Source organism: Pempheris klunzingeri, chromosome 6 (genome assembly GCF_042242105.1).
Source record: "Pempheris klunzingeri isolate RE-2024b chromosome 6, fPemKlu1.hap1, whole genome shotgun sequence".
Taxonomy (NCBI): Eukaryota; Metazoa; Chordata; class Actinopteri; order Acropomatiformes; family Pempheridae; genus Pempheris; species Pempheris klunzingeri.
The window spans coordinates 10,408,555-10,552,733 of record NC_092017.1 but is presented as its reverse complement, the minus strand read 5'-3'; the positions used below and the strand labels follow the sequence as shown (position 1 = coordinate 10,552,733).

At 42.0% G+C, this 144,179-nt stretch overlaps 6 protein-coding genes and 1 long non-coding RNA gene across 7 annotated transcripts in view; 2 read left to right on the top strand and 5 right to left on the bottom strand.

Annotated features, from left to right (window-relative positions):
• The window catches only part of polrmt (polymerase (RNA) mitochondrial (DNA directed)), a 50,578-nt gene extending 32,096 nt beyond the window's left edge, over window positions 1–18,482 (top strand). The window contains exons 16-21 of the mRNA XM_070831827.1: window positions 5,142–5,194; window positions 9,400–9,498; window positions 10,503–10,575; window positions 12,620–12,711; window positions 14,723–14,796; window positions 17,455–18,482. Coding sequence (XP_070687928.1) covers window positions 5,142–5,194; window positions 9,400–9,498; window positions 10,503–10,575; window positions 12,620–12,711; window positions 14,723–14,796; window positions 17,455–17,504 — 441 coding nt within the window. The 3' untranslated portion in view covers window positions 17,505–18,482. The remainder of the gene's footprint in view (window positions 1–5,141; window positions 5,195–9,399; window positions 9,499–10,502; window positions 10,576–12,619; window positions 12,712–14,722; window positions 14,797–17,454) is intronic.
• A 10,102-nt stretch (window positions 18,483–28,584) lies between these two features.
• hcn2b (hyperpolarization activated cyclic nucleotide-gated potassium channel 2b) lies at window positions 28,585–72,730 on the bottom strand. The gene is made up of 8 exons (XM_070832542.1): window positions 71,859–72,730; window positions 69,840–70,263; window positions 63,331–63,492; window positions 51,394–51,612; window positions 40,549–40,695; window positions 39,576–39,816; window positions 34,197–34,361; window positions 28,585–29,566 (listed from the first exon to the last, which is right to left on the bottom strand). The coding sequence occupies exons 1-8, from the start codon at window positions 72,728–72,730 to the stop codon at window positions 28,596–28,598; spliced, it is 3,201 nt and encodes a 1,066-aa protein (XP_070688643.1). The 3' UTR covers window positions 28,585–28,595.
• A 1,314-nt stretch (window positions 72,731–74,044) lies between these two features.
• Window positions 74,045–87,351, bottom strand: bsg (basigin). Its single transcript, XM_070832049.1, has 8 exons — window positions 87,138–87,351; window positions 80,159–80,327; window positions 79,118–79,206; window positions 78,549–78,685; window positions 78,036–78,312; window positions 75,568–75,592; window positions 75,391–75,463; window positions 74,045–75,263 (listed from the first exon to the last, which is right to left on the bottom strand). Exons 1-7 carry the CDS (start codon window positions 87,199–87,201, stop codon window positions 75,403–75,405), a joined length of 822 nt encoding a protein of 273 aa, XP_070688150.1. The 5' UTR covers window positions 87,202–87,351; the 3' UTR covers window positions 74,045–75,263; window positions 75,391–75,402.
• Window positions 87,352–88,480: 1,129 nt separating this feature from the next.
• Window positions 88,481–95,001, bottom strand: LOC139203028 (E3 ubiquitin-protein ligase RNF126-like). Its single transcript, XM_070832658.1, has 9 exons — window positions 94,902–95,001; window positions 93,533–93,591; window positions 92,460–92,520; window positions 91,794–92,029; window positions 91,616–91,684; window positions 91,451–91,520; window positions 91,139–91,232; window positions 90,407–90,522; window positions 88,481–90,285 (listed from the first exon to the last, which is right to left on the bottom strand). The coding sequence occupies exons 1-9, from the start codon at window positions 94,974–94,976 to the stop codon at window positions 90,106–90,108; spliced, it is 960 nt and encodes a 319-aa protein (XP_070688759.1). The 5' UTR covers window positions 94,977–95,001; the 3' UTR covers window positions 88,481–90,105.
• LOC139203029 (uncharacterized) lies at window positions 94,307–97,088 on the top strand. Its single transcript, XR_011584369.1, has 2 exons — window positions 94,307–95,124; window positions 95,668–97,088. It is a non-coding gene; the product is annotated as an uncharacterized lncRNA (long non-coding RNA).
• Window positions 97,089–102,165: 5,077 nt separating this feature from the next.
• Window positions 102,166–106,927, bottom strand: fstl3 (follistatin-like 3 (secreted glycoprotein)). Its single transcript, XM_070832535.1, has 5 exons — window positions 106,700–106,927; window positions 106,062–106,247; window positions 104,035–104,250; window positions 103,692–103,919; window positions 102,166–103,549 (listed from the first exon to the last, which is right to left on the bottom strand). Exons 1-5 carry the CDS (start codon window positions 106,767–106,769, stop codon window positions 103,497–103,499), a joined length of 753 nt encoding a protein of 250 aa, XP_070688636.1. The 5' UTR covers window positions 106,770–106,927; the 3' UTR covers window positions 102,166–103,496.
• A 25,580-nt stretch (window positions 106,928–132,507) lies between these two features.
• cbarpb (CACN subunit beta associated regulatory protein b) overlaps window positions 132,508–144,179 on the bottom strand; it is an 11,845-nt gene continuing 173 nt past the window's right edge. The window contains exons 2-10 of the mRNA XM_070832839.1: window positions 143,295–143,367; window positions 141,745–141,893; window positions 139,151–139,212; window positions 137,824–137,986; window positions 137,174–137,345; window positions 136,606–136,752; window positions 135,912–136,149; window positions 135,157–135,346; window positions 132,508–133,993 (exon numbers count right to left, since the gene is read on the bottom strand). Coding sequence (XP_070688940.1) covers window positions 132,508–133,993; window positions 135,157–135,346; window positions 135,912–136,149; window positions 136,606–136,752; window positions 137,174–137,345; window positions 137,824–137,986; window positions 139,151–139,212; window positions 141,745–141,893; window positions 143,295–143,342 — 2,655 coding nt within the window. The 5' untranslated portion in view covers window positions 143,343–143,367. The remainder of the gene's footprint in view (window positions 133,994–135,156; window positions 135,347–135,911; window positions 136,150–136,605; window positions 136,753–137,173; window positions 137,346–137,823; window positions 137,987–139,150; window positions 139,213–141,744; window positions 141,894–143,294; window positions 143,368–144,179) is intronic.

Sequence of the window (144,179 nt, the reverse complement as noted above, 5' to 3'; positions counted from 1 at the left end):
GTGGAAAGAATCGGTTTGGTTCAGATTTCACTTGACAGATGAATAGTTTTCATAATTTCTTAATAGTGAAATCCAAAACACGTAATTGTTTGTGGCCCATAGTGATTCAAAAATAGTCCACTGTCAGTATTAATAGTTACAGACACATAAAAAGCCCCCCAGCCCTCCTACATATGAGCAAGACACCCAAACTGAAAGAAACACATTTTGTGTTTTCGTCTCTTTGTGCTCGATCTGCATCTGTTTCGCTTCATGTCTCCCCCCTGACACTTGGACCCTACGGCCTCATGTTGCTAAAGACAAATCCATGTCAGAATTTCTATTTCTTCTCTGCTGGTATCTAATGTACAAAAGAAAAGTAAGCCAGACAGACTAGGAGAAATACACTGGGCCTGTACAATCAGAATGAGTTGGCTTCTCATTCTCATTCTGGCGAACTGTGTATCTCTAAATGTCGGCGTGATGTCCTCCATGTCTGCTTTTGCCTGGGAACTAAAGCGAGCTGTTCCCAGGGGTCGCGTGGTGTTTCGTTGATCTTGCAGAATCTTGTGGCATTTTGGGGTGAAATAATAAATGCAGTTTGAGTTTCAAGGACACCCCCGAGTGGTAGACAAAGAAAGTTTGGTGGAAAGAAGGTCTGGAAAAGGTCATTGGATGTGTGGCAAGACTCAGGGGTGTGTGTGTGACTATGACTCTGCAGCTGTGTTCATCTGTCTTCAGGGGGGAGAAGGTGAGGTAGACGACCAGGTGACCCGGAACAGCACAGAAAGGAGGTGTGTGGGGTGTAAAGCAGAGCAGCTTCTACTAGTCTAGAAGAGACTTGTGTTATTAACAACTATGTGATGAATGGGGAATCCCCGCTTGTCAGCATGGTTTATATATGGTTACTGGTGGCTGTTGTACCCATGACCATCTGTGCTGCACCTCTCAGGTGATTTAGACCTTAGGAGCCTATTCCCTTCAAGCACGCAGCACACAGGTCTTCAAGGTCTCATTCATCACAGCTTAAAGGTTTAAGTCAGGTCTTGTACACAAATCATGCACACATGCATTATAATGAACAGGAGTACAGTGCACGGGAGTGACCTCATTTACAGCGTGGCAGTCCATCACTCACGCCAGAGGTAACCTCCATTTCTTTCACCCTCACACCTTTTGTCGTCACAGATCCTCTCCCAACCTCCAACCGATCCGTAAAGAAAGGAATGATGGACAGATTCCCCCCACAAGTCCTCCTAAAGCAATGATGGATGGAGATAGCAGCCATGACAGAAACTAATGGGGTCTTACCACACTACGCTGCTATTTTAAAACCATTTATTGATAATTGTGTGATTCTGTCATTCATCACAGAGCGACCTTCAAGCATTTGACTGGAATCACTAAAGTAGCTTGCAGGCTCCCTGGCGCTGGCATTAATGCACTTTCATCCCTGTGAACACCTGCCACTTAAACCTCTGTTTGTCTTCAGCCTTTTATGCAAGCAACAGGACTGTATGAATAATGGACATACATTATTGCAGCCTTGTTATCAGCAAAGACAAACTTGAGGAAACAAGATTTTTCCTTAAGTTATTCTTTTACTTCTACTGTGTGTGGTGGGATGGAAATGTTGAGTGATCGATTGGTTGGTTGACTGCTTTGGTTTAGACTAAAATATCTCAACAACTACTAGATAGGAAAACTACCATTACACTCTTTGCCAGGTATTCGTGCTCCTCAGAGGATGAATCGTACAGATCCATGGATACTGATCCTCCAGTGCCATCATGAGGTCGCCGTTTTTTGTTTTAAGGCAAATGTGTCAACAATCATTGGATAGATTGCCATGAAATCTGGTGCAGATATCCATGCTCCCCAGAGGATGAATCATACTGGCGTTGATGATCCTGACTGTCTCACAAGTGCTACCTGCAGGTCATAATTTTCACGTTCTGTGAAATATCTTCTTGATAGATTGGCACAGTCATCGGTCATTGTTCCCAGACACTATATCCCGATGATTTTGATGTGCCACTATGAGGTTGATACTCTCAATATCTCAAACTATTGTCAGTACTGTCACTACTCTGACATTTTGTGAATTAATAGCGTTGATGACCCTGTAACTTTTCATCTAGCATCATCATCAGGCCACATTTTTTTATTTGTCCAACACTTTGGTATGGTTTATGTCGACCCTGTGTTGTTGAATTTGAAGTTGTAAAATCTCTGGTAAGAGAGACATCCTAGAGCTGCCTCATAGACACTGAATAATAGAACAGCTATTACAACACCCGACAGCACCCATGATGATTTTACTGAGATACGGAGACATTCATTAAGCTTTCCATTCTGTTTAAACTCATCTGGAGGTAATATCTCAAACAAATGTTCAAAGAGCGCACGCACTCTGTCAATATGCTAGTGGACCAATTTCAAAAAATGCCACCTGATGTTGTTACAAATGGAGGTCTTGATGCTCCAATTTTCAGCTCAGCCTTTGTGGTGAAGCTGACTTAACAAAAATCAATTACCACAATCATTGACATGGCACAGTGTAATTCTGCTCTAGGGAGCATTTTTTTCCCTTTTTAAATGTGCGAAAGCACCTCCCCATCAGGGCCCACAAGATATTGTAGTCCTCGTAAAACTTTTACAGCACCCAAGAGAGCATCCCGCATGAAATGCCTGGTTTCCAGCTTTCCAGAAGGTCATTATAGACTCAGAAAGTACATGGAGCTGAATGGGGAATAGTTCAAACTGTGGAGAGATGTGCACTTCAAAGGGTCTGTGTGTCTTCAGTGTTCATCCCTAAGAGAAGCAAGCAAGATCGAATAAAAAAGCCGCATATTAGCACCAAACGCATGGCTGTTTAGGGCTCCCAAGGGTGTCAAAATGAAAGTGTTCATGCTGCGGTCCCGTGTGCTCATGTTTGGGGGAGTTGAATTCAAAGACCCCATCCAGCGATGAATTTTGAGCTTGCACTCAGTCAGTGTCACTGTAAAGCAAACCAAACAGCTGATATTAGTTGATCCATCTATTTTCATTCCACTCAGTTTTAAGCACCGAGCCACCATGCTGCCCAATATGAATTGATGTGTTACTTTATTTTGCCTGTTTTTGATGCAGTTCCATGTATTTGACCTAAAAACAAGGAACCAAATGCAAATTTGTCCTCATGTGAGCACACTCATAATTGGGAACAAACAAACTCAAACACATTTTCTATTCATTCCTATTATTGCGGGTAAAGATTTTTATGAACCACAACCAACAGTGATGATGTGTAATAATATTTTACAATAAAAGCACTTTGATTACCCCGAATACAGATAGATCTAAGTGTTTATAGCACTGAACATAATTTAATTGAAATTGCAAAACATTTCTGCATCAAAGCTGCTTTCCATCATTGAAAAAAGAAATGTGTTCAGGGAGAGAGACAGACACAGAGATTCTCAGATGCATTACTGTAGGCTGAACGCAAGGTAAACCGACTAATGCAATGTGCTCACATTGACGAGGAGTTGGCTGCCTGTTGCCAGTCGTATCTCTTTCCTGATAGTAGCCCGTCGTTCCCACCCAGGCATGGTTCCAAGGGTCAACGAAAGACTGCCCTGCCACAGATGTCTTGGCACGGCTGACTGGATGGACCCTCAAGGCTCAAGAGATTAGGGTGCTAAGTCTTCCCTCCACTAGGAGCTAAAGGCTTACAGAGTGTGTAAAAAAAAAAAAAAAAGACGGCATGAAGAAAACCGCAGCGCTCCGAAACGCCCATTGACCCAGGGCCTACAGTAATGCTAAGGTATCCTTGACAGCTGACAAAGTCCTCATTTTGTGGGACCTTTACAGAAACCAGTAAAATAATCGAGGTGTGCAGGGTATAATGAGATCACTATGAAGTGCTCACACACACACTCTTATTACTCAGCAGTCTGTTTTCCTTAGAACAATTTACTTTACCTGATTAGCACTTTGCCACCCAAAAGCAGCACATCACAGCTCATTTTAATCTGTTTTTCAGCCAAGATCCAACAGGATTAACACTAAAAACATGTTGCTATTGTGAAATATAGCACATCGGGAAAAAATAAACTTTGACTGGTGGGGTTTAATGACAATTAGTAGAAGAATCATTAATCCTTATGAAAATATATCTGTTTGAGACTTGGTTCAATTTACCATTAAAGGCATACCCCTGCCATTACAAAGATGACCACAAAAATTATCTTTCATCACTAAAGCAGAGTTGAATCTTCGCCCCATGAGTAGCCTGTGCTGAGTCTTGTCATACCGTCCCTGACGTAGATAAGCAGCTGGGAGATGGATGCAGAGTTGGATGGAAGGATCAGTGTCGTTCTACTTGTATAAGTGTTTATAAAGCAGGTTTTGATACTGTGCTTATTTACTATATTTCCTTTATTCTGTTCAGGTAGGCTAAGAATTTTAGGTCAGCATGAAGCATGAAATAAAAATGGATTTAACTTTGGTTTGATTGCATTTTTGGAAATGTCCATCAGGTGAAGTGACTCATGTCTGCTGCGGCTTTGTTGTGCTGATTCTGTAATCTTCAAAATGTCAACGGCCTCCCAACTAATTAACTGCGTGGTTAACTTTTTCTGCAATGTAATTTGTAACCTCGTGAAAAAGCTGTAACACACCAAACAACACTGATGAAAGGATCAGTCAATAAATCAATTAGTCAACCCACAGAAAATGGATCAGCAACTATTTTGATATTGATAAATCGTTTAAACCATTTTTAAGAAAGCATTCCTTGGTTCCAGCTTCTCCAATGGGATTTGCTGCTTGTCTTTTAAACTTTTAATGAGAGTGTTTCTTTGTTTTCGGATGGTCTAAAACCAAATAATTAATCAATTGATTAAGAAAATGATTCTTAGGTGCAGTTCTAATATTCTATATCTCCTTTAATGACTTTAATGAAGCTGCATTAAGCTTATATGGAATAAAATACCAAAACTTGATGTCTTTTATTCCTGCATTACAAAATGTGTAGATGTCTTATTTCATAATTCCAGACACATTGTCCTTGATTCTGACCGTATCATTATGCTGTATTGTGAGTAACAGTAATACGAGACTGCAGGACGTGAGATTATTAACCCTCTTGTGTCTTTGTCTTTGTTTTGTCTCTCCAGCTGAAGAGTACCATGCAACATGTTAACCTCCAGATCACCCATGATACCAAAGAGTAAGTCTTCCTGCCCGTTTGTCTGCTGTCGCACTAAAACTGACCCACGGCACATGTAATGTTACCACTTTCTTCTCTTGTGTTGCTCATGGACATTTTGTGCTGAAATGACACATTAGTAACTTGGAGCAGAGACAGAGTGAAGCTGGTGAGAGAAATTGTCTTTAGTGAGTCTGGAGTCACACGTTTTGAAAATGTAGCTTCAGACGGCTTGACAACTCTCTGTTCAGCTTTTAGATGTGAATGGATGTAAAAAACAGAGCCCTCTTGAGGCAATTAGCTTACAATTTCAAGACCTTCAGTTGCACAAAAAGCACTGTCTCCAGTGGATATTTTCTCTAATTGCCTCCAAGATGGAACTTTGCATTTGTCATGAAGTAGGAAATGCTATCAGAAGTGTTTTCAACTACTTTAAAAGCATAGTTTTACACTTCCAGTCTCAGGTAGAAAAGGTTAAAATGGGTCTTTTTCTCACAGAGTTAATAGCATCGTTAATATCATTAGTTAATACAGTTAATATAGTTTTGACAATGAGTCAAACATGTGGCATTATTTAATTGTGTTAAACTGTAATTATATAGTGGTTGATCACTAAGTTCACATTTATTTAAAAGACTTGCCAGCATCAGCAAACACACATATTATTATGTCCATGTGTAGGTAGCTAAGTAGGATTTCAGCCCACAAGTGATTATAGAGCTAAATATGCATTTGTTTTACTCCAGTGCAGTTATGCAACGACAGAGAAGCTACATCATTTTAATGCCAATAGGATGATCAAAGATTTACCATGTGAATATACCCAAGACATTATGCCTGTGTTTGCACCTGTGATTGACTGATGACTGATGATTTGTTGAGTTCTCCTGATAAGTGATAGTTTTAGATGTGATGTGTAGGTAGAGTCCTAAAAGAGACGATAGAGGTGAGTGGAGGACAAAAAGAGACAGGATGAGAGACAGCAACGCAGAGTCGAGGGGAGACGGAGTGAGAGCACTGGAGACATAGATGACAGAGACTGACATTCGTCCTTCTCTATCTGACAACTACAGTACAGCACAGATGCAGCAGTGTGCATTCTGAAAAAGCAGCTAACGCAGGGGGGGGGAGTGGAGAGGGAGGAAAGAGAGCGGGCAGGATGCCGCTTTGAAAGGCCGTCTCGCCCGAAACTTGAAATTTGCTGTCAGAGAAAGCATCAGCGTATCACAGGCTGACATTCGGAAATAAACTTGACATAATCGCTGTGGCTGATTTTCCTCTGCTTTTCCATCCACAAACACATAGACACACACAAACAGGGACACACACACAACTGCACTTGCAGTGATTAAAAATCCCAAAAAAGCTTGTCCAGCGTCTAAATATGTAAATGTAGTCGCAGATGGAGTACTGACAGCCTTCAAGCCGTCGCTTTTTTAGCTTTTTCCTCTGTCCCTCTCCTCCTTTGTAGAGGAGTGCTGATTATTTGCAGTGGAAAAAAACATTAAATGCTAAGCCCTATGCCACCTTTCAGTATCTCTTGTGATATGATGTGAACCATCAGCTGTATAGGGAGGACACTTCAGAGAGCTGTGGTTGCTATCCCTCAGAGTACTGACTGTGCACCCTTCCGCTCTGTCAGGCCTGTGGGATTTAAAGGTGACATGTTTGTGTCGAGTGTGAGTGCAGGTGTGAGGCAGAGGGAAGGAGATACAGAAAGACAGTCTTGTTCAAAGAGTCGTTTGCAGAGAATGCTTGCAAATACATTTCCAATCTTGCTTTTGAATTTTGAATCTGCTTGTTGTTCAGCTCAAGACCAAAACTGCACAAATAAAAGCGCCGTGATGAAAGTCTAACATCTCCAAGCCAAAAATAAAATGGACAGAAGGAAAACGCGACTGACAGACAGGCATTGTGTGTGTATGTGTGTGTGTGTGTAGCTTTGGGTTTGGCCCAAGCTCTCTCCGCTCTGTCTCCATTCCCATTAGAAGAGCGTTCTGGTCTGTGGCAGCCCAGAGGATTTGAATGGCACAGGCTCGGGGTAATGGGAACATGGGGATACAGATTGGCAGGATGCTTTTTTTACTGCCAGTTCCATCATCAGTAGCAGCAGCACTGCATTCATATTACCTTGTGCTGCTTCCCTCTACTATTTCGCTCCTATATTTATATGCTCTCATTTTGATTATTGTTGAGAAAGTACGGAGTCCCCCGAGTGTCATATAGTAGAAAATAAATATTGGTTGAAATGCACATGCACACGAATACACCTTTTCACTGCCAGACATTTTGACTTTGTCATAGCAGCGAAACCACAGGCGTGATTAATAATATTGATGATGCAGCCACATAAGAGTCCAACAATCAAAGGAACAATAAAGAAACATTTTCCAATTTCTAATCCTGTGTCTCAGTGTTAAAGGCTTAGTTCAACATTTACTGAGTTAGATGAGAACATTGATTACCACTCTCACATCTGTAGGGTAAATGTACAGCTACAGCCAGCAGTTAGTTAGCTTAGCTTAGCTTAGCTTAGCTTAGCGCAAAGACTGTAGACAAGGACACAGCTAGCCTGGCCATGTCCAAAGGTAAGAAAATCAACCTACCAGCACTTGTAAAGCTCACTCATTAAAATGTATTTTGTTGTGTACCAAAACTGAAGTATATAAAAACTAAAATATTGTAACATTCGCAGGATGGTGGAATAACGAGCCAAGTTGTTAGTAATGTGATTTATTACTAATCTTTGGTTACTGTCGGCCATAACCACGCCAACATAAATAACAGTACCGGAACAATTGAGCAGCTCTCTCACTCTCCAAGCGCGGCGACAAGAGGACACACTCTCGCCCCGCCCTCCTCCTACTCTCAGCCACTCACATGCCTAGCTCCACACAACCAGGAACAGTGGGACTTTTCAGAACAGCATTTAACACAACAACAACAGGGGTGCTACAATATACACAAACAAAATAATTTTTTATGTCTTTAATGTCTCTCCTCTCTCTTCCTGAAAAACATTGTATTAGTTTTACCGACTTATCTTAAAGATAGGGGCGTGCACAACATTGGATCCGATCGGAGGTGGTTTGAGGCGCCTAGCTAATTTTGCCCATCATAATAAACAGCACTTGTTAGCTAGTGGCTGGTAGCAGAGTGATATCCCAGGTCAGAGGTGTGTGTTTGGATGTCATACAGCAAACACATTCTATAATTTTGAAGTGCTTCATCAACAGTCCTCCACAGCTCCATATTGTGCTGTGTTCACTAAGCCTCAACCACTTTTGAAGGATCCGGTCCCTCAGATATTTGTCACATAATGTTTGATGAAGACCCGACACACCGGGCCAGTGGCCACCCATTGTCGGGCGTCTGTGTACAGTTGGCCTTCCCGCAGCATTGGCAGTACTCGGAACTCTGTGGGCAGCTTTTGAGTTATTTGAGCGTGTTGAGTCAGTGATGGAGTCTGTCAGTGAGAGAGATCACTCTGATTGGCATAAGGAGAGAAACGGAAGTAATGAAAGCTTCTTCTACATCCAAGGGCTAATAACTTTAGCGCCATTTGGAACTTCTTATCAGACATGTTCTCCATCAGTTAGCTATATTACCAAATCATCTATGATGAGCGAGAGCGGTGCGAAAATGGTAAAGGAATACTGATTCATTTACCGTCCGTATGTCCTCAGTCCTGGGTCCTGCTATCGGTTTGATGTGTCGGGGCACTGAAGGAACATATTTAACTTCCATTCCCACTGAATTAAAGTACAGATAATAATTGGTTTGAGAATAATGATTTGATACTGAATGCATAGATACTGTACGTACTAGACTGCTTTAAATAGTGCTCAGTAACAGTGTTTAAAATGTAGGATATTGTGCTCTTTGTACAGTACCATGTATGATTGTTAATACACTGGTTATATGTCTAAACCTGGCCTTTATTTTATCTGCATATTTACTTTAATATTCAGACTTCCAAACATCAAGGGTACGGTGTTTCTCATGCAGTGGTTGCTAACACATGCTGTCTCCCAAACAGTGCCAAAATTTGAAATTAAGATATACGTTTGCTAAATGTCAGCAAAGTTCATAACGAGGCCACTTCAGACTTGTTAGATAACTTAGCTTATAACATCTTGTTTTATATAAGAAAGCATCAAAGCACAGGTACAGAGAAGATATTAGTGTTTTTATTTGTCTATGCTCGGCTCTCTGTCCCCTCTCAGGAGGCCAGACACCGTCAAACAGAAGAATGCCTTCCCGCCAAACTTCATCCACTCTCTGGACTCCACACACATGATGCTGACTGCTCTCCACTGCTACAGGTATTATTTAACACACTGTACTTCCATAGATATCTTAAATACTCAAATATAACAGACAGATTCTTTTTTTTACTGCTGTTGCCTATACATACATATTCTTCTTTCTAAAGGCTTCTGACATTGACTGTGTGTATGGCCCCTCTCATTTTGAACCAATCAACACCTCAGACATGCACTGTAGGATATGGCTTGTAATATAAGCTCATTTCCTAGAATTGGCCTCTTGATGGGTGTGAATATTCATGATGGAACTCTATGGAATCAGATTTGTTTCAAAAGTTTCAAGCAAAACTTATTAAAAGTCAATCAAAATAAATGGATTTGAGAGAGAAAAAAATGAACTCAAGCAAAAAATTATAACCTTCAAAATAAAAAATGTCTCTTGAAAACAAATAACTCTGTCTTTTATTTTGTTCAAGGATGTAGTTTTGCTCTCGCCCTCTCTCTCTTTTGGTTACGCTTCTGGCTTTTTCGTCTGCGCTGCCAGATTCTTTGTTTGAGTTTTGACACAAACCTATCGCGTGGGCGGGCTCTTTCAAGGGCGCGTTCCTATTGGCTGTTGAGTTTTTGAGCGACACGGCTGTGACCCGGAGGTTGTTCCCCTGTTTGCTTGAATTGACTCCTGGGGATCTATAAAGTGTTTTGAACTTTTTCTAATCACCAAGCGGGAGAAAGAATCTTTCATTCGCCATGCAAGGCATGCATGAAGAGGAAGCATAGGGGGGCATACAAGCAACTGCTTCAAGATTAAAGTGATCCCCAGGAGTCAATTCAATAATTCAATAATTCAATAAGTTTTGCTTGAAACTTTTGAAACAAATCTGATTCCATAGAACTCACCACTGTCGTTTTAACAATTAATGTGGCTTTCAGACACCTTTTGTCAAAGTCTACCCTTTTTTTAACGACATTGTCTGCTTTTTTCTTTATTGTCTGTCTCTGATTTCATTCCCTGTGCATGGTCTCTCTTCACCCCTTTATTCTCTCCTCTCCTCTCCTCTCAGTGCTGGCCTGACGTTCGTCTCAGTTCATGACTGTTTCTGGACCCACGCCATCACTGTGGACACCATGAACAAGGTATCAAATTTTTTTTTACTCCCACCTGTCCAGATTCTTCCACCATTCCTCTTCCTTATCAACCTTTCAGAGCTGTTTTCATCCTGCCTTATCCTGTATCATCAGACTTTGAAAATGAATTGAAGCTAAAGTTGCTTGATTAACCAACTGTAGTGTCTGGTATGAATGTATACAATTCTATTAAAACTCTATTCTTTTGGCTCTCTCTCACCTTCACATCCAGGCTTCTTTTTATTCTATTTATGCTAAATGGAACAAAAGAATGGCGGTGTGTTTGTGAATGCACTAGGAGCAGAGCATGTTTTAGTACTTTTACAGTGGATACAAGTAATAAAACAAATTTTTGTAGTATCACTAGTACTAAGGTTGAAGCATCAGCTTTGAAACAAAACACATGAAATATTGTCACTATTTTGTAGATTTGCAGGCAGCTGGCTGCAGGTAGCACCATCAGACGGAGCCTGTCGTGCTGACTAAACGACTGTCTGCCCCTGCCTGCTGAAACTAGCTTGTCAACGGGCCCAGACTGAGACACAGCTTAGAATATAATGGATCAAATTACCATAAAGCCTGAATTTTCTCTAGATGTAGCTTCAGAGCTCCGTCACAGTTTTATGTGTTCGCTCAATCTCAGAGGAGTTACAACCAATGAAGCAGTTCCCTTCTCAGTACATTTATTCTGTCTCATATTCTCTTGATATGTGAGTGTACGCCTTTCTCATTACATAGGTAATGGAACACTCGATACAAGAGGGATATTAAATATCTTAGTCAGCACCTGAGCACATGAATAAGACCCTTATTTTAATGGCAACTGATGCTTCATCCCCTCGTTTTCTGAACTGCCTATCCAGTTCAGAGTTAACAGAGGCTGGAGCCAATCCCAGCATGCATTTGGTGAGAAGCAGGGTTGACCCTGGATAGGCTGCCAGTATAGATGGACTTCTCACTGTTTTCTACTCCCAGCTCTACACGCATCTCACAAACTAGAATGACTGAATGGGAAGTTGTTTTTGTTCATTAAACTGCACAAACCACAAAAGTGACACGTGGAAAATGTTCATTTACTGAGACGAGTCAGAGTCTGGATTTTATTTTTATTTCACAGTGGTGGATAGTTTGGAAGAAACCGACTGGTGAGGGAGAAACACCTGTTTTAAGGGAAGACAGCTCCCACTGTTACTGTGTGTTTATGACTCCCAAATAAAAAGCACATAAGTTAATGGAGCTCTATAATCAGTGCTTTGCTGCTGTACAGTTTGGTTTGTGTTGGTTTGCTGACTTTGGATGGAAAGTGCATCACATTCTGCTTGTAATATTTCAGAAAAGTATCATAATCCTATGTGCCTGTTGAATCATACTTATTAAATCCCCTGGCATATATTTAGTGTTCACACATGCTAACATAATTTTTTTTGCGTCATCACTGCCACTAGCTGCTGTTTCTCACTTCCATGTGTCCTGTTAGTTAGCCAGAGCTGCCAAATGTGCTGCACACAAAACTACCTCTAAAAAGTAATTGTACTGGTTTTCCTGCAGGTTTCTGTATTTATAAGTACTCATCACATTGTGGCAACATGTTTTCTAACCTCTCCTGAGGGCACGTCCTGGGAAACCCATCTGTACCACAGGGATCATTGTGATTGTCTGCCACCAGCACAGAAATTAATAACACTTTTTGTCCCTGGCGATGCTGTCATGTGTCAGCAGTGATGCAAATCAAATCCATGTTATACCCTCCATCTTTTCCTTCTTTGTCTTTTTTCACAGCAGATAGTTCTCTCCATTCACATTTGACAAAAAAATACTTCCAGGTGTAATTCAAGCAGGAATGGGCCGAGCCAGAGCTGTTTAAGTTCAGGGAGACGATCTATTGCCTGTTTTAGTCTGATGCTTGTGCTCTTGCTCCCTTTTCTGTCCTCTTCATCCCTCTCCTTTCTAACTTTCACCTGGTCAACAAGAAAGTCTGGAGAGCTTGTCTGTTAAGTGTTCGGTCCAGAGTAACTGAAAAGGTCTGCTCTCTGCTCCTGCCTCCTCCTGTCAGGTCTGTCGGGAGCAGTTTGTCGCCCTGCACAGCCAGCCAATCCTGGAAGAGTTGTCTAACTTCCTGCTACAGAAATACTGCACTGGGCTCCCGTGAGTTCACACATCTGCATGCAGGAACACATTTAATTGTGCACAGTCGCATACACACAAGAGGAGCGACACTGTGGTCAGCTGTCCATCAGCTTTATGATAACAACAGGAATAGCTGTCTTTTATTCAGGCATAAATACTTGTTGTCATACAGTATCTAGATTTTAGCTAAATATTATGTAATGGTTACACAGCCATATTTTCACACTTAGTTACCCACATCTGCAATCTGTGGCTCTCTTTCTGATCAAATTGTACTTAAGCAGCATCCATCAGTGCCATCAGTCTCAGTCCCTCCGTCTGTGTTTATACAAACCTGTATATTATCTTTATGGGCTTTCAGGGTATAAAAGCCATCATACACTGAACATGCAACTCCCACATGTGCGTACATCATAAAACAGTCCAAACAGAAGGTACACACACATAAGAGGTTATGAGATTGTAAAAGTTATATTAGCGTGCCGGAGTTTTCCCTCCACTTGTCTGTGACATTAGATACAAAATGATTTTCCTTTTCTCTCTCTCTGTTTCTGTTTTACTGGCCTCAGGCTGGGTTACACTCATCATCCGACTGTGTTTTTCTCTCTTTGGAATAATTGGACACCTTCTCTACAGCCTTTACTCCACAGCAGCCCTTGTCCTCTTTGTCTTTCTCCATTCCTCTCACACAGACACATTACTGTTCCCTAAGCCTTGCAAAGACATTATCATTCTCGCAGGAGACGGAGAATAATGTGGGAACAAAAACCCTTTTCTTATTCCGTCCTTCATTTTTTTTTTTAACCAGCCCCACAGTTTAGGCCACAATTACATCAGTACAAATAAATATATATAATGTACTTAATGATAATTTAATCCCCTGCCTGAGTCAAATAAAATGGATTTTTTCACGTTCTTGATAATTCATTTCATATATTTCATTGTCATTGGACTGTTGTCAGTCCACCACTTTATTAGATGGATTTCCAAAAAATTTGAGCGACTCATGGTCCCTAGAGGATGAATCTTTGATGAAATGATGAAACTTTGGTGATTCCTGACCATTTTCTGTGGTGCAGGCACATGATTCACATTTATGCCCTTTTTGGTAACTTTTTGTGAAATGTAACAACTATTAAATAGATTTGTATGAAATTTGGTTCATACATGCGTGTCCATTTTAAGGATGAACTGCACAACTTTAGTGATCCCATAACTTTTCATTCTGCACCATCAGGCCCAAAATGTGATTTGTGCAACACTGTGGCAACAAATACCTGCAGAACTAATGACATTCTCATCAGCCTCAGCTGTACTTTGTGTTTAGCGCCAATGATCATGCTAATACAGTAAAGTAAGTCCGGGAACATGTAAACATACCTGCTTAAGATCAGCATGTTGGCATGCTAACGTTAGATTTAGCTCGAAGCACTGCACTCAAAGCCCCAAGCGCCGCTAGCATGGCTGTCAACTTGTTAAGGTTTTAGTTGTATACTTTTTAATTTTTACTTGTCTATTGACTGTTCTTGTTACAACAGAGCTTTCTTTTTGAAAATAACCACAATGACAGAAAAGACAAGAGTTTAATATATACATGCACGTTCTTTTTTGAGCATTTCCACACATTGCTGTCGTCCAGCAGTCAAAAGCGAAGGTGCGAAAAGATTCAAATGGTCTTTTTTGAGTGCACCAGTCACATCTCACACAACAACAGGTTACCAGTGCTCCACATTTAACATTTAACATAAGAAGCACTTGAATGTCCCAATTCAAGGCAATGTCTTTCTTGACTTCTGTAATGCAAATCACACGTAACCTCACTAACTCAAACGTGATATTTGTGTGTGAACAACACATAGGTTTAAATACCTGGGATCAAAAGATTGAGACACCTCAGTGTTGGCTGTAACTTCCCACAGACGACTCAAAGTCCAGTTGCCTTTGATTTAATACCTCTACAGACACACAAACATGTTCTTCTTCAATTACTGAAGTTATAACTTTTTTCACTCTCCTCCTTTTGTGGCAGGATGGAGACCAACAACAAGAAGCACCAGGGGTACAGGTGGCTGATGCTGCTGCTGGCCAAAGTGCCTCAGACAGGTCAGTTTGTAAGCAGCTGTCTGGCTCCCGAACACCTGGCCTCGCCAAGGCTCGGGTTCTGTTTGAGGGAACCAACATACAAGCTGCTGTTTTTTTCCTAATTGGATTGAAGAGGACTTGCATGTCCTAAAGCTCTGTTTGGGGTTACCAGGAATGATAAGAATGTTATAAAATTGGGTGCTTGCACAATCCTGTTTTATAATTGCTAATTGTTGTTGCCCATTGTTTGTATAGTTATCCCATTATCTGTAGCTGGTTGCCCAGCTGTCTGTGTTGCCCAGATATGGCGTTCGGCCTGCTGATTCAAACAGGAAAAGCCTCTGAGTTTGGCTAAAATTCAATTTTCATCTTATGTCATGACTGGTGCAATCATGTCTGCCTGCGTGGCCCTGTAGCAGCGCCAGATTCCCCAGTTTGAGGCCAGAGTGTCAAACAGGTGAGTGTCTGTCTATTGCTGTCCAGACTGAAGCTACAGTGGCAGCGCCTCTCTCTCAGTCAGGTGGATGGAGGCTTTACTGTTATGCAACTCCTCGCTCTCAGTACTCTCCATCTGTACACTTACTGTCTGCTTGGCACAGACAGCTGGGTTGTATAAATTGATTACTGTTAATTGTGTCCCTCCTCTGCATAATCAGCTTATGTGGCTGAGACCAGTCAGGTGTGTGTGTGTGTGTGTGTGCGTGTGTGAATGCCCACTGCGTTCAATGCTCAACATGAAATGCAATGGATCTGGGCTAAAACCCGGTATAATCTTCACTTCGGAGGACCCTGAAGGTATTATTAAGGTGAATCAGGTTTCACTGTGTGTAATCCAGCAGGACATCAGATGACTCGGGTGCATCTATGGCCACAGAGTTTAGGGGAAAAAAGCTGGAGAGCGCACTGAATAACTCATAGTTATTTCTATGCAAGGACACTGAGGTTTCAGCAGCTACAGTCTGACTGTTAAGAACTTTTTTGAAATATGGAAAAGCAAAATGTTACAAAATATTTCTTAATAATGGGCTGTAGCTAACATTACCCTGCTAGCTAACTAACGCTAGCATGACTGTGTTTTTTTTTTTTTTACCTTATTTTGCAAATGATGCTGCAGACCGATAATCTGAAACACCACCAACCTTACAGAAAAGTGCTACATTGTGATGTGTATTGTTACCATGAAATTAAATGACCTATATAAGGATATGGGATTTTGGTCATATCGCACTGCCCTACTGTACATCATGTCATCGTGGTTACATAGTATTCTTACACAATACACAGTAATATAAGAAAAATACAAGATAGAAACTAAACTATAAAAATACACTGAATGGAGTTGATTGAAGCTCTTTGCTGTGACGATTAATGAGCAAAAACAGTTTTAAGACAATGCGACCCACGTGTTAATGTTTTGACAAGCACCCTAAACATGTATGTATTGGTTGGTTAGTGTTTTAGCCTAAGCTTTCAAGCTATTATTTTCTAGCTAGAGTAAGTTTTTGCAGTCTTAAACTTTTTATGGGCTTTCCTCAATAATTCACGCTGCAGCTCCTGCTGGTCTACGTGGCTGTCAAAGAGGCAAAGAGCACACAAGGCCAAGCACAGAGAGCAGGGCAGGGCCTCATCCAGAGCTAAGAATAATTACTAATTACGTGGTGCATTACAGTCCATATACTGGTGCCTAGAAAACTTAAAAAGTTCTAATATGATAATTAATGTTCTCAAATTGAACAACTTCTCCTTCTCTCTCTGTCATGAAGACTGTAACTACTGTTATAAACCACTTGAGACAAAGCAATCATCAACAATTATCTGATGCTTTGTCAGGAGATCATGTACAGACCTTTTATTCTTTGATGAAATTAATACAGTAATACAGTTGAGTTATAATTATATGAATTATTGAACAGGTGACATCACGTCCTGCCCATAGACATATAAATGAAGTGGACGTAGTCACCTGCTGGTTTGTGGACTGCCGTTTTGAAGCCTTGAGTTTGGCATTGTCAAAATCACCATCTTGATTTTGGAGCCAGATAAATGAGTGTTTTTTTTTCCCTATGCCTGATTGGTTAGGTTTAGGCATGATCTGCCTCTAGTAGGTTGGTCATGATGTGGTCCCAGCCTAAAGCATACCCTGCTTTATCGTCTATTTTACTCTAAATGGGACCTACATTTACTTATTAACATAAAAAAACAAAAGTTTACTTAAGCAATAAATCAAGTGAAACAGAATAGACTTTCATGTGTTCGGACTTCTTTTTGGAGCCAGTGGAGTCACTCCCTACTGGCTCTTTCAAAAAATGCCAGCTCAAGGCACTTAAGCATTGGATTCACTACTCAACCTTGGCAGCTACGTCCACTTTTTGTGCATATACAGACTAGCTTGACAGCATGAGTATTAATGTTACATCACGGAAATGGAAGGTAACAAGATTACAATGGATATTTTTGGTGCCGGCGCCTTTATGTTTATTATAGAAGAGTTAAAGTGTGTTTGTCGCAGTGTTTTTTGTTAATGCTATACTGGCTGGTTAGTGCCAAGTTAATAGCTGTGTTAGCATACCTATTGTAACAGAAGTTTTGTTTTATAACTACAGTACATCTAATTTACTTTCTGTAACTGCTGTCCACAGATTTAAATCGGCTCTGACACTTTGCCTCTTGCCTCTCCAGGTGATTTTGATCTCCAGCGGGTGAAAGAATCCACTTACTTTTTCAGCTGAGAGGCTCGTTAGGGCAAGCCAGCGGAGGGAGATTAATGGAATTGACAGCGTACGGCAGGGAGGCTACAAGCCCAGGGGTCTCGGCGGGCTTTGTCTCTCCGTCAGAGATCGGGACATTGATCCAGCCGCGCCCTGTCTGCCTCCTGGTCCACAGGCTGGCTGAAGCTGCTGGAGCTGCTGGAGGCGTTCACACACAGTGAACCCGCCTGATTAACTGACTAGTGGACTGATTGAAGGGAGGGTGGGATACTCATCCAGGCAAAAGATGAGGGAATCAGCACCGGATGGAAATGTTAAGACTTAAATCTGTCAAAAGTACCTCGTGTAATGGACGCATACAACGTGTGTGTGTGTGTGTGTGTGTGTGTGTGTGTGTGTGTGTGTGTGTGTGTGTGTGTGTGTGTGTGTGTGTGTGTGTGTGTGTGTGTGTGTGTGTGTGTGTGTGTGTGTGTGTGTGTGTGTGTGTGTGTGTGTGTGTGTGTGTGTGTGTGTGCCATACACAAGCCCGACTGAATCACATGTGAACTGTGTATTGCTTCATCACTCAGCAACACTTCTGCTACTCAATGAAGAAAACTACACCTAAAACTGTAATCGCCAATGACGTGTGTGTGTGTGTGTGTGTGTGTGTGTGTGTGTGTGTGTGTGTGCTGGTGCGTGCGTGCGTGCGTGCGTCTTTGTCCATTTTTTCATGCTGTGAAGACCTCCACAGCGATTATCCCACCTACTCATCGATCCTATCACTTACTGGATGGCAGGATGCCCTCTGACACAGTGTTCAAACCTTCATTTTGCAGAAAAGTTTGAAGAAGAAACGTCTGAGAGGAAATGAAATATGGACTTCACTAAAATGGAAGATACAGGACACTCAGAGAACGAGAAATGTGAAGGGATGAGTCGAGGGGCTCTTTGATATCAGTGTCCCACTGCACTCTTGATTCGTACCTTCATGGAGTGACTAAGCACTTGACAATTGCCCTAAAATAAATGTGTTTCTTAAAATGCCTCCTCATTCATTCAGTGGTTCAAAGAAATGGCTGTGTGCTTAAATAGAATGAATGAGACGGACCGTTATTTAGATATATCTGCATATTTCAATGCTATTGTGTATCAGGAGATGAAGGCCTCCTTTTAGATGCACCACAAAGGGTTTGCTGGCTTCACTAATCAACTCAGATCTTATTTTTCTGGGCCAGTGTCGCATCTAGAAGTAAAAATAGCAGAAGTGCTATCTGATCATCACTGGAAACGTTACAGCAGTTTCAGACAAAAGGTGCCGTTGATGTTCAAAGGCAAATGTAGGCTCAGCCAAACAAAGCTGGCTGAGTGACAATGTAATGAAATGGAAATAATCTTTGAGGGGGCATAAATAGTGCGCTGATTAGACTGTAGGTTCTCCAAACATTTGCATAGCAACATGCACTTGGAGATGTTTTTTATATTCTGACGTGCACAAGATGTGACCTGCGACTTTGATTATTTGGTGATTTTATTTTTTAGGGGAGGGGGGATGAGCCATCGTCTAATGACTTGATTTTACAGTCATATATTCTTTGAAGTTCTGTGAGGACCAGCCGTTATATATATATTGCCAAATACCTGAATATCCACACATCCTGCATGTTGATGAAAATACCCCGATTTCCATTCTTATTTACATACGGTTGAAAGTAGATCTTTAATGGCACCAGTAAACAATAATAACTTGGATGTAGTTGCTTTCTACGCTGTCTTGCTGAGAGTTAGATGAGATGTTGCAACAGTAGTATCTGTATGCTAAATATGAATATGTACACTATATAAATAATACGCTAAATATGAGGCTAGAGCTATTAGCAGCTTAAAAGCACTGGAAGCAGACAGAAGCAGCTACCTTAGCTTTGTCAAAAGCTAACACTGTCTGCCTACCAGCACCTCTAAAGCTCACTAATTAGCATGTTATATGTTTGTGTAATCTGCACCAAACCTGAAGTGAATCACACACATTGTGTACGTATGATGTGGATACACAAGCACAGGGAGAACATGCAAGGTTTACAGAAAGGCTCAAGGTTCAAACTGCCAACCTGCCTGCTTGAACCTGGGACTTTCTTGCAGCTTCCTACCACCGCGCTGCCCTTTACCACAACAGTCTTTTCTCAACTCGGTTAGTAAACCAGCTCATAGCTTCACTGTCCATCCGACTGTGGAAGCAAACTAAGTCAAGGTCTCCTTGCAGCAGCCATCAGCTCAGCGTGTCTCTCCTCTCCCCTCGTCTCTTTAAGGCCAGCTGTCAAGGACGGAGATCTCTCCTGTAAAGTGCTCTCACGATCTCACATCCTTAACACATATTACAGTTCACAACTTAGCTTCTGACACACGGCTGAGAAAAAAATTAACTGCACTACATGACCTGAGCTGAACACTGAGGAGTGGTCATGGATGGATGGATTGGTGGATGCTGAGGGCTTGTAAGTGGCTTAATCAATACCTGTGACTCATGCCATGGGAGAGTGGGATGCTGACAGTACAGCACTTAAAATGGCAGAACATGTAATAGGGTTTGTGTGGAGGAACATGTCAGGGAACGTGCACTTAACGCCAGTTTTTGTTGAGATGACGTTCATGTGTTGGGGCGTGAGCTACTGTTGCCTTTGGCTGACTGAGTGAAGAGGATATTGGAGATGTCCTTGAAGCAAAATGCAGTGCAGCTTGATGGGCCAGTCTCAGTTTCTCTGGGGTGATTCCAAGGGTGTCTGTTGTTAGACCGGAGAGCTGCACCGGTCCGACCTGCAGTAATGGAACACAGCTTGTAGCAGGAAATAGTCAGATAGCTTCCATTACGGTTCCTCTCCAGAGATTACCGCGGCTTGTTGATGATGATTCTGTATTAGGGAAATGTGTAGTGCAGAGGTGATGGAGTTGGGGGGCTGGAATGGAAGCTTTGACAAAACCAGAAATAAAAAAGCCTTTTTAAAATGTTTGGAAAATGTATTCAGTTTTTATGCCTGATACGCTGTGTCAATACAAGAAGAGAAGATGTTATTTCAACTGCACTTACTGTTATTTCCACAGTATAGTAATACTAGAATATTACAATGCTGTGATATTCAATTTTAGCAGGTATTTTTAAGTTAAATTCTTATTATTGAATAGCTCATGAATTAAATATTGTTATGCAAGTGAACATGCTACAGTAAAAAGTACAATTCTGTTCTCCTTTGTTTATAATGGTTACTGCAGTAGGCCTTTAAAGGTTATGTGCATTTTAACATTAGTTGACATATTTGGCAATTTGAATAGATTTTTAACAAGCTAAAAGTCCACTAACTGGCCTTTTTCTAGAGCTTTCAACTGCATTGCACTGTTCTCATCAGCGGACACAGTTTGCTCACTGGAAGACTGTGGGGATGCAGCCGAAAAGCTGTGGAAAAAGTACTATTTCAAAGGTGGAGAAACCCAGACAGTGTCTGTTTGTTGTGCTTCTGCTAATGCAGTTCATCCAGCTGGTCTGCTGTCTGCAGAATGTGAGCGTCCCTCTATCTGTGTTAGCCTGGTGATTTAGCAGGGACCTGGTAGGAGGGTGGGGGTGCTTCCCTGACTCACACCAAAAGCATGCTGGGATAGGCTCCAGCTCCCTATGATCAGAGATAGACATAAGCACTTGAAAAACAAAATGGACAACCACAACTGAATTATTTGATAGAAAATGTTCCTTGCAGTCTTTGGCATGACAAACACATTAGTATGTAACAGCCTGTTTTACGTTAAATTACCTTTGGATTTAAGTTTTTTTTTGACATGGTGATATGTGACTATGTGACCATATGTGGCACACCTGCAGAAGTAAGTAGTATGTAGTGTGGGGCTTTTAGCGAGCTTTTTATTCCAGCCACAGGATCATCAGAAAGTGGACTCTATGGACGTGTTGGTCGCTATCTGCCAGGCATGCCAGAGCTGGAAGCCACCCTCTGATAACCGGACCACTCACCCTCACTGAGAGCACTTTGATTTCCTCGCCAGGCTCCTGGGTTCTCCCGGACTATCTCCTGCCCCGTGGCGTCATGAGTCGCCAGCACTCTCCAGCGCTAGCGGGGGAGGGGAGGAGGGAGGATGTACAGACAGTCCTGGAGGGAGCAGATGAGTCCAGAGCTGTCTGTCAGCAGGAGGCAGCACAGTGGAGAGGGAGGCGGATGGTACAGTGATGGCAGGTGTGTGTGTGTGTCAGGTATGTCTATGTGAGTTCCCCTCATCTGACCTTTATCTTGACTGACAGGCTGTGATGGGGTGATTAACAACCATCAAACACAAGCGGTGCTCACACATCTGGTGCCTGATCCAGTGATGCTTCACTGAACTGGATCTGCTAAAGGAAAAGCGCTGGTATCATTTTGTAAAAAATTTAATCTGATGAATATTTTTCTTTTATTTTCATGTAAACATGTTTTTAGGAAATGTACAAGTTTGTGGAGGTGTGGATTTCTATGGTGACAAAATAGGGAGTAAATCGTTGGCAGAAGGTACTGATGTGTTTTTAATCCTCTGCATTTAAATCTTTGGATGGCAAACTCACGCAGTAAGTGTCTGTCTTCAGTCTGTCTTCAGTCTGTCTTGCAGGGGAAACTGGGACAAAATGACACCTTATAAAGGGGCATTTGTAGGCGAGAATAATGACTTCTAGACAGTTTTGACTAAGATGTTTGAGGGGTTTCAGAATTATACATCAGTGTTTTCAAAAAGGGCTGCTTTCGCTGCCCATACTATAAAGCAGATCCTTTTTTCAAATGCATTTTCCTTGTTCCACTTTACAGGTTGAATATTTGGATTATTTGACCACTGAGAGAAATCAAGGTATAACAGCAAAAACACTGTTAGGTGTATTTTCAGTAAAACTTGTTTTATGATCCTCTGTGACAGAAACGAGAATCATGTGTGACAAATGTACATTTTCTGTCCTTGTCCTTGCTCCACAAATGCTGTAGCTGCTTCTCAGCTTACAGCTCAGTGTTAGTCACTGTTGTTTATGACTTCTAACTTTGTCCATGTAAAGGACGTTGTGGTTCTTTTGTTACAGCAGAGAAGAGTGATCAAATACGGAGCTGCATGCCACAGATGGTTTCTGCATCCTGGGTGAACGTCACAAGGTAAGTGACAGCTTTTGCCTTGGTGGGATGGAGACCCCCTGAGGTGGTGAGGTTTTGCTAAAAAATCCCATGGATAGAGAGGCAGTGATCTAAACTTTCCTGAATATTAGAGCAATTAGAGCAAACTGATGAGAAGGGGGAAGGATTGAACCATTGACTGTATAAAAGAAGTGGGCGTAGCTTCCGGTCAGTGAAGTCAATGAAGATATGGCTTAAATCTGCATTCCTCATAATGCGACTCTGCTGCTTGCAAAAAGAAGCCAGAATGAATGGAAGTCTATGAGAAAATGGGCCTACATTACCTGAGTAAACATTTTCCTAATGAGTTTATGGTCGCTAGTTTCAAGCCTCTTCAAAACAACATGATGCTCATTTAGTAGATTATGGTCCTATTTAGAGAAAATAGGCAATAAAGCAGAATACGCTTTAGGGCAGGACCTAACCAATCAGAGGTGGTCACTTCTGGCAAAAACCAAGATGGCGACGCCCGTCAAGAGAAATGGGTGACATCACAGTGGCTACGTCCACTTCTTAAATCCAGTCTATGGGCTGTACCTGGATAAGTGGCGTTAAATGGACTTATTGAGGGAGATAAATGCATATAAGAGATAACCAGCTGCATTTAAAACAACGACAATTGCACATAAGTAGGCTTTAAAAAAGTCACATTTTATAATGAAGGCATATAAATACTCAACATATTAATCCACTATTCCACACAAGATATATTGCAATCTTTTACTGAGTTTGAAGGGTATTTTTTTCACTTGATAACCAGGCAGATTAAATCAGGAATCATGTAAACAATCAATAACAAAGATTCAGAGGCCATTTTAACTTTGAAACATGAACAATAACATCATGACTACCAGAAAAGCAGAGGCATTCACCATTACATGCCTTTATTGCATTAAGAGGTTCTACTTCTATTAGGAATACGCAAAATGACTAACTCATATCCTGTTTGTGCTTTTCCAATATGCAAACCAAAAATTATTGACCTAAACATGAAGCAGTGCAATCGTACTGTATTCAAATACAATTTATTTGTTTTCCTTTTTACATGTATTGCAGTGGGATATAATTGACAGTGGTGTTTGCATTGTGAGGAGCTTGCATTTATTTATACAGCCACACACATAAAGAATATAGTACATGTATGTGGAGACTACAATATATGCTAGGCACTAGGTATGCACAGTACATGTTATGGGATGTGACAACTGCAGAGTGGCTCAGTAAAAGAAAATCAGGTCCCTGACACAGAAACGCTTGTACTGCACTGTTAGCGAGTGATTTCACAGACAGTGACTGCCAGAGATCGCCCGTTTGCTTCAAGGGAATTCAAGGTTACTGGAGAGGATCTCAGAGTACATTATCTGGCCTACATTTGTCTGTAGTGCTTAGGTATGGATTGGTTTTGGCTTTGAACTCAGTCACTGTATTATTGAATGTCATCCCACACACTAACAGGTCTGACATTCAAGCAAGAAACCAAGAAAGAGTTTAGCCAAAAAAAAACCAGAAAGAGCAGGGATGTAAAAGAAATTTTTTGAAAATGCTGAATGATTGAGTTGCTATTGAATCATATTTTATCCTGTAAAATACAGAAACTAGTACAAAAAAAAGTGTGTTGTATATTTTTCAGTGTTGGTATGGTCGATATTGGCCAATAAGAGAGAAATACTCTGAGCTCATTACCTTGAATGTACTTGTGTGACAAAGTCGGACACAAAATCACATCAGCGCTCAGTCCACATGAACAGCCCTTGTAGGTAAACATATTAAACACTCTGAATCTCGGTGCTTTACTGTCACTGATGAACCCAAAGACACATCTGAATAAAAATTGGGAAGGAAAATAGTTTTAACCCTGGAAAAGCTGTGGTATTGAAGACAGGAAAAGGGAGGATCTATGAGGGGGGGGGGTCTTTGGGGAGAAAAAAAGGACCATTTCAAAAGCACACAAGTTGGAAAATACAGATGCTTCTATTGACGTTGCTGCTGCTACTTGTATGTGCGTGTGTGTGTGTGTTGAGGGGGGGCACAGATGCCGTCCTTTCCAAAGCCTGGGGTATGTACTGAAATAGTAGAACAGCTGAGTTATTGTAGCATATAACAGAACACTAAATATGTTTGTAAATTTGCCAAAAGAGAGAAAAGAACATTTACTGAATCCTGGGCAACATGCTAATTAGATTCCAGAGGTAACGGCACTGAAGCGAGAAAAAAAATAACACAAAATAAATAAATATAAAAACAGAAAGCATTGGTCAAAGGACCAGGCGTTGCAAATGGACTGGAGTGTGAGATTAGAAAAATAAACGAACAAATAAAACATACACAATAGAAGAAACCATGCAGACCTCACAGCAACTGGCACAGGATTATATACAAACTGTGGGTGGTACTGTGAGCGACTGTAGAACAAGAAGTGATACATCTTTTGTAATGCAAACGGTTTTGTTCTGCTTTAATTATATGCTCAAGTAATATCGGTTCATACCAGATAATAATATGCATTTTGTCAAGGATTAAAAAGTAAAACATTTCAAATACTTCCTTTTTCAGTACGACTATAGCTACAGTAAACTAGGCTAAATAATAAACATAGAGACAACAACCATGTTAAGTTACTGTCACTAAATAGTTTTAAAGCATTTTAAATCCAAATGTGTGCTCAAGAGCAAGTGACCACTCGCTCCTCTTCAAACTGTTATTGCTTTGCGTGATAAGCATCACTCTCAGATAATGTGACTGAATGAGTTTAGTGTACTTTTCTCTGATTTGTATGTTTAGTCGGCTTGAGTGATTCAGTCTGTGTTATGTCATTCTTATGTTAACATTCTGAAATATTCGCATACAAAAAAATCCCATGTGGGATCACATGTCGTGAAACTTTGGTTTTGATTCTTGATATTTTATTAAAATTGTGGGGGCTTTTTTAGGATGATTGCGATTGAGTTGATAATATCTGCTTGTGATTTAGGTTGAGGTTTTACTGACCCCTATATTTGCTATCCATCCGGTTTCTAGCCTGTCTTCCTCTACTTTGTGCTTTCCAGAGGCGTAAAAAAAAAAAGGATAAACTTGTTTTGTCACTAAATGCGTTCCCTGTCCTGAGACAGTGCCTCCAGGACACAATGTGAAGTTCAGTAAAACACTATTCTCATAACAAGCCTCTGTATTAATTATTTTTTGAGCATCCAAATAGGTTCCACAGGGCATAATTTGGGCATAAAACAAAAACACAACAGACCTCAAAAACACTGTATAAAAATACTTACAAACCTTCAACTTTGTCCCATTTGGAACTCTCAAGGTGGATAACAACGCAGGAACTGAAACTAAACAAAATGAAAATGCAAAAATGATCATAGAGGGGGAACTCATCATTGGCACTGTATAATGAAATCCAATCGAAGGAGAATAATAACAGGCCCAAACAGACCCGAGGGCCTCCAATTGCCACTTTCATTACCCAGTAATGGTCCAGGCATTAGTGAGATGAGGTGAATAGAATGTCAGGTCCGAGAGAAAAGGCTCTCTTCCTAATGCTTTTGGACACAAATCAGTGGCATCTGATGAGCTGTTATTGAGGCATTAATGACAGAGGCACACTGCAATATACATCCTGCAAAGTATCTGCACTGTCCTTGGCTGCTGATGAAAACAGTAGCGTTTACAGTAGGGCTGAGCATTGTAGGAGTTTCATTATCCGTGTGAGTTAACTTTGGCATTGTGACACATTGCCCTGACTGCTGCTGCAGAAAATGTGAGATTCAGGCTTAGAAATGAATCGATTCATATTTGATTATGCAAGTTTGAGTGGATTTACATTTTGATTCATATAAAACTCTTTGTAATTAACTGGCAGTGAATTATAATTTCTAAAATACAATAGAATACTTTCACAAAGTGTGGTACATTACTACTCACATGACTAGTCTATAACCCCACCTGATTCCAAAATCAGATCCGCTGTTGAGAGGAAGTGTCTTTTTGTTAAGTATACTTTTATTAGAGCTCATTAACTCATAAATCTTAAAGCTGCATTAATCAATTTTTGGCCACTTGGGGGCACAGAATGGACAAAACAAGCTGGCAAAGACACTGCCGTAACATATTAATAACTTATTAATCTGTAATGGCAGACATGGTAGCAAACAGTTGGCTACTTACATATCCAGCAGACACAAGCAACACTATAATCCCACCTCTTTCTGGCTGCCTGACAGACGTAAGTCCGATATTTACTCACCTTTGAGATCTGGTTTAGTCTAAACCAGCTCCTGAGAAAAATATCTGGCTCTTTAGCTTGTAATGTTTCACACATGGTGGCTTTACGGGAGCTTTGTGCTGAAAACGGCCTTTTGCCTCTGAAAACATAGTTGGTGAGCAACAAGACTGAAGAGTACAGAAATCTGTGGGCAGTGAAGCCAAAACAATGAGCTAAAAGGGCTAAAAAGCTTTGTAGAGATGAAGAGTTGAATGACAACTCCCTTCACATGATCATTTGATTCACTGTTAAGATAAAAATATTGACTAATGCGGCTTTAAATTAAACAAACATGCAGACATTTCCTGTAGAAATGGATGGCTTGGCTGGAACCAGACAATTTGTCCCACGGTTGTAATTTTAGCACGGAGTATATTCATCTTCTACGGTCTGAAGATCCTAGGGACTCGCATATTTATCTCAGGGACTATCAGAGGCAGGGAAGACTTACAAAAGAGGCCAGTTAGAATCTGAAAAGCCAGTTTGACTTAAAAATATACTCACTCGTTCATTCATCCATTCATATCAATAGCCTGGGGGGAAAATATGGCTTAGAATATTGGAGTAAAGGTAAGTAGTAGTCAATGAAGAGTGCTTTTGTCTCTCATTGTTAAACATCATCTCTCATTGAATGTTAGCAGATTTTGTTCTCCCAAATTTTGTTCTATAGGGATGCTTAAAGCTGGAGTGCGGGACTTTTACATATAAACAACCGCTTCAAGCCATCGCCCAACACGTTCACAATAGGCTGATCACCGCCAGGTAAATCTCCGTATACCACAGTTTTTAAATCTGGTGTCTGTAGCAGCATTCCCGCTCCGGTGCACCGGTAGTGATGCATTCTAGGCCAACCAGCAATGATTGGTTTGCCGGAGCTGAAGGAGGGAGTAACTGCAGCGTCTGAGTAGGCTACAGTAACTAGGAATATGGCAGAAAGACCCTAAGAAGTGTCCAAGAAAAGTTTCTGTTCCTCTAAGCAAAAAAAGAAACTCACAGTTCAGAAGAAGCATTACGGTGGAAAAAAGAAAGTGATGGACAACAAAGACCTGTAGATATACATCATAAGCAAACGTGAACCATGTTTGTGTAATTATTCTCACTGCTAGAAGGGCGAGACAAAAGTTCCGCACTGCAGGTTTAAGAAACACAAGAAAAACACGTCATTCTGATCCTCAAACTTTTTACAAAACTACACTTACTATGCCTTTATGAGAGGATCATCTATTACAGCCAGCCTACTGACAAAATGTGGTAGATACAGTAGTTAAACCCCATTAAAGTGCCAACTTCTGATATTTGAAGCAGGTCCCTGATTTTCTTTTAGTCCCATCCACCCGGTTTGCATTAAATGAGGTGAATGAGAGGATAGTAAAGCAGATGTACCCATATGTTGTTAAGTCGGCGATGAGAGGATGCTACTTTACCAACTCCTATGTCTGTGAGTAGAAATATCTCAATGCTGCAGATTCAAAAGTCACCACACAGACTTTATTATGTTAGAACAGTCTCTTCTGAGTCTCCCTGCTGCCACTCACTGAACATTCATACATTCGGATAGTCAAACTGGAGCGGGCAGGGAGAAGAGGGACTGTAGGAGAAAGAATAGAAATTCCACCCCCACCCCCTGCCCTGTGTTCCTGCAGTCGAGCCCCCTCATTGAGTCACTCCTCCATTCGAGTTTAATTAAGATCACAAGTTTGAGGATAGCCTGGATCTGACTTTGATGTGGTCTGTCTCGGGGAGGCTCACTATCGAGTCCTTCTTGGGTAGTCCTGAGTCCCCGAGACCTGTTCCCACCCCCCCTACTGCCAGCCCTGCACCAGCCCCAAAACCCTGCACCGAACCAGGCAGGGATGCTACAGGGAAGGCCCCCACAGACATCTGGTGGGGCAGTACCACCCTATGTGGTATAGCGCTCCGGACACCTGTGTGACCTGATGTGGTCTGAGAGGGTCCAATGGAAGTGGAGGAGACTCGTGTAGACTGGGGCGGACTAGGGGCACCCGGTTGCGCCCCCTCATGAGGCAGTGAGGGCTGAGAGGCTGACAGTGCCCTGGCATCTTGACTCAGGCTGCCCATTTGCAGGGAATGGGTACTCTTATGTGCGCTGGACCGGTGTGCAGGGCTGGCTATGTGCTGCTGGGCTAGAGAAAGCTGGGAGCCTGAGGTGGGACCCGCCAGGGCACTGGATCCATACTGGAATGATCGGCCACCAACTGCTAGCGGGCTCTGGACAGGGGGGCTGGTCAAGATGGGGGCAAAGGCACCAGAAGCAAGGAGCTGAGACTGCAGTGGAGACGCTGAGACAGGGCTGGACACGCTTTCCATCACCTGGAATCTCCTCACCATCCTGGGGGACTGCAAGTTTCCCCCTCCCATCGAGTTTCCCTGCATGGGGGGGCAAAAGTTCATGGCTACGGCCTGCTGCAGAGTGGCAATTGCTGAATTCTGGGTTTGGGTGGAGGAGCCTGGCGGAGGATACATCCCGCCATGTAGAGGAGGTGTCATGGACATGGCTCGCGACCGTGGTACATCAACTTGCTGAACCATCTCCCGATCATATTTAACTATCTCCTGGATCATCTCATTCTCACGGTTGTTGAAAACACCTGAGTTCAGATCATGCTGAACTTTGTGCATCAGGATTGAGTTCTTCTTGCCTGCAATGACATGAAGACACAAAGTAGCATTGTTGTTGAGGTAGATGTTTTCGGTTGCAGACAGAAAAAGTTTAAGCGTAGTACTACAGGTCAAATTTGATCCCGATTATTCTAGCTTCTTTTATTCTCAGTCAATTTCACTAGACACACATAACAGCTTTATCATTTTACCTGTATTCTTTATTCTATTTGTGGCCTGTATATGGAGCTATCTGTTGTTTTCTCCAAGCACAAAATCCATCACTGACAAACACACACAGAGATAGAGAGAGAAATAAGAGCACCTTATCTTTTGTACTGATTCCCTGTTATGGGATTAGGCTTGTGTTTTTGCAGAGTCACCTCAGTGCTGACAGTGTGAGAGAGAGCGTGTCTGCTGCCAAAGCATTTAGTTATTTCTGCTTCTATGTCTATGGATGTGCTACCTGTATGTGATGAATAATTGCATGTGTTTCTGTGCGTGTGTGTGTGTGTGTGTGTGTGTGTCTGTGCCCCTGCACATGGAAAATAATAGTTATCTGGATGTAACTCCAACTCTGTGAGTATGGGTGTAACACTGTAACAGGCCTAATTATTGCTTAACCCCCACAAATATGAAGCATCACAGACAACTGATGCACCTTCCACTGAATTAGATGGTGGCATGTCCTATGAAGAAGCAGTAAACTCACATCTCAGCTCTCCTTAAACTCAAGAGACAGCGAACAAAGGGCCAGCTGAACACACTGATATCTGCGATTGGTCTGTGAATCACAATATTCACAATGCATCTCTAAATACGAGTCCGTAAAGGGAGATACTTCCAAGCTGCAGATCCAAAGGGCCAAACCAGCTCATGTCTGTGCAGGAAGATGAACTCTAGGCTACCTGCAGTGCACTGGATCCAGCACAGCCGGTCAAGCCACAGATCAATCCATCATAAGTGCAGTGGCCACAAATTCAGAAGCAGAGGGGCACCTGACAGAGACATCACCACCTGTGCTGTGACTGTGGTGAAAAAACACGTGCTTGAGCAGTCCCTGTATCTGTTGATTTAACAATAGTGTGCAATTTTGTAGTTGATGGAAAACCCCATGCATGTGATCATGGAGTCCCCATCACAGTGTCCCCCCAGATACTTGGTATTAAATAACCAGAAGCCAAAACAATGACATTAGATGAGATAACCAGCATCTTGGAAGACTCCACTTCCTGTCGTGAAATGGAAAGCATCAGCAAGTCGTCTATGTGTATCAGATCTGCAGAGTCTCAAAGCACATGGGAGGGAGGACACACCCAAACATCAGAACACAAATGCAATATATGCACTCTAATGCAACGGGGAATGCACAAGCCTGCAGTATACATCATGGAGATGCAACAAACTCTGGACAGGATCAATGCTAATGACAGAACCCTCTTCTGATCAAGACCCAGCTGTTTATGCCATTCTGACATCCCTTCGCAAGCATTTTTATACCAGTTCACAACTTAATGCAAGTGACTCTGATGACTCACGAGGACCCAGCCACCTCAGTAACTCACATGTGACCTCAACAAGTCTCATGTAACATCAAGCTGTGAATGACTCACAGAGATGTTAATGCTTCTGACTCCTCGCTGCGGGAGCCTCTTGGGAGAGCACATTTAAGACTAAAACGGTTAGTCTTAACTGTGGTAAAGTGTTGTGCAACATCCATTTCCATCCAGGTTTCACTGGACTCTCTTCAGGACACATGGGGTTGGCACTGTAAGTTTATGCTACTATTAGTGCACCCAGCTGATGGGAGGGCTTAAATGTTGGAACACATGGAACCAGCTGATGACGACGATGATGATGATGCTAAAGGCCAGTCATGGAGGCTCTCTTCTCAACACATGCTGTTGTGGAAGAAGGCTGAGACGAAAAGACAAGATTCTCAGCTGCATCCAGATGATCCACCATCTGCTGTGCCTTGGGGATGAAGAGGGACTCGCAGAAGATAGACAAGTAGGGAACTGTGTACATGGGGGAAAATTGAGTCATATTCCTTGTATATAATATTCCTTGTATAATAAAGCTGATTCGTATAGCTCTTCTGCACTACTGTCACTGGTAGTTATGTAACAAAGAGCTCAAAAAGGCTGGTCATAAACTTTTTCCTCCCTTACGCAGTCAGCCGCCTGGCCAGAGAGGGGTGGAAGGAGACAGTTCCAGACTATGGTGACTCTCCTAGCCTGTTGCATGGTTTCCATGTGTGGACCGAAAACAGACACACAGTTTGGCAGACGTGGCATGGTGATGAGGTCCTCCGTCGTGGTGTGGGGGCAGGAGGCAGGGGAATCCCCATTCGCTGTGCTGCAGCCTAGAAAAGGCTGGTGGTAACACAGACAGAGTTTCTCTTTGAGAATGGCAGGGGTTATCAGCACACTTCCTCCTGAGGAAGCTAGACACTGGTAGAACAAGAGTGTTTTCCTCTGCCTGGTAGTACCAGCCTAGTGTGCATCGTGGGTACTAATGGATGGCAAGCATATGCTACAGGCAACACACTCAAGGGTGGCAATGGGTCGCTAATGGCCCTTCAGGGTGAGCTGAAAGAAAAAGGAACAGGACAAGCACCACCTGATAGGGAGGAAGGCACACAAGTTGTCTCAGGTGCCAGTGTTTAATGGGGGTTATTAAGCCTTTTAGAGGTTAGAGCCCTTTTGAAATTGAAGCAGTTGGTGAGCTGAAGCTGCCTCTTTTGCAGAACTCACACAGCTGTTGTATGGTTGCTTTCACAACAATGCCTATTCATTACCAAGTAACACCTCCATTTCCCCCTTAAACCAGTGCTGTACAGCTTCTTCTGCTGATCTTATGTGACACTGTGTTTACAATTTGATGCTTTAAGGGTTTGGAGACAATGGATAAAGGATTAACGCCTCTCTATGTGAGGATGGCTCACATGGTAAAGACTGTTTTTATGAAAATATAAGGACGGGTCCTGCAGCAAGCCCGGTTCCATCAAAAACGTGGGTGACTGTGGTCTGCCAGGCTGAACTAATCCCAAATAAGCACTCCTAGTCACAGGTGCCCAACATCTTATACATCTTGTGGAGGCCCTCCAAACAACACTTTAACACTTAAATGTCCCATATTCTGCTCATTTTAAAGGTCATACTAGTATCTGGAGGGTTTGCTGGAACAGGTTTACATGGTGTAATGCTCAAAAAACATGTTTTCTCTTTATGGGAACAGAACAATCTGTGGCTTTACTTACGTCCTCAACATCTTTGTGTTACCAGGAGCTGGTGTTAGTGAGGAAAAAACAATTGTTGATAGCGGGGTGTATTCATAAGGTTTTCAGCGGGCGGGGACAGTGGGCCTGCTGAAGGGCTGGGGGTCACATGTTCAAGAGTTCCCCTTATGACATCACAAGGGGAGTGAAATCTAAACAGCATATTTTCACACACATTTACTGAAAGATGGAGCAGGAGAAACAGAGCGAGAATGGTCTTTTCTCACAGTTTGGCAGTCTGTAGGAACACCGGGTAGACATATTTATGTTGAAATAATGCATTTTGCATGATATGAACCCTCTAAAAGTAGCAATGTTTATTTTATATTCTTAGCATGGCTTCTGATAGTTGTCTGTGTGTTCGAACCACATTTTTCAAGTCAAACAATAGAACACATTATTAGTGATTAATATTCATCAAGTGCGCATGGAAGCCACAGGGAATATTTGGTTGGTGGTTAGGACTTGAAGCAGACATGTCAGCCTCCCTCCAAATATGTGAGCTGACTGACTGAAGACTGCTCATGTGTGGAATCTAGCTGCTATGGCAACAGCTGGCAGGTGGCGGATGCAGGGCTTTTGTAAACATGTGAAGTGTGGTCATGTGACGCGGGGATGTGACATCAGCAGTGCTGCTGACCTTGGGGGGCATGAAAAAGAACATGTTTCTGTTTACTAGATAACAAGGCGCTTCAAGGCTTTGCAAGACAAAGCAGGTCTGTGCATGTCTCAGCAGTGACTCTGTCTGAACATGTGTTGGTTTGAATGCAGAGTAATCATTTTAACAAATCAGTGATTTAATCGAGAAAGAGTACAGACATCCAAAAAAGTGATAATACTCACCAGTTTCTGCTGAGTGTCACATATGTTAAATGACAGTTTTACTTTTGAGAAACTACATAATAAATTCCTCACAGCTGTGAATACATTTTCACCATCACTCCTTTCCTCCACCTCACACATCCTCCCACACATTGTTAGGATCATTCATAATTTACATCACAGCTGTCACAGAGCGCAGTGTTTTGACAGAGACATCACATTAATGAATGAATACATTTCTTTACGCTTCATTTCGTCTCATGAAGGCTATACCTGTGGCTTTAATCAATGTAGCGGAATGCTAATTATGTGTGAGCAGATCTCCAAGACCTCATAAATAAGGTCTGGATGGAAAGATTCATTTGTTTCATTGTTGTGTTTTGTTCTAGAGAGACAATGAAGGGCTTAAAATAAAAGCCACACTGACTAACATGAGCTTAGAAATGTAAACTAAGATCACACTAAACCAAATTAAATGCTTGAGACTTTGACAGATCAGTTTTACAAAGATTTGAACAGCTTCACACACCAATCAACGTGTTACATGGTAATTCACTGTTAAAACTTACCGATCCTGTCCAATCTGTCAATGGCAACCGTCTCGAAGGCCCTCCTCATCATGGGATACTCCTCCAGCACCTCATTGAAATTGTCCACAGAGAGGGAGTACAGGCGGCAGTAGGTGTCCGCTCGCACACTGGCTGTCCGTCTGCCACGAGTCAGCAGACAGATCTCTGATGGGGTGAAAGAGAAGAGCCACAAAATGACACACTGACAGATTTCAGGATGTCAGTGACAGAGAAAAGAGCAGAGATACCAGCCAGAATTGATACCCCGCTATCACACTATTACAAAAAAACGTATACCAGAGGATCTTGTTTTTTAGCCTCAGTTGATGTCCATATACACTCCCCTCCAAAAGTATTGGAACAGTGAGGCCAGTTCCTTTATTTTTGCTGTAGACTGAAAACATTTGGGTTTGACATCAAAAGATGAATATGAGACAAGAGATCAGCATTTCAGCTTTTATTTCCAGGTATTTACATCTGGATGTGATACACAACTTAGAAGATAGCATTATTTGTAACGGAACACCAAATTTTTAGGCGAGCAAAAGTATTGGAACAGATAGACTTAAAATACATTAACGTGAAAAGACTTAATGTTTAGTTGCAAATCCTTTGCTTGCAATAACTGCATCAAGCCTGTGACCCATTGACATCACCAAACTTTTGCATTCTGCTTTTGTGATGGTTTTCCAGGCTTTCACTGCAGCCTCTTTCAGTTGTGGTTTGTTTTGGGGGGTTTCTCCCTTCAGTCTGCTCTTTAGCAGGTAAAATGCATGCTCTACAGGGTTGAAGTCTGGAGATTGACTTGGCCAGTCTAAAACCTCCCACTTCTTGCCCCTGATGAACTCCTTTGTTGTTTTGGCAGTGTGTTTTGAATCATTATCTTGCTGCACCATGAAGGATCTCCCAATCAGTTTGGTTGCAGCTTTCTTTAAATTGGCAGACAAAATGTTTCTGTAGACTTCTGAGTTCATTTTGCTGCTGCCATCATGTGTTACATCATCAATGAAGATGAATGAGCCCATCCCAGAAGAAGCCATGCAAGCCCAAGCCATGACATGACCTCCACTGTGTTTCACAGATGAGCTTGTATGTTTGGGATCATGAGCAGATCCTCTCTTTCTCCAAACTTTAGCCTTTCCATCACTTTGGTAAAGGTTCATCTTTGTCTCATCAGTCCATAAAACTTTGTCCCAGAATTTTTAGGCTTGTCTCTGGACTTTTTGGCAAATCCCAGCCTGGCCTTCCTATTCTTCTTGCTAATGAGTGGTTTGCATCTTCTGGTGTGGCCTCTGTACTTTTGTTCATGAAGTCTTCTGTGAACAGTAGACTGTCACACCTTCTCTCCTGCTCTCTGGAGGTTGATGCTGATGTCAACAGTTGTTTTAGGGTCTTTCTTTACAGCTCTCACAATGTTTCTGTTGTCAACTGCTGCTGTTTTCATGGTCTACCCGTTCGACGTCTGTTACTTAGTACACCAGTGGTTTCTTTCTTCTTCAGGACATTCCAAATGGTTGTACTGGCTATGGCCAATGTTTGTGCAATGACTGTGATTGATTTTCCATCTTCTCTCAGCTTCACAATTCCTTGTTTTTCACCCATGGACAGCTCTCTGGTTTTCTTGTTGATTAGGCCTCTAACTAGAAATGCAGTCTGCACAGGCAAAACCCAAATCTGAAACTGAACGTAGACATTCAACGCTATTTGTTGTTTGAATAATCAATGTAATAGGACACACCAGGGCAACAAAACACACCTGTCAGTCACATGTTCCAATACTTTTGCTCACATGAAAAATGGGTGGGTTCAAACAAAAGGTGCTATCTTCTAAGTTGTGTATCAGATCCAGATGTAAATACCTGGAAATAAAAGCTGAAATGTTGATCTCTTGTCTCATATTCATCTTTTGATATCAAACCCAAATGTTTTCAGTCTACAGCAAAAATAAAGGAATTGGCCTCACTGTTCCAATACTTTTGGAGGGGAGTGTACATAAATACTACTACGACTTCTACTATTAGTGAGTAATTCATTCCACTTCAAGTCAAAAAGTATACGTTTAGTGTATTTTAGTCATTCTGACATTTAAACTACTCATTGAGCTTTTCACAGTCTGGGCTGTAGTAAACTCTCGGCCTTCTCTCAGCTATCTGAATGAAAGTGGTTTATACATGCAGTGGCTGTGTACAGCCAGTTTGGCCCACAGACAGTAAAACTGAGTATTTCCTCCAGCAGTGGTACAGCACTGACAGCTGTGTGAAGGAAGCACACTCTATATTTGGAGATGTGCAGCTAAGCTTCATTACATTCAGTTGTTCCCCTTCACTCCCCCTTGTATCTTCTATCTCTAGCTTTCTTCTTTCTATGGGCCGGGGCTGACTGTTGTCTTGACAACCAAAAGACCTCCTTTTCCCCCCACCTGAAAGGTCGACCTCCCCTGATTCTCTGTGGGAAAGGGAGAAAGATAACGAAACGCGAGTGGACTCCATTAAGAGCATGCATAGGGGCACTGCACTGGAATGGACTATAACTGTCTGTTCGTGACTGTAGCAAATGTGGCTGCGCAGAGCACACAAACCAGGAGGGACTCACACATGTCATTAAAAAGGATCAAAATATTATCACGATATATAACTGAGGTTGTTTGTCATTTGAAGAAGCATGCATATTTGCTTTCTTGATGAGAATTAGATGAGAAGATCGATGCCACTTTCATATCTGTCCATTAGGTTTGAAGCCACCACCAGCATTCAGTTAGCTTAGCTAAGCACAAAGACTGGAAACGGATGGGAAAAAGCTAGCCTGGTCCAGCCTACCTGTCTGATGGTAAAAATAAATTTGCTACTTGTAGCTCTAAAGCTCACAAAAACCAAAGTGTAAAAATGAGAAGCTGCAAAAGTAACACACACAGCGGCCATATTAGTAACATTAAGAAGTGACCTTTCAACACGGCTAGGCCGGCTGTTTCCTCTGTTTCCAGTCTTTGTGATAAGCTAAACTAAATGCAGACATGTAAGTGGTATTAACCTGCTCATGTAACTCTTGGCAAGAAAGCAAATAAGTGTATTTACTTATTGTGCATTAACCTATTTATTTTGCGTGACTCTTTCCTCGTATGCTGTCTTTATGTAACAGATGCACACTGTACATACAGTATACTCACATAGACACACATACATTCACTGACTATGAGCCAGGATCCAGTGGCTTTTTATTCAGAGGTTATCTAAATGTGACCTTGAGTGTGACCATGTTTTCTGCCTATCTGATACAGGATTTATCTGCCCTCAGTAGATTAATGATTAATAACCTACGCAGATAGATGCTCTACTTCCTAAAGCATGTTGGTGGTTATGCTCCTCATGGTCAGCTGCTGTAATGGAAATAAAAGCTGCAGGATGTACTGCATAAAGCCCTTTAGACAGAACTATGACATGTAGTCACACCATTACTCTGTTGTCAACAGTGTTGTGGTTCTGAATATACAGCATTGTAAAATGTGCTACATGTCAGTGGAAAGACATAGTTTTGTAACAAGTCTTTGAGTTTTCTTTCTTACTTAATATTTGCCCAGTCATGTTCGAGAAATGAAGGTTAAGTTTTAAGCATTACAGATGCCACAAGATGTCCCAGACGTCCTTTCATAAATCATCACTTGGGATCTTCCTGGTTATGGATGAAACAACCACTTGCATATTGCTAGGATCATTAGTGCTGGGACAGGATAATATTACTAATAGAATCACAAGGGCCACATTAAAAAACTGTTCAAACCACTGGGTGATGTGAATTTTAGCAGTGAATTTGACTATTCCAAGCACTATTTGGGATCATAACTGCCTTAACCTTTTCCTTGAGCATGGGTTGGACCATTTCCTGTCCCCATTCGTGGAAAACATACAGTAAGTTTACTGGGAAAACTCCTGATGTGGTACCCATTTAAACATATTCTTTCCTTTTCCTTGTCTTCTAGATTCTGAAGATTCGTGCCAGCTCGTAGATAATCAGTTAACTACAGAAGGCCCCCCATCTGCACTACTATGAAAATAAATTATTTTAATTACAAGACACAAAAGTGACTTTCAGGCAACATATTGTGATTGTTTTGGCAGTCACAGCAGCAGCAACACAAACTCGTGCAGACTAATAGTCAGGCAGTGAATACACAACTGTACAAAACTCAGTTTCCAATTTTTTCATCAAACCTAATTTAGGATCAAGCAGTTATTTAATGAAGATCGTGTAATACAGTAACATGATGGCTGTGGCTGGGCAAATGGTGCAGTGTTCTGCCAGACAGCAATTTTGAAAAAAATAGCCAAAGGCCAAACTGTACTTACAGCCACAGAACACTGTTTGCAAAGGTCTGTCTTCTCTAAATGCATTAATACAATAATGGAGGCAATGGAGTTTAAGTTTGCTAGTGAAAAATGTGTACAGAAATGAAGCATGACGTGCCGATAGGGCAGGCCAAGAAATGTACACCACAGTAGATAGAACAGTATTCCTTTTCCGTAACATGAATTGAATCTGTGACATATTGTTTCTAACCACTGATCTAAATACAGATAACTTCTGTGAAAATAAGTCACGTTTGGCCCGACATCAATCACTACTTACTAATTGAGGGATTTTACCACAAATACACACTGCGCTGCACCACACTGTTGTGTCCCCCCCATGTTGTCCCTCCAGTTTAAGCCCACTGCTGGGTTTGTGAATGAGGAGAGACCTTTGATTTCCTCCCTATGCTATGATCTATGCTTGACATCACCATCATCCCCATCAGTCACCACTCTGCTGTACTAATTAGCTGTTATTAACTGGATATGTGTATGAGCGCGTGTCCAGCGCCTTGGTCCGTTAACATCACTGCCAGAGAACTCTGGTCTGCCGCAGAGGCCAGCGGATGTTAAAAACGCAACCCACATCATGTGTGTTTGTGCACGCCTGTGTGGGTTTATAGGTGGCGGTGGCGGCAGAGGGACCACATGTTTCTAAACAGCTACAGAGGAACAACAGCCTGGGAAAGTGGGGCAGAAGAGGCTGTAAGGCAAGACTGCACAACAAGTCAGAGTAAAATGTCAGGGTGCTGTTTTATTTTCTTCATCTGTTTGTTGTTATGATTCTTATTTAAGTAGTAAATAAACATCTGTGATATAACTGTAGTGTGACTATTATGATTCAGTGTTTGAATAATAACACACAGCTGGAACCATAGAACAGAATAGAATAGAATAGAACAAATACTCTATTCTCTGTTCTATTGTTCTGTTATCTATGTTCTGTTATATTCTATTCTGTTTTATATAGAATAGAATAGAATAGAATAGAATAATAGGATAAATTTGAGCAGAATAGACAAAGACTGTGACATACCTCCAAAGTAGGAGCCGTCCATCAGCTTCATGCCGATGTTTCCTTTGGTCAGGACGCTGACCACCCCGTGCTGGATGAAGTACATCTTCTTGCCGATGGTGCCCTCTCTGACAATGTAGTCTCTGGGCTGGAAGACTTCAAATCTCAGTTTGGTCAGCATGGCTGTCACAAAGTTGGGATCAGCATTGGCGAACAGCGGCATGGAGGCCACCAGCTTACGGCAGTTGAAGTTGACGATTTCCTGAACAGTAACAGGAGTGTTAACACTCAAAGTGTTGGGCATGCATGTTACCCATTATAAAAGTCTCAGTTTGTATTCCACGCACTGCTGCATGAAATACAAAGTTACATTGCAGGAGTTCCAACATCAGAGGGAAAAAAATAGCTTTATTTGTTTTTAATAAAATTCCTGATTTCATGTTTGATTCAGGGCAAACTCATGATAGTTGGAGTTTATTATTTTCCTTTATGTCTTTGAAGAAAGGGAAATTATAAGTGTCTTCTGTGCTATTCAGATAATAAAAACACAGTTTCCAGAGCAAACACTACATACCTTGAGAGACCCTGGCACAGTTCATTTGAGTACTTTTCCTATTTGACTCTTTTCTGCTACCTGTAGCGTTCTTTGAGCTGTCCTTGAAGCTAGAGGACCTTGTTTACTGTAAACTGCAGTGGGAACATAACGTCCATGTGAAAATCACATCTGTTCTTTTCTTTTAAAGTCTTGTTATTTTTCACTGAAAACTGATAAAAACTAGCGAGTAAATGAAGTTCAATTAATAAGTAAATCGATACAGAGAAGGCTGGAAATTAAATTTTTAATACCAGCTTATGTTTTTCTTTGTTCAGATAAAGAGACAATAGCTGAGCGTTATGATGAATTTACTCCGGTCCACTTGCTTGGCAGAGGAAGAAGTGTGTGTATTTGTGGGTGAATGAGCACATTTTGGTGGATGCATGGGTGTTTTCATACCTCGCGTAGAGGCTCATTAAGCTCCTCCAGGATGCTCTCTTCATCAAACATCTTGCCCTGGTATCTGTGCTCATAGTAGTCATGGATTTTCTGCCGGAAGTCGGCCGGCAGTTTGTGGAACGACATGTACTGCTCCACTTGTTTGTACTGGAGGATGGAGAGAGGAGTGAGGAGAAACAGAAGCATAAATCAATGAAAACAGGGTTCAGCAACTCTTTTGTTAATTGTGACAGGAGCAAGTTTGCCAAGTTTGTCTGACTTTGCAGCGTCATGACAACCTCGCTCGTTGATAATAACGACTTCTCTCGTCATCAGCCATGGCTCGCCCTTGTGCGCAGTTACTGAGACGTACAGCTCTGCAAGCATGAAGATCCTCTGACCCATTTATGGCTTGTGGCTACAAGAGGAATACTGTGATGAAGCTGTTAAGGAAACATGACAGCTCTGTTAAACCCACGAGGATTCATCATGCTCTGCTGTGTTTAGAGAAGAAAGATGCTGCCGTTGTACAGTCTCTGGTGGTCTGGATGCACTAAATGCTTTGTTTTGAGGGGACACATCTATAGCAAAGGCATTCCACAGGGAAAACATGTGTATTATTATTATTGTTTTGTGTTTCATAACAAAAAATATATGAAGCAGCTCTTTCATGATGTGTGAAGACTGTTATCCAGAAAAAAAAAAAGAAAAAAAGCAGGTAAATAATTAAATGGAACCAGTGGGAATTTGTGTACTCGAGTTACTATTCTGGGAAAGGAAGATGTTTTGTATTTATGTTGGAACTGTTAAATATATAACTATGTGGCCAGATAAAAAAAGAGCTGAAAATGGGGGTTGGCTTGTGGTGAAAGTGATTCACACCATCATATGTTCACCACTGTTCTATTTATCTACATCAAATGCAGCTTGAACGTCCACTATTCTCAACTCATTATGACGCTCCATAACACATTTCATGCCTGGATTGCCTGTGAAAATAGCAGCATCTGGATCTACTGTATAGCTTCTCCTGTAAGGTGGAATTGCATGGCAATTGGTGAATGAATCTTGTTGTATTTATACCAGGAAGATTGGACAGTTTATGTGGTTTTTCCATGCTACCACCTTACTGTAAACAAAAAATATATACCCTTGCATTACACACACACACACACACACACACACACACACACACCAACATCCGAAGGGGGAAATAGTGGCCACATGACGTGTCCCAGAACAACAGATAACCCCTGCATCTAGCAGAAAGCGGTTCACTTCCTCTTAATTCAGCAGAAGATTTGATACCTCAAAAAGATGCAGTAAGGTGCCACATAAAAAAAAAACAAAATCTCATCGTGTAAAAAAAACTACAGACGAGCAGGAATAAAAGGAACAAATCAGCTTTTTAAGGACCAAAAGACAGAAAATCTGTTTGAAAACGGATCAATACTGTGCAAGGAGTGCAACAAATCCACGTGGCCCTGCTGTTGGAAAGGCTTTAAAATGTTACGTAAGATCTGCACAGTTTGTGTGTGTGTGTTTGTGTGTGTTAAGCAGTGTAAGTCATCCCTCTGTGGAGTAAAGTGTCCATTAGGGTGAAGGGAGAACCTCCCTCTGTCCACCACCAGAGACACAACAAAACGCAGCTCAAATCTTCTGCACAGAGCTCAGTATTGCTCACACAGCCTTTGGTAATTACACTTCTTTTTTACAGTGCCACTTACTGACTGGGAAAAAGAAATTGATTGCACCCTGTCAAGCAAAGCCGTCGTTGTTCACAGCTCACCTGTGGTTTTGCAACGTCTGTATTAATCAGCAGAGTTACTATTCTTTTGCCTTCCACTTTTGATGTCAGAGCTGCCATGGCTGACAGCTGTCACGTCACTGTTTTAATCTCAACTGCTGAATCACTTTAGAAAAACACAGACAAAATAAAAACCAAAAACTCAGTTGGATAAACTCAAAAACGGTGGCCAAGCTAAAAACGCTTCTGAAAAGTGGGAAATAATTGCACAACACGCTCATTTGACATTTTACATGTCATTTTGACAGCTGGGTGAAAAATTAAAGGAACAAGGAATGAATGAGAGGAGAACAAATGCAGATACCTTCATTCAGCACACAAGGGGTCAATGAATGATATGATGAGTATGAAAATGATGTGAATCATATTCTATACATAGGAATTATGTACTGTATTACAGTATTATGATAACTTTGTTTTGATTAGTGTAATTACAATTTGACATTCAGTAATTACATCATAATCATCTTAATTACATCATAATTGCAGTAGCTGTGACTTTTCAGAGGTTGGCTTGTTATGTTTTACATTTGCTGGCAGGTATATATTAGTTTGGTCCCTGTGTGCTCACTGAATTGGCTGGACCGGGACATTGTGTGTTCTTTGCTGGCTTGCTATGTTAGTCACTGAAACGCCAATATTCAGGAAGGTTTGAGGGTGTGTGGACACTGCACAGTCTCCAACCTTTCTAGACAGAAGAACTGCATGCAGCCACTGGGGTCAGCGTTAAGAGCTGTTGCTGGTCAGCAAATACCTCGAAAACAAGAGTTGGCTGCTTTCCGTACCATAATAATGTGTTTCTATTTTTTTGTGTGTTAATATAGAATAATATAACTTGTGGGTGGTGAGCCTTTAGAGTTGTTTAAGGAGTAGTTTTAAAGAATTAGAGTTACAGAGACTTGGAGACTCCACGTCAAGAATGGTTGGAGGCTTATGATGGCCCAACACTTTAGTTTGTTTAGTTTAGTTTTTTTCTTTTCGTTTGTCATCAGTGTTTTAATAGTGCAGTACATAGAAGAGAAGGTTTAGCTGCCTCTGTGTGCACTACATCCTGCATGTATTTAGAGGAATCCAAGTCTTTAATCACCCAGAGTGCCGATACCTTCCTGCCTCTGAGTCTTGACCAGACAATCATGATTTATGAGGACACTTCATGTATGGCGGACCAGCTGGGGCGCTCACAATGACCTTGCTCGCAACAGTCGATGACACATGCATTGGATAGGATGGCGTGCTGTCCAGGAAATTACATTTTGTCATAGTGTAGGTGACATATGGGTTAGAGAAGAAAATGGAAGGTTGACCCTGGTGGCTCTGGTGACACGGCAAATCACAATATCCTCAATATGGCACAGACTGGCTGTTATGGTAGAACCTCATTAGTTTTGTTTCCCTACAGGGATTTTCTCCCAATAATACAGAGCAAGAAATGAAATCCCTATTTTCAGAAAAACTTATAGGCATTTTTGCTAATGTTAACTTCTTAATTTCTATTTATTCTACAATAAATCCATTCTCTAATCTCCAATAATACTACTCTGTCTCTTTCAGGTCATGATTGGCCAGTATCAGACTGTTCTCCAGTGTGATGTATATACTGCACAAATAAACACTGCATACACGCACATACAGTACAGCATGACCTTACACATGACAAAATGAAAATGATCACTTACTTTAATGAACCACATAATGAAATTACATCTGCAAAAACAATTTACTGCATCCTTTTATTTCTTACGTAAACCAGTTTTAATCTCAATCTCATTCGGTGTTAATTAATTGCCTCGGGCCATGGGTCATTTAGCTTTAAAAGCCTGGCATCACTAAATAAAAAACTTACAGTTTGTCATCCTCAGCCGTCTTTTCAGATTAAATTAAACACGTTAGCCAGACGACAACAATCCCAATGTTCTTCTCAGGCTAAGAAGACATATCTGTTTAGGACATAAGAGGGGGCTTCCCAAAATGACTACTAACCAACCCAATAAAGAAAAAAATAACCATTTCACTTGAACTTTGCAGATTCCTCCCCATTTGTTGTGTGTCGGTAACAATAAAGATGCAGCTGACTTCCAGAGTATCCAGCTCATTCAATCAGGCATGGGGATAAACTAGGAGGCTCTATTAAGTGTTTCCTGCTTTGGGAGTCAGTGTGTGGCAGTCTCAATTAAACTGAGCTGAAATGACATTTTCTCTCTCTCTGTCTCTCTCCCTCTCTCGTTCCCCCACCTCTTCAAAAGTGGTGGTCGGAGGAGCGGAGTTTTATTGACTTTCTGATTTTCTCAGCATTAAACTTAGATTAGTGACCATGTCACTCAAAGTCAGGGGATGAGAGTGAGACTCAAATAGCCTCATGATTCCAAAAAAAACTTGAGTGCAACATTTGAAGTAAGAAACAGTTCTAGCAAAGTGGGGATTTTTTTTTTCAAAGATTTCTCTTTAAAAGAGGGAAATATAAACAAAATATGTTTTGGAAAGAATCCATAATGCATAGATGTCACGTTTGTTGCTGGGAAAAAAAACAAAGGGAAAGATGGGAGACATGACGGGTGTCTGACATCCTGAACTGTCAGTTAATGTTCTGACTTGTCAACACACTTGGGTGGGTGTTAAAATACCAAAAATATAATATACTGCTGTGCATGTTATCCCTGCCTTGACTATTGAAGTGTGGCAGCACAATAACATAAACTTAACTTACTTTAGGCATGTCTAATTTTGAGCCGAGAATACTGTGCCCTGCTTTAATTGGCCACATCGAACAGTAATAGTGATAATGATAAATAATAAATATTTAAATACTTAAATTAAAATAATAATGAATAGTTTGCACGCTGCATAGAACTCATTTGTTTATAACCAGATACACCCTTCTGGAGTGAATATTTACCCTCTATGATGGCAAGTGTTCAGAAACTGAACTTCAAAATATTGTTGAAATACATACATGTCTGACACAGCTAAGAATTTGCTGAATTGTACTCATAATGTCATGTCCCTCACATACACAGACCTTTCCCATTTTAAATCACTGTTATTTTAGAGGAACTTTATGATAAGTTGTCTTTTATTTATTGCTTTTTAATTGTTGCTCTTCTCTTTATACTTAGGGAACTTTTTAACTTTTTTATTGTAACACGTCCCTCCTACTGTCCCTTGTCCTTAATATGTTTTCCTTGACTTAATTATTAATTTACTGGTTGTCTGTTATATGTACAGATGTATGTGCTGGCAGAGCTACAAATGCATTGCCCCTCAGGGACAAACAAAGCTGTCTGAATATGAATCAAACTTTGTAGCCGTGGATGCAGATAAGACTCAACTTAGACCCTCCTGCAGTACTTGTATAAAACTAACAAATGCCTTTCATTTCTCAAATCCAATCTGTTCCTCTCAGCCTGTGGACTTGGTTAAGGAGCGGCTGAAGCAGCACCAAGTCTTTTTTATGGGGCATAAAGCCCCTAGTTGGTGGCTTGCGAGCATGATGCATGGCTGTCACTGTAAGCTGCCACAGAGGGAAGGAAGAAATTGAATTGGCCCTCCTATTAATGGGCCATGTCACTGAGCGTCAGGGCTCAGGATGTGACAAGTCTCATATCTGTGTGTGTGTGTGTGTGTGTATAAACCTGTGTTGACTTCAGCAGTATCCTTTTGCCCAGTCAATGATGGTATAGAGGGACTGAAAAAATATGTCCGAATGGTTTAAAAAGCAAAAACAAACACTGTGTTTTTACATTTTTACAGCAAAGGCGAGGAAAGTTCACGATGTTCATGTTATAAAATGTGTCATGTAAGTCAGCTCTTTTAACTTGTATCCTGATTTCATTATGTTTATATAATATACATGAATCCAGGCTAAGGCCATTATGACATATTCATATCTCTGTGTAGATATAAACCAAACATAAAGACACTGGATAAAGAGAAGCAGATGCGTCAGAGTAGGAGCTTAAAGATTCGAGGCAATATGAACGTGGTTTGTGCAAAAGGAGCTACAGGAGGAAAACACCAGGAACATGTCCATAATATCTTTACAGCCAGTGTATTTTAAAGGGACCCTCAACTGATTTGGCACCTGAAGTTCAGTTTATTCTATTCGTGAGGAGTAATACTCAGCCTGGGAAAACAGTTGTGTAGTATTTTCTGTGGATTTGGAGCTTCCCAAAGTCTGAAAAAATAACCCAGGTTGATGTCATGAAGGTTATTTTCTTGTTTTGGCCTTGAAGCCTTTAAAATCTTAACAGAAAACCTACGTTAGAAACAGGGGTCTGAAAGCTGCAGGCATGGAGGGTCTAACAAATTAGGCTATCCAGTTATGAGAGTTGGAAATTGTGCGGTCAACTGCTTATGGATCTTGACCCGACACATGACACTTTCACTTAAATAGTTGAGCATGAAATCGCATTACTGATTTCAAAAAACATTTTAATTCAAAGTCCACTTACTATTTCTAAAGCTTTTAATCATATCTGACTCACTTACACCTAAGAAATGTGGTTGAAAGCTCCAGAAAGGCCAAGTAAGTGGGCCTTGAGTTAAATTAGATTTTCTTGTCAAACACCAGATGAGGTGTTCTATCTACACGTCAGAGACATAAGCAGTTCAGTGATCATCCAGGTTATGAAATGAGCAGTTCCTCATGTGTCAAGGCCTAGTGCTCATCACCGGAGGCCCCAGGGGTCACCTCCCTCCTCCCTGCTCTATTCCTCTTGAGGGGGAGAAAGTGATGGGGGAGGAGCAGGAGAGCAGTTACATAATGGCCAATGCCCTCTGTCCATGTGCTTTGTCCGCTGGCAGATGGTGTATTGCCCAACAGTCAAGGACGAATGGACAGATGAAGCAGGGGAGGGCTGGAGGGATGAAGATGGGAAGAGTGTTGTGGAGAAACACGGGACCGGGACACCAGTCACCTCAACGTAAAGTAGGAGATGGCAAAGCACCATTAAGCTGCTGCCGCTGCCTCACTTTACAGTAGTGCCGTTTGTGGAACACCCACAACAAACACTGTTTTGTGTGACCACCCGCAGACATACATACAAAAACTCAAGCATCATCTACAACTTCATCATGTCAGCCACTGTGGCCCCTCGCAAATTCTGGTCATGCTGTTCTCCTACATGTTTAAAAATGGTTGTTCTTTGACCACAGAGGTGCACTACAGTGGTTCCCAAACACAGATACTTATATCCCAGGGAGAATGTGGAAAGATTATGAAGAGACTCAAATAATTAAAAAAAGCATAGAAATTATGATTTGATTCATAAAAATATGTATCTTCACCTAATTTGTGTTTAGGAGGAAAATAACCATCCACACAGGATTGCAATCTGGTGTGGCCTGATCTTTTGTATGTGTCACAATGACCAGGAGGCTACCAGCTACAATAGGCTGGGTGCCCACAATGCCAATGGTCACCTATAAGTAATGGATAAAAAGGTGAAACTTGGCTAAAAGTAGTAAAGGTAGTAGTCAGGAGTCAAGCTTTTACCCCTCAAAGTGTATGACTGCAAACTTGACCAAACTGACATAAAATTGTATGTAACAAATGTGGGCTGTTGGGAACTACTGCTCTACAGTCTCTCATCAACATCTCCTTCCATCTTCATCCTCTCATCTCACACTTACTGTCTGTGTCTCTATTTATATCCCCTCGACCTGCTAAACACACAGCTAACCACACAACGTGTGTCCACTCTGATAAAACAGAAAAAATACCGCCATGCTTTGTCTCTACAGTAAACCTACAGTAAACAGAAAGAATCCACATCTCTCTTTGGTCAGCAGGGTGTGTGCATGCAGACAGGAGAGAACGCTTAGTGCTGGAGCTATTATGACATTTCTGTCTCAACGCTGAGCATGATGCTAACTGTTTACTCTGTGTTGTGTCAATACACGTCCATGCTGTCGCTTGCATTTACACTATCTCAGACAAAGAATCTGTTTTGTCGGAGAGGCGAGTTCCAGCCCATAACTGTGTCTCCAGCCTGTTATCTGATGGCGGGGTGATTCACTTCATTGGTTAATGTTGAACAAACAGTCATGGGATACTGGAGAGGGATAGCCAATTAGATGAGTTGTCTTAGTCCAGCCAAGCAGTGTTACCACTCTCTTCATTATTTCACTGTTGTGTATCATGGAAGAAGAGGAGAATGACACTGACGGCAGGAACTGACTGCTGCAGACGTCACATCGCTGACAGAGTACAGCTACGCATAACTGACACAGAGCAGAGACTCCAGCATAGACTGAACAGCACATTTGCTCTTTCTCTAAAATTTTCTCTTTGGTCTAGCTCGCTGAAAGAAGACGTACGTTAGACTTGTACGTATGACATTAATGTCAAATAGCCCATCTGGAAACCAATTACAGTATGACTTTTTTGAGGTTCTTCTAACTACATTACATACTACATTTGGTGAGGACTGAATGTAATCTGTAGGAGGGACAGTTGAAAGAAAAGTCAAAATGGTGGAACATTTAGGCAGAAATGGGCAAAGCCCAACATATCCCTCTAAGACTTACAGGCCAGGAGTTACAGGGCAAAATGTTGAGTGTTTTATACATAGCCAACTGGTAGTGCTATTGGATCAAGATCCATGCCAAACACTAATCACATCTTCCTTGTACCTTGATCCAACTTCATGCCAAATTCCACTAAAATCTTTTTGCACTGTGCCTTCCAACTAACAGACAGACACAGGCAGCAACAATAATATAACAACAAAAATGAAAACCGTTGAAAATAGCACTTAACTAAACTGAACTAAACAAAGTTTACAAAGTTCATTACAGGGAAACTGAAAAGCAAGAATTCAATGATAAAAGACAAAATAATAAAGAATAAAACACAATGAAGATATAAAAACAGAAAACATGATCAAAAGAAAAATAAAATTAGATTAAAAAAATGCATGGGGAAGCAACACAAGGTTGAAAGTTGGTGAGATCAAAAGCCAATTATATAAAAGCAAGTTTGTGAGAGTGTATTTAGACACGTTTATTTCGATGATGGTGCTGAACTAGTTTTTTGGGCAGAGCAGCCTACAGATCTGAGGCCGCTGACTGAAAAAACACAACAACTGTTAAGACTTGAGTCCAGACTGAGGGTCTCAGCTTAAAAGCCCATATAACATGTCAGTGAGGTTCATGTGACTGAAGTAAGACTGACTCACATAAGGGTGGATTTACTCAAGTTATAAAAAACCACGAGGTAGTTGTGAAAAAACTGGACAGTAAAGTCTGTGGACAATCAGAAGTAACAGGGTCATTGTTTGATATATAATGTTGAAATATAATGTATTAATGCCGTAAGCAGCACCAAAACCAAAAGTCCATGCTTCTCCTTTGTATTGTGATGGCAGCAGAATAACTTGCATTTTGAATAGAATATATAATAAAATATACTTTGCCTTTGACCAACACTACTGGGGTAACACATCATCAACCCGTGTGTCTGTGTCTATCCGCCACATGATAATTATGGCTGGCGGACCCCTGATCCATTGATAATGTTTCCCATCTCTGCTGCATTGATAATGCTCATGAATCTGACACATACGTACAGTAACTTTTAAAGACCAGCTCACATGGGTGTTGGTCTGCTATAAACTCAACATCATCATGGATGCTCACTGATATCATGACCTAGAAAATAAAGCAAGATGATTATCTCTCCAATGTGATGCACAACCAAGCCACAAGAGCCAGAATGTAAAGAGAATAAAGCTACATGTTGAGGTCAAAACAGCATATAAATAGCATAGATATCTGACATAAACCTAATCATCCTTTGTTGTACACATTGGCCAGAGGCTTCACCTAAAGAACAAAGCCTGACCAATCACTCTGATGTGTATGCGCATGTTTGCATACATGTATATACGTGATAGATAGCACAAGACGTCTCTACATCACTCAGGATCTAAGGAAGCTAACAAGACACAGAGCACCGTTGACAGCATGGCCTTCTATAGCAGCTCCCCTCCCTGGCCTGCAGACATTGAAAGCTTTGATCTGCCGTTGTACGGCAGACAGACTGAGGCGCGGCGAGCTGCAGCCATGAATATCGAACTAATGGAACAGATGCTGTTCCTATCAAAGTGTGTTGGAATCAAATGAGCCAACCCTCTCTGTTCATGTCAAATGTGATCACGTTATCCACATTGTTGTAGCAGAGTGCCGTAGATTAAATCTCTTTATGGAGCCTCCTTATGGCGTCTTGCTATAGAACCAGGGGTCACCTGGGTACGCGAAGGGTAATCTCTGATTTATTTCACCAGTGATACAATCATAAACTGTAGTAAAACCATCCCTTGTTTATTTGTGGATTTTTTTTTCTCCACTCCACAAGTTATTTACTCTGATTTTAAAGGGTTAGTTCACCAAAATGACAAAAAAAACCTTATCTGGGTTAGTGTTTATTTGTCCAAGTTTTTGAGATATCCATCTCTGACATTGCTGCCACTAACCCAGCATAGAGGTGGTGCTCACACCATTGAAAAAGGAAGTAAAAAATATCATCAGCAACACCTCTTTCCAGAAAAAGTTTCCCTGTACCTCTGGATAATCCACAGAACACACAGTCCACAGATTACTTAGGGTTTATTTTCTATGTAGAAGATGAGAACACTCTTATGAGTGTGAACATGGTGTATGAAGCTAGGCCCAGGAGCAGATTATTTTAGTTTTGCACACTGACTGGAAGCAGAGGGAAATAGCTAACCTGGAGGAATTTGTTGCAGCAGGTAATGCCCCGTTATAACACAACTGTTCCATCTTACATGTCATATCAATCAATCAATCAATCAATCAATCAATCAATCAATCAATCAATCAATCAGTCGCCATCACATTGCTGACATCTCAAAGCCTGGACAAATGAAACTGCAACTATCCACATGTCTAGATACTATTGGGGAAAATTGGAGAGAAAATATGTTCTTTTTTCTTTGGTTATTTGGTTAAACTGGCCATTAATCTGCCCAACCAATCTCAAACATAACATAATAGTATCAACTCAAGTGAAATAACTCAGGACACAAAAACCAGATTCTTACCTTTTCTTGGTACTGCCGCCTGGATGAGTCCAGAGATTGGATGAGTGCGGTTGCATGGCCGATGAACATGGCATAGCAGGTGGCTCCTACGATCATACTGAGCATAGTCAGCCAGATGTCCGACATGCTCTCTGGGGCTTGTCTTCCATACCCAATGCACAGCATGTGGCTCATGGCCTTAAAGAGGGCGAAGGAGTAGAGCTCGCTCCACGAGTCATTCTGAAGGGAGAGACGAAAAAAAATGATCATGATAATAAGTTGGGAAACAAAATATACGGAAGGTGGATGAGATGGGAGAGAATAATCTGTGTTATTCTGTCCTCCTAGAATAGAATAGAATAGCTTACTTTTCTATTCTTACTTTCATGCTACAGTGATTTTGACCTGATGACCTGAGCCTGTCATCTCTGCAGAAGGTAGCCTTTCAAGGTACATTGCAGTGAAAATTTATACAAGTTTGAATGTGACAGAAGCGGTGATAGCGCAAGTGAATTAAAGAATAAGAGGGCTAAAGAGCAAGACATTCCTGGTGAAGTATACTGCTCTGTGTCTGGTGATTGTTTCCGGTTTGGTGAAGAGCCTTATCATCATCACTGAGCAGCCTCGCCTCGTCTTGGCCGAGCAGAAGGAGAAGAGGGAAAAAAAGCTAGTGTTAATGAGGAGCCTGTACATCTGCCCGCTGCAGTCTGCCTTTGATTGGTGCTCACACACTCAGCTCACACACTCAATTCTCCTATGTTAGATTCATCAGAAAGCCCTCCACAGGCCCCGCTGAACCTCGCATCTTCCCCTCAAACAGCTGTGGTTCACACAGTGTCTGGAGTTTTCCTCTGAAAACTCCTTCTGTCCCCCTGTGGGACAAGTGGTGTCCTCAGCCACTGATTGACTGGCTGGATTCTTATCTGATTTGTCTTTTTCGAGGGGCATTAGCATTTCATTTGTGATTCAAATTCTGTTGGTTTTGGAGGAGGTGAAAGAGGACGTACTGACGAGAGGCCGCCATCAGATGTTAGTTGGAAATTAGTGTTTAGAAAGGTGGTTTAAGGAACAGCAAAGAAAGATGATGAGATTTTAGAGGCACTTAGCCTAAAGCAGCGGGATAACCAGAAACTCAGCCCTGGTGTCAAACTGTGAGCTTTGCTCCAGCCCCGAGCGTGGCTCAAAGTTTCATATCTGTTCTGAGATGTCAGCTGGATCAGTTGCTTGGATTTCTTTGAAGAGATAAACTGGACCTTGTAATCTTAGATAAAAGACAGAAAAACCAATGACACCATTTGACGCCTTTAAGATTAAAGGCACCATTGTCACATCTCCAGCTTTGTTGTTATTTCTATACGATGTAGCCTTGCAACAGCAGTCCTTGTCTTATTATCATCCATGGCCTTTAAGCCCATTATCAAAAGACAGAACATTTAAACGCTCCAGCCTGAGTCTGAGCCTCATCCCTGCAGCCCCGGGTGGTGAACAGACCCAGAGCTGAATCCCTTCAGTCAGCCATCATTATGTCGGCCACATTGCAGGTGGATAAACAGCAGGAGTAGGAGGCCCAAATCCTAATTTATTTCTGCCCAAGCGCAGAAATAAACACCTTGTTACATAACACACACACACACACACACACATTTCAGTTGACAGAGCAACAGAGAATAACATCTCAACTTCACTGGGGTCTATCCTAAATGTACAGTACAATACAATGTAAGATGGAAACTAGATAACAAAAATACCAGCAACAATGACAAAATGCACTGCTTCTGAGTACACATGTAGCCCTTAACCTGTCTGTCTGTGATCTATGCAACAACCCCTGATGATAAAACAGGTTATCTACTACTGCCACATGATATTATGGCATTTATAGGAGAACATTACTGTAATCTTTTTATCATCTTGGTACAGATACAGGAAGTATTAGGATGGCTCATCTATGGGTCGAAGACACATTACTCTATGTGGCTATGTGCTGGTGAAAGCCCACAGGTATCAATCAGCTCATCTCTCCTGTATTCCTAGAAATGTTTTTGTCGAAGCTTACATTACAGGTGAGTCTCCACTTTTCGCTCTTATTTCCATACAAAAACATATCAGAACTGTAAACAATTGAAACAATTGGATGCATTCATACCATATGCATGTTTACATACACTGCAGTTAAAGTAAAAATGGACTTATGTGAGGAAACAAAATCCGCCTACCAGCATCTTGAAAGCTAATTTTTTAATGCTTTATATCTCATTTAAATGTAAGTAAGCTAACCAACTGGTTGGAGCTTCATATTTAGCATGCAGACATGTGGACTGTATTGATCTTCTCATTTACTGTAACTAAACTGTTCTTTTACATGACAGTGTGTGAACAGTGTCATGTACCCTTAAAGACAGAGACAACACATCCTGACCAGCTGTAAGTGGTCAGTGTTTAAGTCTGAGATAACAGCTGATTAAAACTGACACAGTACACAGCTGTCTGTTACTATTGAAAATTACAGCCTTCATAGTAACACAATAAACTAATTCTACAGAGACACCACCCTGTGTGTGTGGGAGAGGAAAGGGGGGGGCAACAAATGAAATTAACTCGTGTTCATTTTATTTGCCATCAGTCTTCACTGAGCAGCATGGATGATAGTTAATTGTACATAATACATTTAGAGAGGAACACAAAGAGAGAATTATGATTAGAAAACATTATGATGTACGATGGCAAATAGAATAGTGAGTGTACGTGCATGTTAGCACTTCCTTCTGGGTTTGCATGCTGTTTCAGCTTGCATTTGAATGAATGTGTATGTGTGTGTGTGTGTGTCAGAGGTGTGCCAGTCATGGCGCTGAGCACTCTTTGACAGGGTGCAGTCCCTCTCTGACCGTCTAAAACTGACATAGTGAGTTTGGTTTGCTTGAAAGGACCGACATTAAGATGACACTGACATTTAGAGTTTTAATGTGCAAACTACCATCAAAGACCTTGTTAGCAATGTTAAGATTCATTATTTAGAACCAGTGGGTCCATGTTTGCATTCATTATTTACAACCAAATGAGTACAGAAAGTTGCAAGATGGTTTAGTGTCGGCTGGAAGTACTTGACAATATTAATGAAGAATGTTGGCATTGGAGTATTCATGCATAAACGTAAATTGGAGTGTGTGCTGAAGTAAAAACAATGGACTAATGAGCAAAATTTCAGGGCTTCATAGTGGCTGTGTTTGCAAAGGTAATTGCAACATAATGTTTGAATTCATAACTTGAAATACAGCATTACATCCTCCTCTCTTTTTCTGAGACAAACAAATTGTTTTTCTTAAACTTAGGTGTGCTACTTAAGTTTAAGTAAGTACCTACCTGTGCTTTTTTTGTTGGACAGCTTTTTCTAAATATGATTCGCAACCCATTAAAAAGTGTTGGCTGACTAAGCACAGCATTTTTCTATTTTCTGAAAAATGGAGATGACTTTTTTGACTATTTTTTCTGTAGAGCGAGGTGTTGCAGTGGTCTCATAAGTGTGTTGTAAAATGTAGCAAATAACAAGTAGAGTCTACAACCGTGCTAGCAGCTCTGTGACACTACACTAATGAACAGCAGTGAGCGCAATGTTAAAGTGAACATGGTAACATGCTCACAGTGACATTGCTAACATGCTGATGTTGAGCAGGTATCATGTTTACCATGTTCACTATCTTAGTTTAATGTGTTTGCATGCTAACTGTTGTTTATTGGCACTAAACTAAAATAATTCAACACTGACATCCCAGGAACGACACTACTGGTATAGCTAAAAGTGTGCTGTAGTTGAACTGAACTTGTGTTGTTTGATTCTTTTATTTCTGTCTGGTTTATTGAGGTCTTACTCAGCTGACTCCTGTGTATCTGTAATTGACTTCATCAGATGTGAAATGAGTGCTTGTAAATCATGTGGCAGGATTTTAATCGATTTGCAAGAGGAATTTGACTCAGTGGATCATAGCTTGCTATTTAGAAAGCTGCTGTTATTAGGTTTGATTTTATTAGCTTTAATTAGTATTCCTATGACAGATATCAAGAGGAGGAAGCTCAACATTATGTGCTCAAAGAACAACTTCCACATAATGCAATAGATTAGATGAAATGGTCTGTTTACTTGTTGGCTAAGTTAAATATATTTCACATTACAGTGGGGCTTTGCAATGACATTATTTATACATCATCGGACTGTTACATAAAGAAGTTAGAGCAGCTTAAGGGAGGGTAGTCTGAGTTATTTTGGAGAAAAGGCAGGGGGTTCGTTTTCTCTTCCTTGATTTATATTTCCAGCCGTTCCTCTTACATTAACTTTTTCATCTGCTGACATGAAATACAAAAATTCAATGACATTTGTTGCTTTGTAAGTCACCATCACGCCTTTCTATCGCTCTGCTATATTAGACCTTAACATAAATAAACTGAAAAAACTGTTCAGCTTTAAAAGAAAACTGTTCAACTTGTGTTGAGCTGGCTACATTTTGCCTGACTGATATCTGTAGTTTTGTGGCAAAAATACAGACGGAGAGATAGGGGTAGCATAGGGGTAGCAGGTTGTGTGTTGCCTTTAAATCCTCTCAAGGACCCACATTCACAGACCACCAGCCTCTGCTCTGACAAATGAAAAGACAGTCTGAGGTAGCCCTTTGTTGTAGTGATGACAGTAAGGAAAAGAAGACGCCTGCCCATAGGACTAGAAGACACAGATAAATAGGATTTAAAGGGATTAAGACAAAGTAAAACAGAATTTAAAAAGATTAAAAACAGAATTAGACAGAATTAACATAAAAAATATAGTGAAAAATATGAACGAGTGTAACTTAATAAAATGCAATGGCAAATATAAAAGTCTTAGGCCCTGATTTAAAACAAACGACTTGGAGCAGACTTGAAGTTTTCTGGGAATTTGCTCCAGATATGGGGTGAATAAAAACTGAATGCTGCTCCTCCGTGTTTAGTTTTCACTCTGGGGACAGTAAGCAGGCTTGTCGCAGATGACGAGATATCTGGACAGATAATAATGGAGCAGCACATCAGAAATGTATTCTGGCTCTGTGACATTCAGTGCTTTATAAACAGTAGTATTTTAAAGTGAATTCTTTTACAAACAGCAAACCAGTGCAAAGATCTGAGTACTGGAGCAATGTGATCCATTCTCCTGGAGGACACGAGCAGAAATGTTTAAATCCCATACTTTTAATGTTTAAATGAAAAAAATTGTTTATTGGTTGAGTACTTTGTAGTTTGTTCAACTTAAAAAAATTAATTAACAAGTAGCATTAGCTAGCATTAACTAGCTGGCTTACATAATTAAGCTGACAAGAATATCCAACTTACCAAACAAGATGCAAAGAAGAACTCTCTGTGTATTTGTAAGAACAGCTGACTGCAGCATCAGGTTGTGTTTAGATAGTTGTAATGAATTACAAATGAAAATGTAAATCAAATAGTGTCTTCTGAGAAAAACTGCTTGGCTCCTCCGTTGAAAAAACAAGTAATTCAAAACAAAACTCTAAGAAATAATAATAGCTTGAACATATGTGTGATTAAACCTGTCTTAAAAGGACAGAAATCAAATTTGTATTTGATGAATACTGAATTCTTAGTGACCAGTCCAAAGTGTGGCACCCAGCGCCCCCGTGACCCTTAAGAATAAGTATTATAGACAATGGATGGATGGATGAATTCTTGGCTTGGAGGGGAAGGGTTTATGACCTGTACTGCAATGAGCCTTTAGAGGGCGATCGAGATATTTTGGCTTCACCTCTATATTATTACTGTGAAACATAAACACCCACTCAGTTTTTCATCCTCAAGATATTTAACAGTTCAAACTGGATAAGCAGTCTGTGTGTTTGTCTGTGTGAGTGAGTGCATCTATGTGTGAATTATCTCCCCGACTTTTTTAAGAGTTTCAGTTGCTTTTACAGTAATTCCACTATTTCAAAAAGACAAAACTTCTGACTGAACATTTATCCTCTAATTAAAAAAAAAGCTGAACTCTCAACAAAGTCTGCAGCTCCAGCCAGGCTGTGCAGCATTTTTTTTTTACAGCTTGCTAATACATGGCTTGACCTAGCAAATCACAAATTAGCAAAATTTTAAGCTAATACAACAACAACAACTTATCATCCTGGGTGGCGGTCCCCATTTTTAAAAAAGGGGACTGGACGGTGTGATCTAATTATCGGGGTATCACACTGCTCAGGCTACCCGGAAAAGTCTACTCCAGGGTGCTGGAAATGCCGGATTCCATCCTGGTCATGGTAACATGTACCAGCTCCTTATGCTTGCAGGGTTGTTGGAGAGTCATGGGAGTCCGCCCATCCAGTCTACATGTGCTTTGTGGACTTGGAGAAGGTTTGTGTTCTTCAGCAAATCCTGTGGGGGATACTGCAGGAGTATGGGGTACCAGGTTCATTGCTACGAGCCATCTGATCCCTGTATCACCAAAGTAAGAGCAGCGTTCGCATCCTCGGCACAAAGTCAAGCACGTTCTCAGTAGGTGTTGGACTCAGCCAAGGCTGCCCCTTCTCACCAATCCTGTTCTGCATTTTGCAAATGATGTGGTTCTGTTGGCTTCCTCAGATCGTGACCTTCAGCATAAATTGGGCGGTTTGCAGCTGAGTGTGAAGCGTCAGGATGAGAGTCAGCACCTCTAAGTCTGAGACTATGATTCTCTACCAGAAAACGGTGGACTGTCCCCTCCAGGTAGCGAGTGTGTTGGTGCCCCAAGTGGGGGAGTTTAGGTATCTTGGGCTCACGAGTGAGGGCGAAACGGAGCGCGAGATGGACAGATGGATTGGTGTGACGTCAGCAGTAAGGTGGACGTTGTACCGATCCGTTGTATTGAAGCGGTCTCAATTTACCAGTCGATCTACGTTCCAACCCTCACCTATAGTCATGAACTATAGGTGAGGGTTGGAGATAGGGTGACAAGCTTGGACATGTGGGAGGGTTTGGAGTAGAACCGCTGCTCCTTCATATCGAAAGGAGCCAGTTGAGTTGGCTCGGGCATCTGGTCAGGATGCTTCCTGGGTGTCTTTAGAGGTTTACTGGGTACGTCCCACCAGGAGGAGACCCCGGGGCAGACCCAGAACTCGTTGGAGGGATTATATATATCATCTGGCGTGGGAACACCTCTGGGTCCCCCAGGAGGAGCTGGAAGGAGAAGGAGCTGGGGAGAAAGATGTCTGGAGTGCCCTGCTTGACCTGTTGCCACCGCAACCCGACCAAGGATAAACTGAAGTTGATGGATGAATGTCTGGATGGACATTCAACACAGTAACATTCTCCAAACTTTATTAAATGTTACTTGCAACTTAAGAAAGACATACACAATCACTTTACCTGAAGCTTTCATGTCTCTGCAGTAAGTGAAGCTCGTGGGACTGCTGGGTCGTCAACTAGCACACCTGTACAGGTCTACTCTCCCATTAAAGGTGTAGCCTACTTGGCGATTTTGGAGAAAGATGATAATATTTGAGCTCAAAAGCTAAAGAAATACACTGCTTACATAAGTGCTCTTTCAAATGCTTCTTCATGGCAATGTGATCACTGATTAGCATGTTAACTGCTGCTTTAGCTGCTCACATTAGGGGCTACCGTTAGCTGCTGTCTTTGGCTGCTACTGTTAGCTGATGCATTTAGCTGCTAGCATTAGCTGCTGCTGTTAGCTGCTCATATTGGCCACTCCTGTTAGCTGCTGCCATTAGCTGCTTTCGCTAGCTGCAACCTTTAGCTGCTGCAGTTACCTGCAACTGGAAGCTGCTTCCATTAGCTGCTCTTGTTAGCTACTGCCATTAGCTGCTTCCATTAGCTGCTGTTGTTAGCTGCAACCGGTAGCTGCTTCCATTAACGGCTCTTTTTAGCTGCTCTTCCTAACTGCTCCCATTAGCAGCTGCCTTTAGCTGCTCCCATTAGCTGCGCCAACTGCTCCCTTTCCCCCTGTCTTGTCCACGCTTACACGCCACCTGTTGCTGATTGGCTGGAGTGGCCCAGTCCACTTTGTTTCCCATTTATAGAACCAGGACAGTGGGCTCTTTTTTTCAGCACTCACATAGTACAGACAGCTAGTGGACCCTGAGGATATTCACTGAATTGAACAAAAGGGTATTGGATTAGGATTGCTGACTACGCCTTTTAACAGATACCTATGTAAATTAAGGATTCACTGAATTTCCACCCACCACTTACTTGCACTGTTCCAAAACACACACAATATTGTACCAAACACTTTAAATCTTCCTCTCTGAAACATGTATTTAAGAAAAGGATGTTGTGTTACTGAGATCTGTTACACTTTTTTCTTTTTGGCAATTTCTGCTTTATTGGATAGTGACAGTAGAGAGTGACAGGAATTAGAGGAGAAAGAGTGGATGACATGCAGCAGAGGGATTCAAACTCGGACTGCTGCTGCAAGAACTCAGCCTTAATGGTACATGCTCTACCGGGTGAGCTGTGGGGTAGCCCAATCTGTCACACTGTACAGTACATGTACCATATTAGTACTGAAAGAGGCTGCTGGATCATACCAGGAAGTTGTCACTCACTCACATACACACCAACATCTTCACGCACAGACCTCACACAGTAGCTGTCCATTATTCTTATGTGCGCTGACAGGGCTGCCAGTTAGATCACTCCAGTAATGGAATGGATGGAGGATATCCTTATTACCTTTCAAAGCAGGAGAGCTTCTTGAAGTGCATCTGTGTGTGCATGCATACAGTGCACATCCATAGATAATAAAGCCACACAGATTGGTGTGCTGTTGCAATAACAGCATCTTGCCCTCTACAGTATAATGTCTCTCAGCGGTCTAACTATTAAATACAGAAACAGAGTTCAGTCTGAGGCAGAGAGAAGTTGAGAGGAAGAGAGAGGCTTTATTCTAATGCTATTGATGCAACAGCCAATCAGGCTGAGGTAAATGGGACAAAATCATCCACGTAAAAGAGAGTCTCGTGATCCCCGTGCTGCAGGAGCCTGATTATCGGCATATAAGAAACACCCTGTCTGCTGCGAGCATATCTTTTACAAGCCAACATTATTGTTTTTGAGTGTTTTGAGACAGAGCTGAATACAATACAGGAGGGAAAGGAGCTGGAATGATTTTGATTTTCACTTATTTGTATTGCAGATACACACAAAGACACACAAACATGAAAGCAGGTATGAAAAGTGCACATGACAATGCGCTCTGATTGAGTGAATCATGTGTTGTTTCTATCAGACAGTGTATTTGTAGCCTAAGTGCAAGGATGATGCAGGAGGAAGGAAAGTAAATCCAGTAAATGTCCAGCGCAGGCAGACAGCCAGTCAAACTGAATTGAAGTACGAGGATGAGGATCATTTAACGCTGCGTCTCTCATTCAAAGCCACTTTGAAGAGGATCTCTGACCTTGATTGATCTGAGATGGAAAGCAGCGCAGCACACCAGGCAGCCATCGTGCATCGTGGCATCTCGCTCGGAAAGCGACACACAGGCGTAAACAACGCGCATCAGTATGAGGCATGAAAGAGGAAACTGAATGCAGACACGATGAGGTCGAGGGGAGGGAGTGCAGCAAGTCAAGAAAAATGGGGGATTCATGGGTGACAGCTTAGATTATAATACATATTCACTGCATTCATACCCTTTGGTGATGATTAACATTGTATGCAAAAATATCATTGTGCAATATAGAAAGCTGCTTGTTCTCTGAGACTGAAAAATATCAGCACAATTGGAGTTAAATGCTATTTAAGAGATTTTCACCACATTGATATTTGCAACTGTGAAGTGTGTAAACAATTTCAGCTGTTGAGGGAGCAGGCATGTTTGAGCACTATGGGTAAGATACAAGTGGAAGCTAGTAACATCCAAACCGCAGAGTTGTCACATTAGTCTGCAATATCGCTAAGGTGTTTGAGTCAGAAGTGACATATAGAGCTGGTGCGCAGTGGTAGGCTTCTTGTTGGATGTGTGTGTGTGTGTGTGTGTGTGTGTGTGTGTGTGTGTGGAGAGAGAGGGAGAGCGAGAAAAAAAAAAGGCCATACATGAAACGCAAGATGGAACGACAAAGAAGTGATGTCCCCTGGAGTCAATGGGTGTGAGATCCATCTGTTCCTGGAGATCACACACACACACACACATACATACATACACGCAAGCATGCGCACGTGTGTCTTAGTACACAGAGTATTTTCAAGGCCTGAGTGTCATAAATCTGCCAAAACTAGAAGGTTCATTCTCAGCATATGAAACATTTTTAGGTGTCAGATAGCTCAGCAAACAGCCTGCGCCTGACAAAAGCACGAGGAGGGAATTATCCAGTCTGCTGAACTTCCTTAGACACAACACAAGTGTGTGATGTTCCCTCCAAGAAACAGTTTATGCTACCTCGCATGCCAAGTAAAATTACTTGCAGCTTCTGATGTTACAGCAATAAGTAGCAGTCAGCCAGTAATGTCTTTTGGCTCTGTGGTGGGCCGGTTAATGTCGACTAAATCACCTCAGCCTTAACCAATAACTCAACTCCACAGTGTTCTTCCAAAATGTCAGAGCCAGTTCTGAAGTCTAAGCCTAATTATTCTGTATCATGGATAGTTTATGTTGTTGGTCTCTCCTAGTTGCACTACTAACAGGCCGGGTAATACAGGCAACATGTGTGAATGCACACGTGTGTGTGACCATACGTTATATAAGCAGGAAAAAAAAAAAGTGTAAAAAAGGCAGGTGTACGTGTTTCACTGCTCATATGCCATGACTTCTCCGTGCCCCTGGTCCTGTCAGTCACCAGCTTCCTGTCTGTTATCTCCAATACAAACTGACGAGGCAGACAGGATAGAGAGGCTTAAGCTCTGAAATGATAAAAACCCAAGCAGGGGGAAACGTTTGCTGATGTACTCATGCATTTTTCTGTTTTTGCCTTCTGTTTCCGCTCCTAATTTGTGATTTTTGATTAATTTCACATACAGCTAGGTAGGTAGGCAGGTAGGTGTTTGTCTTTGGCAAACCGTGGTCTTGTCTTTTAAATTCTAATTAAAGTTTCCAAACTTTCCGACGATGCCAAAAATGTCGGAGTGAGTTTTGGGGAAATGCATCTATAAAGATGCAAATTAGATTGAATCCCTCCATCTGACGTAATGCTACAGCCATAAAAACCTCCTGGGTTTGAACATTTCCTTTAACAGTGTTGTAACAAGTAGATACATGACATGATATTGTCATTTTAAGTGAGGGTGTGTATTAGGATTCCTGTTGGATTAATGGGTTAGTGATGCTCCTATTTAGCAAAACACCAGTTGGTTGTTACAGGTTTAAAGTTCAACATGAACATACTTTCAGTAGTGCTTCTTCATTAATTATCTGGTTACGTAATTGTTTTTCATGCAGCTTGAGTGTTTGCGCCACTTGCTCTCCGGAGAGCTACTTTCTTTCACGCCAGCAATCATTTTAGAGAGAACGTCTCCTAATGGTCTGTCTATCAGCAGATGGCCGAGAGCTACCTGCCAGCTAGAGGGAAGGCAGGGCATCTGAGAGGAGAAGTAAATAAAGAGAGAGATAAAGAAGAGAATGGCCCAAGAACAAACCACATGACGTGCTGCATGAACTGAGTGCAAACAGGCTATTTTTTTCATCACTCACTCCTGCTTTCTGCTCACTGGTGTGTCTCCTGGGTTTAACTAGAGAGGGTTTAATTGAGGCCGGTCCTGTGTGTGTGTGTGTGTGTGTGTGTGTGTGTGTGTAGACTCAACATTAAATAAATCCTATTTCCCCATCTGCCTGCAAACAACACCTCTGTGCTCCACAGGGGATGTAGTTCTCTGGTTTTGCAGTATTTGTTCTGCCAAACACTTCTGCATACTGATGTTCATGTGATTGCATGACTTACCTTTAACCTCCGCCTACACACATACATACGCAAAAGCATGTGCACACAGAGCATGTTTGCTTACCACCATCTTGTTGAGGGAGACCCAGCAGTCAGACGGAAAGTCCTGCAGCATGGGAACCAGGAACTGGAGACAGCCATCCCAGTGACACAGCAGCAGCATCATACCAATCAGGTTGAATATTCGCATCACAGCGCTGGCCAGGTCATAGGTCATGTGGAAGATCTGTCAGGAGGAGAGGAGACGGGCAGAGAGAGGGTTATGAATGTGGAGAGGAGGAAAAGACAGAGATGGGTGTGTGAGGGGAATGAAAAATGTGTTTGTGTTTGTACAGACTGAAGTAAAATCTCAAACTGTTGTCTCACAAACTGCATGTAGCTCATTGTTGTACTGAGGAGAGACCTGGGCACAGTTGGCAAGTGTTATATTATGGTCTAAGTCAAGGGCATGCATGCTCTGACAGCACAGACCCTACATCACTCTGTAGATTGGACTTCATGTAAATAATGTTTTCTGGTTATTAAATATTGTATTTGCAAGATAAACTCATAATGACCTAAATCAAATCATTCAAAGTGGCATTTTAGTCCTTAACGTCTTGAACTACAAGCTAACGAGAAAGTTTGTTTTACTGGCAGTGGAACAAACTGGAAAAACATTGATGTATCATCATCTTCTAAAGTTCAACATGTTAGCATACAGATGCCTATTTTTACTATTATTTAACTGTGCACTCCCAATCCTGCCAGACTCACCGCGTCTGCCTAAACAAACTATGTTCATGTGGGCTAAATTTCCATTTCATTCAGTTCAAACTGCAACAGCACAAGCCAGGTTCTGGAGTGCACAGGAGTTCATTTTAAAGTCATCAGAGAGAACCTATGACGGCCCACTATATTGTTAATAGACTCATTTGTATACAAGTCTTGACTTTTCCATATATGATCTTTCTGAGTATTTCTAAACACTGACATTCCCAGGCTGTACTAAGTGATGTGTATGAATGCATGAATCACTTTTGTAAAAGCACATTGTTTACCCTCCCGAACATTTCCACACTTTGGATGTTATTTCTGTCTTACTGCTGCACACTACAAATATGTACTGCCATTGTATTGCTGGTGCAGCAGACTCCACAGAATAACAACATGCAGGCATTCACACACTGTGAATAGCAAACACTGAGGGTTACAGTGGAGAAAAGTTAGTTTCTAGATAGGCTTTGGCTGAAGTATCTCAACTTCCACAAAGTTTGATGCATGTTTATGGTATATTTTCAGATGCTGTGGATGCAAGTGGCAAACCTGAGTCTGCTAAAGTTGCTTATCGTTATATTCTAAGTGAACCACCAAATGTCTGAGGAATGTGAGGGTGACAATGGTGTCAGAATCATCCTTTAACCCCTGATTAAACAAATACAACACAAACATCAATACAGTTCCTTTGCTTTATTGTACGCACTTCCAAACATCCAGGTCAATGTATAGTATGGTTGCACTTTATCAATCCCAACTTTCATGAAGCAGGTCAGTATAGCAAGACTACATTGACCCAATATTGGTTAACTTTGTCTATAAACCTGTAACCCTATTCCTATGGAATAGGGATAACAGTTTCCACAATATAGATTAATGTCACTCAACTAAAGTAACATCGCTATATATCTCACCAGCTATCTTAACTTTTGCGTAATCTGAAGACAGAAAACCAGTTCATTGGCAATTAATTTCCCCTGACAATGACGTTGTCACACATTTCACTCTTATTTTGCTGATGAAATTTTACTTGCGCTTCACCCTCCATTGATTTCACTTATGTGTGGTCTTAAGTTTGCAAGGGAAAATGTAATGATTTCACCAATCCAAAAAAAAAACAAGCTGTTTTTTCTGTCATAGCTGTTCATGTTCCAATTGATTTTTCCGTGTATTTTGGAAAAACGTATTACAAAAAGGTATTTCACTTTAGTACCCTGTCTCGAAATCAGTCTTCTGTTGTATGTGGAAATGACGCTGATGAGACCAGTCTGAGTGATCCTAAACAGTAAAGCTCTGGACCAGAAAACCAACACAACCAGCTCAAAGGCACTGAAATGCTCCACGGAGCTGAGGGGACAATACAGAGTTGCATGATAATTCTTTGTGTGTTTGAAATGATAATCATTACCAATGGTACAATACATGTATTGATTAGTGTAATTTCATGTGGAAAAGCAGGCGGTGAGGAAGAGCTGCAGGGAAATATATGTTCAGCAAGCCAGTTTTTCAGTAGTGGGCTTCCCATTGCTGTATGTACTCTGAATGGTGAATGTAACAGGATGTACAATTCAGGCGTGCTTTATGTGATTCCTCCTCCATCTTCACAGAATAATGTGTAAGGCTGAGGCTCTACATTATAAGCGGGAAGGGAAAATGAATGAGCACAGAGTCTGAGGTCTGTACTCATTCATGATAAAACCTCATCAGACGCTGATGAAGCTTTGATCAGGAGTCCAGGCCGGCCACTTTCTGCTGTTTCTTACACTTTCTCCCTCGGGTGAAAAGGCTTATTTGTGTGTAGCTGGTGTTGTGGTCACAGCAGTGTGAACACGACTCACTCTGGCTTCGCTGGCTATTAGCCAGGCCTCGTTACCACTATGTGTGTCTCTGTATGAAGGTAGTGCAGAAGCCCTGAGAGGTAAATGAGAATTACTTTTTTTTTTTTTTTTTTGTGCAGAAAAAAAAAATGTCTAGGCTCATTTTCCTGAATGTTTGTTCTTGTAACACCCAGATCTAAAGGTAAAGTACAGTAGGTAGAACTTTGGGCTAATGATTACAGGGTTGGTGGTTAAATTCCCAGCTGCAACAAAAAATTTGCCGAAAAAAGCATTTTCTGAAAAGAAAAAAAAAGTTTTTTATCATCATAAAACGGAGAGAAAACTATTTAGATCAGACTTAGAAAACGATAACCAGATTTTCTTTCCTCAGTTGCCTCTCCAAGCTTCCGTAGGGTAGATTAACATGCATGTGTGCACACTGATGTGTAATCCTTGCTCAGCTGGGCCAACTGGAGGCTTCACTGAATTGTAAGCAAAAGCATATTCCCCGCTAGAGACAGAGAACTGTCCTGCAATGGAAGTAGGCCACATGCTAGTATGTACTGAGGAATATAATATACTGTATACATTTATGCGTAGTGGAAAGCCCTGTTTTATAGGCCAACTTGGTGGTTTCTTATATCAAAAACAAAGGCTCATTTCACTTGAGACAAGGGAAGCGTCCTACATGCGAACTAGGCCAGATACTCTTTATGTGTGTGTGTGTGTGTGTGTGTGTGTGTGTGTGTGTGTGTGTGGAGACATAAACCACCATCCTCTGTTGTGAGTTGTGAATTTACAGCTTGGGAGCAGCCGGGTTGGGACGTTTGGTGACTCATCCCGTCACCTAAGAGGCCTCGCTGCGCTAAACTGGCTGCTCACTTGTGTATCAAAACCTGCTCTCCTCCTCAAAACTCCAGGGTCCTTATGCGTCTTGTTAATTACAGCGGCGGTACAAGAAAGGCAACAAGTCTAACATATTCCTCCATCCAACCCGACCAACGCACACTGTACACTCCACCCGCCAATGTGCATGATTCTTGCTCATGTGGCCGAACAATGATACGTTTACCAAATCCCATGATTTTCTCTGACTTTATCTTGTGTCTAATTTGAAAATCAAGTGGTTTAAATGCCACTCGGAACCCCCCCCCCCCTTATCGGCTTTGGGTTAAAAATGCAATTCATCTACAAACCAAATGCCAGAGACACTACTTTCTGATCTTTTTTCTTTTGAAGACTTTCCTATAATGGCTAATGGCCTCAGCTAATTTGGAGAGGGAGAAAGGGAAACACACTGTGAGGCCCTGCCCTGTGATTAGGAAGCATTCCCATCATGATTAATGAGGCTCCAGGACTAATGTCGCCCCCCCACCCCCGCGCCCCCCAATACCAGAACAGCACCTGGCCATGTGTCACTGTCAGACCACAATCTGGGTCAAAGCACATTACTGTGACCACAACTCAGAGCCTGAAAAACACAGGTAAAGTACTTTCTGCTGCTCGTGGTGAAATGCACGCCGATCCAGGAGATTCAGATGAAAACATTTACAGAAAACTGTTGAACCCGATTAGTATCACTCTCATGCATACACTCCCGCTGCCATCCTCCTGGTATGCCAGCATGTAAAGAGCCTTGATACAGGCCTCCTGTCGCAGGAAATTGCTCTGGTTATTCCCGACACTGCTTATCTTTGCTTCTGTGTTGGACGCACAACAAACACACACACACACCAGTGTAGTCACAGATCATGTCAAAAACACATCCTGCTATCCCGCTCATTCTTTTTTAATGATGAGCACGGCCCTTTACCTTCCACTCAGCTGTCCTACAGCTGAGCTAAATGGTCAAATCATCACAGCACTAAGATGATCTTTTAGGGGAACCCCTGCTGCAGCGGGCTGAGCTAAGCTGAGCTGAGCTGAGCCGTGCCGAGCCGAGCAGAGGGGAAACACGGCCAGCTACGTTTGGATGGAGCTGAGCAGAGCAGGGCTCAGCTGAACTAAGCTGAGCGGGGCAGGGCTGAGTCCCAGCAAAGGAGCATTCAGCGGTGAGTGTTTGAATGAGTAATTAGGGTTCTCGTCAGGCTCAAATTACCACTCAGTAATCAGAAGAGCAGTGGTTATTTTCAGAGTGAGGGAACACACACTTTTGATTCATAGATGCGCAGTAGGTCCAAATAGGAATCCTCAGTTTACATACACAAGCATAGGCACAGTGGGGTTAATGTGTGTATTTGCATCAACCAGTCTGTCAGTGTCCATTTCTAACCGTTTGATGCTTTGACTGGTTGAAATGGCACAATAAAGAATTATTTAAAAAATAAGGAAAAGGCAGCTCGTAGGCAGTCATAAGAAGTGAAAACATAATCAGCATCCCCAGTGGTTGTGTTCATTCCTCGGAAAATCCCTTTCCACATTCCCACTGATAAGCACAAATTAATTTTTCATGAAGTCTTGACTTCATCAGTACGCCGGGTCATGATGGGCTCTTATCCAGCTATCGGGCTTATTGCCGAACAACACTGTAAAACCTCATTTATTTGTGTGTCAGGGAGTAATTATACAGAGGAGGATTCTTTTGATATACAAACGGAATTACTTGTGTACTGACATAAACCACTGCACTGGAATCCAATATTGTTATAATTAATTAGAGCACAGTTAGACTAGTCTCTGCTTCTTCTTTTTTTTTTTTATGTGTTTCAGTGTGGCGGGGAAGTACGTCATGTCATAATAACCAAACTACAGCATAGGTTTATGCTGGAACATCAGCGATCTTGTTTCCTTCACGGATGATGGTGATCTTGCTTCACTGCGCCGCCCCTCTCTTCATGGTAACTTACATAGACTGTATATAAAGACTATACATAGACTGCATATGAAAACTGTACTTAGAGTGAATATAAAGTCTACATACAGTCTGTGATTACATTATATGCTTCAGGATGTACAATTAAATGTTGAAGAAATGTTAATTTTTGCAACAGTAGCAGACATTATCTTACGTAGCCTGATCAAAACTGGATTTTTAAAATCAGACAGTATACAAAATCTGATAATGACAAACTACTTTGTCCGTATAGTAATATTTTCACCATACACAATTATATTGACACACATCCCTTAGATTTGTCTTAAGAAAAATGTGACAAAGCTGCACACTAATTGGGGCATTTCGCAGTAGAAAAGTCAACTTGTCACTGCCCCCTGGTGGACACATTATGCAATGGAGACACTGTTTGTACATTTTTGTAAACCTACTTTGGAATTTTGCACAAGCTGATTATAAATGAATGTGACTAGATCCAATGTTATAAAACAAAACAGGAGGACAGTTTTCCCGAAAGTTTTCATTTTTGTGTATTTAGTAAGATTTCTGTTTGAGCTGAAATTTGATTGCATTTTTATTTGAAATATCAATCAGACCAATATATGAACAGGCTGATATTACTGGCAAATCCTGCCTCATCAGATGTGCAGTAATGGATGTGTTAGTATCTGCATATATGATATAAATACAAAAATGCAAATATCAATAGCAGTACAAAGTGAAAAGGGATTTTTTGTTGTTGTTGTATTGTTACCCCTCAGTATTTTCTGTACATATCTATTTTTGTTGGCGGTTGTTATGTAATTTACTGTGTTTTTTGCAGCTGTCTTATTATACTTATGTTACTTATTATTGTAAGAAAATAGGTTTTAACATGAATTGTACAGCACAATTCTTGAATTATCACCAGGCATGTTTGTGATAGTCGTGTATCATCACACATCAGTCAGGTCACAGATACTCACAGCTGAGCATATGGCTCAGAGAAGTACTACAGCTTCTAAACACAGCACACGACATCAAACTGTGGCGTCTCTTGTTATTCTGTGCCTTTCCCTTGTGCTGTTGTTGGCTTTGTATGCTCACTGTGTGCCTACTTTAAATATGATCATAAAGATGAGTTGTTTGTCCCTGTTATTGGATCATAAGTGATGAATCGCAGCCTACCTCCTCCCACTGGTGGATGTAGCGGATGAGTCTGGACAGTCTCAGCAGCCGCAGCAGGCTGAGGATCTTGGTGAAGCGGACGATGCGGAGCGCCCGGGCCGTCTTGTACACCTCCGAGTCGATCCCTTTCTCCACGATGAGGAAGATATAATCCACAGGTATGGAGGAGACAAAGTCCACCACAAACCAGGTCTTCAGGTACTTCTTCTTAATCTTCTCGGGATCGAGGATGATCTCGGTGTTGTCCTCGAACACGATGCCAGTCCTGAAGTTCAGCACCAGGTCCATGAGGAAGAAGGTGTCAGAGACCACGTTGAAGATGATCCAGGGCGTGGTGGTCTCGTCCTTAAAGAAGGTGATGCCCACTGGGATGATAATGAGGTTGCCCACCATGAACATCAGCATGGTGAAGTCCCAGTAGAACCTGGCAGGTTAAAACGGTGGAGAAGAGGGTCAGAGAAGTGAAAGAAGTGGGTTCTCTAGCTTTCTCTGGATCATTAAGCAATATGTTCTCAAGTTTCCAACACACACACACAGAAAACACCTCCACTCCTAAACATAATGACATACAGCTGATCTTTCATGCTTTTTTTTTAAACTGAGTGCACTGTATCTTCTCCTGGTGAGGTAGCTTACACCATGTGGCTCAAGACAAGGTCAAACCAAGGGCAAAGCAGAGAGACAGGAATAAAACAGGAAAGATAAGCCGGGTGCAGCTCGTTCCAAATCAAAGAACAACGGACAGTAAAGCCACAGACAGACAGACGTCTCAGCAGCTACCACAGCTACCGTCCTGTTGTTTACATCGTGTCCAAAACACAATGCATCCATCACGACCCAAATCTGAACCTGTAGTTGAGAATTCTGAGCACCGCATTGGACGAGCGACACCGCTGAGTTTCATCAACAGATTTAGTCAGAAAATCAATTGGCAAGTATTTTGATGATCTTGAGCAAATTTTCAAGCACAAATGCCAAATAAACAACATTTGAAGATGTGATTTTTCACTATTTTTACGATTTACAGACCAACCTATAAATAACTGGAAGACTAATCCAAAACAGAAAGACTCCTTTATGTTTTTGTTGTCACTGTTGTTCAGGAAGCCGAAGTTACACTGCTGTCAGATCAGATCAAAGTAAGCGGGAGCCTGCACAGCAAAGGACTGAAGAGTGTTGCTGAGTTATGACTTGAATCCTCTCTGTACCAGAAAGCGCCCCGTGCTTCAGTTTTCGAATGTTCCTTGGCATAACTGGCCACAAAACTACTGCTCGATGAAAATCGTGTTATAAGATTTTGATTGCTAAAAGCTCAAATCTTTCAATCTTTGGGTTTATCGTCAGACAGCTGCCGTTTGGAGGAGCTGTCCCTGGTGCTGAAACAGATGTTCAGACACATGCCAACTTAACCACACAACTTTTCCAACTTTGCATCAGAATCAACTCATCCAACAAAGCCTTTTCTGCAGACACACACACACACACACACACACACACACACACACACATCTCGCAATGTGTAAACAAGAGCTGCCCAGAGACCCAAATGCATTCGTTTAACCAGATGGTTCTAAGTGCAGCCTCCGTTAAATCAGTATTCCTCTGAGAAATTAAAAAATATATATATCTTCATCTGTCCTTTAAATCTGGGAATATAACATCTGATCTTCTTAAAACTGCTCTCTCCTCTTTAGTCATGTTCAGCTGGCATCAATAAATTATTCTCAGCTTTCATAATGGACCAAATTCTCCTTTTAGGATTGAAGTTTTTCCAGGATGAAAATGTTTTAAGCAGGACAAAAATAGATGCATAAATATTTAACATTATTTGGATTTATTCAGGTTGCTATTTGTATTTTATTTTAATCTTGGCTACAGCTAAAGTGGTTTCTATGGGAGTGAATTCTCTTCACCAAGTGCCTGAATAATCTAGTATGTTTTTAGACTTTTCTCACATGAAGTTGGAGAGAGGGAACCAGACAGCATCTCTTTATGAACCTCACTCAGTTTGGCCCGTACCTGAAGTCGCTGTACGGGTGGATGATCCAGTTCCCCGCTGACTTTACGCGCTCTTGCTCCTTCTCCACCGCCTTCTGGCTGCCGAACATGCGCAGGGAGAATTTGTTAACTCCGGGCTGAAGCATGGAACTAAACTGCCGCTGCATGTACGTCTGATTCCCCCTGCAGTCTCCATCATCCGGCACGATCTGGGAGCCATCCTCAGCTTTGGAGAACGTGACAGAGTTTCTGGACTGCTGGCTCGGAGTCTGTCCTTTACTCGTCGGGGCGTTGGAGAAGGAAACTCTGGAGTCCTTCTTCTCCATCATCATCGCCGCCGCCACCGTCTTGACCTCGGCCCCCGGCCCCTGAGTCAGGGACCCCGCTGAAGTGACAGAGCCGTCCATGGCTGCAGACTCCCCCTTCCCGTCTGCAGCTGCCGCTACTCCATCTGCAGCTGCCGCTACTCCATCTGCCTGCTTCTCCTGCCTGGAGATGAGAGAGGAGAGGCTCCCGGAGCTGGTCGGGTCCCTTCTACAGTCTCCGTTTTTGTTGCATATCATACCGCTGGCTCCGTCTCCTGTCACTCCTGTGTCCCCTCCGCAGCCGAGCTGTGGCTCTGAGCCGCCGGCAGCATCCCTGTGGCACAGCAGAGCAGAGGCTGTGCTGCCGCTGGCGCTGACAGGTGCGGAGTGCTCGTCGCGCAGGAGCCACAGCTCGTTGTTGTTGGAGTTTTTGCGCGCAATGGACGCGGCTCCGCCTCCTGGCGTACATTTATCCATCTTGGTTCCTGCGCTGCTCCCGTGGTCCTCGCATCCGGCCGAGCTGGTCACACGAGGGGGTCGAGGCTGCTGGAATTTGGGCTCCTCCTCGCCGTCCTCCGCCTCGTCCATCACAGGCAGACAAAGACAGACAAAGAGCACCTTGGACCTGGAGGGACTGGGCGGCGGCAGAGGGAAGGACTGTGGAGTTCACAGCAGCAGCAGCAGCAGCAGCAGCAGCAGCCCTCTGCTCTCCATCCACACCACTTTAGGACAGGAGCGCACCGGTGGCGTTGCTATGGCTGCAACCTGGCTCCTGTTATTGTGTGTGTGTGTGTAAGAGAGAGAGAGATGACAGCATTACCCCTGGGCTGCACACCATCCACAGGTAGCTTATGCTGGAGAAACTATGTGAACAAAAAGAGCAATGCCATCAAAGCTGGACACACCCAACAACCTGACTGTGTGCTTACAAACAAAACTGTTGTTTAGTTATCAAGGAAAGCCACGAACATGTATCACTAAAACAGATGAATAAACTCACCGAAAGGAATAGCAGGGCAAAGGTGACAGATGAAGGTCACAAGAAACCACCGAGTTCTCCATCTTTTGTCATCCACGTGTTGACCTCAGGTAGATGGAGATCAGCCAATGAGCTGCGCCGCCACGGTCAGATGATCCACGGTGATGCTAATAGAGCAGCTCTCCTCACTAGGTGGGGACTGTGTATAATTGGCGCCTGCCTGTTGCTTTTTTTCCTGCCAGCCTGCCAATGTGTACGTGCCCTGTTCTAAGTGCAATGGCGCCACCTTGTGGTCAAATGTGCAGATTGCAGACAAACCATGACCTCCCTTTGTTCAGCTGTACACAGCCTGTTGCTCATGAAGCACGACCATGTGTGGACTCTAACTGCATAGGAGCTTCTGAAAAGATGAATCCACTTGGTGTTCGCTGCACTCTTCACTAATATTTACACCAGAGTTATAGTCGTGTCAGACAATTTATTTAAAGAAACTGCGGTTTAAACTTCTAGATGTTCACCAACCAAGATAAATCTAAGAGGTAAATGTCATTTTCACAGGAAGGACAACTACAAGATAATCATATATATCCACAGTAGTAAAGAGAAAACTGGGTCATCATTCTGCTTTCTATTTGCCTTTATTCTATCTATACTCCCCGACTCTTCCTATTCTTCCATACGAGTCACTTTGTATGTTTGATCCTTTGATGATAACGGTCTCTGTCAGACTCGGTCACGTCACGCAGTCACACGCTGTAAACTTCTTCACAAAAACAAATCTCACTTCTATTAGCCGTGTTTCTGTCGTTGTCGTCCCTTTGGGACACTGTCGGCGTCTGTTTGCAGGACAGTAAATCCTCCTGACCTACTCTTCTAAGCCACCCTCTCATTCGAGTAAATGTTGAGTGAGTAAACAAGACACGTAAAATCAAATACCTTTATTCAGTTTGTGCAAGTTGTACAGCAGATGGTGTTCCGTGTATTTGGACGGTACAACGATTTACACAATTCTGGTTAGGTCTCTTTATTTAACTCTGAAATGGTAACATCCAATCACAACACTACTTGGGTTAAATTTCAGTGGAACATATGGCTTCTGAATCATCTACAAGGTGAGGGGAACAGAGACGAAGGTCCAACAATCTCACACAAATGTCTTATGTCAGATTGCATGGAGTGAGAAAGAAAAACATCCTTAAAAAAAAAACCATTTTTCTGCTGTATTAGGTTAAAACATCAGTGCGTTGTATTTACGTTGCATTCGACAGATGCAAGAGGTGTTCCATCTCCTGCACTTGGTCCTCAACAGTGTTACTCTTACTGCGGATTTGACATCTGCAACAAAAATATCAATGACTAAAACTCCTAATTTAAAATATGTGAACAGGAAAAGGAAATAAAAGCATGACTTTAAAGGGTCAGAAGCTTTCCTAGTAAAAGAACTGTAATTTCTTACGGCAACAGAACCTAGCAGACACTGAATCTCAGGTCGTTTCTGCATTGAATTTGAAGTGTCACATTTAAATATTGTAACAGGTTAGCCAAATGCAAAAAGACACAGAGAAATGGTGCTTGTTAAGGCAAAGTATAAAACTCTGCTATGGGAGGTTCGTGGTGGTGTAGGGACAGATCAAAGGTGTGAATTCAAGCGTGCTCCAGTCGTTGCTATAGGAATGGCAGTGATGGATCAGGATCAAAACTGTTTCAGATCCTCTGAACAGAGCTTGTGCCGCTTAACGAGTGACCATTCCAGACTGTAGGATAGAAAAGCAAAAGACTGACAGCTGTGAGGTCTGTGTCGGGAGCATCAGCGTTAATGGAAAATGAACCACAAACTAAGCATTCCTCACATGAACATCCTAATGATTTTACAACAAACACACACTTTGCTATAACGGCGTTTAAACTCATGCAATTATGCAATATTTTGCCCCACGGCCCCAAGCAGAAATTAATTCACGCTATATGTTCTCTGGCTGCAGAATGTGGAGAAGAATACAGAAGAAAACAAAACAAAGAGGAAATCGGTCAACTTCTTTAAACATTAACACCCAAGCACAAGAAGGTACTTTAAAATTTGCAGGGTGCACAGTAGGATGTGCAACACAGCAGCTGAATCCTGGACTGCCGTCTGGTGTCCATCTAGGAAAGAAAAGTCAGAGAAGAGTTATGGATTGGTTTCAAAAATCTTTGTCTTGGATTGAGATTGTAAATTAGTTTCATCTTCCATACAAATGCCCATAATCACCAGCTTTGATGTTTCACTCACCTCTTTCAGCTTCTAGTTAGAATTCCTTTGCCTCACATTCTTGTCTTTGTGATTTGCATTGGAGTTGCTCTTACTGAAAAATGCATTACAGATAGACATGAGTTCTGTGATAGGGAAAAAACAAACAAACAAACAAACAAACACCTACTGAGGTGCTAAGCTGCTGACTGTACTTACAGAGGAGCAGATCCTGAGTCGTCATCTGGCCAGCGGTAAATGGTTGATGAGGGGAGGCAAACAAAAACAAGAGTCAGTTGACAGAAGGTCACGTGTGTGAAAGATGTGAGCGGTACATGCCAGCCACCACCCCCCCCACCCTCAGATGACGGTAGCAAATGTTAGAACATGACATCCTCCGCAGTGTGATTCCAATGAGGTTAATGATCAAATCCAACTAAACATGAACTGAAGCATGCCTATCTGCCTGCCTGCAATGAATGATGCAACAAAATCCATAGACAATTATTCATCTAGAAATTTCACACAGTCATTTGTATTCTAAAAAAAAAAAAAATAGACTACCACTTAATAGACTACCCTGTGTCTCTTTGGGAAATCTGCTATTCATGAACACTTTTGTAGACTGTCCAGAGTCACCCCATAGCATCACAGAGGCTCATGCAATACAAGCAAAGGACACCAAAAGAACACCGCAGTGGCAGTATTAAGATAGAAAAATAAGCATAGTTTGACTGGCAGAGCTAACACACAACCCGGCTTGTATAGTGGCACATCAGAACATGAGCACGTATTCACATGGTAAGGGAGGAGTCGGCCATCTCTGTGGCCACATGGTGAATGAGACAGATGTAAATGATGTATTGATCCTGAGAAGAGGACTGCCTCATTTATCATGCACAAAGTACAAGATGCAGAAGGCATGCAGACAGAATGCTGAAACCTCTCACTTGTCATCCTATCCAGTCTCATGTCAAACCATTACACTAGTCTGAGTGTCTCATTTGACTCTTTCATTGGCTCAACACGTGATTTAAAAAAGAAAAAAAAAAAAAAAAAAAGGACCAATAGTGGAAAGAAGATACTTTGAGCTCGCTCTGATTGCAGGGCCAGTGAAAGAGTGACCAAATCTTTGAGCACATTCCTCGTAGAAGTGGTGACTATGAAAGCAGTTCATTCAGACTCCCATAGCTTTGTCCAAGCGGTCATCTCAGCTCAACCACTTCAGTCTGACATGCAGTTTTGTCCACTTACCAAAATGCAAAATCAGCAGCGAACAGAGAAGTAAAAATGTAAATAATAAAAAGAATAGTTTCTATCACAGACTGTTTACACCTGATCTTTTTTGAAAAATGTTTAAATAACAGCAAAACCAAAGACAATAAGGTTTCATATTGAATGCATGCAACTACAGTCTATACATCTCCCCACGAAGAGCATTGCTTTGCTTTAATAGTCTCCTGCTCGCCACTAGAGGGCAGTAAATCTTCAACTCACAATACAGTAAACACGGCCTCCAGTTTGATGTGTTTTTGTCCTGCTTGAAGTCACTTAAAACGGCTTCTTTGCATTATTTTAGGCACACATTACAACAGAGGACAGAAGTTGAGTGCAGGCTGGGAAATGGCCATATGCATCCTCAAAAAGTCAGTACATTCATTTTCAGATGGCTATTTTCACAGTCACTTTAGGAGCTAAATGTTGATGATATAATGGCATATTTATCCTGCCAAAACCTGTGTAATTAGTAAAATAATGCAGAATGGATAGTTTAGAGTTTTAGGATACACTTATCATTGTGGCCAATTGGCAAATAAGATTCTCAGCTCTAACTGACAGTTCACACCATAAACACCCTGTTATAACAGGGACAGCACTAGTGGCAGCATGTTGATGAAGATTAAATTCAATATAGGAGGCCCAGTTATAGCATCTCATAGAGCTATGAAACAAGATTTTACAACTCTGGTAGGTTATCACTTCATCGTATGTTGTGTTGTTTGCTGGGTAAAACAGCAGAATTCAAGGATAACTGGTATTTTTAAACCTCAGCGCAATTTTTCACATTTTGGGTTCGAAATGACCAGAATTGGATTGCAGCGTTGTACGAGGTAAATTTACTGTTTTTGTCAGTGAAGTCTGGTGGGTTGCGATACAATGGCTGGTTAAACAAAAAGGATCTTACAGGTTTGTCTCTAAGGGCATCATTTCCATAATGTTGTCACACACTATCTGAAAGTGGGTCAAACTATCTGACCCAGTCAGTGGCAAAAAAAAGTAGCAGACGTGTTTTGGTTAGATGCAAATGCCCCAAAGGCCAGGGCAATTCAATGGACCCATTCCAAACCTCTTTGTACCCAACAGTCATTTCAAACACAAAATATGTAATATTATGTTATGTAAAAAAAATGGCTCATGGACTCATACTTCAGTTATCCTTGAAGTTACTCAAGTGATAATATAAAAGCAATGTGACCCCATGTGTATCTGTTTGCCAGTGACTTGTAGTTTTCTGGGGTTTCTTTTGTTGATTTTTTTTTTGGCCTGAACCCCCTGACACTGTGGTAACACAGTGGTTTCATTGCAATTAATGAACAGTCTATCACACAGTGCTAATGACAGCCTAAACACAACATAATAGACGGTATAATATGTAGTAGGGTTAGGGTAATATGTGGGTTACGTACCGTCATTGACCTCATCGGGCTTTCTCCTCTTCTCATAGATGAAGATGATGGTCACCAGGATGATGACCTCAGCCACAATGCCAAGGAAAGGCCAGAGAGCAGCCAAGCGACTGCGGACACGCAGGTGGATCTTGTCGGTGCTTGCGCCAAGTTCATTGGTTCCGGAGCAGATGTAGTCCCCGATGTCACTTTCGATGTTCAGGTTGTTAATGGTCAGCGTGGTCTTGTTAGGGGTGCTCTTGATCTCATATTTGTCAGTGGTGCCGTTGATGATGGGCTGAGGGTTGTTTTTAAACGACAAGTTAATGGTGCAAATAGCAAGACAGGTGTGACCATTCTGCATCATTTCATTTTTCTTTATGACTGAAGCATTGCACATACACCATTTGCAACGTATAAGCCATCACAAAGTTAAAGGTGGCTAAAATGTTAACGTTCATGCTGTCTGGTTTCGAGCTGTATGCCAAAATATATCATAGATACTTTTAAGATGATAAAAAAAGAGACACATACAGTGTGGGCACCATTTTCCTCTTTGAACCAAGTCCACTCAGTGGGCAGTGGATAGCCGTGGCCCACACAGACCATCACACCTTTGTCCTTTTCGTTGCCATGCTCAGAGTGCTTGTAGGCAGCAACATGGGGGAGTGCTAAAGCAAAGAACACAAACACATATTATGATCAGAATGTGAAGTTTTTTTGGTGCAATTCACCATTAAGGATCATTGATGATCCTGTGCCAAAAACAGCTGAAAACTGGGTGTCACCTGCACATGCAGCAGATAATGGAACAGTGACAAGTTTGATCATGAATTTAAATGAAACATGCTTTTGTGTAAACTGGTAGCTTCCTTCAATATGTCTGTAATAGCTTGCTTAGTCCCAAAGCTTCACACATACAATAAAACAAGATGTATTGTAAGTAGATCAATACCAACAGTTTATGGATGCATAATCCTTGATGCATTGCATTCAATATTATCAGTACTCGCTGTTAATAAAACAATAATGTAACATGGACATGAACTTTGAAATGACTGAGGAAAGCAACTTTGATCTTTAATATTCAATAATTAACTTACTTTTGACTTCAATTGTCTGATTCACCTCTGGATCAGTCAGGAACACACATTCATACTTTCCACCAGTAACGTAGGTGATCTTCTCCAAACTGTGGAAATAAAAGCATTAAGGATTTGAGAACTCCTTGCAACACTTAGAAATCTGGTGTATTTTCCTCTGCAGACCTAGCGATTTCGCATTTAGCAAGTGTTGACTTCTGACTAAATCTGCTGATGCCACATTATTGACAGTGCTTAGTTTTCCACTTAGCTAAGTAGATAATTCACAACAGACCTGTTTTTTGCTCAAGAGCTGTAAAAGTAAAGCTGCTTGTCCATGCAACAAATATTTAAAATTTTCCCTGGTAATCACAATCACACTTTTGTTTGGTGCTGCCCCACACAGTTGTGCCTGCTCTCTCTAATGGGGAATTAAGGTCATGGCAAGTGAGCACACTGCTAGGGGCGCTTATCCGTGCTGCCAAGACTATCGGCAAAGCTGCACAACTGCACGGTCCATCTCTCTGCTAATCAAGAGCAGTGAATGGCTGAATGGCGCCCCTAGCTCTTCTGCTAATGGAGGCAGCCAGAGAGGAAGGGATGATGGTGAGAGGGGGAGGGACGACAGACAAGCAAAAGGCAAATAGCAAGGGAGAAAGCATTGGAGGATAAAGATATCTATTGACTGTAGTAACAGAGCTAGAAAGGGACAGCACAGAAGACTAAGAATAATAGCTAGAGAAAGACGTCCAAGGCTAGCAGCTCTCTTTTAGGCTGAGACACTGTTCAGTGTCTTCTAATTTCAATGACAAACTAGACATGCCATTTTCTTGTATGGTTAATTCTCTCAGCACTGCCAAAACATGAACAGGCCTCCCCAAAAAAAGAAAAAAAAAAAAAGAAGTAGTTTTTTCTGCTTCACCTTACAGCATATAAACATCACCAGATTCAAGACAAAGGAGCGTTCATATTTCTATCAGATGATGAGCACCATAATTCTGTCAAATTGCCTGCGGGGCAGATCTACACATATGGCACACTTGGGTGAATATGGCTGCTTACCGGATGAACGTGAATGGAAAAGCATCAGGGGACTTGGAGTCTTCAATGAGCTTGCCATTGTGGGTCCAGTAGGAGCCCTTGATGGGAAGGCTGGACTCTGTCAAGTTGCAGGAGAGGGTTGCAGAGGTCTGGTTGCTGACCTCTGAGGGTTCGGTGATGATGTTTGGGGCTTAAGATAAAGAGAGAGGGAGAATACATCATCCTTTCTCGAAATGCACAACATTTTTGCAGGTTTAGACATCAATGGTGCCCTACAAAGGACAAACTACATTCTTGATCAAAATTGAGTTATAACCTGTATCTGACTTTCTGATATCTACTTTCCTGTATAGAACATTATTAAGCTGTAGAAATGTGTTCTTTCTTTTCTTTTTTTTTTTTAAATTTGCAGTAACTGCAAAAAATATCAAGTGAACTCTAGCTTGGGAGATAGCTGTGGCTAGTCTTAGCTCAAACTGATTTTTCCCTTGTTATCTGTAAATGAAAAATATCAAATCAATCAATAATCATTTAATTTACAATTTGCCATCCAACGTGAAAACTTTAAATAATCTTTTCCCGCAAAACTTCACCCCTTCTGTAATTACTGCACTCCGCCTTTGTTGGGCAGAAAGGCTGTCTAAATATCCTAAAACTCATTAATGACCCAAAGTTACGGTCTTGAAATGCATCAATTAAGATTTACATTTACATTTTGTCTTTCAACACTCAACAGTTGTCTTTACAGAAACAAATGATATGATGTAACGAAATGTCACAGGGCATATCACGTACATGGCAGCCCTGCGTCCCACGCTCAAAGAAATAATAGCTAGGCAGAGTGGACGAAGCTAACAATGAGATCACAGCACTTGACTGTTATTCTTCTTGCTGTTGCCAGTAGGTAAATATGGATTGGGATGCATGCCATTTTTTTCTGAGACAATTGTTGAGTGTTAGCCTAAGTGGACGGGCAGAAATCATAAAAGTACCAAATAAGCCCCATACATTTTCTTTAAAACTTACCAAGTCTGAGGAGGATAAAAAACATTCTCACAAATTAAACCAATAAAACAGTGAGACATAAATGCAAGTTCTGAACAAATGCACAGAACTTTCCGACAAAGGTGGAAAGAGCTCCCCAAAATGGAGAGATCTGTCACACAACAGCAGAAAGGAGGGGAGAACAGGAGTTATACTGGAAATCTAGTAGGTACGGTAGTCTACAACAAGGTGATAGGGAAGAGATCTTTTCATAACTACATGCAGAAGAAGCAACAAGAGGATTGAAAAATTATTGGCAGTTTCACTGTCAATCACACGACAAAATGTAATAATGAAGCATTTTTGCTTCTAATTGGGTGAAGAAACTGACCAATTCTTCAAAAATGACGAAAAAATAATACTGGACCACATGGCAGAAAGATACCCCATGGCCCCCATCTTTTTTTTTTTTTTTTTTTAGTAATTAGTTGCCATCTTCTGTGCCTACAGTCCAGTAGGCTATAAGCCACAGCAATGGTCTACAAGCAGAAACAAAAGGGGCATTGTCAATGTTAGTATCAATTAAGGAAATGCTAGGAGGCAATACTAATCAAGTAATCTGACGCCCCTTTTTGTTTCCCTCTGAAATGATTTAGTATTCATACTTTGGTAACATACAATAACTTTCCAGCAGGAGCCATTTGCAAATTTCCAACCTTATGACCAGTATTATATGCTAGAAAACCTGTTGATGTCCAAGCCTTTAAACGGGGGGAAAAAAAGGCATCAGATTGAAGACGTGTTGTGTGTCAGGTGGTACAGGATTAGGGAGCTGCCCAGCCATGCTTTATGACCAGGTGTATATTCTACTACAGGTCAACCTTGGAGCTTTTGGGGTGAGGAGAGGGAGAGTATATACTGGGTGAGGCAGGATTGAGAGGGTATTGGACCAGGAAGCATGGGAGTTGAGTGTAACAGGAGCTGAATGTCCAGGGCTTCACTAATGAGGAGATAACAGCCAAGTCACTTCTCCTCATGCTTCCTCTACCACTCACTTTCAATCACAATAATGTTTGCCTGCGAGCGGATCCACTTGATTTTTGGCGTCTTCTTCAGTTCATTGCGGTCAGGGTCGTTGGAAGCGCGGCACTCATACGTGCCTGAGTCGTCGAGGCTGAGGTTAGTGAGGTGAATGGTGCTGGTGGCATGTGCTACATACGTGGCATTTATTTGCACACGGCCATCCCATGCCCCGTCAAAGAGCTGGGTGAGGGTCTCGTTGGGCTCTTCACCCTCTACAAACCACCACTGCACTTCAGGGATGGGGTTCCCTATCACCTCACAATGCAGCTCTGCGCTGTCACCGATCAGCTTCATCCGAGACAGGGGAGACTTGGTAAAGCCCGCTGAGCCCCGTTTGCAGTCAGCCCAGCAAACAGAGATTTTAAGAAATTTTGATTGTGGTGCGTTTAAAGCAAGCCAGGTGATTTAATGGATTGATGATAAAAGGCAGTGGTGGAAGAAAGACAAGCAAATAGGAAAAAGAAAAGAAAAAGAAAGTTAATAAAACACAAATGAAATGAAAATATGAAAGTAAGCACATAGAAAAGGCATAGATCAGAGCAACATTTTCACCCAATTATTTTTCAAAATGTTTTGATCATTCCTGGTACTCTGACCCATTAAGACGAAAATAAGAGATGCAACATAGAAGGCAATTAGGGATGACTCGAGCTGATCTGAGAGCGCAGCATCAAGCAGCACGCTCAGCTTCCAATTTATGTACAGCAGCCTTGCAATGATTCCTCCCTTTTTGAGGGTTATAATGTTTCATTTTTTTTAGAAAGGTGTTGCCTCAGTGTTAGTCATTTCGAAGGCTGCAATTTGTTTGTAATTGCAGTTGAATTGTAATGTATTACCATTGGAGGTGCTTCTAATATACTGTCCACCCCAGTTATTTCAATGAGAGTGGGCTGCTATTAAGTCTGCATGATCCTCTCCTGATAGACCTGTTATCAGTGTACTTATGTCAATTGCATTTACCAAATAAAGTGCATTTATATCTGCTTAATATTAGCATTTACGCAAAAACAATTGTTGGTACTGTTGCTAAAAATCTGGATCGAGACGTCCCTAAAGGCAGTTATAGCAAAACAACAACAACAGCAAAAAACAACAAGACATTAAAAGCATTCGACCGCATTCCCATGAAATCAAAACAATGTGAAATGAGTGAAACAGAACATGAAGAGAAAAGCAGATGGGGTTGAAATGAGAAACATTTCACATAACTAAAGTAAATTAAAAACTCGTGAAAGCCTTAGGACATGCATCAGGCATTTTGGCTTGTGCCTTCTCTCTGCTGGACCTGGTGTTACCCAGCAGTGCTTGGGGTGTTAAACTAGGCTAACGCATAGCCTATTTTTCAGAACATTCTGCCAGTGATTTAATGCAGGCTATGTACATGACCTCAATGTCCGTTGCAGTCACCATAGTCGATCCCCACAGTGAGGCAAATGCAAACATTCAGTGTTGTTTTGAACTGCTGTGCAACTGGCAGCACCAAAAAATATTTAGAGAAGAATATGTTTAATCTTTTGAATGAAATGTGATCAAATTGAACTATTTTTAGAAAGGTATTGTCAAATGATCAGTACATCCTCTGAAGTGCCGCTGAGTTTTATTTAGGCCGTCAAATCTCGCTTGAGTGTGTATGGGTGGCCGCACTTTTATGTTAAGTCAAATAAATTCGCTTCTTCTTTAGATGTTTTCCTTCACAGTATTGCAGCTCTCCACATTCATGGCGGGCAGGGTGGATATGTTTGGCCACTCAGTGGTGGTCAGAGGGGTTATAAACTTAGGTGGATCCAAGGATAATAACGTTCTCACACTACCAGCTCGTTCCTCTCCTCTTAAAAAAGAAATCCTACACTAACACAAAGCAGTACAAAACCAGGGCTGGGCCCAGAGTACACAGCACCCATAAGGAAAAACAAGAGCACACATTAAAAATCATCTTCTCTATATCAAACTACTACAGAAAAATGCACTTTTTTTTCCTATGTTCACCTCATGCAGATATACTTGATGATTAGAGGCATTTTGAAAATTGATCTTCAACACTAAACTGACATAAATTATCAATTAAGGACAAAGCACAACGGGCATATTTGTGAACTTGTCAACAAGAGCCTCAGCCTCTACATATATATCATGTAACACTTCTAGCTTAGTGGGTTCCCAACCTTTACCAAAGGTCATCCTCCCAGAACACGCTGTATGAAAGTTCAAAATTAAATATAGTCTAGGCCCCAGTCCAAACTATGATTAGATGTAAACCACATGAATCATGACAGTGTAATTTACTGCCTACACCTCTGTGCTCTATGACTCTATATGTTTGTAGGCCCTTTAAGAGAACAAATTCCATAGTTGATTTTCTGTTTTCACATATGGTCAACAACAAGCTAAATGGCCTGAACAATGCACAGGAATGCCTGTAGATCTATAATTTTAACATACAGAGGGAAAAAGATTAAATATTTCATGTGATACAGAGATAGCATGAGATTTGCTATGCACAAAAACGCAGAGAGGAGCAAATAAACCCAAACTATGGGGATTCATGCTTTATCTTCATAGAAAGTTCATTTTCCATTCAAACAGTTGGTTAAAAATTAACAACTCAAGTTGAGTTTTACTCAACCTTTTGAAAACACAAAGGCTGAACCAAAGATTAAAACTGTAATCCTCAGGCCACTTTCAACACTAATGTAACAAAGTATATTGAAATTTTCACGCTGAACAGGAAAAACAAGTACAATGCCACAGGTTTCCAACAGAAGATGGATGTCACAGGTTTCCAACCGGATTAAGGCAGACACGTTGTTTAAAGAGACCATTTCAGGCTTTAAATTCAGCCTTCTGTTATTTGACCAACAACTTGTGGTGAGGGGAGTGTGCTAATCAAGTAGCCCACTTTAACCAATGTAATCATCCAGTGTTGGTGGACCAACACAGATTTGTCACCAATGTAAGACAGACGTTAACTCCCACACCTCCATCCAAAAATAATAATAAAAAAAACAGTCACTGTCAATGCTACTGCTTAGACTGCAGGGTTTTATCGTAAAATGATAATTTAAGTGAAAGCAGGTTATGCAGCTGGAGTCTCAAAATGGTGGTCAATAACAAAATGAGTCTGTATTCAACACCACTTACCAAATTAATGAGACTTAACGTCAATTACTTAACATATGTGGAGGGAAAAAAAACTGCCTTTTTCACACAAAGTAGCCTTACCTACCTGTCTGCCTCATAACCCACTTTTCATGCCAAAGTTACACTGGAGAAGAAGCTGAAACTCTAGGGAAATCTAATTTTACCCATGATCTACTCCAGGGCTGTCGTTGCCAAAGCAGGAAACACTGAGTGGCATGCAGGCTCCTTAAATGCGACTAACATGCATAAACAGTCTGGTTGCTGGTATCAACTCTCTGGAAAATAAAGGGGCCCTGAGCTTTACCCTTGCATTAGGAATTTGTATATTTGGTGCATTTAACTTATGTCCACAATATATTATGTCAGCGCATGTACTTTCCCCCATCTCTCTTAACTTCCTTAGGATGATGAAATACTGCAAAATTACTCCATTTGGGTATTTTTATGCATACTTAAATGATTGTGCGTAGCTCTTTTAGAGTTACAAAGACATTTTATCAATGCAATTTCAACATCATGCCATTTTAGATAAGTAATAGGCATTAGTGTCATAAAAACGCACAACATTAAATTCTTGATATGACTGAGCACTAAAACAACTGAATCAGTCTCCTTCCTCTAAATTCTGCATAATGTGTGGACTACCATTGTATTATATCATTGATGTAATCATTCTTTGAAAGTTGAAACAGCAAAAATATACAACTGGCTTTATAAAAAAAAACTAAAAACACTGTGTGGATCTTTTTTCCACCTCAGATTTGGGGACAAGTCTTACCAGAGGGTGTTCACGTAAGAAATGTGTCATTATTTGTTATATAGCTCTGAACTTAACGTTGACGCACGTCATGTGACAGATAATTGACTATGATGTCTGTAATCAATCCAAGTGCTAAGTATGAATAGCATGTAGCTCTTTATCCAGTGGTGAACCAGGTCGACAAACTGATTGGAGGCAGAGGGGCTACCAGCAGGTCATTTAGTAACTAGGTTCTCAACCTTTTAACAGCAAACGTACTATAACACGATGTGATAGAAATCTGAAAATACTGTATTGTGGCAGATGGCGGGCTTCGTGTGAATTGGGCCTGCAAACCGTCTGGATCAAAGACAATTAACGGTCGTGTAATCGGAACAGACCTCCATCTACCGCTCAGTGGTAGCGTTACAAGCCGGTTTGTCAGCAGCTGTGAGGAAATAATTACCACAAATACTGGCGTTAACACGACCCTACCCTTACAGTGGTTTTAAATGACATGGCCCAGGCCAGTTAGCTATGGATGGCGTTACTTACTGGATACTAACCGTTAGTAACGTTGCTCAATTCTTCAGATAACAACACAGTAGCAAATGTTACGGGACCACACGCTTTAAATTACCCTTACACCTCATGTGACCCATTACATCTGCTAAGGTTTGACATCGAGATGGATCGTAGTAACACCGACAGACGAGGAGTCAGTAAAAAAAACCACACATTCAGCGTTACTGTCCTTTAATCACCAAATAGTCATTTCAACGTCCGAAAGGATTTTGCGACTGTAAATTAGGCTAATGTGTCGCTAGCAACAACAGTACGCCGAAAACAGCTAGCGAGAAAATGTGCCTGTCTGCTACGGACATCGGATACGGTGTTTTACATTTTGTATTGACAGCTGTAAAAAGATATTCGACATCAGAGCGCACAGCTGTCGTTACGTTAACGAAGCAGGGATGAAAATGAACCTTTTTTTAATGTTCGCTGTCAGGGCAAAGTCTGTATCTTCAACCAACATGGCTGACACAAAATTCTTACCTGTGGACGCACTGGCTCGCCAACAGCTCAACAAAAGGGCGCTGACAGCCCACAGTAACTCCATGGCAAATTGTTTAGTATTCACTAAGTCGTCGAATAAACGCAGTATTGAATACTGCAGGTTGAGTCTTCTCCCTCCTTTTCCCTGTGAACTTCCGAGGAGGCAGGAGCAGAGTGATCTTCAGTGAAGCCGCTGTAGTTGGTCGTCCTCTAGTTGCACCTCACGCACACGCCCTGATCAGCACGTACACATGACGTATGTTTGGGGGCGTGGTCACGTCAAATGACACACGTTGATCTTCACTTACATTTAAACCTATTTAATGATCATATTCTCTTTTAATTTGACCAAGTATTGACTCCTTTTGGTATTTTCAATATAAAAAAAAACACCTGTTAACGTGGTGCCATACCCACGGATGATGAAGAGGTTTAAGAAATTACTGCAGTATTTTAGAGTGAATTATTAAGTTACATCTCTTTGGCTAACTTCTGAATTACTGGGTGCTCAAGGGAGTCTAGGTTTCATCTCCAGGAAACTTACTCTGAAAATACTCTCTTAATCAGCTAATCTGCAGGTCAAGGAGAAACTCATTCAGCAGGGATGGGACAATACACTGAGCACACAATTTCTGGAGTTAAGTTAACTCAAAAATCAAATGGGCAAAAAAAAAAGTGATGCAAAAAGTCTTGGTGTGGTGACTTGTAAGAGCGTACGATGACACATAAAACACACAAGACAAATTCCTGACAATTTGTTTGTCCACTGTCAAAAGACAATATGAAAGTCAATCAGTGGCCAGACTTTAATCCTGTTTAAATTCAATGTAGTTAGTTTCAGGTTACTAGTCATATAATAGTGTTAGAAAATCGCAGATTCAGATATGCTGAGGTCTCTGAGCAAAAGCAAGAAAGTTGCTAACCTATCAAAATAGATCTGAATACTGTCAATTTGTCACAAGATATTTTGTGTTGATTCACAAAATCTAAATCCTGGCTGTTACAGTGGAATAAGCTACAGAGAAATAGCTAAAGGGGTGGCCATAGCTATTAAATCTGTATTGACTAAATATTAAAATAGATTGCCATATTTCAAGGTCCACAATTACAAGGTCACAAATACTTAAAGTGTTAGCCACAAAGGCAACAATAAACCCTGAAATCCATCAGCAATTTCACATTGTAAAGTCAAACGCAGCCATAAATCAAGTGTATCTATTGGTCCACTAGTTAGACCAATGTTCTGTTCATAACAATCCCCTCAGATTAAAGGCCTTTGAACCTGAACCCCACAGGAGAACAGCAGTACAATGCAGAGGAAATACACCCATGTGGATAAACAATAAAAGGAAGCAGAATTTATTGAACATTTAACAGGCAAGTACCCTGTTGAGAGATTTAATATAGACTCTGTTTACTATCTGCATAACAGGCCTTTGAAAGTACAAAACAATCTCAAAATCGTATTATGCATTGAAATGACTTCCAGCAGTGCTCACTAAGAATGTCATTGTTCCCTGGTTGGTGCTGGGTTGTTCTAAGGGCCTGCAAGATGCCATTAAAGGGACAAATCATTCAGACTGGGAAACACAGAACAGCACAGCTCATAACTTATGTTTGCCAAAAAAGCTTACCATACTACTATTTTATTTATTTGGTATTAGGACAAACGACTATTTTTTTTTTGTGTGCGATGATAGTTTTTATGCAACACCAATGAACAAATTTTAGAAAATGTCCTGCTTGTTTTTCCTGCGTGCCCATTTAGTGTCAACCACAGCACCACATACTGAGTGCAGCAAAAGAAAACAGACGTTTCCCCTTTGTTTACATACAATTAAAACACATTTGTTCATAGTTACTGTCAGTTCATGGATGTCTTTGAGTCCACTTTATGACTACTGCTGCTCATGATTAAACCTTCACAGATTATTATATACACACACACCCACACCCACACACACACATACACTGAGAATGCTTTACATGAACTCTGAGTGGTAGCACCCAAACATCTTTATTTTTTGTATCAGTTCAAAATTTTTTGTGGACACAATCATACTGCAAATCAATAGTTTTTCAACTGGCAACTTTAGAAAATAGTTAATTTACCTTTAAGTTAAAATGCACAAATGCATTTGTGCAAGTGTTTCGAAGAGTTCGATGTGAAAAGCTGATCCACATTTTAGGGTTGCAGCTAAAATAAAAAAACAACATCTTTGTGTGTGTGATTCAGTAATGACTATCCACATCATTATTCAAACAGCACAAAATTACTGCAATTTGACAAATCATTTTAAGTGCAAACAATCATACCTGTGTGGTGTCAGGTAGTCCTTAAAACTGTAAATAGATCTGGACAGTAAAATAATTTTATAACCCTATAATTTTTGTTTTTTGAACTAAAAAGAATCAAATGCGACATCATCCCAAGCCATGGAAGTGCACACGTCAGCAGTGCACTACAGTGCACTTTGGGTCATATTATCTGAGAGATATGAATGCTGCTCATAAAAAGGAAAAACTGCACAACTCTTTTTGCTTCACTGGCCAAAGTGGATAATTTTAAATCATACAAGTCTGCAGATTTCAAAGAAAAAAAAAAAAACAGCAACTGTCTTGTTGTCCCGAGTCTTCTACCTTTGGATTCCTTTGTGTTCTCCCCTTCTGTATGAGGTGATTCGGACAATTCGAGCCACTTGTTTCTCCACATCCTCCCTGATAGAAGCAGCATGCCAGGCCTCCACCCCTTCCTTTGTTCAGATTCCTGATGAAGGTGGGAGTAACAGGACGGGCAGAAATACATGGACCTCACGTATCACTTACCCCCGAATCAGGCTCGGGTGCTCCTGGTGAGATGCACTCAGGTCTCTGCCCTACAGCAGGGAGAGACTGGAGGTCACCGCTCCGAAGTACAGCAGCCTAAGAGCTATAAACAGCTCGTAGGGTGACAAGGACAAATGTGTCTCTAGGAGTTATCAGTGGAGCTGTCATTGCTGGTCGAACTTGAGGACTGAGGGGTAGAGGCAGATGAGGAGGATGAGGAGGAGGAAGAGGAGGAGGTAAAGTTCATCCCTGAAAGTTCTGGAGGGTTCGTTGCAGTGTTCTGTCCGCTCAAGCTTTTCCTGCACACTGGACAAGTGTCATGCTGGGGAGAAACAATGGGGAAAATTATGGCGCTGTTCAAGTGTCACTGTTACCCCCTAGTTTCAGAGAGCAAATGGTGAATATTTAAGAGGGAAGAGTGTTCGATAGCTGAAGTGTAGTACCTGTTCCAGCCAGGGGACTATGCAGTCATTGTGGAACATGTGATTGCATGGGAGCTGCCTCACATTTTCTCCAACACTGTAATCTTCTTTACACACTGGACATTCCAGCCCTGAAGCTGAAAGACAAAGCATGTTAAGAGTGTTAAATGTGATCTCCAAAGTGGCTTTGGATTAAAAGGTTCACCAACAGTGACATTACATTAGGAACTATCACTGGTATATAGAAAAACAGTCTCTCATAGCTGACAGCTATTGACACAATAAAACGCTGCCAGTCTGGAACACAGAGGGTTGGATGCTAAGCGACTGGTCTGACTTGCCTTTAGCTATACAAAGTGGCAGTTGCACAACCAGCTCTCTAAAGCCTGATGTGATGGGTGTGGTAAGTAACTAGGATAATGATGATTTCAAAACGGCTGGAGTTATCTGTCACTAGCATTCTCTCTTTTTTTTTTTTTTTTTTTACAGAAACACAACTTTGAGCTCTTGGATTAACGTAAATCCATGGTAAAATGCTTCAAAATGTCTTCTAAGGTTTAAAACTGAAGCCTGACAAAATGGTACTTAACAGCATGCAACCATCTGTCGTAAAGAAAACTATGCTGCCATCCAACTTTGCAAATAACACTCTCTAATATATCAGAAGAAAGGAAAAAAAAAAAAAAAAAAAAACAGGAAACCAGCCATAAAACATTTTATTACACCAATGGTGAGGGATATGTTTTAACTTACCAACATGCTCATCTGTAATTTGTACTGTCGGAAGAGTTTTTATTTTGTCCCTATCAGCAGGAGGAGGCCCCGTGTTCTCGAACTGGTTTAATAACTAAAAATGAGAAAGAAGAAAAGATTCAAAAATAAACTGATTGAATTACATGTATACATATCACACACTGCTTATATTCTTACACAACATCTAACATCCAAAAGATAGATATAATAATAATAATAATAATAATAATAATAATAGATATAATCTAAATCCACTCTCTTTGAACAAGAACAGGTATTGGTTTAAATATTCAATGGTTTCTTGAGAAATACCTGAGTTATAATTGCATCTAGTCCGTTAGCGCCCCAGGCATAATCCATAGGATTTGAATGAAGAACACCCCTTTAAAAGAAACAGTAGAACAGTTAGAAGTCACCCACCACATTTTGTTCAAAAACTGATTACTGGTTTATTATAGCTCTGTTCCAGAGACTTACCAGGGTCCAACACCAATATTTGGCATTGCAGTAGGCGCAATTATTCCATTCACTAGTTGTTGAATGATTCTACAAAAGAGAGCATACAGCTATGATACAGATGTATTGAGGCAGAAATGAAACTGATTTTCAAATGTCACAGTTTGCAATTAAGGAAATCACAGACTTTGCTCTTTACCCCTCTAAAGTGGGAACTCCCTCGTGCCTCCCTGCTTGTCGCCTCGATCCATGACGACTCCTCGGTTGCCTGGCACCATATCGTTGCCGTGATGCCGTTTCCCTTTCCCGCCGGTTCTCAGCATCCCGGTTGTCCTCTGTTCCCAGTCCAGCCCCGAAGTCAAAGCGGTCGTCAAAGACACCGAGGGCAAACTGACCGTAGCCCGAAGGGAACGTAAACAAGTGCTGGTCCACATTCTGGGAGGGAAAAAAAAGGATGAAAGCACTCAGAAAAACATGGGCGCTGTAGTCTTGGTGGTAGAAACAAATGAGGTTTTATGAGTGTCAAATCAAATTTCAGCTCATAGGCAATGCATGCTGATACACACAATTCCCCTGTTCGCTAAAGTAACACTATCATCACAGCTCCAGTAATTTTCCGTAAGTCTTCTCACTGCGCTTACATAAACTACATATTGAGCTAAACATGTTCAACATAACATTACTATGAAGAGTGAAGCTGTGGTTAACTGCAAGAACACAAGTGTAAAGTCTAAGATGAACTTACATTATGTCTAGTACTAGATCAACAAAAACATCAAGGAATTTCATTTAAACATTTTGAGATGTTGCAACAGTGTGGTAGGTCAGAGAGATGTGTGTAATAGTTATTAGTTTGGTCAGAAACCTCAAATGGCTGCTGGTTCTGGGGCCCGCTGGAGATGGTAGACATGGAGCCATTGTCAGCACTAAACAGGGAACAAATAGTTGACAAAGTCATGTCTTGACTTCGTAACAGTAAAGGAGATTCTTTTATTTTTTCCCACCACAGTGTTTCTGTTATATACATTTTGCAACAGGTGCCTGCTGCTATAAAATTAGTGGAGCTGTGTCCACTCCACTGAACTCAGATGAATGGTTGTCTACTCTCTCTCTACTCTGAAGATGAGTGGCTGGAACAGTGACAGGACGCCAACCATTTGCAAAGCCATGACAACCAAACAAACAACAGTGGGAGTTCAGCATTTTCTCCTCAGGCAGAAAGAAATGCCCACTAATGCTCAAATACTTAATGTTAGCGGTGGATCATACAATATTTGAATGGTCTTACTGGCTGCATGGTCAAATATGTGTGATGTGAGAGAATTATTTGAAGTTACTCGTTCCCAATGTGACCCCATCAGACAAGTTTGCAGGCAGAAGTAGTGGAAGAGGAGAGAAGGCAGAATGACAGTAGAGCGGAGGAGAGAAAATGAAGACTAAGTACAGGCTATCATTTAATAATTGATGAGATTCTCATCAATTACAGTTGATGTGTATTACAGTGCCCTTTGTAAGTATGGGTCAAAGATGAATTCTGTATGAATTAAGAGATAAATCAATAGGTTCCAAAGTTATGTTATGCAGTGACGTGTCATTTTATTTCAGATTTTTAAACTACCTATTGATATTCACTCTGACACACATGCGCCAACAGGTGCTGGTGTTTTGCACTGCACTTTTACCCCAAATGTCAGCTACTTAATGTTGGTGAATAACATAATAGGAATGATGGTCAAACATATGAAGATAATGCCTAGATAAATAAAAAAAATTAAAAGCTACTTTTACTGAGACTATTTAAAAAATTAATAATACTTAAGAATTTTCTTATCCATTATGAGTGGTGGCAGTGTCTTCATGTTGACTACAGTATAAAAGTCATAAAACAAATGCTGCCTGTATTAGAAAAATTGCATCCAATGTAGACTTTACACACACCTTCTCTCCTCCAGCAGTTCCTCAATAAACCCTGACTCACATCTTGGACATGTGTACTCCTGCAAGACAACAAAAAGAAACACATTAGACTCATCATAACAAGCTCAAATATCTATTTTACAGTCACTAACATTCACATCCTTTGTAAATGTTAGCTGCATGAACACTGCAGCTAAAGTCCATCAGTGTGTCAGTGTGTGAAAAGTGTGCATGCAAAGTGTAAACGTCTTGATCTCACAGCTGGCTGGTAAGATAAGAATTATCATCATTCGACACTGTTGAAAGTGTCTCGGCCAGCTGTGTCACTATCTGGTGTGGGAGCTGTAGCCTGTGAGCACTTTAAGCAAACACTGAGGACGGCTGAGGGGATCGGCTGGGTCTGTGACCTCCGTTCAGGACGTCCACTGACACCTCAGCATAAAGTCCAGCACCACCAGAATGAGCTACAGCTTTTTTACCTTGCCTGACAGTAACCTGACACTCACTCCGCTCGTTGGTTCATAAAAACCTTGTTGTCTAACATAATTTCAATAACTTATGTGTAGATATAAATGTTTTTGTCCTTATGAGGTTGGTTTTTATACCCTTCTACTGAAAGAAATAATTCTGCTGTATTTTCTGTGCCAGAAATGTCAAAATGAAACTAATACTCGGGCTTTTCTGCACAATAAAACAGCAGTTGCGCATCTGCACGATGTGTTAATGAGACCACAGGTCATTGCCAGTAACCAACAGAAGCCTGTGCCTGATGTTTTACATTGTGAAGGGCACATGTGCGGCTCTGTGACGGATCATTCTAGCTTGGGACAGGCACGTCACTGATGTTGCCTTATGAATGGAAAAACAAGAAAAGCACGCAGAGGCATTGTATCCGCTGGATCATTCACAGACGTGAGTAATAATTTAGTTCACACACTCGTCAGGCAGATTTGTGTTAACAGCGTTTTCCTTGAATACTGGATGTCCATCGTTAGACGCGATCACAGTGTTACAGTTGACGCTGATGCTAGCCAAGATAGCTAATAGTGAACGTTAGGCTAATATGCCTCGTAAACCCACAGTAGTTTAAAGAAAAATATCCCACCAAACGTTGCTACAAATCATACTAGAAAAGTACAAGTGTTCTGTGTGTAATGATTAAGATGTTCGTGTTTGTTTGCTGACTGATCCATTACTTGAGATAACAAGCTAAGTAACACTGGGTCGCGTTAGCAAGATAAACGGAACCTCCTAGCGGCTAGCTAATACCGTTAGCATGCTAACTGTTGGCCCCGCCGCTACAGCGATTTCTGCTACACTAACAACGACACTGTTGTATTTTTCATTAGCTCAACTGTATCCATCTTTACTTTCTGTCCATGATACTTACGGGGAGCCGGGGACTAATCTCTGCCGAGCATCTGTGACAGAAGAACCGGCTGGGCCATGGAGGAGCTTCAGCCATTTTTAGCCACTAAACAGGAGAGAGGGGGAAGGACTACGGAGCACCGGAGAGGTCAATGTTAACCTCCTAGAAAATACGACAACCATGTGATTGAGACGACTGCGCTGCTGCATACAAAACATGATATAACTGTGCTGTATGAATAAAGGTAATTTCCACCTTGACTGAAAAAGCTAAAAAAAAAAAAAAAAGGAACATAACTGGATGGGTCATTTAAAGGAATTACAAAATTATTGACCTAGATTAATGTGAAATTTTAAAATTGAGTTTAGTGAAATGATTGATTAATTACTTAACAATAGATGTTAAGATGGGGAATAGATATGCATCTTATTTTACTGTGAAATCATTAACTTATCTGCATTTGACAGCCCCTAACCTTCATGTGTTTTATAGAATATAGCCACATGGTGGTGCTTTTGTGTATCAAGTGTTGAGGAGTGTTACTGTATTTCACATTGTGGGAAGGAAACTGAAGATTCAATGCACTGTAGGTAAGTTTGATTAGGAAATTGAGGTTTTCAGTCAAGTTGTCATATGTTGGCTAAGAGGTTTTAAATTTATACTCATGTGTATTTGCGGTAGCCTTAGATAAGTGAAGCACTAAAAGACTGGTTCATGTAGCCCAAACAAATCTGCATCATGTATCACCACACTGTGTCTCCACTGAACTCATGTCCTATCCCTGCAGGTTCAGGGCCCCCTGCTCATCCTGTTCACATAAAACCCAGAGATGTGTTTTTGCAATCTGGCATTGCAGTGGACTTATTTTGACACATTACTTTCCCGTTGGAACCCTGTCAACCACCTCTCTGGCCCAACAGGTATACTTTTAGTGTTTTTGAGCAACGCATCTCGACAAACATGGATTTGTGTCTTGTCCTTGATTATCTGACAGAATTCGCTGGCACCATTTTATCAAGTGTCATATCTGAGACATAGAACAGTAAATAAGTAGCCTCTCACATGGGAAAGACATTGTCTCCTTTTTTATGTGAACACAGCCAAGTTCTTGTTGGCGGCCTTCCGGCGGCTCTGAGATAGCAATGAAGGTCTCAGAGACCACTTTGTTACACAAGAACTGGAGGGAAGAAATGATTGATTTTGTTTTGTTTTATGGTCTGTTTTTATTTTTAAAGTCGTAAATTAAAGCGTCCTCAATAATTTTTTTTTCACATGTATCTTTAATGCGATTACCATAACTGAAGATTGACGGCTATAAACATGTCACACAAGTCTGGAGTGTCTCTTGCGCTTGGCACCACATGTTGAGTGTAAGTAGGAGTTCCCATCCGACTGCCCATCAGCCAATCACATCTCTCAAGCCGTCTGGCCTGATTTTTATTTACAAATGTTCAGTTTTATGCTCTTGAGAGAAGGGCTGGATGCAAGCAGCTCCCATTGTGTTTTATGAGTGCACTGTTTTGAATTAAATACATTGTATTGGTATGGCCATGTATCCATATGCTATTCAATATCAGCCATATAGCCAACACACTGCTCTGTTTCACCATCATGCCAAAATCTGTTACACGTTTTGCTGCCCTTACAGGGGAACAGCTGAAACATCTCAGTGACACGATGCCTTAATTTCCCAACATGGCAAACGTAGCATAGATATGATTAGTTCTAATAAGGCCGCGTCTGTTTCCTCACAGCAAATCTCAAAATGTAACCTAGTTAAGTCCTAATGTCCTCTCTCAGCCGGCGTTGTGTCTGATCTGGCCATGTGGGAGCAGGAGCGACACGGCTGTCCCATGGGTTGAGATTAGAGAGGGTCTGATAGCACTGAGGTTTGCTATGTCTGCCTGGCTGAGGTAAGCTATTGTCTTTCTGCGCCCAGTGCGTCACTGCCATCCCAGTCGAATGCTCATTGTAGCAATGCGATCTGGGAAGTGAGTGACTCTGGGTCAGAGACAGGTCATGTGAGCAGCAGTAAACAACTCTACCAGACAGAGGGACCTTCCATGTTGTGTAGTTTTAGGTCACTACTGATGCGGATTTTTGAATATGCTGACCAGAAAATGTAATGCTGATTAAAACATTGAACACATGTTGTAAAACACTGCAATGAATGGACGTAGCTAATTAAATTTCTTCCTGCTTCTGTAATTAAGTAGCTCTTTTTCTTTTCTCTGTCCACTTTTTATTTCGGTTTTACACTCTAAGAGGCAATGAAGTATTGAATCCAAAGCAGCAGACAGATATGCTGGAAGGGACACTGCTGCTTTTGTCACTCCATAGAGTTTTTCCAGACACTCCAGCCGGGATTGCCCCACACAGTCCCTCTGGGCCCCCGAATCACACTCACACACACACATAAACACACAAATAGACACACACACCCACACACTCAGCAATAACAGCCGCCTGCTGGAACTTCCTGGGCCTCTTAGTCATGCGTCACTTGTTTTCAGTCCCACCCATCGAAGACTCTCTCTCCCTCCAGACACACTCTGTCTGAGGCCATGTGTCACAAGAGCTGTGCATCACACACACACACACACACGCACACACACACACACACACACACACACACACACACACACACACACTGTAACATCCCTGGAGGAACAGCAAGAAGGCTGTAAAGGTCAACACTGATGATAGACAAAACTGTATTTAACACTGAAAGCCAACATGTCTTCAGCATGTATGTACACATCACAGCGGGTATCCCTTCTGCTCTGTGCAGTGTTTTTCCGCTCTGCTTGCGCTCCAGAACAAAATCCCTCAGTACATCAATACATAACTGTTTGGGATTACATCACTGGGCAGCTAACAAAATATAGATGTTACTGGAGGAACATATGTGTACAATTAACAACTTAGGTTCAACCGCCTCTGTGGTAGTAGAGTGTTTGTGGTCACTCGCTGCAGATGCTTTGGCAGAGTTTGACTTTCTCTGCTTTCGCTGACCCTTTGCTTCATGAGATTGTAGCAATCTGTCCTAATCATGCGCACTGCACTCAGGTCAAAGTACCGTTGTTTTAAACAGTTTAAATACTTTTCACTCAATGCTTTTTAACCATGCTAGCATTGTCCTAAGGATGATCGGTCGGCCTAATAACTTTGGTAATCATATAACTTTTCATATAACAGGTTTGGTTTTTAGTGACATGTCTCCTCAACTATTAGATGGATTGAAGTGATTTTGACTTTCATGATGCCCTCAACTTAAGTGACCCCTTAACCTTTGATGTAGTGTCATCATCAGGGCAGAAATTTAATTTGTCCAATACTTTGGTTCATGACCAAAAACCTGCAAAACTAATGACATTCCCATCAGCCTCATCTGTACTTTGTGTTTAGTGCTAATTAGCATATGTCAGCATGCTTAAATGCTAAACTAAACTGCTCTCTAAGCATCAGCATGGTCTAATTGTCATTGTGAGCTTGTTAAATAACCAAAGCATTTAGGTCAAAGCACCACTGTGCATAACCTCAGAGAACCACTAGCATGGCTGTGGACTAGTTGAGTGGGAGACGCTTGCTGGTTATATAAATGTAATTTGGGAAATTTCTGAAGGGCCAAGGCTTTATAATATTGTAAGAAGAGCCTGGCAAACCAACAATGAGTGACAAAACACAGTGATGTAATACATTATACAGTCAGCACAAGCACATTAAGCACAGGACACAAAAGACAACATGTTGGAAAGATACTATGTTATCTGTTCCATCCAGCCGATCCAACATACCAACACCGACCACAAAGCTCCACAGGAGACAAGAATTTTTATTTTGTCCAGAAATTCCCCAGCAGGTGGCTGAGAGTGAGATGAGAACAAAAAATGACAATTACATAGTGTATGTATGAGAGTAGGGGTTTGTAGAATTTTCCCCGCTGGGGTATCTGGTGTATTGTTTTTGGCATTCATTCTGGCAATATGTGAATCAGTGTCTGTTTATGTGCACGAGAGTGTGGGTGAGGATTTGTTTTTAGCCCTTCTGTGTGTGTTACGTGGGCTTTCCAGAGTTGCTGGAACAGTTGTGTGTCTGGAGCTAATAGCACAATGCTTGGGTGCAGTTGCTCCTCTAATCTAAAACTGACCATCAGTCTGTTTACAAGACGTGCAGCTCTGTAGTCTGGAGGAATAGATCCCATATGGGCCTCTTGAGTTCATCTGCGGTACGTTGTCCCCTTCAACAAGCAGAGGATCTCCTAACAGATGATTTAATTACATGTGTCCAAATGGCTATTGTAGCTGTTCAACTGAAAGTAGCTGTTGATAAAATCGGATGAAATCCGAACCAAGGCAATGTTCCCACTCTCATCTTTGCTGAATTTGCATGGCATAACTAACAGCAAACTTTCCATGCTAAATAATCTACTTTCCATTATAAACAAGTAGGTATCTGGGCCAAGGCCTATGTGAAATTATGGTCATGGCCTGGTAATTTTCCAAGCCTCAAATTGCACAATTGGGCTCAATTTTAGTCAAGTTTGGGAACTAAGTGTAGCCCAATTATCACACTTCATTGACTTTTTTCAGTTATGTGGCTTGATATTTCAACATGAACTCAAACCAGACCTCATTCAGTGACCTTGTCAGTGCCAAGGCAGAGGAGGTAAGAATCTCATATTCTAGTTGTCTCCGGCACACGCGTTCCCAAACACTTTTAAACCCCTGAGGTCTTAGACAGTACATAGATGTTTATTGAATATGATAACAAAGTGATATTTTACATGACATCACATTTTTCAAAGCTTTACTGTATGTTTTGTCGTATCCCCAGTGCACTGTCCTCCTGTGTACCGGACCACACACGCACAGAGCCAGGAGAAAAGCAGTCCCAGAGGTCATGACGAGGAAGTGAAACAATTCACCAAGAGTAATTGGAAACAATTAGCATTTTGCACAACTTCCTAACTCTGCTGATTTGTTGTTGGTGATCCGATCTTGACCAAATCCCTGACAAACACTGCTTATTTGCAGTAAAGCTGCCTGGATTCTCAGTTGTTGAACTGAACTTGTTGAACTGATGATTTATGTTGCAAATAAGGGTGCAAAATCAAACTTGTAGCAGTATAAACTATAAGACTGGAGTGCAGGCCATTTTGTCAGCATAATGATCAATTGGCAAAACTTAAATGTAATGCACATGTGGTAACAAAGCAAGTCTGGGAAATCATGTCTGAGGCAGATATATTCTGATGGAGTGATGGATCTGATCTATTAGTTTCAGCTGTGGGACAGAGCTGTTTACAATCCAGTGGCGTGATCCAGAGAGTGGGTGGTCTCCGAGACACTCCGCAGCGCCTGGTCTCATCACAACATCATTTCAGATCTAAATGTTGGCTGTTAACTTACTGGAAATAGTATGGCAACTTGGCGGAAATGATGCCATGTGGACGTTGAGAAAGAAGCTTGACATAACAGAGCAGGATGATTACACATCCCTGAAATGTCAGTGTGGGCGTCGCATTATAGCCCCATGTGTTTGTGGGGGTATAAACAGCTCAGTCAGAGGTTGTGATGTAACGTGTGTGACTGATCCCATGCTCATAACAGGTGAGCTCCGGCAGTAGAGATGCACCCATAATCACACCCACGCACTTACACATACAAACAAACACACACACGAAGCTGGGATCCAGTGGAAGTGAGGCTGACCCCTCACGGGTGGCACCACAGACCATGACATGTAGAAAAAAGAATGAAATATGGAATAAAGTGGGCAGAGAATTCCTGAGGTCTCGTGTTGAGTGTAATTAGAATAGCTCTGAAATGGCTCATAGGTTTACTCTGTGGTTATGTCATTACCACCCCTGGTGTGACACAGGCGCATCGCATCCGACAGCAGTCAGAGGGCTCCGTGGTAATGATGCACAGGTTGTCCTGGTGAAGCTATTACACAGTCATAATGACAACAGCAAAGGGGATTTTTTTCTTTTTTGTCGGTCAGAATGGTTTGTCCAGATACATGTATCAAAAGTGCTATCTCGACTTATTTTTCAGTTACAGTGTGTTTTACTGGAAGACCACAGCCATTTCGACATATGTACCGCAAAGTGTGGCAAATGCTTTATTTTAATGGGTGTTCACTGCAAATTCCTGTGGGGTTGCCACTATGGCGAGGAACACTAGTTTGGTGAGTTTATCATGTGGGCCACAGAAGAATTTATAGATGGCTCGCACTCATAAAGGTATGGTTATAACTGGCTTTAACATTATATTTTCCACATACATCTTGGTGTGGGGGGCCTCATTGGACAGAAGTTCCTGCCCACAAATGTCAAGCGGGCCACACTGAGGTCATGTCTGCATGCCTGATGACAACCATATATACATTTATAGAAAACATTTGAAGATACATTTCTGAAAAAGACAATTTTGTGTCTTTGTGTGTTATGTGCACAGCAACAGCCCCTCAGTGGCATTGTTATCTGCCCTGTTCGTACTAACAAAACATCTAATTTAATTCCCAGTGTAATAAAAGGGTACTTGGACAGGAATATAAACATCTCCCTAAAGTTGAACCAGATGCTGCAGCATGGCGGAGCGTAGGATTCAGAGGAAAAAGAGAGAAAGACAGAAAAACAAGGGAGGTACTTTACACAGGAAAGTGAGTCAGTGCCCAGGCCTCAGGACTTTGAAACATTCATTCCTCAGTTCCTTCGCCCTCCGTCCCTCTGACCCCTCCCACCTAATCTAGAGCAGAGGGATATCCCTGGGGAGACAGGGGAGACAAGCCACCCAGCCTGGATTTGATTCTCCGTCGCGTCTCACATGAGGCCTTGAGAGGCCTGTCGGAGAGGCCACTCAGCCACTGCACGCACAGGAGACGAGATCTAACCACCGCACGCATAAATCGAGTGCCTGGCTGGCTGCTGGAGCCTGACCCACCGCCCTAAACCCCAGCAGGAGAGGAAAGCTGTCCACACTTGCACGGGGTGCAAGTATGATCTCATTTGGCTGAAACTGGCTATGATTAAGACTGTGACACAGTTTAGAAAAATCCAAATATTTTAAAATGCATGTCAGACACAGTTTCACAGTTGTAGAGTGCTGTGTGTATTATTAAGTGTGCTATAATGCAATACAGACAACATGTTGAGACACAATAAGGAAAAAAGTGGGTTCCAAAGCCTTTTCTGTTGCCAAGAACAAAGTATGTTCCCATTTTACAAGCTGTGAAAGAAAGAAAGAAAGAAAGAAAGAAAGAAAGAGGCATTGTGACAAATATTAAACTTTATGTTGTTTTGAAATGGCAGTACAAAAATATGTTGATGCATTTATCATTCGATTTCACAGTAGGTACACAGGTAGGTACACATGAGACTGTTATTTACAGGTAAGTCATTGAAAGTTCCATAATACACTAAAAGGGTTGTTTAAAGTATTTCAGACACTTGCTTTGGGTTTAAAGAAGATTCAATTGGACCACTTAACCATTTGAGATTGGCCATTTGTATTGACATCTACCAGGTTTACTAGTGTCAACAATGAACAGATAGACTCATCTCTGATGCCAGTTTAATCATTTGGCCTATATTGCTGTCGATTCTCAGACAAATTTAATTTTGCGTTCAATCAGACAATGCTAATTACATTTGTCTGTCCAGTAAGTTCTTTAAAAAAAAGTCCAATCAAATCAAAGCAGCAGAACAGCAAGAGAATGAACTTGCACGACCTACAAAAATGCATTTAGAAAACAAAGCCAAGCACTCAACAGAGGAGGTATTGTAGAGGGCTTGGGGTTGTACCAACAGTCTTCTGAGACTCCTACAAACCCAACCAAACTGTTAATTTTAGTGATCGGCGGGTTGCCGAGTGCTTGGATTAAGATCCCCAGTAAACATGTGTGGCGGGGAGAAGGCGAGAGAGACTATACAGGATTGTTTAGGCTGAACCCCTTCCTCACCTCCAGACCAAAGTTAAAGTACATGGAGTACAATGGTCGCTGTCCTGTTCTCGTTTGTGGTGAATTAAACCCACATTGGCAGGCTATGAAGTGGTGTCAACTTTCCAAACAAATTAGTGTTGCTTTCCATCGCGTTTGTGGGAAAACAGTTTGTTTGTGAGAACCGTAAAACCTGTAAAAGGTTGTAAAATGCCAATGCCAGTGACTGCTATTGTTCATACACAATAAACAAAACACAATAAATACACTTCTTGCATCAGCTTTCCCAAGGATATATGGATTTGTTACTATGATAAAAACATAAATAGAGTTTGATACCTTCTCCAATAAATAGCAGTGGTATTCTATTTACAATATGCACACATCTCCCAAAGAGCTCATGTGATATTTCGATCTAGGGACACAGGCTTCACCTGCCTCTGTTTCCCAAATAACACAAGATTAACACAAATTGCTCACAGGGTTTTGTAGCTCTTTTTGAGGCAGTTACACTACTGTATGTCTCCCATATCAAATGTATCGTCATTCTGGGTACAAAGGAAGGGCGAGTGATTGTCAGAAAATAAAAAAGAGGTCATCGTGGGAAGCTAGTGGTGTGACACTTGGAAATGTTTGTCATGTCTTAAAAAAAGACTGTGTCAGGAGTTCCATTTAAACTGCGTTTTCCTCACTGCCTTCGAAATCCTGGGATTTCCGAGGGGGAGCTACAACCAAAAGAACAGAGAAAATTAACTTCCATGAGAGCTGTAGAAACCCCAGTGTTACATAATGTTATTACAGATTATGTTATCACAGGTGAGTAAAGCAGGTAAAAAGAGAAAATGCCAGGTGTTTCTGTAGCCTTACTGTTGCAGTGGCCATAGTGGCGGACTCCTATGGAGCGGCCGAGGAAGCAGGTGGCCCGGCGGAGGTGGCAGGCACTGGGGTAAGTGATGTTGTCGTTGCCGCAGATTGGCTGCTCAGACGGCATTGCAAGTGGGCAAGGAGTTGTGCGGCACATGACACAGTGGGCGCTGTTGGTCTGGTCGGTCACACAAGTGTGGGTACCTGGACACACCACGTTGGAACATGACTCTGTGCAGGGCACAAAGACAGTGGGACTGTTAACAAACAACAAAGTCTGATATTTTGCTTTATCTGCAGAACAACTTAGCTTGGAAAAAGCATAAGCCAGACACATCTTGCTTACTTTTGCAGTCTCCTTGGTACATGACCTCCAGGTCCGGGTGTCCCATGCAGCGAGCCATCAGCAGAGTACACTCATCCTTATATGACTTCCCGTCGCTGCCACACACAGCATGCTTCCGGGTAATGTGAGAGCAGTCTGGAGAGCACACACACTGGGGCCTTCCCATCTTCATTTTGCAGACCTTCCCGGGGCTGCATTTGACTCCATCGCAAGTCTCTACAAAAGCACAGCGAGTGGTTTCATATGTGCGTGAGCGCTGCGCAGTGTCAGTGTAGTGTTACTGTATTAACAAGTCTGCAGACATCAGGTGATCCGCAGGCATTTTCAAACAAAACAAGCTTGAGATCTGGGGTTTTCCCAGACCATAACACAATTTTCACCTTGCACAATATTTACAATAATCACATCTCTTTATTGACCATTACACACAGGGGTGTCTCGCCTGGTGGAATGTGAGGCTGGCGTGTTTTCATAACAGATCTATGTGTACGGCTGCACACAGACTGGGCTAAGCTCCTGCAGGGGGACGGAGGGGCTCTGAGGTAGACGGAGTTCAAATAGCTGTCAGAGGAGTTTACAGGCTGAGAAGCGAGGAAGCCCCGGGCTGCTCTGACACCCCATAATGTCAAAGCACAGTAGGAACTGTAATCCTACACAGTGCAGAGTGAACATCAGACAATGCACACAGGTCTCTTCCCAGGACCTTTCTGAGTCTTTAGAGATGATGCCTGATCAGCTCCGAGTCCAGAGGATTCTGTCAACAATGAGGAGCTCATTTCTTATTTCCTGTCTCTACCAGCACTTCAATATCCTGCTTTAGTTCAGAGCCGTGCTTTGTTTCTTTTGGGTGATTTCCATCTTTCACTCTGTCTCTTGCTGTGTATACATTTTCTTGTGATGATGTAGCCGTCTGTCCCTGAATTGACAAGCCACCACTAAACTTTCACTGGCGTCACCTTCATGATACCGACGCATTTTCTTCCACAAAATTCCAAATGATCAAGATAGCGCTGCACATTATGAGTCCCAGACATCTGGGCATGTGGCAGGCATTTATTCCAGCCTGCAGGAATTTATTTTATTATTTTGCTCATGGAAGCAAGCAGGACTCTTTTTTTTAACTGGCTTTAGAGAAAGTGAATACACAAGCGAAGTGAAGGAGAGGGAACAAGGATAGAGGTTTCTTCTGCCGACTTCATTCATTTTCAGTGTGATCCGGTTGTTTACCTTTATGTGAGTCATTTTTGCAAAGCTGTGGGCTACCTTCGACTGTGGTCCCTCTGCTTTTTTCAGGTTTATCTAAATAACATACTCGGTTTTCTCTAAGCCGCGTGATGAGGCCAGAAACACCTGTGGGCTGTCGTTGGGTGTATTTTCCCAAAAATGCCAGTGGCTAGAGTTTTACTTATCAACATGGAGAAATTCACATTTTTGGCCCATGATTACATAGTGCAAGTGCTGCTCATGAAAACAGAATTTATCTGCAAGTGAACCTGAATGAACCTTGCAGAGATTCCAGGAGGGGAAGCTTCTCAGGACAGCTGGGTGGAGTTATGTGGAACGCCTCTCCTCGGTCCACGTCTGCATTTTGTTAGAAAGCTGCTCCGGGAAGTTATTGTGTAAATATCTTGATTCACAAGTGGTGTGGTTTAAATTAACTTTCACCAACTCTACAACAACAAAGAGTTATTTTGTGGAGTCGCCAATTTTGCCCCTGTGATATTTAAAACACGAAGTAAATATTTTGTTTTAAGTCTGCAAGTAATATTCAAGAACAGTCATTAAACCTGCCAGTACTTACCTTCAAACTACCATTCCAGTGAAATGTTTTACAATGTTTATTCACAATGTGACTGTTAGCAGTTTACATGTGGGTTTAAAGCAGCTTAGTACTGTATTTAACTTGGGTTACAAGCAATGACTAATGTTACGCCCCGCAGTGATAAACCAAAGCAGGACACTAGTAACGGATTCCTTCTACTTGGCAGATTCAACTAAATCAGCTTTTTAATGGTTCGTTTGTTTACCTTTGCATGGTTTACAGGAGACGATTCCTAGGAAACCCAGGAGGCTGACCTCATTCATGGGCAGGCTGGTGTTGGACCACGCGGTGTCCAAGCGGTGCCCAGCACAGCACTCCTCTCTGGTCACCCCTCTCATCAGCACCATGTCGCACCTTTGGTCTTGACTCTGCTGCAGCCAGCACATCCCGGCTGGAGATAGTATGACACAGACATACGGAAAACTTCTTAATTTACTCAAACACATATCAACAAATATATAAGAAAAAACATATAAAAAGTATATTTTACCATTCTGAATGATTGTCTACTTTTCCACTGTTTTTTTTCGATAATGAAATGCCTACATATAGCATGTGTCTGCCAGGATGTTATGACAGGAATTTACTGTATGTGTGTGCATATATATATATATATATATATATATATATATATATATATATGTTTAAAACAGACTATTTTCCAAAAGGCTGAGGTAAAGGTAATACATAAACATGCATTCTGGAATAAAGTACTTTATCAGTATGATAATATGAGAGGATTCATTTATTCATTCAGTTGTTTTAAAAGCATTACACATCATGGTCCTACTTTTTCAAAACATGAAAATAAAAAACAAAAGAAAACCAAAAAAGTTCACTCACCACTGGCAGGATTCCTCCCAATCTGATACAACGTGAGAATCACACTGAAAATAGACAAGGAGAAGCTCATTGTGCACTCTGGTTGGTACAAAACCCTTTTCTGAAAGCTTGCCTACGCAAATATCAGCAGGGAGAAGTGATGTTCCTGTGGCAAACAGAGCGGATCACTCCAACTCAACTCTGGAAGTAGCTCTCCCTTATGTGAATGAATGTGTTGTGGATAAGTGATGTCGTTCCCCCTCTGTATAAATATTTAGCCCAGATGGAATTATGCTGCTGGGATGGGCGATCCTCTCAGCCAGTAATAAGCCAGGGCAGGACACAGTTTGACTCTGACTTAATTTCCAGAGTCGGGAAATGATCCATGCCCTCCAGCGCCAGACGCAGGGCACTTACATGACCTCACTAAACATCTTCACACCATATTAGACTAATTAAAGACTAATTAGTTTCTAGATTTGGAGAGGGCTTTAGATTAGCTTTTTCATTATTAAACTTTAAATTAAGGTTTTTTTTGTCATGCAGCTTATTGAAAAGACTGAGTGAATTAGCTGTGTAGATATTTGGGAAAATACTTTATTGCATAATAACCTCTTAAAGTAACCTCGTTAAAAAGTTTGAAGTCATTTTTTTTTTTTTTTTTTAAATTCTATTTTCCTGGTGGGTCCAGGATGTTCTGTTTTGGGTTGTCTCATCTCCCTCTTTAATGTGGCATAGCTCAGAGGTATTTATTCAGTTCACAATTCACAAACTGTTTGATCAAACTTTTCTGCCTTTAAGCTGCCCAACTGGTTTTGAAGAGATAAGATCTGATAAGATCTGAGATGAGATCTCTTTATTGTGTTCTAGCAATAATCTTTTGATCAGGCACTGACCCAAACTGTGCTCCTCTGTAGTGTAAATGCAGCGGAAAGGAAAGGACCGCCTCTGCAAAGTGGTTACAGTAACTTCTATGGTTATTTTCAAAGAGGTTCTGGCTGTATTATGCTAAGTCAAATTAATATCAAGTGCCTAAAAATATGCACAGCAACAGTCCTGGGGTAAATGAAATCGTTTGCCTCTCCAACATTGTCATTTCTCATTTTGTTGACTGTCTGCGTTTATCAATGAACGCTGATATTTCACTCCACAGCTGCGGTTAGAATAATAGTCAGAGACGAGAGGAGTGGGAGTGGAGGTGGTCTGCCCTTGAGCAATATATCAAGTTCAATAAACACGACTGTGTTGAAGCTTATCAAGAACATTCATCTCTGCCCCCTCATTTTTAGTATATGATCAAACACAGACAGCCACAGCAAGTCAGACTGAAAACAGTGAAATACAGTAAATGGTCTGTATTTGTATAACGCCTTTCTAGTTATTTCAACTACTCAAAGCGCTTTACATGACATCCTCATTCACCCATTCACACATCAATCATACAGGAGGGATCTAATTTGGACTAATTTGGAGACTATTCTTTCATACTCATTCACACACTGAAGCCATGCTTCAGGAGCAAGTTGGGATTCAGTGTCTTGCCCAAGGACACTTCAACATGTTGACCCATAGGAGCTGGGGATCGAGCCCCCGATCTTCTGATTGAGGGACGGCCCACTCTACCACTGAACCACAGCCGTAGATATAGTATACACAGTATCTGTCTACCAGAGGGACTGGTATGTTTGTTTGACACCATCCAGCCTTCCAAAATCACTCACTAGAGGTGACTATGGGCCAATCTGCACTATCATCATGTTTGATCAGAACATCTGCAATGCTCTTCTCTCTTCCTGCACTCATTCACCCCCTGACACGGAGAGCTATGCACTAATGCCAAAGTAATGTGAGTCTGCCCATCTGTCTGCCGCTGTTTTTTTTCTTATGTTCCCTTTTGATCGTTGGGGGGAAATGAAGGTAGCATATGGTGTAGCATCTTTGTGAATGATGTTCCCTTCTTCAGCGGATATCCCCGGGTTACCGAAGGAATGCTGTCTGACCTAGGAGGGGAGGAAAGACGGAAAGACAGCAGTGAGCAACGGCTGTGGGTGGCCTGCCTCTTCACTGGGTCTCTGCAGATCCACTCAGCTCCTCATATGGTTTGGATCATCACTGCTGAGCCATACAAATGAATACAGCATGCTGGGGACTTTGGAGCACCAACTAATGTATGATCTTTATTAGGGTGCAGCTTACTGTGTCCCATCTTTGAGAAATATTGGTCTCTTTCAAGTGGCTAGGTTCTGTGGGGTTGCATGAAACTGAAGAAAGCCCATGGTGCAGTGTGTCTAATGAGAAATGGAGCGAGTGCATCTCTGACAGGGCAGGTGTGGAGCTCAGTCTGTCAGAAGAAAAAAGGCAAAAACAACATTGCCATCTACTGGGGGAAGTTTCCCATGATGTCCTGCGTAAAGCAAAGTTCAGTTTGTTTACTCTCTTAACAACTGAACTGTGTTTGTGTCACTGTAATCTAACATGAGAGAGATTCGAAACAGAAAAATGCAGATAAAGCTTTGGCAAATATATGGCCACAATGTAATGTTATAAAAGGCGATACAACACGGACCCGCAAAGACAAATTATTCTAGCACATATCCAGAGTTTATTATAACTAGTCCAGGGATTAGCAAGTTATCTTACAACAGTATAGCTAGCTATGGGTCAGTGAAGAAAGGCCCGAAAGCAAATTCATTTAATGTGGAGTTCCTTAAGCTTGCATTGACCTACCTTCATACAAAATGTTGCTACATGTTCTGTCAGAATAATTATAACTTTAGCTAACAGTGTTAACAGCAATGCTAATTGGCTGGTAGCTGTAAATGTCTTGACTATGTAGTTGAACAGTATGGTAAAATACCAGTAGCAGTAGTAAGCTAACTATGTTGGGAGGTGGTGTTTAGGAGAAGTCACTTTGCATGTTACAACCATGCCCAATAAATAAATACACTATAAAAGACACTATAACTTTGGTTTGTCTCAAGCGTTGATGAGCTCATCAGAGCTTCTTTTCAGTTGCACAAATACACTTGAACAGGTAAAAATGGCATTTTTTTTTTAATAGCTTCAATATAATGTAACTCAGTGAGTCCATATCAGTACCAAAAATTATTCCTACACAGGCCACATACAATATATCTCTCTGTATTGGATTTTAGAGCATCTTATCTTTAGTGTTATTATTTTTACAGAAAGCTTCCATGTAATGTGATGCTGTGGCTCCAAATCAATATCAGATATCATTACAACAGCGGACAAAATTGGGACACAGCACTGCAGAAGGTGGGGATAATGCACCTGAAGTTGAGTACAGACCTCAGACAAAAAGCAGAAGGTGGACATTTCATCATGTCATTTCATCAGGTCTTTCAGTTTTCACAGCTTTAGTGAGGTAAATGAGCAGCTGAGCACCTGAGCATTGGTCCTCAGTTACACTTGCTAAATGTTTTAACGTTTTGGAAGAGTAACATAAAAGCAAACAAAGACTAAACTAGACTCAGAGCTACAATAAAAAGTAACTTTAAAAAGTAGTTAAAATGGTTAATCAAATGGTCCCTTACTTTCAGCCAATCACAGTGCTTCTTTATTTCAGCCAATCGAAGAGCCCTTTGCTTCGGGCCAATAGGAATAGTTATTTCTTTCAGCCAATCAGAGTGATTCTTTCTTTTCCGTCTTTCTCTTGGCCACCAATGCATAATACCAGGTAAGGATGAATTGCTAGGTACAATAGTTAATTAAATATTTTAGCACTGAGTGCAAAGTTTAGCTGACGACTAATCTCTGGTACTTGTCCAAACCAGCGCCTTTGAAAGAAAGAGAGCGTAGCGACACTCCCATAGACTTCTGTTGGGATCGCGGAATGCGGAAGTAATGTGTGTCTTCAGGTGACATAGTTCAATAATACTACAATACAACGTCACTTAAAACATGCCCATTTAAATGCATAACGCTCTGCCAGACAGATACTGTGATGTTGGTTGTACTAGGATTTAATCCCACATCGCTGACATCTGATTTGTTTCCCCGCCATGTTCTGAAAAAGATCCTGATAGAAGAGTTTTATGGCTCTAAGCTACATGCTAACGCTATACGCTCCTCTGTTAGCCGCTGCTCCGCTCATCTGCCAGTGTTTATTAATGCTGTACCAGCTTAGCTCATTTAAGGGGCGCAAAGCCAAACTAATTTTCCTTGCATGCATTTAACATGAACAGCTGCAGACTAATGTTACCAGCACAGATGTTTTCAGCCAGAGCACATACAGGTCACGACAGCAGCACAGAGCCTGTGAGCGCTCCTCCTCTTTATCGAATCAAGGTTGCTAATAATTGCTAGCTAATATAAATTCACAGCCTGTTAAAGAATAGTGTTCTTTATAGACTACTAACAGTTAACTACTGGTTGGAGGTCAGGCTACACTAACCGGGCTAATGTAGGCTAACCTTAACTTGTGGGCTATAAAGTAACGTTAGCTAGCTCAGTTGTCGGAGCACAGTGCTAATGCTAGCTACTAGTATAGTGTTAATAGAGCATATATCTAACTGGTAATGTACTAACCTGGAGACTCAAGGTAAAAACAGGTGTCAGTGGGACACCTCTGATGCTGGAGAATGAAGGGACAAGACTGAAAATGGATCAAATTAATCTTTTCCGCGTACCTTCCGCTTTTTAGGTCAGCCTGATTGGATGTATATTTGCTTCAAATCATTTATATAATAATTTCATTCAGGTGGCTTTGTATTGACGTTGTTTTGTACCGCTGTTTTACATTAAAGTCCACGATGAGTGTTGTTTGTTTCCCCTCAGACAGAGGGAATGTGCCGCAGGCTGAAGTTCCCGGATGTGCCAATCTGATCTATAGTCGCACTTGTAATTACCTAAAATGACCAGGTGAGGGCGCCCCCCACCTGTCTCTCAATCTTCCACACTATCATCAGCCAGTGTTTGTTCATCTATGCAGCCTCCTCAAGCCAGCACATGTCCTCACTCAGTGAAGAGGTCATTAGTCTTTAATTCTGGACATCAAAACAGTCCTAAGTTAAATTTATACTTGTTATCTCCCGAAGCTGTCATAGATACGTAAATGCTGTCTGTCTTGGTGCCCTGAGGAATGACAGCTGATGGCACAGTGACAGTGATGATGAGGAGCTGTTACCACTTGACCTCCAGACCTTGAGGATAAATCACATGTTTTCCTATTTGGGTCACACCAACAAGTTAGTTCCCTTCATGGTGAATGACGTCGTGTATACATTTTCTCCTGTTCGGTTGTGTATTGATTGTATTTTTTTCAGTTTCATGAAAGATCCCTAACTATTTGCCCTTGGATTACATTATTTTGCAGCCACTGTGTGAACTACATCCTTTATTTACCAGCTGAAAGAAGTTGCACTCTTGTCTGAGGAAGGACACAAATTGTACCTGTGTTTGTACAGAGCATGAAAGGAAGCACTGCTTTTATTGCTATCACACAAATCAGTTGAGAAGAAAGAAAATACTCCCACCCCATTACAATCCACCCACTGCCCTATCTTAAGTCATAGTGTCGGCGTGTACGTCACACGGCTAAACAGGGCACAGCAGTGGTAATTGCTTTGTCTGCCCCAGACTGGCTGAAAGCAGCTGCATCATCTATCCACTCAATTTACTCCTAATGTGTGTTACTGATTGAACCGGCGATGAGGGCAGGAAAAGTGACAAGGCCGGATAGAATCACCTCCTCTGTCTCTCTGGACACAACTTTCCTCCTCCTCCTCCTCCTCCTTCTCCCTGCTTCCTTCCCGTGTTTAGCGTTGCCAATGTGAAGTCCCTCCAGCGGGTTCATTAATGTGGAGGGTTAATGTCGGTGCACACACTGCTCATACAGACAACACCCACCCACCCCCCGAGTGTCACCTTTTCCGCTCTCTCGAGCGCTCTCACTTTGTAACCAGAGCAGGGCACCGGCAGGCCGTGACTAAGGGTCTCCCTCGGTGTCACAGTGACTGTCATTGAGCTCTGTCAGAGTGCTGCTCCGGATCTCTCTGCTCCTCCCCAGTGGGCTGGAGTAACCCCTGGTGTTCACCTCCTCTATAGACGCCTCATGCTCCTGCACTCGTGAAGGCTTCAAGTGTTTTTATCCAACTTGAACGACAGTCTTTCATGACCCTGCTGTCTCCAAATACATAGATCTACAATAACATATGCTAAAATATGTTTTTGTTTTGAGGGTGTTTAAAGGCAAGATGTGGGGTTTATCCAGAGTTATTAGTTTCCACCATGATGAACTAATGGTAATGGCGAAGTGATGCTGATGCCACTATTTAACTAGTCTATTAACATCCATATATCCAAACTATCAGACAACAAATGTAATATGTGTCAAGTTATTGTTGTATGGGGTGATGAAAGTATCTAATTTACCTTTTTATGGCTGATGACTGGAACTAAGATTTCCTCAGGCAATAGTTTTGGTATGCTCACTGCAATATGCCAACCAGTAATTTCCTTAACTGTGTTGCTGAGTGTGGGGGATGCAGGAAATTCCAGATATTTTTCCTGAGAAAAATTTTTTCCCTGTGTATCGAGTCCCTTGGTGTATAATTGCTTTATTACAATAAATGCGGCTGTATTTTTCATTTTATTCCTACAAGTACCGCAAACAATACAAGTGCTTAACTACTTGCACAGTGAGGGCAATGATCATAAATGCGCCTGGCTGAGGAATCTGCTGCTGATCGTGGACAGAGAGCTTGTAATATCTGGCCAGGGTGTTGTAGAAGTTATGGTATTCTGCTGCAGTTTTATGAGTCTGATTTGTTATTTTGTGTGATCTAGTATAAGTTCCCCTGCCTAAGTTAATGATCACATGCAGAATGTTGTGAGAAACTAACGAAATATATTTCTATACACGGGAGCTTTGATGTCATGTATAACTGTGAAATACATTCATTGCATATTCTGCTCTTTTTCAAGTTCATGCTCGTATCAGGAGGTCTGACTAGAGCAGCTGTACATGGTTTAATGTTCAAATAACAAATTATAGTTCTCATACCAGATGTGGCTGCTGCAGCTTTAGAAGGACGTCCTGTGTTGGGGGGGGGGGGGCTGGTGTCAGTCAGGAAAAAACAGTGGTGGACTTATGAGGTTTTCAGTGGGAGGGGACCGTCAGCATGCTGACCTGGAGGAGGTCACATGTGCAACAGATCCCCTCATGACATCACAAAGGGAGCAAAAACTAAACAGAGCATTTTCACACACATTTACTGAAAGATGGAGCAGGAGAAAATAACAGAGGATGGCTTTTGCTGATAAATTTGGCAGTCTCTAGGTACACAGCGGCATATTTATGTTGAAAAGACATTATAAAGTGCATTTAGCAGAATATGGCACCTTTAAACATCCATTTGATGATTTCACACTGCACCACTTGACCCTACTGTCTTAATCCACATTAAGTTAATCAAAACAATGACCCAAAAGCAGCATTGAACATTTTTATTTGATTAAATTCTTTTGCATTACCAGCAGTTGGTCCAACCACATTAGTCCACATGCCTGTCTGTCCGCCTCGTCATCGCGACTGATGTGCCAGTGACCATCTGGTGCCTTCATGCTTCAACTTGCCTTATGTTGCCTTGAGAGCTCATTTATATGCACAATGTTTGTCAGACCTCATCTAAAGCTGCCACTTTCTGTTCTGCTAATTGGCTTTCAACTGGATGTGACTCACTTACTGTAGGCAGACAGCCACTACTTACTGTAGTCGCTTCCTGGATAGTTGCATCAGTCGCAGACACTGCAAAATGATGTAATGCGGTGAGGGGAAAAGTCTCAAAAGTCAAACAGAGAAAGTGTATTAGAAAAGAGGCACAGTGATCACAAATAGACTCTTCCCCAGCACCGACTGAAAGACACTTCATAAGATATTTGCTCAACAACAATACAGACTTCTGATTTGAATCAACACTGCTGACAGGCTGCAGAAAAACACCTTTTTCTGCTTTACCAGAGGTGTTTGAGTGATTTGTCCCACTCCTTTGGCAAAAAGAGACATTATTTTAATGAAATATAGAGATTCTGCCATGTCATGAGCTGCTTCTGGTCTAGTTTAAGCAGCCGTATAGTAAGTAAAACGGAGAATTAAATCTTTTTCTTCTTTCAGATACATCACCACTTTGGACGGTATTGAATCTTGAACATTCACTAACTCTTAGAGACCATCGGGAAAGTAATGTGCAGCGTCCCTGAGGACTGCAGCTAAGGATTGTAGTAAGGTAGAGTTCTCTCATTGACCCTGTTAATGTCCTCCTTTTAAATCAATACTGAGTGATCAAACAGAACCCATGTGTAAATGCATCCATGTGTTTAAAATGCAACCACCTCAGGAAGTGGACAGGGGTCAGGATTTAGGTGAGAGATAGAAATCCAATTTCCTCACGTATCAGGGATGTATTTTACTTCCAGTTGTGAATGTAGTCTGGCAGTGTCTAGGTGCAGTCTGGATATGAGTCATAGGCTTAAAATGAGTGTCTGCCAGTCTGTCTCTCGTTGGAGGCTTCATTCTCACATATGTCAGTGCATTATGAAGCACATTTTCTCCTCAAGTATGCTGCAGGTATAACGGAAAACATAATAGCTGGTTAGTTCACAAAAACAAAAACAGGAGATAATGTCATCCTTTACAAAATACATCAGTTGAATGCTTCTGAACAGCGCCGTGTCTGATGGGAAATGTTGTATTATTACAGTTAATTTGACCAAGTTCAGAGAAGAGCGCAGAGCATGTTTGTTATTTGTCCTTAGATTACATTAAAAACACTGCTCTTCCTCCCGAACCCCACCAACACATAAACACACACACACATATACACACCTTTTTCCATCATTCCAGGATGCTTGAATGTGACCCTGCGGAGAGGTTCTTGATACAGCATATCACACAGCATGAGTAAGTAATCATTCTCCTGTTTGCCTCTGAAGCAGCAATTCAACTCACAGTCATCATAGAGACCTGAGAGAAAGTGCTCCTAAAACTGAAGTGCAGATTACATTTTAGATGAAATGCAACAATGTCGGTAGTAGTTTTTTTTTTTTTTTTTTACTGTGGACTGTGTGTACCTCTGCGTGTGTGAAAACAAGCCCTTGTTTTGTCATTTGCATTAAGCTCCTGTTTTTGGCTCCTTTTTTTTTTTTTTTTTTTTGAGCCGGTATTGTGTTGAAGTGAAGCGTTATTCATTTCGAGCCTTTCATCATCATCTTATGTGTTTGCTTTGCCTGTTTTGTTGAAATGGATTCACTGGCAGCGCAGAGCGAGTTGCTGTCAGACCTGTCCTCGTCAAACCGCACGCAGAAATCACACCCCGCGACACGGGGCAGACTGTGCAGCATCGCATGGCTCAAAGATGGGATACATGATGCTACATTGTTATGCAAACCACTTTCTCTGAGCTTTTGCACGCTCATGAAAAACACTGACGAAGAGCTAGAGAGAAAGACAGAGACTTCATTCTAGTTTACACATGCGTCATTTTGGTCAAAGTTTTCCTCGCTGTGTTAGAGAAACAACAGTTGACTTAAAGCTTCACCATCTACACACTGCAACCAGATATCCTCTCCCAACTTCCCAGCCCGACTCGCTCTCTCCCTGAGAGCTAGCCCTTTAAAGACTCTTGACTGCACGAGAGCTGATGCTCATGCCGGCAGCAGTTACCATGGCAACAAATGACTGAAGTGTATTTGTTGCTGCTGTTGTGGTTGAGCGCCATCAGAGACGGACAAGTAAAACTAAACAGAGGAGGGAAAGTTTTGCTTGTTTTTCAGAGTTGGGCACCATGTGACAGCTCATTAACCATGTGACTTTGATTCAGTGTATTTGGGGAGAAAATAAATCAGTCAGGAATGAAAACGGCCACATTTGTGTGTCAGGTACGCGCAGACTGATACTGCCATTGGTTACTGTCGCTGCTGGCATGGTCTTACAGTCCAGCTCTTGATGCTTGCTGCTATTTTTCTGGTTGCAGATTAATGTTCGACAAGCTGACTAATGAGCTTCCTTTGCCTACTTCTCTCTGGTCATTAACAACAATGAATTATTTCAGAGAATCAAATCAATCTCCCTGCCATATATGGTTGCCCCCTTCCTTACAGTGCCCGGCAGAACGGGCGACAGTGGATGGGAATAAATAGCAACTGAAAAAAGACTGCTGTATAAATATTTAAACAAGCAAAAGGGCAGATGGGTCTTTCGAATTAATTACTCCGCTCAGTGTAAATATGAACATTAGGGGTGACTCACAATCAGTCGAGGCACCATGCTGGGGCCTCTGCAGTATTAATGCACCTCACCTCTTAAAGTGGCTACAGATACAAGCATCACGGTGTTGCTGTTGCAAGGACAGGAAAGAAAAAAAGCCATTTTAATTGATACTCAACAGCACTGTCAGTAGACTAAGAGCCCGAACAAGCAACCTATACAGTGTTTATAGCAGTTTGTGATCAGGACCCCACGTGGAGTCACGTCACAGAACGTACATAATACCTGCTAAACATCAGCAGCATAGCACTGTCATTGTGCTGATGCTGCCATGTAGCTTGAGCCTCAGAGAGCTGCTGGCATGGCTGTACACATATAATATTTTAATTAGTAAACAGGAGATATACTGCATCTACAATTTCTTACTCAAATACTGTTGTAGCTCCTTTTTCTTCCCTCCATAATCAATACTTATGCATTGTCTAATAAGTCCATTGTTGCTGCCTTTGGAAATAGAACTATGTTGACATTCACATGACAACTTGACAACTCAAATTAATGGCATTGTGCAATTTAGAGATATGAAACGGACCAGAGAACGCTGGGAGACTCGGTCGTACGGTGCAGTTTCTGAAGTGGTCATTTAACAAGATTTTCTAAAATAAAACCTTGAAGCCCAAGGTACCGCTCATGTCCAAAAAACACCCTGCTAAATTGAACATTTTCTGTTCGTCGTTGAACTTCACTTGAAAGTCACAGATAATTGCCCCTTTTAATGTTTTTTTTTTTTTTATGTAACAGGAGTGGTGGAGGTGGTGGAGTAAGATGTGCTGTTTAACGTCGGAGAATGGGAGTGGGTAGAAGAGCTCTTAGTCGCAGGAAAAGGGAAGAAAAACTAATTTCTGGAAAATAATGGATATTGACGATAATGGGAAGAAATAAAGCGGGGCGATAACAAGTCGAACAAACACGGGACTGTACATGTGACGAGCACAAAGAAAGCAATAATTCCCAGTGTGTACGTCTCTACCTACAGCACATGAAAGCATACACATGCACCTCCCACGCATCACACACACACACACTCTTCACAACACTTACACCTTCCACACTTGTGCCCACACATACACACATACTACTTCACGCAGTTAGGTCATAAAAAAGCTTTCTCTCCACACACACACACACACACACACACACACACACTCAGTCACTCACAGCTACCTACCTCATGCCCCTGTGGCTCAGCTGGCATCACTCATGCTCTGTAAGCTGTTACAAAACAAAAGGTCTTCATCCCTCCATCTCCAAACATTACTCACTGCTCTCACAGAGAGGATGCTGTGTGTACGTGTGGTGGGCTGCTCTATTCAATATTTCTGGCGATAGGAAGGACATGTGGGCCATTTTTGTCTCCTGGATGGTACGTAATCAGGAGGAACAGGAGGAAGCCACCTACTGAGGACACATGGAGTATTATATAGTGACAACCATTGTGAAACTGTCTCTTATAAAATCTCCCTGTTCCTTTTGTGTGAGTCCTTGAACTTTTTCGTATTGGCTGAAGGCCACTGGAGCCATGTGCAAAACCAAGCTGTTCTTTTATATGTTTTTTTTCTTTATTATGTAGTGTGTTTTTGTATTTTGTCGCCAATAGATACACTCACAATTTCTTGTGGGTGATTGGTAACATCTTTTATTGAGGTATCCATGCTGGAACATATCTACAGTTTCACATTTTGAGTGTTCACTACATCATTTAGAAGTAATTTTTGATGGAGGGAAAGGCGCAGTTCCAACATTATTATGAGTTTGAAATGTATTCTGATATTCATGAATGACAGACTTAATATTCATAGTTGAGAGTGTGAATGTGAATGGATCAACTGTTTCCACCTGCCCCTGATTAAGACCAGAGGAGCTCCATCACTTTGTATGTGTGTGTGTGTGTGTGTCTCATGAGTGGACTGATTGAAATGTGTGGAAGACGCACACTCCATAATGAGACGACACTAGTCACGACTCCCTTTTTCTTTTCTTTTTCGTCACCAAGCACCTGCACAACACACACAAACACACACACACACACACTTTTTTTCAGTATGCCCTTTGTAGATCTTTGGCCTTGTGTCTTATTTACAGTAATTACAAGCTGTCAGAGGGTTGAGTTACTGTCTCTCTGTCTGCTACTGAGTTGTTGATTACAAAAAGAAAAAAAAAGATTTATCAGGATAACACCTTATTGTAGAGTGAGAAATTGCTGTTAGTTGCTGTGTTGTGAGATGCCATTCAGCCCCAGGTAAGCATGTGCTATATAAGACCGAGCCCTCGAGAGACGAGAGAGGATATGGGCAGAGGAGAGAGGGGCTTAGAGTCTTTGGACTGACACAACAGATTTCAGTATGCGACTGAAAGTAAACACTGCTGGTTTATTAAAAACAAAACCATGTATTTAATTCAGAAAAATCAATCTTCAAGATCAATTTTCCACATGACTGTCTTGTAATCACTTTTTTTGTGCTTCATGATTTATTATCACCTGCGCTCGTTTATTATTACACAACAAAGCAAATAGAGACACAAAATGGCTGTATGTCCATGCACTTCCATTTAAATATAGGCTAGTTATTGTAGTCTGGCAGTATTATTACCTGCGTTATTCGTATTATCCTTAATTTCTGAGATTTTCTTTGTCAGTTTTATGCAGTTCTTTCTGTTCTACGTCCATTACAAAATCTTAAACATGTAAAACGTGAAGATGTTAAATAGATGTTAAATAGATAGTTAAATAGATGGGGATAATTTGAATTCAGGAGCTGTGTAGGTTGTCTGTAAATAAGCTAGCGCTGAGAAGTTTACCTCCGTCAAACTAAGGGAGTGTGTGTACTGTTCATGGCCATCAAAATCAGTAGGTAAAGTCAGTCACGGTAGCACATTGAATGTGGAACCAGGGAGAGACTGGTGGTGGTTTGTTGGTGGGAAGCCAGTGAGGGATCAAGTCCCACTGGTTGGTCATGGTGGCTGAAGTTTGGTAGCAGCTGCAGTGTTTGGTGTGTGTGTGTGTGTGTGTGTGTGTGTGTGAGAGAAAAGGTCTGTTTTGTCACTGTGAGTACATAATTACACTTTCAGAAGCGCTAACAATAGGGTACAGAAACAGACTTGAAAGACACAGCGCTGTGCTTTACTGTTCCTGTTCTTCACCAGTGACAAGCTACTGTATAAAAACGGTCTAACACTAGTTATCTTTAGAGTGCTGCTGTGGTGACAACTACTAGCTTGGTAAAGAGCAATTATTGAAAGTTTTTTCTAATGGACACGATAGATGCTTTTTGGCTTATCCTGTTCAATTTATATTTGCTATTTCCCACCCTCACAATATATCATTATGAGTTCAATTTTTGAGACTGAAATTATGGTTTGAATGAATAAAGTGCTGAGCTTTTATTGAACAGATTATAGATAAATTAGTGAGAAAACATCATTAGCATATGAGCTTTGGTAGAATTTCATTTTATGGGGCTGTGATTTATTATCTATTATCTCGATTTATTATCTTGAAAAAGACATTTTCTGGAAAGAAATGTGCAATTCGGTGCTATTTGTAGGGAAAATGGGTATGGGTATTGAAATTGCTGCTCCATTCAAACACAGATAAACAGACTATTTATGATTCATGAATAACTGGAAAATAATACATTCTTGTACATGTAGACATGCAGGAATATATGTACTCTTCATATGTATTTATATGCTGGCTAAAATACTATTTACACTAGCAATACATTTGAATCAACTAATTAGAAGTGTACCAACTGCGCGCTGTTTCTATGTTTCCTATAATTAGTACCAAATTACTACTTTCCGGGAAAGCTGTCCTTGGAAATTATTTGAAAATTACAGACCCGTAAAGGTCGTTACATAGTATCTTTCCAGCATGCATTAGAGTGAACTTTGAGAAAGTTTTAGAGAGGTGAGGTTTATAAGCATGGACTGCTTCAACATGAACTAGTGCGTGATGCTGTGCAGGATGATGCTGTAGTTGTGTCAGCAGCTATGGCCTGAAGAGGGATTTGCAGGCTGACTAACAGAAGGTGCTAGCAGCACTCAATATGTCATTGTCTCTTGTTTGGCTAATTGCAGCATGGTGCCAGTGTCAGCCCTCTAGCAAGCCAACACACACACATATACATGCACACAAACACACACATTCAAGCACGCATTCGCACGCATATATCCAGATATACATACCGATCATTCATGACTGGATGCAGAATCAAAATGTACGATCTCACATTAATTTGAATGGGCTGAAATGCAAGTTTGATTTAATCTATGATGATGAAAACATTTCTACAGGTTGTGAAAAGTATTATTGTCTTTGGCAACAGCTCTGTTTTATGTTTAATTATTGTCTTTGGATGCGAGTACAGCAGCATCTTCAGTAAGTCCTTCTCTGTACCGTCATTCTTATGAAACAACTCTTTTCATCTTCCTACTCTCATTGCGGTGACTTCTCGTTGAGTCAAAAAAGGTGACAAAGGCTACAGAGTAACAGCCTCTTCAGAGCCGTTGATAATCAAGCCTCCTCAATCACAGTCTCTGTCAGTGTTCTGCTGTGGCAGGCAGTCGGAAGTTAAAGAGAATAATCTTCCTCTTCCCCGTTATTACATGTCTTGAGTCTGGCTGCTCGGCCGCATGCAGCCCACTTCTCTCAAAGTCAGACCTGTCTGTGGGGGTCACAGGGGAAATTATGTCTATTTATTTATTAGCCTATCTTGTTTTATTGTGTTACTGTTTGAATTGGAACATTTATTTTTCCGTGGTGGAGCTTAATGAGCTGCCTGGAACTGTGACTGTGTCCACACAGGACCCAATTAAATTAAACATGAGGACCATCATTCTTCTCTGCCCTTACTTGTGTGTTTTGTGTTTTTCCCACCTCCAGAACAGTAGGACATGGGAGTCTTGTGTGGTGGCAAATTAGATTATTTCCTCTTCCATTTCAAAGTGAGGGCATGTGTTATTTTGTGTTTTGGGGGGGGAACAGACAAAGGTATCTTTATTTTGCAACATCCCATAATTATATGTCAGGATTAATAACTGTGTGTTTGCTTTTGCTTTATTTTTCCCATCAGGCTAAATGATATGTTTTGGTTTCCCCTGTTTACCCTCTTCTGCATTATAACAAAACGTTTTTTTAAGAAGTTAAATGTGTCATACAAAGTTGGCCTAAATCATAATTCAAGTTCAGCCCATTGTTAAGTTAGCCAGTGTTTACTAATTATACTTCTAATTTGTGCATTAATGTCTAAAAAATTATCAGCCCACTAATATACTGTTTATTGGGCTAAATTAAATGGCAAATGGTCTGCATTTGTATTGGATATCTTAGAATCAGTATGCTTTACCCTGCTTTTTGTTAGTGAGACACGTAGAACCAACCCATTTCTATATTGATTCATACATCAGTGTTTTTACAAAGTCAAAGGTGGAGTCTTAATAAAGCATCAATACTGCTGGGAATGATGACGCAAACAGACTGAAAAAGACTGACTTCCCCTCCCTGTGTCAGTAATGTTTCTACAGTCACTTAAACATATGTTCAGTATTTATTATTATCACTATATCCTTTTCACTCTTCACTATTCACTCCCTTTTACTAAGAGGGGGAGTTTCAGTTAAACACAAACAGCACATCAGCCACTTACGTTTACTGACAGTCAAGGGATAAATCACTTTATTTCTATCCCTATTCTGTGGTATTTAGAGTTAGATTCGATGAAAATCTCTGAAATATATCCTTGGAACAGGAAGAACCAGTGCAATACAAAAAAAACTTTGCCTTATAATGAATTCTAAAGAGGATTTAGTTTTGTGGTGGGAGGCCAGACTTTATCCTACATGGCTGTTACTTACCAAGGGCATTCGCGTTTAACACCCACACACATCAGTCCACTATAGTGGAGAAGAAGGAGCCGCTGGGTTCATACTGCAGTGCTGAGAGACAGAGAGATAGATGGAGAGATAGACAGAGAGAGAGAGAGAGAGAGATGGTTGAAGGCATTTTGATCTCTTTTACCTTTTTGCTTTTTTGATGCAGCAGCTTTCATGCTCGCTGCGCGCACCCATACGCTGCCCTCTGCAACCCCCTTTTTCCCCTCAATGATTTCCGGCACTGTGCATTTTCTCCCCGTTAGCCTGCAGCCACCAGTAGTTGAAATCGCACATATTAGAGGAGAGTGTGTCTTTACGTTGCCATAGCAACAGGGTGAGTCATTCTGCTGCAGTCAGTTTAGTCACACTCGCACTGACTGTATGTTTCCCTCTCTTTCCTTTTTTTCAGCCCATATCACTGTCCCTCTGCCTTCCAGCCCTCCACAAACAAACAACACACACACACACACACACACACACACACACACACACACACACACACACACACACACACGGACTCTCTCCATCATTTTAAATCGCTTTGCTATTGTGTCTTTGTTATTCTGTCTGTTCTAAATTTCATCAGAGCAGGAGATAAAGTGGCTCAAGTTCTGTCTCTCAGTTATCCCCAATTATTCTAAAATACAGAGGGTGTGTGTGTGTGTGTGTGTGTGTGTGTGTGTGAGTGATAGTGCAGGCTGATAATAAGGGCGAGCAGAATGTCGCTGCTCTTGCTCTGATTACTTATTTATGGATCAGGCTAATCAGTAAACCCACAGCTGAGAAGCACACTGTGAAGGAGGCGGGTAGTGTGAGAGGAGATGAGGAAGACAAAAAGCGGAAGGGGGCACCTAACACCCTTTTTGTTCCAAGAACACTTGTTAGCTCTGAATAAATAAGCAAAATTTGGAGAGAGCTCATTTTCTTGTTTTGTTTGGTTTGGTTTGTCTGGAAAGTTATTTCCTGTTACTTTCTTAAAAGACTTTGTCAGATTACAGCTGCGCCTCCCGACATTAGCGATACGCCCCTGCTTTAGAAATGAATCATCAAACACCTCATTGTCATTTAATTGTCGCACAGCTTGAATCAAAACATGCTATAATGGAAAAGATAATGGTGAAGTGAGGTGGTCTACAGATGCCGTCTGCTAAGCATCTTGGCTCTCTTGCCAAAAAGTTTATTAGGTCAAGGCCCATTTCTTATGAAACCTTTTTTTACTCTACGTACTTTTGTTTAGCAGAGCTAAAGTGGGCATGTGCATTTGATAATACCCTCTTGGTAAGTTTCCATTTCATGTCCAGCTGGCATGTGATAATGGCTTAGAGACTGAGGCTGATAACACCACTTCAGTTTGAGTTTTAAAAATCTTAATGAGCTTTTCTATTTTCAGAAAGTAAATAAGCTTAATGTGAATTAGACAGGACTGCACTATGTGACGTACACTTTGTTGCTGTCTGAGAACAGTTGCTCACATTATTTCCCTACAGATCTATTTCTCGATCGGCATCTACAGGTTGGTGACCTTGGCTGTGGACTCTTTTAATCTTGTTTCTACTTTGTTGAACCAGCAGTAACTAATTGACCACTTCGGGGCAGTAGAAAAAGTGTTTAGCAAACAGTTGCCTATTTACACATCAGACAGTTACGGAACAACATTAATGATCACTTGTTTTAGCTCCGTTTTTGGTCTCCACCAACACCTGAGGGAAATAATTGTCTCCTTCTCTCTTCCTTTGGATTTAAGTTCTGTTGAAACAGCTAAATACCCATTTGATTAGACTGGCCTTTGTGTAATCTGTTTTTGTAATTGTCTCTGTTTATGGTTTATAATTGTCTGGATGTATATTTAGCTTGCCGAGCTGTGGCACCCCTGCTAGCTTACTTATTTTTTAGCTACTAAATCCTTCGCTTTGTTCACCAGCTAGTCCCTAACTGTGTCTGTCTGCTGTTTGGTGCTGAGCAGGTAATGCTTTTAGTGGCTTTTAGCGCTTTTTCACTTAAAACAGCTGCCTGCTGTGGCTGTGAGAGTGAAACAAAACAGTAAAGTTTGACAGCTAAACAATGAGACAATAAAGCTGTGTAAGGCCGAGGGGAGCTGCAGATACAGGGAATAATTCTCAGTAGGTTCACAGAGCGGCTGCTTTCACATTGTTTTCACATTGTCATTTGAAACATTGTTCCTATAAAGATATCGATTTCAGCTTCTTTAATCTTCTTCCTTTTATCTTTTCTAGTAGATGTGTTAAATCATGACAAGCAGAATGATGATTAGATAGAAAACATATGAAGTCGTGTGTTCAGTTTCTTCTGCAACTTTACTTATCCCACTCAGTTCCTCAGGCCCTGTGGGACCAGGATTGATATTATGACGATAATTTGAGTCAGAGCCCCTCCAGTCACGTCGCCCTGATAGCGTTGACATCAGTGTTGATGTTTTGGATTGCATGTCTCGAGATGCAGTGAGTCACTCTTGTCTTGACTTCATCTCACCGCTCACCCAGATCTCTCCCACAGGTGGCCTCAAGTAGGACTGGCCGGACATTCAGGAGTCCTGTGTGTGACAGGTTGATAACAGCGAGAAGGAGAATCTCTCTATCTGCAGGATAGACAGACAAAGATCTGGAGAAAGCAGTTTCCACCTTTAGTGGTAATCACACACAAGACCAGGAGGAAACTCCCAACCTCCCATTTATACTGTGTTCTACAAACTGTGCACATATTACCTCATAAATATCTTCTCTGTCAGCAACTGACAGTTAAATACATTGAACACAAAGATGAAAATGAAATACTCGAGTCTCTAAAAGCCTGGGCGGGATCTTTCACCAACCTCTAATGAAGCACATGACTGGAGTTAAAGGGGCTTTTTACAAATATGGGCATTAATGTCTGCATGTGCATGTGTGTGTGTGTGTTTTTGTCCTTCAACCTGTCATGAAGCGTAGCCGCTGTAACGAATAGCCCAAAAGCTTCAGTCTGCGTGTAATAACGAAGCCGAGCAGCGGAGAGTTGTGCTCCGTCCCCAGAGAGGTGGGAGGAGGAGGAGGAGGAGGAGGAGGAGGAGGGTGGGGGCGCGCACTCAGTGAAGAGCTGGATGACGCAGCTGAGAAGGGAAAGGGAGGGATGGATGGAGCAAAATCCTGAACGAGGAGAGGAGGAAGGGGATGAGGAGGAGGTGGAGAGAGGGAGCGTAGGCAGACTGCGTGGGAAGGAGATGCTGCATAATCAGCTTTCCAGGGTTTTCTCCTGCTCTCTCTTTTCTCTTTACTTTCCTCTACTTGTGTCTATTCTTTCTGAGTGATACCGTGGCCCTCTGTCAGCCCAATCTGTGTCTGCCTCGCTCGCCGTCTTGTTTTTCTCATACCCTCTTAATTTTCCCTCTTTCCTTTCCCTCCCTCCTTTTCTCTGTGACTCACTTAGCACCACAAGTTTATGCACTTCAAAAGTGTCTCTGTGTCCTCATTTGTTTGTTAAGAAAAATCATGTCATCTTGTCTCATCATTCTTGCACATATCTGTAGGCACAGACACCAAATGTCTATCAGAAGATACCAGTATTATTACACGATACTCTAAATTAAGTTGAACTGCTTCGTGCTCCTGTTTTGAGCATCACAAGGAGATGAATCCAAAAAAACCTTAAATAATTTGGCTGAGTATTATTTCCCTTTGCAGTTCACAGAACAACACAGTAGTAGTAAAAACCCTTTTTTAGCTTCATGGCTGTCTAACACACAGTTATGGTCTGCTCTGTCAACATTATTTCACACTTATCAGCTTTTGGCATCACATTTATTTAGCCTCATATAATAAGTGAGAAACAGAATCGTGAGCAAAGAGGAACCCGGTGAGTCATCGGCATCTCTTGAACATTCAAACGCCGCCCGGAGCTGCTCTGTTAAAAGGAAATCTGGCGAGAGAGGCGGGGGAGGAGGGGAATGCGTGGGCGGAGGGGGAACAGAGGAGCAGGTGGTGGAGGGGAGCGGAGAGGAGAGAGGGAGGGAGGGAGGGAGGGAGGGATGGAGGGGGTTTTCCCTTTCAGAAACATCCCTGAATACAGTCGTCTTGTGGTGGAGGCAGAGCAGGAGGGGAGGTGGAGGAGAGGTGGAGGGGACTGCGGAGGCAAATATGTGTTCATTCATGTGTGTAAAGGAGACCTTAAATGTGCAATGCGTGGGCGGGTGTGTGAAGCAAGGGCACAAAACAGGGAACACCGTCGCCATCACTATTTGTGGTTCTAGACGGTATGAGTAACTGTTGAGTTGTGAATGGACCTGCCTGGATAAGTTACTGTGTTTACTTAGTGGAGGGAAGCAACAACCTGGAACAAACTACGACAGCTGAAGCATCTCATAACATCTGGACTGATGAGATTTTGTTTTTGGTCCATCTGTCAGCTGTGCAGTTGCTTAGTGGGAATGCAGAATATGAAGCAGAAGGATAGAGCAGCCGTCCTCTACACACAGGGTCACAAGTTCAACCCTCACCTCATTATTGTCAGACATGTCAACAGCACTTACTATTATTAAGCTAAAGCCTTTGTGACTTTTACAACATTAAACGATTCATTCATCAGCTTCCACACAAATTTACCAGTGTGGTAGTGTGGTCTAGGGCTCAGGGGAAGTGGTGTTCTTCAAAGGACGGTAACAGTAGAAAAATTCAATAAACAACAATATTAGACTGATTTTTGTATGTATTTTTTTAAATGACATGGCCTCATGTTTTCTTTAATGGCAGGAAGTTTGTAGTACTGCAGTAAAACACAACTGTACTTAGAGAAATGTCTACATAATATATACCATCTTTTGACTTTGGGACCCTCTATAACAGGGTCAAAAGAGCATCTGCGAAAATGTAAATGTGACCATTATCTTTATGTGACGCCACAGTCGATGCATGGAGGCTTTCATTCACCTCCTGATTTTGACAATTTGGAGGAGGATATGTGAACAGCCTCAAAGGGTGTTTCGCTGGCTTTTCCACGCTGCACAGGCGATGACGTACCTTCCCAGGCTGAAGGAACCCCCCTCTGCAAACTCTCAACTGGCTGGCTGCTGAGGCGCTAGCTCAGCCATTGGTTGACGGACAACAAAGGGTGATGGAGGGAAAGGCACAGGATGATGCAAAAGAGTGAAACAAACACAGAGGAGGGGCGCCCTGAAACAGTAGCCGTACCCTCTCTTTCAGAGCAGCATAATGTCAGATTCTCCCAACGTTCACCCCCCCCACCCGCACCCCACACTCCACACCCCACACTCCACTGAATGAATGTAGCTTGTTTAGACTGCACTATTCAGTCAGTACGAAATACAAAGTGATGCGTATTAAATCGCTAGACTGACAGTTATTTCTTAGAGGACAATACATTTGCTGTTATGGAAACTGTATTTTTCCTATTGAATAAATTACATGAAATGATACAGCTTGCAGCAGGAAAAACAGACTACAACTCAGTCTATTGAACGTGTTTGTTTTTATGCAAGCCTTCTTTTTTTATTGCTTTCTCTGGTTATTTTTTCTTTCATTCATTTCAAGGAACATTTAATGGCCATTCATTGTCATTTAAACTACTACAGTATTTAGAGCCGACTGTGTATTCGTGACTTTCTTCTCTGCGTCAGGAGCAGCGGTCTGTCAGCTCATCCACCCTCGGCAGTCCTCTTCACCTTGACTTTGATATATGGTTTCGTTGGGTGCGTTGGCGGGATCCCAGACTTTGATAAGGTGGTCTGTTCTTGTGCAGGAAGAGTCAGGCTTTGCATTAATCTGGATCAATCCGTCACCACCCATCCATCTCACAAGCTCGATGGAGAGTGAATCAAAAACCCACACATTTATACACCTCCGGAAGTTCTCGCATTCGTCATCGCAGCTTTTCTTAATGTGAGCATTACGTCTTCATTAAAAAGCTGAATTGAATTCTGCTCTTTGGGCCACACAGAAATAGTCCGTGTTTGTTTTCAGCCATGCTGGCAGCACAGATGGCGATGGCGGCAGGTCAGTCCACCTCTTTGGTCCAGCCTGAAATATTTCAACAACTGTTAGGATTGTGATGAATATCACATTGAGGATCTAGCAGGGTAAAACAGTGTCACAATAAGGCATGTTTAGTGTTTCTCTGTTAGCTCTCTTCTAAACTTTGGCCCTGCAGTTCAAGGTGTAGACCGCTGGAATAGATTAGAAGGTGAAAAGAAGGCAGACATTTGAGATGTTCCCTTTGTAGATCACAGGCTGGATTTGGCTTGTCTCTCCAATTAATTTGGAGGTGGTGATAAGGAGAGGCAAGAAATCAATGAGCCTGGGCAACAGAGAAAAATGAAATGAGATTCATGAGAGGGAAGCTTATCTACGATCCGTTCCCACGCCTTGATTAACAACCATTCCCTTGAAATAAGGAAACTTAGAACCATTTTTGCTTCATTCATTTATTCACAGATTGGAAAACAACCCTAAAATAACATTTTTTTAACGATTTGGTCCCTCAAGGCTCAATAGATTTGGATCAACAAAAGCAAAGTCGTTAAGAAAGCTCGTCTTTTATTTTTTCCTTTGAGAAATTAAGCAGTTTACTAACAAGCAAGGAATACAGAAATACTTCTACTTTCAAAGAGTTAAATCTCACAAAATCTCATCGGTTACAGCAACCCAGCATGACTCTTAAAAGTGGATTCCATAAAGTACAAAATCTCTATAGTCATACCAGTGTTTCGACTTCTGCCTTAAACAAATGAGCATTAACTATGGACTTGAACATTTTGTACCGTAAGTCTGAGAAAACATGAAGATTTGTACTAAAATGTTAACTCTCATGCAGACTTGCACACAGCTATGCATCAATGCATTTGACAGGCTACTGGTTAGTATACAAACACACAGTGTCCCCAGTTATACAGCATCTGCCTAAACCTAATAAAGGACATCGATTTCGTCTAGCTCCTGTGACATTGTGCTTGTACACACAGCAAAGTTTAATCTTTGTACAAATGTACGGATTAAAAACCAACCCAAATGGCCATTTTCTTTGAAGTGTATCGATTGCCTTGCTGTCGTCATCTTGTACTGACTCAGCTCTGCCACATTTTAGCTTTGAATCTGTGGCAAATGCAGCAGTCTTCCCCTTTGCTCCAGAGGTGTCCGAATTTGCTGAGTGATTATTGTCATCAGGGACGCATCAGTTCCGTCTTAACCGAGAGGGGGATTTTATTCTCCTTTCTGTTGATGAGCTCTGTCATGAAAAGAATGTCATTAAAGAAAGGAGAGCAAAAAAATTACTACCCTCTGCTCCTTATCTGAGTTCACCCCCTTTCATTTCAGTCAATGCTCTCCTAATGAGGAACACAGCTTCTGCCTCACAGTCCACTTAGCCACAAAAAGGAGACTTCTGTCACGCAGTGTACAAAGATCTAATCTGTGCAGGCTGGAAAGGAGCATCACCATCACACCTAAACAAAGAGAGAAGGATAATGTGTCTTACCCTGATTTTCTATTCAGTCCTTTCATTTTGCTGCATGGTAACAGCCTCAAAGAATGAGGAAAGAGAGACAGGGGATGAAAGGTGGAAATCCTTCTCTTGTTATGTTTAATATTCAACACCCTCTTCTGCAGCAGCTCCCCTCACAACACGTGGGAGAGACGGAAAGCCCAACAGCCCCTCTGAGAATAAGATTTTATGAGCGAAACTGGGTTACAATCAACCTGCTGCTACGGCTCAGCGTGGAAAAGCAGAGATCAGCGGGCCAAAATGGATTTTCAACACCGTTCTGCCCATCACTTCTTCTTTACCCATAGGACATAATGCACTGATGGGCTTCCACTTGAATGGCAGTGACGGTTTGTTTTAATCACGTGGAGGAAACCAAATCTGAGAAAAACATAAAGTGGATCTAACGACAAATAACATCTTTGTTCGGTCTGGTTTTATGAGCTGGCAGGAAGTGAAGTCCTCGGCCCCCGAGGGAGGCATCTGTCAACTTTCTCAGGAGAAGAAGAGGAAGAGGAGGGGACAACAAGAATGTCAGATGTGGACAAATAAAGCCTGTTCTGTGAGCCCCATGCGCAATAAGGCATGCCTTTCTTACAAATTTAGTTAAAACCAAATGTCTGTGAGGGCAGCCATCTTGTCTAATAGCTTTAATGTAACTGCTCACCTCGTGGCTGTGAACGTGTGCATGAGACTGAGTTTGTCCTCCCTGTCAGGACAGAGGTCATATCAGCGATGCCCAGAGTACTAAAAGCTTGTGCAGCTGTAAATTACTGTCACATCTGTGAGCGATGGTACCAGAGTGCCAGTGGCTAGTTCTAGTTTGCTAATTCTGTCTGTCGGCGCAGAACTGCTCCTCTTCAAACCTGCCACACTGTCAGCTTTCATTGTCGTTTAAGCAATGCAGACATACAAAAATATCAATAAACAAACGAATAAGAAATAAATAACACAGTTGTGAAGCATTTCCAGTCAAAAACAACACACATCACGACCAATCAGACACTCAGTGTGGAGAATCACAGGGTGTTTTCCTCATCAACACTTTGTGGGAGAAACTTTTCTGGCCTTTGCGAACTGTATTATTCCATCTGAACCAGTGGTTCCCAACCTTTTTGGCTTGTGGCCCCTTAACATCTAGCAGTGTCTACTTGTTACCCCTAATGACACAACAATCCACCAATCAGAGCTTTGTAGGAGAGATTAAGAATGAGGACATCAGCTTCCTAGACAGTTAGCACACACGAAAAATGGCAAAAACAGCAAAAAAAAAGCAACTCCACCAAGCAACTGCAATCATAACGTCCATGTTGACTAAAAATGGCGGGACAATTCACCACTGACTGCCAGTGACAAAACAAAAAAAAAGTATGTATAACACATATTTATAACATATTATAACACAATTTTGTAAGAAAAACATTATTTTTTTTGTTTCTAATGACTTTAATGAACTCAGATTTATCTTGGCACCACCAAAGGCTGGGAACTACTGATCTGAAGAACCAGTGTAAAGAACTAAGGTATGTCTCACATAGTTTTGATAGATCAATTATGGTAGTCTAAATATCTTTTTACTCTCGATCGGTGATACAACTTCTTATTTTCTGCTAATACACGGTCATGGGACCAGTAGGGTAGCTGTTTCGTAGAGATCTTTAGCTTTCTACATGTCTAATAGCACCTGGTTTCACAGTGGATCGACGGGTACAGATGCCATACAGACCCTCAGCTTCACTTACTCATACTTGAGACCAGAGACATGACTGACAGCAGCAGAGACAGAAGTGGACACACACAGAAACAATCAATAAAGAATGACTAAAACCATATATGGTTTGATATGTTAGCTCTGTTCATCTAGTATTTTGACTTGTATCTTTCTTCAACAATGAACTGTAAAATGGCAACATTTAATAGCGTTGAAATGTTAACAGACATGAAGAGAGACTAGGTGCATTTCTAGTGGATCGACGATATCTAAGCTGAGCCAGGAATACATCTCTAATTATGGACTGATTTAAAGCATACTTCGCATTGTGTGTGTGTGTGTGTATATGGGTCTGGATCACACCATTCAAGCCGTACACAGAGAGACATTTAAACTGAGGCAAGACAAATCAAACAGAAAGAAAAGTGTGGATCAGCAGGATTGAGATCGACGAGGAGGACGACTGGTGCCCTGCTACACTGGGCTATGGTCCGGAGAAGCGTGTGTGGCTGTCACCGTCACACACTCGGTGGCTGTGTCCTTGGTCCTGCGAAGGCCCGTGTACAGCCTCTCATCCAGATTAGCAGTCAGTTTGTCTGTGAGCTCGGCTGTGATGGTCTGCGGGCCGTAGCCTGAGGAGTCAGGAGGCTGAGGGGGGGAGTGCTCATCCGGGGGCTCGGCAGGGGGTCCAGATAATTTGCTATCTTCCAGAGGGTCATGGTGCTCACCCAGCCTTCCATCTTTATCTGAGACTGAGGGATGAAGAAGTGGTGGAGACGAGGATGTGTGGACCCCCTGCTTCCAGCCCCCATTCGGTTCTACTTTTGGAGTGTCGGGAGTGCTGCTGGTCCCGTCGCTGGTCTCCTCGTCGGGAGCACTGACGATGCGGGGGAGCGTGCTGTGGTAGCTTGTGTCTAGTGGGTAGTTCACACTGTCACCCCTCCGTAGTGGGGTTCGCTGTCTGTCAAAAGAGGACTGGAAGTGTCTGACACCAGGGTCACTCCACTGCTTGTGGCGCTGCCACTGCTTGCGGAGGTGGATTCGGGACCGATGCTTTCTTAGCGGCGACTCTTGCTGGTCAAACTGAGGGTCATGGCGGAGGAACTCATGGAAGAGGGCATCTGTCTTCTCGTCTATGCTGTAGTCTCGCCGGTGCAGCATTGCCGGTTGAGGTGAGGGCTGTGCAGCCTCTCGAGGTGTGAGCATCTGACCATATGGGAACCAGCTCAGTGAACCAGCACCTGTTTCTATGGAAACCCCTCCACTGGCACCTAACAACAACTCATCCTCTGGCTCCTCCTCAAAAAGATGAGACTCAAAGCTCTCACCGATAGTGCCCGTTCGCCCTGCGTTGGTAAAGTGGTGCCTCTTCTCGTGGGCTGTTCTGTCCTTGGGGCTGCCGCTGATGCTCCCAAACAGTCGCAGATCTTCTGGACCACGAGATGGAGCCTCTATCGATGCATACCCGCTGTCCATTTGCAGCAATTTACGAGTCCCTGTTTCTCCATCGCCGCCCCCTCGCTCTGAGTCTGTGCTTTCCTGTTTCCTCTTTTTTCCCTCCTTCCCCCCCAACCTCTCATCCATATACATCATAATGTCCTTGTCATCCTCTCCACCCTCTGTTTCATCCCCTAAATCCTGGGACGGGTAGCTGGGGGTCCCTCCTCTTTCGGTTTCCGTGCGTCCACCCAGTGAACACACACTGTCGACATCACTGCAGACGGAGTTCCTGTCATTGTTGCTACTCTGGTCAGAGGCGGCGTATTGTTCCAGTGTCGCACGTAGGGTCCAGATGTCTTTGTAAAGTGATTGGGGATCCTGGGAATCTTGGGGGTCCAAAGGGTCTGCACCTTCCCTTCTTGCTAGGGACAGTGCTTCGTCTTGGGGATCAGGGGATAGGCCAATCACCCCTGGTCCTCCATGGCTGCGGCTGGGCTCCACCATCACCTCTACCTCTACCCTGTAGTGTGCACACAGGTGTGGAGAGACCAGATAAAATGAAAGAAATAAGGAGGGAAGGAGGGGGGGAACACACAGATATGCAAAACAAGTGTCAGTGTCAGAGCAGTTACCTAAAAAACACAATCATCTGAGACATGGCTGTGTTCACAGTGCACAATGACTTTCATGGCTTGCAATGGCTGCTGTTGCATGTCCTTCAACTGAACTTAGCAGAATACTGATGTCATGGGAAATTCCCAGAAATCCCCAGCTTTTATCTTGGGACAGCAAATTTAAAGAATCCATACAGTATGAAACATAACTTATCTGTACAAGTAAACTGTAAATGAGCAAGAGGATCAACAAATTTCTTCACTCACGGCAGCTGCCAGCAAATTCCTTTTATTTTTAACAACAAACATTTTCAAATATACACAGGAAATACTGATTTTTTTTAATCTAATATTCACTGAAGGAAAATAAATAGCTATATAAGAAAATTCTTGGGGGGGTTATCTTTGTTGCATAACTTAATATTAGGAAAAATCTAAGTAACTATAATAGTGAACTTCAAATAACAAAATCAAAGTGACCCTTGCCCTTCTGCAAACATCATGACATTATCGGACCATGTTAGCGATGGAATGGTTTCTTATGTCGGATATAAACCCTGCGTCCCGATTCTCCACTCTCCGAAAGAAAAGTGCACTCTGGGAATCCCCTACATCTGGCTTCAAATCATGAAATTGGCTTTGAAAGACCTCTTGTTTACAGGGATCTCATTACATACAAATCAGACTGTGGTTAGATAGCATTTACAGATACACAGCATGGTGTGCTCTAATCTAATTAAATGTCATAGCAAAACAATTAGTCTAACAAAGACATGAGGACAGTTTTCAAACATAATTCTCTACATTGTTCGATGACTTACAGTTAATTTCTCTTGACACTGGCTTTTCCCATTTGATTGTCCTGTGGTCCTGTTCATCTGGCATATTAAAACTCTTGCAATGGAATAATAAAAGCACACTTTGATGTTCAAGCAAAGTGGTGAAGAATTGGGACTTAGAGCAGTATCCTGTTGTATGTCGTTACCGTACGTTTTCTAGCTACAGTAAAGAAATGAGTGCAAGGCAGCAAAGCAGTGAACAGGATGAATGGCAAGGGAATTAAAGATACCTGCCGAGGGAGGGGGGCGGTGTGGAGGGAGGTGAGAGGAGGCGTGTCGTGGGCTGGCTGGGGCAGTAGGTGATGTCCTGGGTGCGGGCGATGTACTGGATGAGGTCTATGTGGTGAGCGTCGTTGTCGTCCTGGTCCATGCTCTCGCTGGCGGCGCGCTGGCGCTGGAACTGTCTCCTCTTTGGAGAGCCTGGCTCGCGCCAAACATGGGGAAAGCAGAGCAGTGAGTTGTACAAGTTGTGTAACAGCAGGCAGGACTGAAGTGACACTTAATACAGCAGAACGCTTCCATCAACTGTTGAGGTTTCTGAGGGGATTTTGTGATCTTTTTGCCGCCCCTTGGTATGATAGAAGGACTGAGCCTGGGGAAGCGCAGGGAGAAGTGTTTGTGTGTATAGGATGAGAGAGATCGACAGGGAGGATTTACTCAGGAGCTCAAATTGACTTGGAACGGCCAAACTTTACGTCACTGAGCCATCTGTCTTGTACATGTGTGTCTGTGTGTATATCCGACTCTTAGCAGGCAAAAGGCATCTCACAGTTGGTTGCTGGAGCCCCCTGCCTAACAGTGTCTGTTTACCACGAGGCAATATTGCCAAAAATACACCTAAGGAAGAAACTACCAACAGTATAACAACAGTATAATTTCTAAGAACGACACAAAAAAATTGCTGCACTCCTCTGCTGCATTGCCACAGATTGTTTCTAAAAATAGCATAATAGAAATACACTTCACACCATCAAGGATCCATTACCTCTGGTGTCCAGACTTGAGGCTCTCTGGCTGCTGTCCAGCTTCCATTTCTTGATCTTGAAGTAGGGACTGGCCCCCTCCAGACTAGCATGGCGCCGCAGTTTAGTGAAGAACTGCAGCATGGGCCCCTGGCTTCCTGCACCGCCGCCGGCAGGAGGGGCACCGCACCCCATCGCCGCCCCTTCTCCAACACTGACACTGCTGCCTCTGCCCCTGGGCCCAGCTCCCATCATCTCGATCTGAGCGGAGAGAGGAACGTGGTCAGAGAGAAAACCTGCCAAGACTAGTGGGGTGTGTGTAATCCCTTCTGACAGTGATGTTCCACACAGGCTTCCTTGTTTACCCATCAACCATCACTCCTGTTGGTCCTCCCTTGGGCTCCATGGCCCTTTAATGTCGTATGGATGACTCACTGGTTGACTGGCTTGCTGAATGCTGGCTGGTTGGTGTACTGAGTGACTATCTTAAGAAAATAAATCACTCTACAAATAATTAACCAAACAAACTTGAGCTCTTACAGGTAATTTGTATGCACAGTCAGTACTTGTGAGATATTTGCACTTGTGTGTTTTTTCTTGTGCTTTTCAGCAAGAAAGATCACTGTGTGACTTGCCAAACTTTGCCTGTGACTTTGTGTCAATTAGTTATGACTTGATGTGAAATATTTATTATTTTGGTAGTTGGAGGTAATTTACCGAGCTAGGCTCTTTGGTGCTGAGAGCGCTGTTGTTGTCACTGAAGCTGGTGTCCACCACAGAGTTGAGGGCATCTCCTGGAAGGGCACAGCTGGGGTTGACACTCAGGCTGGTCAAAGCTGTTTGTGGTAGGGGGCACAGCATCGGCTGAAAAGAGACGCACACAGACACTTTAATCCCTCTTGAATCGGTTGTTTTCTGCAAAGCTCTGTTGATTAATCCAGTTTTTGGACTACAACTTCAGTCTTCTGTTGGAAACAACAGTAAGTAGTGTAGCTCCACTTCCAAAGTTCGTTTTCATGCTTAGGTAACATCTGTGGGTAGAAATCAATTCCAAGTTCCCTCTCCAGCTGTCAGATCAGCACCAGTGATTGAACAGCCTCGCCTAAATGGTAAAATCAATGTGCACAGCCTGTTGAAATGAGCATGCAGATACATCCGTGATTCCTGTGATTGGGTACATTAGGTTGATACATTTTCCTGCCCTCACCCAAGTGATTGATGCTGTAATTGGCCCCAGTAAAGACTAATGATGCATCAGGACTAATAGCAGGTTAAAGGCTGTCACCTGGAAGATGGAAAGTGCTGACTTCGTGACAGGGCGCGTTGTCATGGTGATGCTGTTCTCGACTGAGTCGCACTCATGAATAGTGACTATCTTGAGGGCCGGGGGAGGGATGTGGAGGTGTGTGAGCCGGGCGTTCTTCAGGTGGTGAAAGTCGCCCTCAGTCAGAGTGTACCTGGGGTGAACAACATAGAGTTAACTACGAAGGCTAGAGGGCAAGTTGCATACACGCTTGATGATGAGGTATAAATCATGAAGCTTATCCTTGCACATAAGAGACCAACAGCCAAGGGGGAAATATCTGACTTCAAAACCCATCAGAGCTACACTGGATTCTGCATTTAGCCCCACAGAATAATTCTTTTTGAAGAATTTTACATATTAGGCGAGGGCTTTAAGAGAAAAGTAGGGCAAGGAAGTAATGAGAAAGCGTGAAAGCTCTTTGTGTCTGCCGTATACATAATGCACTCTGAATTGATTCTGAGCCCTAAACTAACACAAAAGTTTGCTGGACACAGTAAAATGTGTATATTCTTTGATCACAGAAGGCAATACAGCTAGAGTTTATAGACATTAATGCGAGTTGAACACTGAATAAAAGACGCGCAGATCTGCAAACGTGTGGGCTTGTGTGTGTGTGTTGGCTTTCTGACCTGCGGCCCTTCTCCGGGGCCTTCTTGCCATGATCGAAGAGCGCAGCCTCATTGAAGGAGACACGGCGGCCTGTGGTGCCCGTGGAGAGGAAGCGCTCGGTCTCTTGGTCGTGAGAGCTGGCCATTGACAGGCAGTCTGACTCATCCACCCTGATTGTGATTTCTACCAGATATACAAGAGGGAAGAGACGGAAGGGGCAGACGGAGATGTGTGACAGATAGATGTGTGAGGGGAGAGCAAGAGGTGATGGCAAAGAAAGACAGAAAAGCAGCTGGAGTTTATTTTTAGTTTTATTGTAATGCATTTAAAGTAAATGCGATCAGCATTTTTAGCTATGTTAGTGGTCCAGACTGAATGAGGATGAAGTCCGCTGACTGCGCTGACACTTCATCAAGCATCACCAGCAGGTCAATGTATTCAAATACCTCATCATCTAAAGGATGGATCAGTCAAATGTTGTCCAATGCTTGTTTGGCTTATAAACTAAATACCCACAAAACTGTACTTTGTGTTTAGTGCCAGTTAGCAAAAGTTAGCATGCTAAGATGTTTAACTAAGATCAAGACCAAACCTGTGAAACAGCATGCTAGACTTTAGCATCTAGTTCAAAGCAACACTGAGCCTCACAGAACTGCTAGCATGGCTGTAGATTCTTTTGGCTTGTTTTCTCACATTTTTATGTGCATATTAGTCCAGGCAATATGGAATTTTCCATCTAATACATTACAGGATTACAATAATTCAAGGAAAAGTCTCTTGTCAGCAGGGATACCTTCTTTCCAGTCATCTCCTGTTGTCTTTTGACAGACAACTGTGTAATAAAAGCATAAAATACACTACTACTTTTAAAAGTCTGTCTGAAGTCAACCCATGTCGGCTATACTGCATATTTACACAGACTCCGCATCTGAAGTGAAGCATCTGATGGAGGATGAGTATGGTAATATGGCAAACTGCTGACGGAAAACCCAAACTAAATGCCTTACCAAAGCAGTTTGGTGCCAAACTGATGCTGCCTTTTAATAAATCATTTTCATTGGAGACAGGGTGCATTCACTGGTCCCAAAATGTCAAAATGTGTTCCAGGAATGGCCTGGCTACTTAAACTAATTGGGTTGAGATCACAATATTTTAATGGAATAGACATTACACATTTGTGCTGACGTGATAAAAATACCCCTGCTTCCATCAATCCAACCCCTCCATCTCCCGGCCGGCCCGTCTCCATCACTCCTCCCTCTCTCTGTCTGTCTTACTTGCCTATTTTATCTGTTCGTCTATCCCTCCCTCCCTACATTTCTTCCTCTTTGTCCATTTTTCTCTTACCATGGGTGGGCTGAGACTCCTCCATGTAGGTTGTGTTGGTTTTCTCAGGGTCATCGCTGGCCCTGGGGCACACAGAAACATTCAGATCAAGGCTGTGTTACCATTTGACCTTTCTGTTTAGCTTGAGTTTGAACACACATACAAATCAACATTTTAAAAATCCAGCAATACGACAACTATAAGGAGGAGGCCATAGGACTGAGTGTTCGCCAGGCTGTTTGTCTAAATGGCTGGCTGCCTGGCTGTATAATCAATGGGGGCCTAAGTCATTGCCAGTAACTTGATAACCTTCAGGGCCAGGGGACCTCTTGAACTGATAAAGCATGGTGCTTTATTGGATTGCGCGTTTCCACTCATCTTTAAGGGCACAGAGAAGATATACAATAAAGGTAATATTTTTTGTTTAGGGAACAGGATGCATATTATGCTTCTGGCAGTGGCGGGCCGGTCATTTTACACCTGGGCCTTCAGTGGCATCCTACCTGAATCAAACCACCTCTTAATAACATCATTATGACGTCACGGCTATAGAAACCATCAATATTATACAGAAAGGCAGTATAACAGGACGCTGCATCGCAGACAGGTATCTAATGCTGGAGAATGAATGACATCACTAAAGCAAGAAACCCAATTAAAAGAATTCAACAAGTCACCAAACACTCTAACCACCGACTCAGCTCCAAACACAGAGTCGTTCAGTTGCCAACACCAGACATTCTCAGCAACACAATCTGCTCCTCTGAGCCTGTAAACCAAAGGTATCGCTCGTAGTTGCTGACCTGAAAGTGGCGGACGAACCCTTTTCCCGGCTGGGACAGGCTTGCTAGCTTCGGGGTGGACCGGCATTTGCTCAAAATGTCCAGCTTCTTGGAAAGTCCGCCTTGAAAATGGATTTCTAAGTAGATCTGTGACCAAATTGACATCTTCCCCTCCGTCAGCCATTGTGGGTTAAAAAACTGCTATTAATACTTACAGTTATGATAAAGTTTTAGCTTGTGCAGGTCGCTACAGATAAGAATCGCTAGCTTTGGCTAAGCTCTCTGACCAGCCAATCAGAGGATGTGAAAATACTAATGTCATCGTACGCCTGCTAGAAGGCCCTGGGGTCACCAACTCGAAATCTGATTGGTTAAAGCAACAGTTTCATTGCGATGTATTTTAAGCTATGCTCTAATATAGACATACACTGCTGGAAGCACCCCAGCCCAGAGACACAGAGACACGCTATGAAATGAAGAGCATAGACTATTAGGAATAATCTAAAAAGATTAATGGGAAAATATTAAAACGTAAATCAGTGATTCTGAGTTTAGGCCAGCAGAGAAGGCCTTGCTGGCCCTGACGGCCCACCACTGGCTTCTGGTATATTTTGTCCTTAAGTAACTGAAAGCTCTTCCTAGTCATCTTTCTCCATCTGATTTCTTTGTGCAAATCTATGAGGTACGTGTGTGTGTGTGTGTGTGTGTGAGTGTGAAGTAACTTGAGGGATTTCTCCATCCACTCAGATCTGTGCTTCTTCTTGTCTTTCATTTCCTCTGTGGCTCCTGCTTCCCCGTACTATGTGTGTGTGTGTGTGTGTGTGTGTGTGTGTGTGTGTGTGTGTGTGTGTGCGTGCGTGCGTGCGTGCGTGTGTGTGCGTGCGTGTGTGTGCATTCTCTTTGAGCGCACTGGGCTGGGTTGAGACGCGAGATTAATCACAGCCGATGGCTGCTATGAAATCTCATTACACTCATCATTTGTACCAGTCTGCCTGATTCTCCTCTGCTCTCCCCCGGCTAGCCTCGCCTTTTCACGGCTCAGCCTCTGTCCTCTCTGTTTATTTGCATCTAGCTGGTGCGCTCTCATATATTCAAGTGTACTTGATGATGCGTGCTGCTGTAGAGAGGGACAAAGCGTCTCGAGGGTAGCCATGTTACTGCTGAATAAACACAGATGAATCACGTCTGTTAATGGAATCATACTGAAGATGGGCTTGGGATTCACTGGGTGGAGCAAACTGGACGATTGCACAGGAAGTAGTTAGCTTAATTTGCAATTGCAATGAGCTTTAGCTATTAGGTAAGTGTACACATTAAATATACGCACCAGACAGTCTTTAAATAGTAGTGCATTTGTGAGTCAGGAGGAGTAGTAGTAGGTTGTTAACAAACCGTGTCTGCTCGTGTGCTTTCATGTAACACAGTAAACGCACCAAACCTGTGCACCTGGTTCTGCAGACTGAACTAGTTTTGTGAAGCAAAGGAGCTTCAGTTATTGCTGAGTCTGCCTAGTAGTGGTGCTGATTAAAGTTTGGGGGAATTTTCAGTGATATAAAGTTCGGTGTTATTGTGTTGGACTGAATCATAGGAGGTTTAGGGGGATTATATAACAGGGGCACTCAGTAGCACAGCGTTGGCAAAAACTCCATAAAGTTATACTCTATTACGGTGCTCTTGTTATTAAATTGTGCAGCTGCTGCTTTTATTAGGCCCACCCCTTATACAGGCCCTTACTGTTGTTTCCTTACAGTGAAGCTTATACCGCGAAACTCTTCACAAGTTTACTGTGAAGCGCTAAAATGCTACATGTAATGCGCAGTTTTTGCATTGCACCTGGCACAGCATTGCCCTCCACGACAGCAGCGACGGCAGGCGATGAGGAGGACAGAGACGAAGATCAACGTCCCTACCAGGAAGACGGAAAGGATCACCAGGAGGAGCACGTATCCATCTTGCTGCTCCTCAGCCTCGAATGGGATCTCCTGAGACACAGAGAGGAGGGAAAAGATTAGATAGATAGATAGATAGGTAGATAGATAGATAGATAGATAGATAGATAGATAGATAGATAGATAGATAATTGGTAGTTGTACCTCAGTAAAACTTATGAGTAGGCAGTGAAGGGAAGTAAAGTAGATATAACAGGAATAGAGGTAGGTGTCTTCCTCCTGAGCTGAATTTGGACATTAAGTATGCTACTTTAAAAGAGAGAACAAAAGTAAAGCAAAAAGCTTCCCACATGAATTGAACGGAGTCAAATTTTTACTTTCTAAAAGCTTCAAATTGTAACACTGTACTCGTGCTGCTTAGCCCATTTGTGAATTATGGATAGTTGTATCTCAGTTACGTTTCCACTAGTCGCCTTTTTGTAATAAGATACAGGGACGTGCCATCAGCAGGCCATTCATATGATCATAATCTGACAAATGAAGCGCAGCCTTGACGTGACTACCTTACTGTGCAGCTGTTTTACCTTCCCACCACCGCCAAGCAGCTTAAAAGACAGATTTAGCCAGACTGGTTGGTTGGCTTGCATAAAGTAAATCTATAACTGCAACAGTACAATGAATCAATAAATGCCAGGGCTATTAACCTGTCTGCAGTGCACCTTGGCTATGGGAAAGCTCTCACAGGCAGGACAGCAGCTGAGATAATGAAAACACACATGGAGCACTGGTATAGACCCTAAAGTACCTCACTCAAATTCATTATTCTATTTAGCAGGATTTGTGTTTTTATTAAGACATTTACTTTACCTACAAATAATGGGCAATGAATATATCAGTTAGTTATGAAAGCTGTCCATTTTATATATCTTTATCCAATTTCAATAGCAAAAATGTGAATGTGAATGTGAGAGTGGATAACAACAGCAGACCTTGTTTTTTTATCGTGTACCAGAGTGACACATTGGCTATTGTCCCCCTTTTTGTCTGTTTATGTGTAAGTACAGGAGAGCGGTGGAAAAACCGAAGTCATATCCCTTGTATGTGTTCACATACTTGACCAATAAAAGCCGATTTTGATTCTGATTTAAGGAAACGACAGACTTTGGATATATCACAGTGATGATCCAATAGATGGAGTGTTAAGCCGAACTCTATGGGGCAGAACGCACAGCAAGTGTTAATGAACACTAGACTGTGACGTCACATTGTAATTTCTCTGCGAGGGGAAATTAAAGATGAGATTAGTTCAGAGATTTAATTATTTCAGGTCCAGGTCAGGATGTTCTCTATTAGCCAGTCAATCGGCCAGAAGAGAATATGAGGGAAAGTATGGTTCTGGTGGTGAGGCGGACACAGCACACACACACACACACACACACACACACACACACACAGGAAGTTTGCGAATGAGCCAGTGGTGAAAGGCAGACTTACTGTGGAGTTTTCTGGTAGGATGTTCCAGACGGTAGACTCATTGCTCATGGTCCAGGCCAACTAGAGAGTCCCCCTGAGAGATAACACATGCACACGCACAAACACACAGAGGAAATGGACTGTTACTGGAGCCGTTCATCAAAACACAAAGTCAAGACGCTGCATTTTATCTGCGTTAACAAACCCAGACATACTGAAACTTCTCTGAATTCGTAGAATGAAGAGGGGTTTTTCAGTCCATTGCTGATGCCTCATGTCTAATAACACAGCAAATGAACATTCACATCACATGCTGATAGAGGATGCCCATTGCAGCAGAAAAATCTTGTTGCAACTGAAACAGTCAGAAAGACTGCAAGACGAAGCAGAAACCAAATGTGTGTGTGTGTGTGTGTGTGTGTGTGTGTTGTGTGTGTGTACGGGGAGTGCTTGTACGCACGCGTCAAAACCCAGAGAAGATGCAAATGCTAGCATCTCGACTGTAAATCATCACCCATAATTCCATATCAGCCTGACGACTCTCTATCTACCTCCCACACATACACACACACACACACACACACACACACACACACACACACACACACGTTCTAACCAAACACTGGCTTCAGCAGCTGAGTTCTAGTGCTGCTGCTGCTATGCGTTTGCTCTTACAGATCATAGCCATTAATACTGCTACTGCTGCATCAAACGCCCACACACACACACACACACACACACACACACACACACACACACACACACTCACAGATTGTAGACAGATCTACTCACCCAGCAGGGTAGAAGCACCATACCAGCAGCACTCAGCACTCCTTCCTCGCCTGCCAGTCACTGCAGTACTCAACTTCAGCACCACACAACCAACCTGTAAGCTATTGCCAAGCT

What these genes read in the sequence shown, in the direction of transcription:
- hcn2b (XM_070832542.1), bottom strand. Translation starts at nt 72,730, where the DNA reads ATGGACGAGGCGGAGGACGGCGAGGAGGAGCCCAAATTCCAGCAGCCT. An exon ending in TCTCCCTCAACAAGATGGTG is followed by an intron (nt 51,613 to 63,330) that starts GTAAGCAAACAT and finishes CTCTCCCTTCAG; the next exon opens with AATGACTCGTGGAGCGAGCT. An exon ending in GGACGGCTCCTACTTTGGAG is followed by an intron (nt 34,362 to 39,575) that starts GTATGTCACAGT and finishes TCACCCCATCAG; the next exon opens with AGATCTGTCTGCTGACTCGT.
- bsg (XM_070832049.1), bottom strand. Translation starts at nt 87,201, where the DNA reads ATGGAGTTACTGTGGGCTGTCAGCGCCCTTTTGTTGAGCTGTTGGCGA. An exon ending in GCGAGCCAGTGCGTCCACAG is followed by an intron (nt 80,328 to 87,137) that starts GTAAGAATTTTG and finishes CTTTATCTTAAG; the next exon opens with CCCCAAACATCATCACCGAA. An exon ending in TTTCCATTCACGTTCATCCG is followed by an intron (nt 79,207 to 80,158) that starts GTAAGCAGCCAT and finishes TTATTTCCACAG; the next exon opens with TTTGGAGAAGATCACCTACG.
- LOC139203028 (XM_070832658.1), bottom strand. Translation starts at nt 94,976, where the DNA reads ATGGCTGAAGCTCCTCCATGGCCCAGCCGGTTCTTCTGTCACAGATGC. An exon ending in AGAACCAGCAGCCATTTGAG is followed by an intron (nt 92,030 to 92,459) that starts GTTTCTGACCAA and finishes TTTCCCTCCCAG; the next exon opens with AATGTGGACCAGCACTTGTT. An exon ending in AATATTGGTGTTGGACCCTG is followed by an intron (nt 91,521 to 91,615) that starts GTAAGTCTCTGG and finishes TTTCTTTTAAAG; the next exon opens with GGGTGTTCTTCATTCAAATC.
- fstl3 (XM_070832535.1), bottom strand. Translation starts at nt 106,769, where the DNA reads ATGAGCTTCTCCTTGTCTATTTTCAGTGTGATTCTCACGTTGTATCAG. An exon ending in CTCCTGTAAACCATGCAAAG is followed by an intron (nt 104,251 to 106,061) that starts GTAAACAAACGA and finishes GTGCTTTTGTAG; the next exon opens with AGACTTGCGATGGAGTCAAA. An exon ending in CCACTATGGCCACTGCAACA is followed by an intron (nt 103,550 to 103,691) that starts GTAAGGCTACAG and finishes TTTTGGTTGTAG; the next exon opens with CTCCCCCTCGGAAATCCCAG.